Genomic DNA, 142,791 nt, shown 5'->3' with positions numbered 1-142,791 from the left:
AAAGTCAGCAGACTAACCAAAGATGATTTTTCTTCTCCTTACAGATAATCTTGAATGTATTTTTCTTGAGAATCTTACACAAGACAAACAATTTGTAAACTGGAAGGAGAAGAATCACTTTATAGGATTTTTTTGTATATAGCCTTATTCCACATTGGCAAATACTGTTTTTTCAGTTGTTCTTTCAATTATAATTTTGAGTGTATTATTTCTTAACAGGATACATCACTGTTTGTTTTCTCTAATTACAGTTGGGATGTGAAACTTGACTAGATTTGCCAAAATTACAATCCAGTGAACCAAGACTAGTTTACAAGGAAAAAGGTGTGAGTTAGTATTTTGCAGTGCAGGTTCCATTTTGATCAAGTTCTGCTTTGTCTTTTGGAAAACTCTTGGATAACAAAACCTTAGGGTACAAACCCAGATGAACCCAGGCAGGAGAGTGGAAAGCAGACCACTGTGTCAAACAGCATCCCTCAGCTTTGCATCACTAGCTGTCATTACTCTGCATAACAGCTGCCAGTTTTCTATATGGGGGATTTATCTATTCAACAGGTGTGCTGTTTTTTTTCCTTTAGTTCTAACTAATTTCTTTCAAATAGGAGTGCCATTCTGGGAGAAAAAAAAAATGATTTAAGTATGTATTAATTTTGTCTTGGAAGCTGCTCTGATGGGTATCCAAGAGCAGTACTTCTGACCACAGCATGATGCGTTATGAGAGAAACAGGATGTGGGCATGCCAGAGTTTTACAAAGCACCCGTCTTTTAAAAATGGGAGTGTATTAATGTTTTGAAGTATATCCAGTGTCAATTAGACTACAAAGGAATAACCATCTCCTTGCAGACTAATTAGACTTCCTGCTCTTGCCTATTTGGAGTCAACAGATACTGTGTATTGCTTCCTCTGCAAAACTAGGAACCATGCAGAGAAGAGGATCAGACAGAGCTTTGACTTTCCTACCTTCCTAATGGATCTGAACTTCTAAAGGGAGAGCTAGAAAGAGAAAATAAATCATACCTGGAATTTAAATGAGTACAGTGGTTCTAGAAAGTCTAAACCAACCTTTCCTTTTCATTAATGCTCATACTTCCAATTTCATACTCCAGTTATGCTGGTTTTGAGTTTTAGCTGTGTTTTTGGCCTGGCGATCACAACTCCTAGACTGAGAACAACCAAACAAGGTGTTACAAATCAAAGCTCTGTACTACCATAAACTGTGGAAATTGCCACAATGAAAAACAGACAAATGGTATGTAAACAAGTAAATGACTGTAATAGGGGCAATCATATTGTCCAAGTGAAATAAGGAATTTCTGAACATACCTTTTTAACTCTCTAGAATGTCAGTATTAAATTTACATCTTTTTAATACACCGATTCTGGACAGATACACAGAAACATAATCTAAGAATGGCCACAGGTAGTGTAACAGTTATTTTTAAACATACTAAATAAGTGAGAACTTTAATTGCCCTTCAGTTTCTCTCTTTCATGACTAAAGACTTCACTGGGGAGAAGTAGCTATAGTGAAATACATAGTGACGTGTCATAAGGTCAGACTGTATTAAACTTACTGCATGTACAAGAAAAGGATAAACTGTAGAGACATAGTGTGAATCCTTCTGCTGAAGGAACATAGTATGGGGCTGCGTGGAATTTATGGTACAATTTCACCAATCAAGAATTAAAGTTTTATTTTGTCACTGTTCCTATTTCCACCTCTCCTTATATCCGAGTGGGCAGGGTTAATAATTCCATGTATGACAATATGATACCGTATAGAATAAAACTTTAGAATCATCATATCCCATTCTAAAATGCCCATAGAGATGCAAAACATTTGCATTTCATTGATACGTACTATTTAAAACTTCTCTGTTTTCAAAATGCCAGAGAGATGACAGTTTGGTTTGAATTACTTATCTGCCTGGGTGGAGAGTTGTTCCGGGCAGCAACTTCCATATACCCCTACAGTTCTCAGAATAAGGTGAGGAAGATTCAGGTATGTGTGGTCTATGACAACTATAGCTGTAAGTGTAGGAAATTTGGGGAAAGCAATGTATTTATAAACTCTGGTGTCTTCATAGTTACTAATCCAACATTGTCCATTCCAAAGGCAGCCTCCTGGTTTGATATTAATATTCCTTGTCTCAGTGACAATTTTGATGACACTGATTGCTTTCTGCAGTTAAATTTTTTGCATAGTTGAAAACCAAGTGGTATTCTCTGACATCTCTCTTCAGTTATTATTTCACCGAACTGTTGATGTTGTCGTTTTACATCATAATCTTGTGTAAGAGTGTGTGGACAAAAAAAATCAACAAAGTAAATGAGAACCTGATCCTTAAAGTACATGAATGGCTCTGTATACACAACACATTTTCCCTGTTTAATATCTAATATATAGCGCTATCATTTATGAAGAACAATTAGTTGAGTACCTGTCATGTGAATTTAAATCCTGTTTCCTTGCTGCTTATCAGAAAGCTAGAGGCAATATGCTGTTTCTGGTGTTTTGTTCCCAGAGGAGACAGACGTGCTATAGCTGCAGCAAATGTAAACCTGGCAGACACTGGAGACAAGGAGGGGGAAGGAAGTATGTTAAGTGCTTAAAGTTGGGTAGTGTAAATATCCTTTTCCCACTCCCCCTGTCGTTGAAATCCCGAGTATTTAGGCCGACTGATAAAGCCAAAAGGGAGCTCTTTGTTTCCATGCGCAAAGCAAGGATGTATTTTTGAAGGCTGTTTAACTTCAAGTGAGGAGTTACTGCAGCAAAAGTAACCATGTCTAAGTTATCTCAAATACTGCTAACAGCAAAGTTGTGGCAGCTTGGATTTCAGCGTTGCTGGTTATCCCTGCTTGCCTGAGGTTAGGAGTGCTAATACAGCAGTTGAAGCCTGTGTTGGGGTGCTTCCGCTGCCATCGGTACTGTGGATGGTTGCAACAAGTAGTTTATGGTGTTTTCTGGACCTGGGTTTATTAAAATATTGGTCTCTGTACATTACTGTTTAAATAGTCAGATTATGCTTCAATCATTAAACTAGACTGTTAAACAGGTTCCTCTGCACGATGAAGTAACAGTCTCCTCAATTACACCTCTGTCAAATTTAGCATTTTGGTGATGCCCTTTATTGGGGAAGAGCTTACTTTAGGAATATTGTTTCTAATCCATTAAATCTGCATTTTCTACTAGTGCAGAAATTTGGTCACTGATCATGCTCTACTTTTTTCCCTCAGATCAAAATGCCTTTGAAGACCTTTTTTACAGCTATACAATAATTGTTCACTTTTGAAACTCATGTGCACTTGAAACACCTTTGGAGCCATACCAAATCCAACTTAATTTGCCCAAAAGTTTTCAAAGGGTATATGCAAAAACCCTACTAACGAACCAGATACAGACAAGTATTTGGCATCAGCTATACTTCAGTAGTGTATCCCTTTAACAGAAATGGAAAAAGTGTTTCCTTTTTATATTTAGGTACTTTTAAAGTAAAGTTTTCACGTGAATTGCCTACACTGCAGATAAGGTAATTCTAAAAGAACTGTGTCTTGGGGGAAGAAGAGAGTTTATGAGCTTTCATACTTCAATACCAATGCAAAACTTGTGCTAAAGCAGTAATTATAATAAATGTGTTTTCCTTACCATATAGATACACTACAGCTAAATGCAATTTTCAAACACAACATAGCTGAAATTCCCCACAAATTCACTGAAGCCAAGTGAACCATTGTAGCAAAATCCATGCAATGTATGACCATGACAAGCTGCCCTGTTTTCCTCACTGATTTCTAGTTTGCATCTCTGTATACAGGTAGAAAAGGTTATCCACCAAAGCTAACTTTATCCTAGGGAGGTGAACTTTCCTAAAATACATTTCTAATGTTCAGTTCCAGGTAATAATATATTCTCCGTTAGCAGTTAAGCTTGGTTCTGGAAACTGAGGAAGCTGTATCCAGTCTGTGGGAGGTACCCGAACACCTGTTAGATATAGAACGCTGTTGATTCTAGTGCAAAAGATTATTTTTTTCTTTAGTGGGAAAAGATAAATTGTAATTATAATTTGACTGTTACCTGAAGAAGTGAGGAAGACAGAGGATTTTACCACAAAAAAACAAAGGAACTTCCTACATCTCTGCTAGGTGTTTTAGTTCTCAGCTGTATTTAGCTCACCTTCTGTTTAGGCTGTTTAAAGATGTGCTTTATTTTCCAGTGGAGCCTGACTTTCTTAGTTGCGCAGCGTTGCACTGTTAGCCTTTATTTGCCATCCTTTGAACTAAAATTGAGTTTAACTGTCTTTGTCTGGACTGCAGCCTGCTCTTTGTATCTAGTATATGAGTATCATAATTATTAGCTCTAGAGAAGATAAATAACATGTCACTTTTTGAGGGAACTTTAAAAAGCAGTAAACACAAATGCTTTCATTAATGGCAGTGCTCTGACATGAGAGAATTGTAAACAATAACTGAAAATAGTAGATTAGGCACGAAAAATAAGTAAGTCCTTCATTAAAATGGACTGTATGCTGCTCCTTAAGTCTCTTCCTATCGTGGGACTGCCTGTTTATATCTGTTTAATTAAATCTTGGTGCTGAGGGCTGTAACAATTATAGCTTTGTTAATGACAGACAATAGCAAAGCTTTCTCTTTCAGTATCCTCATTTTATATACAGTTTCCCAGACTTTAATTTTGGGAGGAACAGTGTATCTCTGTCCTGGCTCTGTTTTTTGTTGAATAGTTACTACATCAAACCCAGTAATTCTGTAGCTGATCTGGGTAATTTAGATAGTATTTGGTAATAGCTTTTGGTGATATCTTAGGGCTGGATCTGTATGATTTCTGTTTTGGCAGAACTATGTAAGGAGTTACATCAATACAACACCTTTAGGGAGCATCAATATGCTGTTTTACTAGCATAGTTTGGTCTTCCCTCCGGATGGATGTAAATTATTTCAGTATTAACAAGTCAGTGCTAGCGTATGATTGCACCAGTTGTCTCAGTTGATGAAGTGCAACAATCTCTCTGTGCAAAAAAGGCCTGTATCATCCTTTTTTTTTTTTTTTTTTTTTTTTTTTTTTTTTAGGGAGTATTCTTTACCTCTGGAATGATCCTTCTATTTAATCTCTATTTTTTTAATAAAATCTTAATGAATGATACTGTGTAGCATTTTTAATTTGAAACCTCCAAATTAATGAACAGGTATAGATTGATAGTTGCATCCAGCCAAAATAAATGGCTTTTACAACAAAGCAAAGAAGTAAATGAAAAACAAGATGTGCACAGGGATCCTATGTGTCCAGTGGAGTGCAATGAAATCAACAAAATAATTAAAGCATTATGCTGTCCTCTATAAAACATTTTCCTAACGGAAGCCAGGCAGTACATGCCCATATGAAATAGACTGCACCAGGCATTCTCAATAGCGGAAAAAACTGCAAATCACTTGCAAATTGGCAAGCAGTTTCAGTAAACAAAAAAGGTCTAAAATAGTATAGCCAAGTAGTGTGCACAACAGCCACCTGCAAGCTCTTCCAAAGGAAATTCCAATTCTTCGAAGAGTTCCAGCAAAAGGAGGGACAGCATGAGTCAAGATGAATTAATGAAAAGGAGTGCTGTGTGTGCTCTCCCTGCCCCTTTCCACCTACTGTCAAAAACATGGTTATGTCTACAGATGTTAATTGTTAAGTTCCTTTGCCGTATCTTAAAATGTGCTCCACAAGCTACTAAACCATATATAAAAATATATTGGATTGGAAAGCCTTAGCTTTGAAATTCTCATGTGCAATAGGGAAAGGAACGGAGATGTCGGAAGCATTGACTTGGACCAATTAGGACCAAAAAAGTTAAGGAAGCCTTCAAATGTGGACAGGAGAATGATAGCTACTTACAGGACAAAAGTTATATTTCGCATAGCATCTATTGAAAAGTGAAATACTGTCACCTTTAAGAACTTGTTGCTTGAGTGATGAAATGCACTTTATGAAATTGTTTCATATGGCTCTGTAATGTCCGTAAATGAAAAATGGCCCATAGGGGAGAATTAAAAACTTAAAATCTCTTTCTGAACGTTAATGTATTGGCTAAGGATTTTTTTTAATTTTTTGAACAGAGGGGTAAATAGATTTTTGGAAAGGTGGACACAATGTGTCTGGTAAAAGACAAGATAGACATGCTCATCGATAGAGCACTCAGACGTATTCTGTAGCTCCTACGAAGGCAAGGGTTGTGTTGTAAACTTTGGGCCCTGCTGACAAATACATGCAGAGAGCATCCAGGTAGAAGGCAGAATCTTGTCTCACAACAGAGAAAATAGGAGCATAATTTCCTACAGTGACAGGACAAAGTCAAGTAAATTTTCTGTTACTGTGTGCTAGTTTATTTGTCATTCTGACAAAAAAAAAAAAAAAAAGGACTTTGGAAGGAAGTCCAAAAGTTTTAGAAGCTCTCCTGCGAGTAAACTAGCCTGAAGTGACAGCCAAGAAAATTAATCTCAAGAGAAAGACAATACCAAAGGTTTAGCCTAGAAGGAAGGGTAAGACAGACTTTCCTTCAAGCGCCATCGCTCTAATCTCTTAAACCAAGCGGTGGAAGATTATATGCACATGGCTGTCATCCCATTACCTCTGGAAAGACCTGCAGAGAGTAAGGGCAGTGTCCTATTAATGCTTTCAGATCCTGGGAAAAAAAAAATTCTGAACTGTTGGATCACACAGATGCATGTGTATAAGAAAGGTGTTCTGATTTCCCAAGAGTGCTTAGTGCTGTGTGTTTTCTTGAGGGGACTGTGGCTGGAAGGCAGAAAAGGAGGCAACTTACCGTTTTGTCTTGTCAAGGCTGTCTCAGCCCAGAAAACCCTGCTGAAGAAAGTGAAGATTGCACCATTGCTAAAAGCAACCAAGCTTAGCAAGGGACAAGTTCACAACACAAGAGTGACAGAGAGTGCAAATGGGTTACTGGGAACACTGCGAGGAAAGCAGGGACTAGGCAAATAATAAAAAGAAAGTAGTTTTCATAGTCACCCAAGGGGAACAGTGCACTACTCAGTGCTGTGCCGAAAGCTGCTGGAAAATGTTGGACTAGAAATCGGGCCTTAAGTAAAGGTCTCGCCATTCAAAGGCAAGAGCAGGCAACAGAGAAAATCTCTTTTCAAATGCTTTGATTTTTGTCTGATTTATCTAGCAGATCTAAAGAACTCTCTTTTGAGTCATCTGGTTCTAGTTTGCGTTCTGAGTATGCCAGTATAGGTAGAAGGTCTTGTTGGGGTGTTCGGTACACTCACTTCAAGGAAAAAGTGCAGGCAGATCCACCACAAAACTTTGGGCTGTCTTGAGATCCCACCGTGAAGTCCAACAGCCAAAATCTTAAAGGCCTTATGCTGCTTTCAGTTAATGTGGCAGGACTACCACATGTAGTTAAAAACCTACAACCAACATGTTATAAAGGCAGTTGGTAGAGAGAAAGATCAAGCGATATGCATTCTAACTGAAGGAGGAACTCAGATTCAGTATCAGAAGGAGAATTAAGGTGAAGATTTAAGACCTGTCACAGCCCCAGCCTGATGACATTGCAGCAGCAGACGTTAGCCAGGGAGGTGGATGAAATCCAGTGGAGGATGGGATGGGATCTCACTTGTCATCTAGTGAGCTGGTGCTGTGCTAAGGCTAAAACAAGTGGGTATGATCATGAGAGGACAACTCAGGAAACCATTCAGATTCCTAGGAGCAGTGTGGGTAAAGGACTCGGAATAGCCCAGTCTGGACTATGCATTACTTCTTTTAGGGAATAACCTTCCTGAAGTCTGAGACTTCATTCACCGTAAGCAATAAGCTTTGGGAGGGCAGAGGGGAAAGGAGATTGGACCACATAGAGAGAGCATTTGTACCTTGAGCTCTGACACTGCGTAATGGGAAATTGAGACCAAAGGATGACTGCCAAAGCCATTGCAGAGATGGATATGTTACTGATTGTCTCCATAAACGTATTGCTGGCTTATTGTTATACTTTCCAAAAATGAAAGCCACATTCCTTCTCATCTTCAAATTTTCTTTGTTTAGATGCCAGTATCATTCTTAAGAAAGAAAGGAAATACAGCAATTGTGTGGGGTCTGTTTCCATCCTTTGCTTGCTGTGATTGAATTAAGTTGTGGTCTGTTCTCTTTTTTAGTAATACTGTAAAGGAAGGAGTAGAAGTAGATGACAAACTAACAAATATTATGAACGGTCATGGCAACCATTACAAAAAGGTTTTCCTTCACTAATTTGGTGGCCATTTGAGGAAAGTCTGGTCACTTTAGTTCTGTGCGCACAGCATAAACCACCCTCGGCTACTGAAAGGATCTTCTGAAGAAATACTGGCAATCTTATGACTGTCAACCAAGCTGACATGCAAAATGGGAAATAATTTTAGAGTAGCTTCTTCTGGAGTAAAAGGAACTCTGTGACTCTAGGAACAAACTCTGATGGAGTTTACCTCAGTCTCCCCCTGTTGATGTGTAACATTGTACTCTTAAGTTTTTCTGAAGTATGGTTGTCTGTATATCATAATAAGCGTGTACACATAAAACTTGTGAATCATTGGTTTACAGTCATTCCGATTAGATTAAGCCTAAAATAAATGTTTGCACTGGGAAATTTCAGTTTCCTGTCTTAAACCTTATAACAGGATATGTCAAGAGTTATATATCAAGTTCTTTGGTACTGAATTTAATTATTCGCTTCACATCTCACCATCTTATATTTAAAGTGTTGTACCAGCTAAAAATGCTTCTCATTATTTTGAGAAACAGCCAATAAACACGATATTGCCTGTTGCATAATAGGAATTTGGGTTTGTGTATATATATGTATGTATATATAAATGTAACTGGCTTTTCATGAAAATAAGCCTCAGTTTGCAGGGAGGAAGATTTTGACTGTATTGTCTCAGTATGTGAAACTCAACATGTTTATCAATGACCTTCACACAGTCCACAAAATTAGCAGTGAGTTAGACCCTCCTGGAATTTCTATTTAATACTGTTAGTTAAGGTCACAATTGTACCTGAAACTTTTTGAAAAACGCTTAGACTTATTTTGAAATAAGGAGGAGCATTCTTGCATGCGAGAAGTAGCTACAGCCTGCCATGACACAGTAATAACAGAGGCAGAGCTAGGGTAAGAGGGAAGAAATTATTTGCAATGCCTTATAAATACCAGAAGGGGTCTCCAAGACTGTTGCAGGCAAAACAGTGTCAAATCTGTTTTATTTATTGCTAGTTAACATAAACTTCTAATCATTGATTCAGAAAAAGAAAATATAAATAATTAAACACCAAGGGAAACTCCTTTCCTCACCCTTTCTTAGGCTCAAGTTCAGCCAGATCTTTCTCCTCCGCTCTTCCTGGTCTCAGCTCCACTCATTTTTGTCACCTGTTACACTGAGATTGTCCCAGTACCTTTACAACAGGGCACTGCATGCAACTGGAGTTGGTGGGTAATGGTTACTTTCTGACACTCCTTGCTTACTCTTTTTTCTCTACTGCTCTTCACTTCTCACTCATTGTCCTCTGCCCCAGCGTGGGTCACTCATGGGTCACAGTCCCTCTGGGGTGTCCGTGCCCTGGCATGGGTCACCCATAGGCAAAGTCCCTCAAAGCCATGACTCCTTCATCATGGAGCACCTCCTTCCAAGAGTGTGTCTCCAGCCACGTCTCCCAGGCAATGTCCCCTTCTACCTTCCTCCTCTGTTCCTCCCGCCCCTAGCAGCTACTGCTCTTTCTTAAATGTGCGAGCACAGGTGCTGGGGGCCCCCCTGCAGTGGTGTGCAGTAGGTTACCCACACAGGCTTCAGAGCCAGTGTGATGGGTTGCCCACGTGGGTTTCAGAGCCAGCTGGACCCAGCTGTAGTCACCACAGAGCAGCTCATGGCCTCCTCCTACACAGGTCTTCCCTGCTGCCACCTGTCCCCAAACCCTGCCAGCTATACCCAATACGTTAGCCATGATGATTTTGAACATACCGTACCTCTTCTATAGAGAAATAATATGAAATATCATATTTAATATGTCTGCAAGTTACAGGAGAATATACGATAGTTGACTGGATGATTCTAAAGAGTTGGTGAGATAAAAGGGAAAGGAGAACATGGTGAATTTGCAGCGGAAGTATGGGATTCATCTCATTTGACATCGGTCAAGTTCGTTAGGCATCCACAGTAAGCTGATGATTGTTTTCATTCCTGTGGTCATTGCATCCTTCAGCAAGCAAGTTCTCACATCTGATTATAGGTGTCCAAAAGACATGGAATGGCTCTTCTACATTTCTCTCCCCTAATGAATGAGGTAGCATGGATACCTATATTAGACTATACACTTATCTTCAGATAGCTTCATTTTTATCGGCTCAATGAATCCCACTCTGTGTTTTCAGTTATCCGTGATAAAATGAATTACAAAATCCATGCTGCTTCCACAGACCAAATATCCATTAGCATTATGCGAAAATTTATAATTTAATGGCACAAAACTTTTCTCTCAGTGTTAGCTTGTTTGGTTTTTTTCTGTGTTTCTGTTGAGAATAGCCACAGAGCTATTCTCAAAGTTTTACATACATGGATGTTTCCACAATGGCTCAGATATCTTTCCCACTTCCACAGAGGTTAATTCAGTCTTCTCTAAGAACAGCCTGCAAATTAGTTGAATTCTCCCAGTTACCTTTCTTTTGTCTGGCTTGTGCCAGCTTGCTGCTCTCATTTAACAGGTCTACTTCCAGAGTCTGAGGATGCAGTGAGGCAGGCTGGGGTGGAGGGAATGTGAAGGAAAAGGGACGCAGCTAAAAGGCTGTGGTCTGAAAAAAAAGCAGTACAGAAAATTATTGGCTTTATGAACACAACACGGAGGAAAGCAAACTGGGAAGAGGATTCAAGGCTAGTATCCTCTCGTATTGCCCTGAGCACCAGAGGGAACAGTGCTGAGATTAGTTGGGATGTGATGGAGGCTGCAGGGCTGGGGTCTCCACGGCACAGTGAGGGTCAGGAAAGGAAGGGGCTTTTGTGAAGAGGTGGGCAGTATGTGGGTTGGAGGGAACAACATACTGCATGTACCAAAATTTTCCCGGGTGGCTCCTCTCTCTTATCAGGGTGTCAACACTGTGAGGAGCCAGTTCAGCATCCATCAAGCAGAAGGCAATTTTGAAATTTTAGTGTATTGTGGCTGTGAGAGGAATGACTAAAAAGCTGCATTTGACATGGTTTAAGTAGCTTGAAATACAAGCAGAAATACGGGGATGAAGCATTAGATGAGGGAACTTCGATTTTTGGTTAGACAGTGTTATCCTCATTTGGATTCTGGATCTTAACTGTTGTCTTGGTGATTTTACTCACTGGGCTGTGCAAGACTTGTTGTCATTATATCAGTAATTTAAATGAGTAATTCTAGCATAAGCTAGAGCTAAAATAATAAACTAGAATATATTTACATCTATATAGACACAAGTGGGTTCTTAGCTCCTTTATTAAGGTAATATTTTACTTGAGCAATACGCATATTAGCAAGCTGATTGTTTTTCCATGTTATTTTCTGAATACGGCACTTCTTTTTCAGCATGCATCTACAAGTTCTCAGTTTCTTTCAGACAATAAATTGATTAGTTATTAGCCAACACATATATATGTGTGTGTGTTTGTGTATATAAGATATATATGAATATATCTTGATCATGACACACGACATTTTCTCTGAAGGGGAAGTCTTTCGTACTAACTACTCACACTGTCCTGCTGTTTCCTATGCAAAGCAAGTAGAAAAGGCATGGTGAGTTGCCAAGAAACTACTACCTCAAGGGAAAATAAAAGCAAAACCTCAGGCATTTGGATCTATTGTGCATTTAAAGTAAAAACCTATCCCATTCTAAAAAAGACCCAAGCCAGAGGACCTGCCATCTCATCAAGGCTCATTCATATACCTGTTTCACCAACTGACAAAAGTAGAATATAAAATACTGCATCCAACTTGCCTGCAACAACTTTTGCATCATTAACTAAAACCGCACTGAATTAGGCCCCATGCTTTAACAATCTAATTGTCAAGATTACTTTTTCAGTCATGCCACGGTAAGGCAACCCAAGTGTATCACTATTATTTTCCTGCTAAGTTTGGGCTTGGGGGTATGGTGAATGGGTTACAGTCAAGGGATTTTTTAGCTGTGCTTCCCAAATGCTTTTACGTGATTCCCACCAAAAAATATTATATTTTCTAAAGAAGAAAGCCTCAAGGGCCACATTTTTTCAGAAGATTAGACAATAAAGTGTAAATTGCACATATTTGCACTGCTGACACTGGGAAAGATGAATGTGCTTTCTGGCTCAGAAAAGGACAAATGCTTTCCTCTGTACTGGAAGCTCACAGTCTTTATGAACTTGCTTCCCTGCACCAGGCTTTGTTCAAACCTGGTTTTCTGGAAAAACTATCTATTTGTTATACCTTAAAAACACCAGCATGCCACAATAAATTTAATACAGTGCTCACATTTGCTGCTTTTGTCTGCATGTCTGCTTGAGCAGAAAGTGCTTGAAGTCAATAATAGTGATTAATCCATTCATAATCTAAAGAATACAATGTTTAAGCAATTGCAGTGCCTAATATCACGATTTTAATACATGTCCAGCCTATGTCATGAAAATAAATCAATGTATTTAATTCAGGTCTAGTATAGAAATTATTTCTTTTCAAGGTGTTGTCCCCCCCTTTGTAATAATTTTTAAGTCTAGTGTAATTCAGGAGACATTAACACTTAACTAATTTACAAATAAGAAAACCAGTAGAAAATTAAGAGAAACATTACTCAATATAAGTGGGAATTTTTGCTATGTCCCCACACAAAATCAGCTTTTAGAGGGATGTCTTACTATAATCTCAATAAAAAGAGCATTCAGTAAAAGGGATATTCCTGGGCTCTTAATATTCCCAAATTTGATAAAAGGGGGAGGGGGGATAATGTTATATATTCTATCTACGATGATATCCCAGTATTAATCATCAGACTATTTCCAAACATGCACGAAATAGATGCTGACTGGGAATGGAATTCTCCAGCGTACATTCTGACATTTAACCCGAAACCTTGTTTGGAATTCTTGTCCATGGGTTCTAACACCCTTGACTGTTTTCCTACATCATACCTTCCTATATGTTGGTTGTTGTCACTGTTAGTAAAGAATATTTAAAACAGACTCGTTTCTCATGAATGTACTCACATTCTGTTGAAGATTTGAGAGCAAAAGAAAAATTCAGTCTTTTCTTCTGTTTCTTTCCTCCTGATCTTTTTTGGATGGGGAATAATTAGAGCTAAAAAACAAAGGATAGAAAGTCTCATCTCTTCCAGGAACGAAGCATTCTGAAATTCCCTGCTTCTCTTTCTGTGTTTATCTGGCAGAGCCCCAGATTCTGTCACCAGTATTTACCCTGTGCAGCTCCTTACTCACAACTTAATCCAAAGCCTGTTGAAGTCAGTGGGAACCTTTCCTTTGACCTCAGGGGGAATCAGCTCTGCTTGTGTAGGCAGAGCAGTTTCAAATTATTTCCACTGCTGATTACAGTATAAATACTGGTTGAAATCAGTAACCTGTCCTGAGATCCAACACTACAGTGAAGTTGATGATGTCTTAAGTTACTATTATAGTCTTTTAGTTGTACTTTAAGAAGCTTAAGTAATAACAGCTGCCAGAAAAACAAAAGATAAATTACTTTTTTCTTCTCTACTGAGAGTAAAGAAATTCAGAACAACTGTACAGCTTCTAAAGACTGTGCCATTAATAATCATCACTGGAGACATCATAATAATTCTTGTCTTTTGAAATGTTTATGTCAATAATACAGGGTAATTTAGTCACTACAACTCAGGAAAAAAACTTAGGTTTTGTCTGGAGATTGTTTTTAATGGTAGAGGAAGTTCTGATAAAAGATAGAGGGACAAAATTTGGAGAGCAGCTTAGTAGACACTGTTCTTATTGACTTCAGCTGAAATTTGGAGTGTTTGGACCTTTTTGAATCTGAGCTGGTTATTTACGGAAACGTTACAAAAAGTCCGATTTAAATCTTACTGACTGTTGAACCAAGCAGCATTGGGAGCCATTCCAGGCAGGCTAGAGCAAATTCAACTCCATTTTCCTCTTTAGCTTAATGGATGTCTGTATTTGTAAAAAAAAAAAAAGGATGGGAAATGGAGGAAGAATGTAACGATTGTAAATTCATGGCTTGTAATGATTTAGATTGTTCATCCTTATAATATTTAGTATAGTGGGCATTATCTCTACACACACATTCTCACATAGTATGTGTGATAACTAAAAACAGTGCTCTGAAAAATGCATTTCCAGTTAAATTCTTAAAATGTTTACAAAAATACTTGTTTGCAGTGTATGAACTCCAGATCCAAGTTTTTGCATCACCTTTTCCACACACATTTCCTTTTGATCTAATTTCCATTTTAATAAACTTAATGCTTAACTAATATTTTTCAAGTTTTCCAATTTCATTTGTTGTTTTCCTTCTGTACCTCCTTCTACCTTCTTCCAGTCTCCTTTTCTCGCTACCATGACTTCTCTTGCCATTTTTTCACTCTGTAGCAGTATTTCCATTTCTCTTCTCTCCATTATGTGGTCCTGTCTCTACCTTTTCAGCACCTCTTTGGTTTGTCCATCCAGCCTTCTTCCACCAATCCATCTTCAACACTTCTACCATTTTCCCAGCATCTTCCTTCCGAACACCCCACCGCCTGAGATTTCCTGTATCTTCTTAAGATAAAAGATAAAAGACCCCACAGATGTCTTTCTTCTGCCACCTCATACATTCACCCTTCTTCCTCAATAGTGGTTAGGGTTTTGCTCTCCTTTGTTTACATATGCCTCATTTGCTAAGATGATGTGTGAAATTCCAGTGCAGGGTGGATCCAGTTGCCTGTTATTGAGCAAGGAGAAGGTGGAGGGCGAGTGCTGTGTGCCTGGGGGGCAGGAAGATGACTAGGGAGCCATTGTTGTGGTCTGTGGACAGTGCTGTTCCCTTTTTCATCGTCTTCCAAAAACGCATGAGTCAATAAGGGCATAGAGGAGACAGGGAGGAAGCATGTTTTGCAAGAAGAGAGAAAGGACAGTGCCCATAGGAACACCCACTCTGAATATCTAAATGCAGCCTTTTATAGTAGGACCATTTAATGCTACACAAAATAACTCTACTAATATGTTAGTATTTCTAGCATGCTACTTTAAGTGCCCTAAGGCAGTTATTTCAAAGTGGGACTCTTGTGCTGCAGACTACTTTTTCATAGGAGGAGTTTGGGGTAGACATTGCTGCCTACCCAGGTCATTCAGCTAACATGTCTTGTCCATAAGTTGAATGGTATATACCCACCGTAAGAGAGAGGTCGGCCCTCACCGAAGTTCCATTCACCTCTCCGCTGAGACTTTAAACAAAGATCCCAAGGCAGATGTTTAAAGTTATGATGTGATGATGGTAAAACCAAGTCATTGAGAACTAGACTCCAATAACCCAGGACATAAAAAAACCTGTATATTAGATCATTGCTTTAGGGACATATTTGAGCTGCTGAGTCATTAACTCTAACTGGTCCGCCAAATACCTCTAGTTTGATAAATTACTGACAATATTAATGTTGTGAAATTAATAAGCAGCACTAACATTCAACTGTCTGAATTTCCTTTTCTATTTGAAAAAATAAATAAGTATGTTCGGGATAGATTAGACAAAGGTTAGCTGCAGGAAGACGTTTCAACATCATAATGAAAATGGTGAACTTCAAAAGAATTACCGCATTTTTTAAATTAATCTTTGTGGATTATCAAAAAAGATCATTGAAGTAAGTTCTGATGTTTTCTTACACGGAATTTATTTGGAATTTGTTCTTTAGCGCTCTGCATTCTCATGATTGCCCATTTCTAATGAAAATAATTTAAAATAGCAAAATAAGAAAGTTAAATGGGAATGATATTCAAACATCTTTAAACTTTGGGAATCTTGAATATTTATACTTGTATCTGTATTTACATTGTTTGCAATGGTTTCTCTCTGTCACTGTTTATTGTAGTAGATGTCAGAGATCAAGAGTGTATATAAGGAGTCAGTAATTAATATTATTAATAATAAGAGCAGATTTTGCTTATTTCTTTTACCTTAGAAGCACGGTAAGCCCAATATGTACTATAATGTAATGCTTAGAGCATGTAAGCAATAGCAGCTCTCACGATTAGCTAGACCTTAAGGCTGAAATACAAAGCGAGCCACAGGGAACACAGGAGCAGCTACAATTCCTGTCCTGTGGGATCTGTCCTCTCCTCCTGTGTCCTGGTCCGCGGGCAAAGCTTGCTCCTCGCTTCAGTAAGTAATGGGTGACTTCTTCTCACAAGCTGGAATTTGCTGTGGGTAAGCTACAGGCTCTTGCTGCAGCCGTTTCACTGGGAAACACTGCCCTGTGCCTTTTTAACCACAGCCCTGGGGAGAGGGCTGTGGTATGGGGGGATTACGCTACCAGCTGTATCTGCCCTTAAATTCCTGGCAGTCAGGGGTACAGTCCGCAGGATTATTTTGTATATCCACATATAACGTAATGCTTGGGGAAGTAAAATAAACAGTCTCCAGGTCCTAGCAAAAGAGTACAGGAGTCGCCTCTACTGAGGGCAGGACTGGTCCATATTTCCCAAACAAAAATGGAAAATAGTGCTTAAAAATTATGAAAAAGTTAGAGGTAGGTTTTTTTCTTGTCTTTTTTTTTTAAGGAGGAGGTTTTGACTGACTTTGTTCTGTAATACAGTTTGTTCTTTTCATGATGTTTTGAAAATTTTAATACAATTCAGGGAAATGACTGAATATATCTAGGTAATACAAGCTTGGAGTTCGTGGTTTGGGGTTTTTCCCCCCAAACATATATTAATCTCACTATTTTTCAAAATATATGCAAAATATAGATTTTTAATACTTTAAAACATATGTCATAATTTTTCATTTAAGTAGGTCTTAATTTAGAGCTAAGTTGAATAACATTGAATTTAGAATCTCTAATTAAAACAATTTTACCATCACATTTGTAAGGGAGGGAGGTGAAGGGAGAAGGGACAGGGAAGGGAGGGGAAGCAGGGCAGGAAGGAAAGAAGCAGCGAAAGAGGGCAGGAAAAATTTTATAACAGTAAGAATGAAACACCAAAGTTTCACACAGGGTTAAATGGAAAATATTTTCTTTTCTCCTTGCATAGTTTTCTGTGACTTGTCAACCCCTGATTTTGAGTTAGGGAAGCAGACATTTCTTTCCCCTTCCCCACAAAGTTTTCCAGGTCTTATTTATTCATCATGAAGAAATACAACCTCACCTGTTTTTCTTATGCACTCTCTCTTAAATTAAGTAAAAAACCCATAGATATAAACATCCAACACATACCCCATAGAAGTAACACTAAAAGATTAAGTTAATTCAATTCCTGAGGCTATGTTTTAGGATGTTTTACTGTGTCTTATTCTAAAAAACTGAAGAAAATGCATAAACTTTCACAAAGTATCTAAAAGTTTTGAAAAAATTAAGTGTGACTTGGACTATGACAACTTATAAGTACAACCTACAAACATAGTCTCAATTACCCCTCACTAAATGGGAAATTCATGGGACTGCACATTCACATTGCAGTACAAGTAGGTGCAGTCTTGCTTCTATGACGAGAGTCACAGCAGTGTTTAAAAAGAAATAAAATAAAATAAATTTAAAACATATGCATCTAGCTGAGCTTTCACAATGAATTAAGCATGTTCAGATGGTGGACTAGGTCTTCTATTACAATTCTGAATTAAAGCTGTCTATAAAGCTTTGGTGTCTGTTTGTCCACTGCTGACTTCCTTCCCCGGTTCTGCTGCAGCTGGTCTGGAAAGCCACCACTGATACCTCTCCTCATCCCCCACAATCACAAAAAGATATTCCTGTTCCAGTATCATTCTCTTAATGGGGCTGTGCCTTTGCTTTTCAGGTTTTTTCACTGCATTTTTTTTAAATCTATTCTGCCTGTGAAAGTAAAAGAGAAGATACAAAGAAGAAGTAGCCAGGAGGTCTGCAGAGGTGTGGATTCCTAAATCATCTTCTGGAAAAACTCCAGGTTTGGGTGAGGCAAATACACATTAATCTAGTGATTCTGAACTCATTTTAGCTCATCTAGTGGTATTCCTTTGAGTAAATAAATTATAACCTGTTTCAGATAAGTTGTTTTCCCTCACAGCTTTTTCTTCTTTAGTAGCAGGTCCTAACAAGGGTGTTGTATCAGTGTCAGGTCAAGTTGGAGTAAAATATGGTGGCTTAATTGGAGGTTCTGGAGTTAGATGATCCAGTTTCAAGAGGAGCTCAGTGAGCTGGACATGGTTAGAAAGTAGCCACATAACAATATATATTGTGATATAACCTTTCATTTCTCACCACACCCCCCTCAAGGTCCCAGCTTTATTCACTGCTGTGAGTCTATACATATTCCTGCAAGAATCAGGATTATTTGTAGAATTCAAGATGCTTTTTCACTATGCACAATACCTGCAAGCAGTGAGAAAGGGGGAACAACATATGGGAAAGGAGCTGAAGGCAGACAAAGACTAGTTTAAGGAAGCTATGAAGAACTGGTTCCTGTCATTGCCATAGATAGTTTTAAATTGAAAAAATCATTACTAGCTGCTCTATTTCCACTTCCCTATTAGTTTTTGCTATGAGGAAGCCTGAGCTCAACAAGAACACATCTTAAAAATATAGAAGTGTTATAAATATAGCACAAAAATGACAAGGGAAAATAATATCCTAAGAATTCCAGGCTGGACACTTAGTATGTGGGCACTTTTCTGTAATTTTGCCCTTAATCTCTCTGTCTGTCAGCTCCCTATTTGGAAAATAAGCGTAAGTCCATGTATTCACTCAAGGCTGCTGTGTTATCAAGTATTCAGATATTCTGGTTAGGGTAATTTAAAATGTACTTTGAAGAGTTCAGGTTTTGGATTTTTTTCTTAGCTCACACTCTTAATGGAAAGCACATTTTTATTCTAATTAACTGTTCTTGTACTGTCTGGGGCCTGGTAGTCTGAAGCATGAGTTTAATCATTATTCTGAATTCACACCAGAGTCTGTCCTATTTAGTTCAGCTTTTAAACCATTCTTAATCATTTGGTTTGGGGAGCTGAAAGCTGCTGGACTACATGTTACCTGTATCACTCCATTATGTGCTTCAGGCTCAAGAAACTGTCACGTTTCTTGCTTGTCTTGTGGAACAGAGAGTTTATGCTTGTGTAATTTATAATAATGCATATGCAGAGGAAATGGAATTTAAGTTATAAAGGCAGGTCAAATTTTCATGTAGTTTTGAACCAATATTGTTCTTTTTTGTATAATTTATTGAAAGATGGAATTGCAAGAACTTCTTCTCATACCTTCAAAACAATGCTTTACAGTACTGGCTTAAAAAACTGCTGTGTAATTCCTGTGGTTTCAGCCTGAATACAGTGAAAAGTTTTAGAAGAGCAGTTGATAGCTGGTTAATCTCAAACACGGCACTATCTCATTTTTTTCTTTCATTCTTTTAAAAGTCAGAAAGGGTTTCTACATCTGTACATTTACTGCTTTCACCCTCAACTGCAACTCTGCTCTTCAAAAACTTTTTTTGATTTAATGCTATGCTTGTGTTTAGCATCTGATTTCCATTTCGCATGAGAAGTATAGTATTTTTTATGACATGGGAAAAAGCTAATTGATTATGATTAATGTGCAATTATTTCTGTTCCTATGCAATCTGTAATTTTGTTACCACTTGTGTGGTTTTTACAAAGAATGATGAATGATCTTCAGAATGTTCACTTTGGTTTCAGTTCTGATAAGCATCCAAATATTTTGATGCTTACTCAAAACTTATCCAAAGTTTCCTAAGCTCTTGAGTGTGCAAAACTAGTCTGAACACTTAGCCAGAGAAGGGCTTTCCTCATGAGGTTTCCAGTCGTTCCACTAGTGGAACCTGATGGAAATACCATGAGGTCAGCTTTTCTGCCAGTTGTTCCAAATCTTTAACATCTGGACAGAAGCCGGAAGTGAGAAATCCTGCCCAGAAGTTGTATTATAGGAAAAGTTGTGTTCTAAAAATAGGTGAAGAATGACTCATTTTTTTAACTCCCCCAAACTGGTTAATCCACGACTGAAAAAAATCAAGAATCCAGAATTAGAGATTAATCAGATTAACTGGTACCAGAAACTATGGCCTACTCAGCTGAAACCTTTTGCTCCTTAGAATTTGGTTATTTGTGAAGTGACATATGTAGAGCAGAATTCAAATTTGGTGACATTTCAGGGATGAGTATTTATTCTCATTCCAGCCAAATTTTTATTCATTCATGAGAGGGTAGTACACAGATCTTGGTGGGAAAAATTTATCTCAGTTTTGTACAAAAAGATTTTCTGTGTTTCACCTCAGTATTAATACTCTGGGGGAGGCCCTAGCTATCGGTGTTACCTTCTTTAAATAGTTCTAATTTCAGAGTTAGTCTGTTGCGAAGATGGGGGAGTTTATCTGGTTTTGAACTTAGCATTGAAATGACTTGCATCCACAGAGACACGTTTTTAGGTAAAAGAATTGGACAGTTTAATGCGTTTGGTTGGTATCTAAGAAGTTCAAAGTATACTTTGCAGAAATGAATGATCTCTTTGATGAAGCCCCTGTTTTCACTACCTGTGGTCTTCTGTTTACTGTGCTTCTTCCCCCGTGCTTTATATCACACCAAGAATGACTAGCTCTCCCTGCATATCCTCTGATTCTACAAGCTCTTGCTTACCAGGTTTATCTTCCTGTTCAAATACCAGATACCAGCTCAGATCAGGCCACTGATAATTGTTCATTGCTGATATCAACATCATCCTACAGGTTGTTTATAGCAATAGGGTGCATCACCATGTTAATGCAAGCATTGCTCCCAAGTTTATTCCTCTGAAGCTGGGAAAAAGTTCTGAGGATCCTCTTTCCCTTGAGAGAAATGAAAGTTCAGGAAGCCTTTACAAATGGGCAAGCAAGGACCTCCAGCACTCTCCCAAGCCCATGGGTCAGAAATGTGTGCAAGAACACGAGTGGCAGCATGGTCCAGCAGGCTAAGGTTTAGGACCCCCGGAGTGCTTGATCAAGAGTAAGGAGTTGAAATGGGCTCAAAAAAAAGAGACAGTGATTAAAAAAATGAAATGTTTTGTGAAAACCACCCAAATTAGTTTGCTGCCCAATCTGTCTCTGGCTTTGCTTGAGGTCACAGACTTTACAGAATTTTATGGAGTGCAATGTGTGCAGGCACTGTAGATGCCATGCTCTCAGCACTTCATCAAAGACATTTCATCTGGCACAAAGCACAGCATTTTAGCCGTTGGTAACCGCCCTGACAGGAAATATTTGATAACCTAAGTTGCATACACATGAAAGCATGCGGAGAAAGTACCAATGAGGCAAACACATGAGTATATGCCAGCCCCTGAACTTCTGCACATATATTAGAGCTACAATTCTCTTTATGCTTGTTTTCAGGAGACAAAAAATTAAATTCAAGAACATACATGTCAGTGCAATCATTTATGGGCAGTATCACCAATTACTAACTTTAGTCAATATGGTCCTTCCAATTCCCTTGCATCCCAAGTCGCTGGAAGCCCATGCTTGCTTGGTACTTGGTCAGGCACAGAACTGCGTGCCGTTTCCCCCTATCTACTGGATCAGCAACCTCTAAGAAACATTCACTCACCCAGCATTCAGCCATCCCTGCCCAGCACGCATGTGAAACCATTGCATTAAGGACCACAGTGAAAACTAACTTGCCAGCTCTTCAGTCTCTTACTAGTGGGAACCAGCCCTGTCTGGATGGCATCTCAAATCTGAAGGGAAAACACCTCTCTGAAAAAAAGAACTGAACAAAGAAAAAGACCTGCCTGATCCTGTTCTCACCTCATCTACACCTGAAACAGAAAGGTAAGGCTCTTAATCTCTCAAATAAGGGAAAATAAGGAAAGAGGAACTGTTTAGAGACCTTCTGGCAGACTCAGTAGAAAAGCCGGGAAGTTCAGGCACATTGTCCTCTGGACTGTGAAAGATGGCTTCTGCCGTGACCCAGCTAGGGGCAAACAAGGCTGACTGGGGCTGGGAAGTCTGGGAGCTGATTAAGTAGTCTTCAGAGAGACAGAAGACCCTCAAAAAGGAAGAGCTGCAGAACTGTAAAGATTACTTTATGTAAAAGCATAGTGAAACAGAGTCCTTGTCTGCTAGATCTCAACAGTCTGAAGTAATTCTTGAATTACAAGTATTGGGAGCAGCAGTTCACATCAACTCTGCTACTTCACCTTTTAGATCAACGCACAGACTTTGATCCTCAAAACCAGCTTCTGGGAGCTCACCTTTGAACTCTGACTCAGCTGGGGGTTATCTATCATGTTTTCTCCAAGATAGGAGAATGACCAGGCAGAAAGCCAGGAATGATTGTAGAGTGCAAAGCCAGGTTTTTTTTGCCCTTGGACTTTTTGAGAATGGATATGATCTTGAATTTTCCTCGTAAGTTTATAGCATTGCACTATTTATTTTAAGCTTCCTTTTTATTGTTGTGCGTTGTTTCCTCTTTTGCACTGTTACAGGCAATAAAATTTCATTATTTGCACTTCTTTGGAAAATAAACACAGGTTGTCCTAAATGTAATTGATATAATAAGGAAGAAAGTTTCAAAACAAAGATTCAGAGAAAAATAATGTTTCTCAAATGTTAAAATGAAGTATCCAGACATAAAATACAGTATTTCATATTATTATTTCATGAAGCATTCTTTAATATTCTTATAAAATATTTTCTGAAGTCCATGCAATGTTGCACAAAATGTAAAGAAATTATCCTAAGTTTAAAAAAAAATAATTAACAAAGCCATAAAAATCGTGGCCTATAAAATTCATACAAAATATTTCACTAATCATCTCAGAATATTCATGAGACACTCTGGAATACTCACAGAATATGCTACCCCTGTACCTAACAATATTCAGACACCATTGCTTGTAGTATAGTAAAAATAAGTGTAAAGCAACATTGCCACTACAGACACAGTAAGAAAAGAATAAAAATATCCGCTCGCCTTTCCGTTGGTATCGCTCACTAAAGAACCTTTCACTGGATGATTATGGCACTGTTTCCCAGACTTTTCTATTTTTTCCTCTTACTCATATTGTGCAAAACACAGCCTGCTATGTTAACCTGAGACAGGTGTTGTAAGGTAGCCTGCAATCTCTCACTCTGAGACGGAGATGTTAAAATCACTGTAATACACACAGGCAAACTCTCGCTCTTGCTAAGCAGCAGCATGACATGTATCAGAAAGCAGGCTTCCGCAGCTGGGACAGTAGTAGTAGATTAATTCTCTCAAGATTACAAAAGGGACGTTAACATCATTCATATTCTTATTGGTTTTGAAAGCACATATTCCTTTTTTTCACTACATGTAAGTGGTGAATTCCCAGTGCCTTGCACCTTTCAGTATCGTCCATGTTAACATGGGTTAACATGTCATGATGATTAACCACATTATGGAAGTTAGTGAGAAATATCTATGTCTGTTAAAGAGATCATTGCCCTTACAAAGAATTTGTTTCAACAATGACGTTAGGCCAAATAATTGGTTCTAAAAATGTCGTCTTCAGGAAAGTAGTCCCTTTCCGACTACGCACCTCATACCAAGTTGTTTCACTATTGATTAAAGGCAGATGAGGCACAGTGAGCTGCTGCCAGATAATGATGGGCATTGTCTCATGAGCAGATAGGCTGTTCCTTGCTGCTCTGCAGCTCTGAGACAGTCTCCAGCAACATGCTACTTCATCATCCAGAAAATCTGCACTGCGCATTATCCCCACTGGACAGCACAGGCATTTCTCACCCGACAGTGTTTGGTTTGGGGATCCAGAAGCGGCACTGCTCAGTTTGGGGATCCAGAAGCAGCAGTGCTCCTGCTGTGAAGGGGAAAGCAGATTGGTGATTGAGAAAGTATATGACAGCAAATTCAGAACGGGAGAATTAACAAAGAAACAGCTCAACAGAAGCATGACAGGAGAAAATCCCCATGATTTCTTTTTTTCCTTTTCTTTTGCTTGACTCCCAGGTTCCGGAATTGCAGTCATCTCTAATGCCTTCCAAGTAGGGAAGGAAGATGTAAGTTTCCAACACAGCCAGCAGATATGCACTACACACGTATCACTAACGTCTGCATGAAAAGCAGATTGACTTCTTCCAGATGCTCTTGACTTACTGTGTACATCACATACAGAGTGGGTCAAATATGCTCAGGAGATACTGAGCTAAATCTTCAGTTGGTCTGCACATGTACAGCGAGTCCAATGCATTCTAGACGCACAAACTTTGCTGTGCATGTGAGGTAAATGCAATCTGCATGTGTACAACAGACCTAGGCGGCAAGAACTTGTAGCTTTATTGCCCAAGCACAAACTGACTGTATGTAACAGAGTAAGTCTTATGTGCGTTGATACATTGGGCTCATTGCAAATGCAATATGAAGTTGATCTACACAGACTTTATCCAGAAATAGAGCAGATTGCTACAGAAAGCAATAGGACAGCTGACAACAAGGCTTGGGGGAAAGCTGGCACATACCCCCCCTGTGCCTCCCACAGTCCCCTGGGGGGATTCCCCATGTGACACCAGACCCAGAAGCAGGGTGGGAAGCAGCACAATACCTGCTCGGAATACAGAGCTCTCAACGCGGAGAAAAGGCCAACCATGTACAAGGTCGTTGGTACTGCCTTCGAGTTACAGTTGGCCACGTAGATTTGGCTGACCCAGCCCCAGCGGTTCCTGTGCCCGTGTTCAGTGCCAGGAAGTTACAATGAAAGCAAGCCTGCGGCTTGTTGGTTTTAAAGACAGATGATAAAAATTGACCGAATGAATGAATATAAATGTTCAGTATAAAGTTCATGAAAAATTTAGTGAAGTTTTCTTTATTTTTTTTAAATAGGAACTCTGTTTGCTTTTAACTGCCATTGCATGCTGGTAACTTCATTAAATGATTCACTATGCCAAGTCTTCTCTTCCCCCATCCTTCCTAATCCTGCCAGCTCAGATCCAAGAAGTACGGTGAAAATTTTGGACTTCTTTGTGACCTTGTGTTTTGCTGTGTTTCCCTTTCCATCATTTCAATGTTTTCCTACCTAGCTGTAGTGCACTACCACGTTCTACAGATTTTAATTGAACAAGGCAACTCAGGATCATTAGCAAATGGTGCAAACTGCCGTCCTCCAAAAATGCTACCCAGGAGCGTGGTGTGGGCCAGCACTGTATGTGCGCGCAGCATACAGCCTTGTGTGCTTCAGAAAACAGGTCAGAGATGCGTCACCTCCACCTGCCCATCTGCTGTCCCAAGTGTAGTGCGTTGTGTGCAACAGAGAAAAATGGCACAATTTAAGTGAGTTGGGGTCTGTGTCAGCAACCCTGGGACACAGCGCGGTGGTTTGTTTCCCGGAGGAGTGTAGGCAGGCATGTGGGTGCTTACCTCTGCTGTGTACAGTGGGGTGGATGTGCGGGGTGTGTTTGCCCCCGGGGACCTGCTGCCCCTGGGGTGCTGCAAGGTGCTGCGTGCCCAGGAGGTTCAACTACCGAGGGTGGTGTACCTGGACGGGACCTCCTCAGAGGTGACCTGTGTCCTTTGGGGGTGGCTTTGGGCCTGTAGCTCCCCTCTCCTGGGGGTGTGCAGATGTGCTTGGGGACCGTGCCCCCCTGGGCTAGCCCCTAATCACTGGGCGGGGGCGCTCTGTGGCAGCAACCGAGTAAGAGGTGGCGCGAGGTGCCGCCCGGGGAGCGCCCCTCCCGGGGGTCGCAGGCGGCGGGGTCCCGCTAGCCGCCCCTTTTCCCAGAGCGGTGCGCCGGTGCCGCGGAGCGGGTCCCGGAGGAGGACGCGGGCCCCGCCCGTGGTGGTGGCGGCGGCGGCGGCGGCTCGGCGGGTCCCGTCCTGCCCCCGCGCGGCCCGTGGGGCCGGGCCGGAGCCGCCACCTGAGCCCCCGGGGCGGCGCGGCGCGGCGCGCCGAGCGCGGGCGGGTCGGCCCCTGCCCTCCGCCGGGGGCGGCTTCCCTCGGCACCGAAGTTTCCCCGACTCGTGCCGAGAGAGGCAGGTCCCGGCGCGGGGGGGCATCGCGGCAGCAGGGGAGGAGCGGATCGGCGCGGTCCCTGCCGCCGCGGGCGGCGTGTGCGGGGGCGGGCGTGGAAGGGAGGTGGGCGAGCGGCGACGACCCTTGCCAGGAGCCCGCGAGGGAGCGGGGCCAGAGGCAGAGCCCGCGGCAGCGGGGGAGGATGGTTGCTGAGAGCCGGAGGAGAGCCGCCCCGTAATGTCACCATGTAAGTCCCTTCTCCGGACTGCGAGGCGAGGGCTGCGGCTCGCCGCCCGTGGCGCTCGGGGAGCGCGGATAACCCCCACGGGCTCCTCCGTGGGGCAAGAAACCCGGGCCAGACAGGCAGGGCTTTTCCTCCCACCACCCCCCGCCGTAGCAGGTGATGAGTAATGCCAGGTTCGAGCCGCGCAGATAGGTAGGGCTGAAGGAATGGGGAAACGAGGGAGTTTCGCGTCGGGAGCTCAGAGGGCAGGGCAGGCAGGGCTCTGCCCCGTCCGGGCTCCGGGTCCGCCGGCGGCTGCCCTGCAGGGTCCCGGGCGGCCACTGCCTTTCTCAGAGCACTGTAATCCCGTCCTTAGGGCTGCTCTGGTGAGGTTCCCCGTGCGTGGAGGCAAGTAGCGAAACCCTCGGCGCCGCCCGCTGGGGACGCCGGTGCCCCGGCGCTCGCCCGGCCCGGCCTCTCGGCTCGGGGCCGTGGTCGCTCACGTCGAGGAGCCCCGTCCACCGCAGGCACCGTTCCCAGCCCTCCAGGTGCGGCGCCAGCACAAGTAGGGAAAAAGGGAGAGGGAGGGCCGGGCGGACTCCATAAAGCCTTCCCAGCGCCACCGCTCCTCCCTGCAGCGCACGGCGGAGAGGAGGCGGCGCGGGGCTCCGCCGCCGTCGGGGGGCGAGGGGCGGCCGGGGGCGCCGCCGGCGGGTCGGTGGCTCGCTTCCCTCCCTCCCTCCCTCCCTCCCGTCCGTACGCCGCCCGGCCCCGGGCGGGCCACTGCCGTGGCCTCTGGGCGTCTTCCCCGATATGTTTCGCTTCTGCTGACAGGCTCTCGCCGAAGGTAAGGCAAGGTTCTAAGGCTGGGGATTAGGCGTTTCGCCGGTGCGTTCACAGCCAGGTGAGAGAGGGGACCTGGGGCTGGACCTGAAGGGAGTCAGTGCAAGGGGAAAAGGGTAGGGTGTTCTAAGGGCGCACGATGAAGTCAAGGCAGAAAGGAGAAGCAGCTCCTGAAGACCTAGTGTTGCAGTGCTACAGAGTTCCAGCCAGCCAGCAGATGAGTTGCCTGCAACTGGGAAAAAGTTCATGTTGAAAAGAAAGCCGAGGGACTAAGACGGAGCTGATACAGCTGGCACTGTTTAAATTAAAAGGCAGTGGTTTATTTTTTTCATCTCTTTCGATGAGTGTGAGGGTGTTTTCAAGGCTGACTGTAAGAATAATTAGGAACAAGTAATGCTTAACAAAATGAAAGCTTTAAGTAGCATTGTGTAATTAATCTTTCAAGACATTCGTGTATTCGGTTTAAAGCAAGGGTTTCAAAGTTAAAACTGACTCCTGTTAACCTGCAGGAACTAAGCTGTGAGTTGCAATCACCTTTCACTTGTTGTAGTTCCACTTAAGAGTGATTAAGCTTAAAATATCTTTGTTTATAACCTAGATGAGAAAAAAAATTGTGAAATTGATGTAATCTTTCTTTTAATTTTGAAGTGTCAGCAACATTTTTCCTTAATAGCTTTAGACATGTCAAAGACCAAAGGGAGCCATGTCAGTCTGCCTGGGGCAGAATTCACATCCTACTCCAGGGAACTTTACCGAAGCTTTGAACGAGGAAGATGGTGTATTCAAATAAATATTGCATGTTTTGAGACCATACAGTATACAAATGAAATGCTCCAGGATTATTCACATTTTGCGTATATTTTCTTGCAGAGCTGTGTAAGAGGTGATGATGTTGCGTTAGCTGGCTGCTGGCATGTCGGGTAAAAGGTTTAGTAGTTAGATGTAGCAAGACGCCCACTAATTTAATCTTGAACTATGTCAAGTTACCATCCATTTATGGTTTAGATAAATTACATGTCTATTTTGCTCTTCTGGAATGAATTGTGAATAAGCTCATTGTCTCCCTATGTTATAGGAAATGAAAGTAGCTGTGGACTGGACTGTATTGAATCGGTAGCTAGAGTGCATAGCTGGTCATGTCACACAGTGTCTACGATGGAATAATGCCAGTCCATAGAAAAATTAGTTGTTCTGTAATACTCCATAGATGGGCACTTTCTAATTTTTCTACTTTTTTTTTGTGGGGAAAAAAAACCCCAACACATTAAGAGGCATTGATGTTGTGAGACTACATCCAATTGTAGTGGATGTACTCCTACCATAGGTGTCCTAATAGTCCCCAAATATACTGGGTAAAATGTCGTTTTGGTTCTGTGTTTGACAGTCTACAATGACTTGTTCAGAGCTGCTAGCATGTTACCAGCTGGGGAGAGAATAGGGCTTTTTCATTTAAATTGAAACAAAATAGAGAAGAAAACCCACTATGAACAGTGTTCAACAATTTTAATGTATCCAGGGTTAAAGACTGAAATAATCTGCATATGTTCTGAGATCTTTGTTATGGACTGCTTTGCTTACTTAAACTCTTGGTGTGTTTTAGTACATTGCTGTGCTGATATCCATTCTCTGTGCTATTGATGAATATTAAATGACAGAACACATCCTTTGAATACTATTTAAAATAGGAACACAAGACCAAGATGGTCTCTTGGGCCGCCAAGTCAGTGCTGTTGTAGCAGGGGACCATATCATCCCTTGATAAGCGATAAACTAGCCCAGAACTGTTTGCTAATTTTTGTGTTGAATTACTCATATGCTGTTTGGATTCAGTTCTAGATGTTAATTAACACTAATAATCAAGAGAATGAACCTTAATATAAACATAGTGGGTATTAACAGGTAAATAATATCTGCAACTAAGGTTTTTTTGTTTTGTTTTGTTTTGTTTTGTTTTCCCCAATGCCTGGGAAGTATTTCCCAGTTGCTCTGGCTCCTTTTGGTAATTGTCTGCCAATTGGGATGTCACATCATAAAAATATCAGGGATGGATTTCGGTATGGAAGAAGCCTTTTTGTTGGCAACGTGTTAGCCGATTCCCATCCCTGACAACTTCTTGTGTGAACAGGGGTGTTAGGTACGTCACAGTGTAAGGCTGTGAGCAGTCAGGTTTCTGAATTTAGGCTTTTTGTCTATGCAAGATCTCAAGAACACGTAGATAACTCATTTCCTCACTCGTTTATAACACTCAGCTAGAGGTTATGCTTTGTAACATAGATCTTCAAAAGTACTCTCCAAAGAAACAGATCTGACTCATGATGCCTGCATTAGTGAAGTGTTTTGGTAGTGTGCTGCTTCTGTGATCATTCTTGATTGAGTTTGATAAACCTTTCTTTCTTGTCAACTAAGATGATGTGGTGTAAAGAAAATTATTTTGTCCTTCAGCAGTAGAGAATGTAAATGGAGGAGACAGGTTTGCTATTTTTAATGTGTTTGGTTTTTTTATTTTGGTGGAGAATTACAATTTTTTTAATAGCAGTTGTATAATTATGTAGCCTTTTTCTCAGGGGAAAAATCATTATAGTTACTCCTTACTGCCTTGTCGTTTGCACTTACTCATGCTCTGCTCTGTTGTTGATTGCCTGTGTTCTTGAAATCTTTCTTGACTTGTGCTTTTTACAAGAGTGAGGATGAGGAAACACTGTAAACTAACACCGTGGAGTACTGGCTTGTAAGCGTTCCCGCAATGCAAGTAAACATTAACAAATAGAAATTGGCCAAATTAAATAGCTCTCTCAGACTAATGCGGAATCTCAGATTCTTTAAGAAAGGCACTAAAGGCAATGTGACTGGGTAGGTTCACTCCAGACCTAGGCAGCAGAAACTAGCCATGTTATTTTTCCTTGAGTATCTCAAAAATTGTGTCTTGGATTCTCCAGCTATTAAATGAGCAAAAACTTCAGCTGACTTCACAGAGACATCAAAGGTGATACATTTTCTGTGTGTTACAGCAATCAACAGTACTGTTTCCTAGTCTGATAACTTTAACTGTGTTTGCTCAAAACAAACCAACAAACAAAAAGCAGTAATGCAACCACTTCCACAGGTTTGTGTGGGTAGATTATGCAGCAGGCTTGCGTGTACCACATCAGTAGATGCAAACTCTTCTGTAGAAACAGCAATATTCTTCTGTATCTCTGGTATGTCATGCTGTTATCCTCAACATCTCCATTTCACCAGTCTGTGAGTATATATATGCATGGTATGTGCGTTTGTATGTGCATATAACTGTTCTCATGTCTTAAAAGGACTTCTGTTGAAAGTCAGTTTTTTAAAGGAATATTAAGGGCATTGTGGATTTATGAATTATATACATTGAGCAGTAACTGTTCCCAAACCTCAGCATTCTGTTGTCTGAGATTTTCATAGGGATTTTTGGGTCATTAAGTTGAAGGACAATAATTCTATTGTTTGATAATCTGGTTATTTTGCGTGTCTGGCTTCGTCAAAGAGATTCTTGTATTTCAGAGCCCAGTGTTTGCTGTGCTTGTCTTCAACACTTGTTAAGCTTGATTTTACAATATCTCAGAAAAGTAAATCAGGTTCAGATTCCTGATTTGATACAACTACCCATAAAGAACTGTACTTCTTTTGTAATCAGATACTTCTGCTACGTAACACTGCACTGAAGGGAAACTTAACTGATCGCAGCAGCTTGTTGAAGTGCCGTTTACCTGGGCCCATTGGTGTCTAGGCCACAGGAGTGGTTTGATGAACTACTACTTTTAAAACTGAAACATTAGTTGTTCTTTTGCAATGGTTTATCTTGCTCCATTAAGTTTAGCTTGTCTACATTACAGAACTCCATTTTGGGAAGAAACAGAAGCTGATACTGGGAAAGGATTTACATTTGCCCCCAGGTTTCACTGGTGGGTTCACAGCAATGTCTGTAGAGCAGAAGGAAGACTATTTTCCCAAGTTTAAGAAAATGAATTTTTCTTGTCACTGAGTATGGACTCTGTAGTTTCTTTCACCTACCTCTTTCACATTTCCATCTCAATAAATCATACTGGTGGCCATTCCAAATACCTTTCTTTTTTCTGTATTTAATATGGACTAACCTGGAAGGCATTTGTGTTCATCAGTGTTTCTTCATGACTATTCATTTGTGGTTCTTCTTCACATACTGTTGCTGGGAATAGACTTGTGAAATATTTTGGCAATTCTGTTAGAGATTTTCCCCCAGTATAAGTAGATAATATCTTACTGAACAAAAGCCAGTTACCATCGCCAAAGAGGAGGGGGAGGAGTTGGTCAAAATAATGTGTGTTGTGTTTCATTACTTGTTGCTTGCTTTTGCTTGTTGCTAACTTGCTGAATAAAATGAGACAGGAATGTAATGGAGCAGCATTCATTTTGGATACATGGTTAAAAGTCTGACCAAATTTATTAAGAGTCTTTCTTAATTCTTCTTCTGCCCACCATGGAGGAAACATTTTGGTTTAGCCATTAAATGTCCTGTATGCTTCCAGGCAAAGGAAACTTCAACTTTAACGGATAAAGATTTTTATATAATTGCGTTTGTTTTATTAAATAATAAAAATGTCCCTGACTTCACTGGCAGCACAGATGAGCCCCAGATTTTGGCAATGAAAGTTTCAGGATTTTCATTGAAGTTGTCAGCAGAAAATATTGTAGCTATCAAAATATTAGCACTGAAAAATATGGAAAGGCTAGTTAAGGGCAGAGGCAGATTCTCACATAACCATCTTTATGTAGTTAATAACAAATGCGTATGCATATATATATGCATAATATGTATGCATATATATATATTTCAACAGCATAAATGTATTTGTGTATGTAAATAGGTAAAATAAAACTTGGCAGTCTCCAAAAAAAAAGCTACACCTTAACTCTTTCAGGCTGTCATCATACGGGCTATTTGTTTCTGTTACTGAAATACCACCCACACCTATATGCTTAGAAGCCCAGGACTGACCCGTCTTCTGCTTTGTTGTCTGCTAAGGACCAGGCAACATAATTTCTGACCCTTTTTAGCAAGTGTAGAGACTTCTGTCTCTGTTTAAGCAACACTAGGGCCATCCATAATTTTCAAGTGCTACTTTATTTACTGCTAGTTAGTAGTTTGACTAAAACCAGTATTTTCTCATTTGCTTGACTTGTTGTAAAGCTCCCTGAATTTTTGCTTGCTTTTTTTTCCACAGGATGTCTCATGTAAGTGAAATGTGGTGCTATCACTGGAAATGGAAGCTGCAACACTATCTCTGCTTGTTTACCACATATATTATATGCATGCAGCAAGCAGGTAAGTCAGCAAATTATCTTCTCATTTAAATAATGGTCTAGGAGCCAAAGTTTTGATGACTAAGGATTATGTTTACATATGACTGAATTATGTACAATATAACATTTTGATGAAAGTGATGCGTTGTGATTTGATAGGTTGGGTCATATTTTCTGCTAATGCCAGATTTTATTTTTGTTGTTTTTTATAATTTTGCTGTTATTAATTGTTATTTCTTTTCCTTGACTTTGTTCTTTGAATTCTTTCATTTTGCTCTTCATTTTTACCTTGTTAATATCTACCTCTCTTGAATTTCTTCTGGTTGTTGGAATACTGTGAGTAATCACGTAGTTCTTCCATTTTTCATGGTACTGTTTGTGCCTGTAGATTATGTATTCAGTAACCCTTCACTCTAGTTCAAAGCTGTAAAATAACTGTAGTGTACTTATTATTTTTAAACACTTTTATGATTCAAAGAAGAGAAACATTCCTCAGCAAGCTATATGTACATAAGATAATCATTCACTGTAAAGAACAACCAGTTTAAACTTAACATCATCTCGGTCTGTAGTGACACTTGAGTACAGAGTAATGTAACACATTCTGATTGTTTTCTTTAAACATATGAATGAGAGATTTCATTTACTAAATGTCTCTTCCTAACCACTAGAGTGCAAAATATTTTAGGAGCTCCAGCTGCTTTACTGGAAAAAGCCTCTGGAGTTTAATCTGGAGCATAGGAAAATTTTGGAGTAGCTTGTAGTGCTCAGCTAATTCCACATCAGACGGGTAGTTTTGCTGTTACAGTCTTGCCATTGGAAATAGGATGGTTTATATATAGAAAGAGTTTCTAGCTTCTTTGATATTGTTTTTTCTCTAAATAAAAAGTGCAGTTGTTATTTGTTTTTTTTTTTTTTTAAACCTGCACTTTTTATTTAGAGAAAAAACAATGCAGCAGCTGTCTCCAGCTTCATGTCACTTTAATAGGTGTTTTCCATTTCCATTAAATTGTGTAGCCAGATATGTACTTAGGACCCAACTCTCACCTGTGGCTCCATCAGCTGATGGCCTTTGTGTCACTGTGTTCCTGGGCCATGCAGCTGCCATCCCCAGCGTAAACTGCTCTGATTTACAGCTGCTGTGGGCTGTTATCTGGTGACCAGAACATTAAGACCCAAAGAGCATTATTCTTTGCTAATTAATCTTGATAAAAGTTTAGTTATTGAAAGTGCAGGTGACACAGCAAGAGTAAGTCTCATGAGCCAAAGGTGCTAGCCAGTATGCTGTGAGGACAGAGAAAGCCAACTACAAGCTCATCTGTGCATTCAGCTAATCACAGCATACTATTGCTGCCTGTGCTGGTACTGAACAAGAAGATGGGTCAAAAGCCCTATGCCAGACTCCAAGACACACTTCCACAAAATCATATATGCCCCTGGTTCCCTACTTCAGCAATAAAGTGTTTGGTGCCACTGATCGGTAAAAGCAGACAAAGTGCACCAGCTAATTCGGTCTCCTCTATTATAGTTACTGTCCATGCCTCTTCCTCAGGCACTGGTTTGGCCTGTAGGAGACTCAGAACCAGGTCTCTGATAGAAATCAGAGCATGGACCTGAACCTGAGTCTTTTACATCTCAAGTGCGTGGCCCTGGGGGCTTTTCCTTTCATGCTTTGACTGGAAAAGATTTGAAATCTTCAAAACTTTCAATAAATGGAAGAGACATTTCCCTATCTGCCTGAATAATGAGTAGATAAATAAGGTACACTGGAAACACCCAGGTTCAATAGACAAATGTTTGCTGTTCAACAGTGAAAGACATCGTAGATAGTCTGCTGTTAATACTCGACTGAAATGAAAATGAGACATTTCCCTTTACAGCAACCTGTCATTTGGCAGTATTTGCCTGTAGACCCTCAGGGTTTGTGTTTCTTTTCATGTTGATGTAAAAGCATAGGCTATGCTGCAAAATGGAGTCTTTTAATCTGTTCTTTTTAATAGAGCAAGGCAGACAAGGTGGGAAACACTGCTGCTCCTGCATTTTTTATTTTGTGTTCTTAAAAGGTATTGCTCACTTTGGCTGTGGATTCATATGGGATCCATAATCTTTCTGGCAGTTTAAGCTTTACTGAAGTTACAGTAGAAATATCATAATACCTGACATTCATCCAGCTTCACTAGGGATCTGTAAGCTTAGAAAGCTATTGGGACTTATTAAGCTCTGCCTAGAGGATGTTACGTACAAGTGAGGGATTAAGATCATCAGGTACATGGATTATTTAAGGGGCTATTTATATGGATAAAAATATCAGTCATGCTGTGACATGGAAAAAATAATTTTAGTAATAATTTCATAGTTTAACTTGAGCAGAAATGCAGGACTCGGCCTGCTTTCAGAAACAAAGCTTAGGAGAAGGATTACACAGCAGAAAACAGGAGCTGGATGTTCTGTCAAAAGAATGTGTAGCCACAAATTGATCAGTAAGATACTGACAAGCAGGTGCAACAGTGAAGTGTAATCCTAAAATATATGTCTGATACCTCAGAGGAATCAATGCATGGACTGTGACACTTAAAACGGAAAGACAGAAAGAAATTATAAAAATAAAACACATACTTTAGTTAAAGTCTCAGCAGCCGTAACTGCTTTGGCATACTGGCTTCAGGTCACGTGTTGTGACACGGGGTGAAGTTACAGAGCAGCTCAGTAAGCAACTTGGCAGGTTTCCATTCCAGTGTGGGGTAGACATCCCTGATGGCCTGAGCTGTGCCTCAGTTTCCCTGCCTATAACAGTGAGTGTATGTCTTGCCTCCCTTGTAAACAGCTTGCCTATCTTCCAGTGGAAGGACTATAAAAGCTGAGATGTTAGAATGGTGGTGTTTTAAACAGAATTAGTTAAATCCGCTTTTATCTGAGATGCAGACGTCCCTAACTTTTTGTTTGTATGTACATTTCACTGGTTTCAGAGAGCCCAAAAGAGAATAAAAAGAGTGAACAGAGTTCTGGAAAACATAACCAATGATGGCAGACAGAAGGAACTGAGAATTTTTTTTCGTCCAGAGTAGGCAGAAGGGGGAATGCATAGAACTGAGAATATTTAAAGAGATAGCTGCTGTGGGAAGGGGTGGGTAGACTGGTCTCTCTGGGCAGTTGCAAGGGCAAAAAGAATGGGCTTAAATTACAGCAAGGTAAATAAGGGGAGGACATCTCATCGAAAGGTATAGATGGCAGTGGAATAGATTGCCAAGGAAGACTGAGGAATCTCAGTCCTTGGGAATGTACAGTAATATCTGCCAGAAACAGTTTAAATCTATAGTCCTCTTTCCTTTGGGCTGAGAAATACACTAGATGATTTCCAAACTTCCCTAATTTCTATAGTGCTTCCTTAATCTTTGCCCTATCGAATCTCTTTTGGTTAAAAGTCTGGAAAATGAGGTGATCCATTGGAAATTGCACTTCTCGGAACATGACAGTGCTTTTGTTGTGCCTACAAAATTGTGTTGGTGTTTGTCCTGTGGCAATGGCGTCATTTTTATCTGACATAAGGAAGCAGCAGTTCAGTATGGAAAGTAAGAACTGGTTGCTCCAGGTGTGCGTGACCTCTAAAAAAGTGTTCTGTTTAGTCTCCCCTTGCTTTTTTGCTTTTCTGCTTTCATAGCAAAATGTCTAATGTTTCAATATTGTATTATCTATTGGTTTGACCATGGCTCTATGGTAACCCAGGAGCAGAACTGGAGGTTTTTTGTGACCTTAAAAGCAGATTCCAGTTTGCATACTTACTTTTCAATCTAGTTTTCAAGTGTCTTGCCAGTTCTAGGCTTCCAGGGTTTTGAACACTTGCACATTTTGAGGAGATTGCAATGTCCTCATAAGAGTTTTTAACTTCTTCTGTCATCAACAGATACATGATTACATAAGAGTCAATAACTGTTTTAAATTTTAAGTACCATACAACCGTATTTAGTTTTATTCAGGATGTGGAAAATATTTATTTTAATAAAGCCATGACTACATCTACAATTCTTATTGCACTATTTCTGCATTATGCGCCATACTGCCATTATCACAGAATTATTATGACTGTAGCTAATGCCAGAGTGAGCATTTGTCCTTTTGTTCATCCATCGGTAAAGTGCATTGGTGTCTGTAGTCACACTTTCGTGTCCTCAAAGGACTTTAATCAATCCCCAGAAGCTCACTGAAGAGTAAGTTTCAATTCTATTGCAGTCCCTGAAATTTTAAGTTTTTTTTTAGTGGTGATTCAAAACAAAAATGTGTGCTGTTTTTAATTCATCAAGAAAAAGAGAGGTGAGGAAAAAAAGAATAAAACTGAAAGTAGGTCCTTCACCCACATGGCTGATAACGGGCTCCGATACAGTATCATCTCTGTCCGTCATGTTCTTTAATTGGGTCTGTCTAGATAAAGGAGGGATTAACCCTCCCATGTTTATGGGAGAGATTCAGAGTGACCCAGCGGGCTCAGGAGCCTAACGAGAGATGGAAAGGGAGTATGGTGGGAAGTAGTGCTAATGCCACCTGCCCTAGCAGCAAGAGTTAGTCACATTGCCATCTGTGAAAATGGGTTGGGTTTTATCTTCAATGGCCCAAGTCAGGAAGCATGTTTTTTCACCACAGGTCTGAAACTGCCTACCCCAGACAAGGGCCGATGGTCCTATCGCTGAGCGAATGAAATGGTTGTCAGCACATTCCCTTATCTTCCTCTCTCTTACCACGTGCACAGCAAGAACCAAAGTGCCAAGATGTTAACCCAGTCAGTCAGCACAATCCTCGCGTACGTCAGGGATGTGGGGGATGATTTTATAATATTATTACTGGTGCTTTGTGAAACTTCTCCTGTGGCGTCCCCGGGGTGTGAACGGGCATGCATATATTGCTGAGCAGGGTAAATGTGACTGAGAGCGCTGTCCCTGACTCAGGCATGGAAATTCACGTTTCTGAAAGTTATGGAAAAACTCAAAACACCTAAAAGTTTGAAAAAAGTATTGTCTGGCAGTCTCTTTCCTTTCACAGGCATACATACATCATGTGTAATTGAGAGATTAGTCAGAAGGAATGTGGATATTTAATGAATAGCTCCAAAGTATTTTTATTCTTTTCCCTTCTTCTGTCAGTCGTCTTTTATATTTTAATGTAGCTTAAGCAAAACAAATCAAAAGCAATCCTTTATGTTCTGTTTAATATCTAAATTTCTGCTGGCTTGAGGCATGTGTTTAGAATTTCTGTTCATAAAAATCTTGCAGAGAAAAAGTTACTAGTTGGCTTTCTTATATTTCCCTTAGTTGACAGTAAATCACTTTGGGAATGAATTTCACAGGAAGCTGCCTCTCATTACCTCTGTTTACTTTTTTGGCTATAATTTTTTTGATGGTGCTGATAATTCTTTTCCCTAAAGTGTTTGGATCTCATTGCATTAACCATAACAATATTGCCTTAAAAGCACAGTGAAATTTTTTTTTCCCTTCCTCTGATATGCATCTGTAGCCAAACCCAAATGGAATATCGTAAAACATCACAGAAATTCAAACCTGACTAGGACCTCATCTTACAAGGTCTCTGCACTCCTGTATTAGAAGATAGGCTAAATAATGTACCTTTCTCTAAAGAATATACCTTTAAAGAAAGAATGTACCTTTCACTGAAGGTCCTATCTTTATGTACTGTAGATTTTAGAATCCTTTTATTTTTGCCTCATTTTTTCTGTTCACTATTAAAAATTAAAAACATAGCCAAATGGCAATTTGTCAGTTTGTCAATATTGTCTGTGACAACGGACAATACAAGTATCTAGCTCAGTGGTATATCCAACTATAGCCCTAAAATGACTTGTGGCCAACTGGACTGTGCTTTACAAAAAGCTGCCTCTGATAGAGTCATTATGTAAAGAAACTCATTCTTTATGGTATTTGTCAGTTGCTTTCAATAAAGTGAATGAACATTTTGAAACAAAATGAGTTTCTGTCTCATTAAAAGACTGAAGTCTTTGCGAATGTCACTTTTTTCTCTTGTGGATTAGCAATGTGAGAGATGTTGCATCATGAAGTGAAGGTCTTGGCCAAGAATAGAACAGTTTTCCTGATAAAAGTTCCTTACATTTAAGTCTAGCAATCATGTGACATGCATTTTAGTATGTATTACAATTAATACAGAGTAAGTAAAATGGTTGATTTCATATACCAGTGAACCTTTTAGAAATGAGTGATTACCACTGTAAAGTCAGCACTTGTCAACTAATAAAAAGGGCTGATCTTGTAGATTTTGGATGCATATTGTTATGTCTATAATTGTTTTGTTAAAATATTGGATTTGCTTACTTAATGGGATTGCTTAAGTGATTTGCATAAGGTGTAACATGTAATGTTCACTAGATCAAGGCCTCAGTTATCACTGTCTGATAATTGAAATGTTAAAATCTGCATTTTTATTACAACCACAGCACAGAGATGTCTGGGATAGATATACTTACCCCATGTATTACGTATGGACAACACTAAAATGAACAAAAACATATGACTTTTATTTTACAAGAATTTGAAAAAAATTAAGTGAAGGAATTTTAGCTACAATTTAGTAAGGTACTAAGAAATAAGAAGACCTACCCAGAAAATTACATTCTTTTTAAGACTATGTATAGAAATACATCTGATTAAATAATTCACCTGTACTGTTTCAGAATTTCCTCCTGTCATCATGGAAGACAAAAATCTCTCTCTCATGAGAGGAAAATAAAGTATTTCAGCTATAGACTGTAAACATTTTCTACAGAGTTAACTAAAATATTAGTGTAATAATGGTAAGATACATCAGAGAAGTTCATCCCTTACTGTGATACATTGAACCAAAACTACTCTTCCAACCCTAAATATGATAGTAAAGGCACTCATATCAAGGGAAGGCAGGGCTTCCAGAAACACCTCTTGTTTTGTCTGGATTCAGTGCTTGCTGGTCTGCTCAGTTCCTGTAAATGACAGACTAAGCTCTAACTCTTGCTGCAGTACAGGAAAATTAAGTGCATAATTCATAGTAAGAGTTCTGCTTATGTGGTCTGGCCTCCAGATATCATCCATACTAATTCATTTTATTGGCCTTCTCTTGAAGAATCAAGCCACTTTCCACTCTAAACCCAACTCCAGTCATAATTTCTTGGTACCACTATGAACTTGTACTCCTTTTTTCTCATCTTTCATATTGTCATTTTTACCCTATTGTCTGGGACAACAGCAGCTTGAGCAGTATGTTGACTGTTTTCAATTTGCTAGTTGGAAACAATTTTGCTAATTGTCCTCGAGACTTCAGCCCCCAAACATGCTCACCAATTCCTATTCTGTGAATTTTCCCTTTGCTAATTTCTGAACAACTTTTTCGTTATTAACTGGTTTGTCCAAATTCCAGTGCAGCAAATAGTCACTTTTGACAAGAGCGTCCACAACGGTGGTAACTCAGATTGTTTAATACTCCAAAAATACAGCTATATCAATTAAGATATAAGATAGTTAATATTCTATAGAAGTGTCAACATGGTGTATTTTCAGAGAACGTAGTTTTTTTGAAAATTCTTGTAGACTGAAAAAGCGTGTGTTAGAAAATATTTTTCTCTTTCAAAAAGTGACAGAAAGTTAGTTTCATTCTTGAAACCACTTTTTTCTGAATATCCCCAAAGTAGTTCAGCTGTCTTCCAGTACATTATAAAACAACTGCTTTTTTTCAGGGATAAATATCTGCAAGAGCTAGCTCTTGCAGAACATAGGGTAGATCCATGAAAAGATCATCACACAGCTAACCTAATTTTTGAAAGGATACGATGTGATCAGAGTTTTTCCAATTCCAGCTTTTTCCCTCATGAATATGCTTCTTAATGGGTGTCAGACAGAAAACTGCAGCTCCCTATCTTGAACAGAGTTTGTTTTGTTCAGATGCATGCTCTGGTTTCTCACATCTCTTCTCATTAAGATCTGTGCAGTGACAAATCCATACTATGAAGCTGAAGTCATTTTTTTACCAGATTTTGCTTTTTAGGTGGAGAAAAAGACCTCATGGTTGAAGTTATCACAGAGGCATTTGTACAAGTCCCAGTCCTCAGTGATTTTTGTTTTGTGGTGTAAGGAGTGAGAGGAAGTGTGTTTTGTTTTGTTTTTTTCTCATTGTCTTTAATTTACAGGAGAGGCTTATAAGTGGGTTTAAATTTAAAATCTTTTACTGTTTTTTCTTCTAATTCTGTGTCTAAATATTTTCCAATTCCAAAGTATATTAGTCATATATCATACTGCACTTCACAGAAACTGGAAGTATACAGGGAATGCTGAAATCCCCTTGCCTGCTAGGTCATTAAACATACACAAAGGAACACTAATAGTGTGTCTTTTGTACTGAAATCTAAAATTACTAAAAGATTTTGTGCTGGGTATGGATGTCTACCTATCCGATACTTTGAATAACAAATCACCCAAATTGTGTTCAACTTGTCTTGGATCTTAACTTTGGTTTAGAGAATTGTTATATTTCAAGAAATCATATCTGTAATATACATACAAAAATAAAAGGGCGAAATGCTGCTGTTGAACAAAGGCATAGTTTCATACAGTGAGTTAGAAGTGGTGGGGTTTTTAAAAAAACAAAATGTTGTTTGACAGATAAAAATATTTAAAGAAGTGTTAACTATAAAAACAATGAGCCCCCTCCCTTCCATGTGTAAGCCTGGTACCTCAAATGTGCTGTGTGCACCAGCTGCTCTGGTTACAGTTTATTATGTAACTAGTTTATAAAATGTGGGCTTTTTTCTTTAACCTGTCAGATTTTGGCAGTGTATTGTTTCCATGATGTCTGGTATTTTGATCTTATTTTGAATTGGGTATGCTTCTGTTAAAATCTTGCCACTGAAACGGGCAAAGACATTGTATAGCAATGATACTACCAGTTGGGTCATCCCTCCCTCTGTCGCTGCATGTGGGGAATTACTCTTCTGTTAAGTGATTATTTCACTGCATTACGAATGAATTGCATTCATTCATGGACCCTTCCATGTTCTCAGAAGGGTCTCAGTGAAAGTCAAAATGGTAGAAGTAACATTGGTATAATAATAAATTTCTCTCTCTGGTGGCACATGGCAATCAGAAGATAGTACTGAGGATTAAAAAGGCAAACATCTCTCTCTATATACCCTCCCTCCCTCTGATAAAATCTGCACGTATTTTTCACATGTGGGTAATACCAAATGAGTGGTTTCTAAATCCCTTGCCAAACACTAGCAACTTGGAAGTTACCTGCAAATAATACACATCTGACTTAGTCAGTTGTCTTTAGTTTTAGGTGGTTTTCTTCCCCCCATTGTCAGCAGCGTTGATGTACATGATACAGGTATTCTCTCTCAGGCAACTCCTGTAGTTACTGACTCCTTTGACTACTACCCTCAACAAAAGTATCTGAAGTTGTTCTGTATTGTTTATAGCACATCAGAATTGAGTGACTGGCAATTTAGTTACATAATCAATAGCTGAACTCAAGATCTTAGGAAAAAAATTGCCTATTTTCTTGTGCTTGGCTGCATAAATCTTTTCTGAATAGCACATCATATCAATGGAAATATTAGATGCCAGAAGTGTAGCTAAGAAGAGTCCAGTTTTTAAAGCTATTGTTTTCAAAACATTTATCTTGCTTTGTCATCTTAATCAGTTTTCTGATGTAATAAATATTCTGAATTTGAAGGAAGAAATTACAATGTTAATTTTAACATTTCACCATGTTTTCCTATTTCTAAAAATAATTAGTTTTCTTAAATAAAAAGAGATTTTTTTCAAGAAAGTAAAGAAAAATAACTCTTACTAATAATATGGCTGAAAAAATAATAAAATAAATTCATAGCAAGTATGCCATTTGCTTTTTTATGCTTAGGAATGGTGAAATTGAGACAGATCTGCTTTAACCTTGAAACAGTTTTGCACAGCTTTTGGAATATGATATAAGGAAACTCTTCAGTAAATGTTCAGCTGTATATAGTCTAGTGGTTCCCCCATTTTAACATTGATTTTATTTGGTCCCACCAAAGTCAGTGCAAGTTTTACTGCCCCCTTGAATAACAGCCAAGATACACCACTGTTAAGCACTTTGGAAAATCCATCCCCAAATGTCTAAATAGAAACTATCTGGAAGTTGATGTCTTGGCCAAACAATGTTGCTATGTCAGAGGAAGTCAAATTTCTGCCCCGTGCCTTTAAAACATTTAACTTGCATGGTGCTGCAGCATTGCTGTTCAGTGCTCAGAAAGGAAAAAGGATTAAAGAACGAAAGAAGAGTTGCTGTGTACACTTGGCAGTGATTATATGTTGTAACTTGTGGTTTCTGTCTGCAGATTACTGTGATGTCACCCAGTAATGCTTGAAATGGAAGAGGGTTTTGTATTCTGCTTGTTGTCTGTGAATCCCCATGTCATGTGAATCCTGACTTGGTACTTAAGACTTGACTTGAGCTCCAGAAAAAAAACTTACGCACAAACTCTCCTGAAAGGACTGATACTGCAAGACTTTTTCTTCCAGCACTGTTCATGCTTTATGCAGGACACAGGACTATTTGCAGGAGTTCGGAGCCCCTCAGATTCCACAAGATTCAGTGGGAAATGAGCATTCTCAGCACTGCCAAAAACTGAGCTGAGGAGAAGACAGCATTTTTGCTGTATATCATCCTCTTTTGAGCTAGGTTTACTGCATCTTGTTGGGCATTGTTCAGTAACTGGCAGAGCCAGTTAAAATATCACAAGAATCCAGACATCCACTCTTGTTTCTACCTACCCATCCATCCATAATCTGCTGTGGTGGGTTGACCTTGGCTGGATGCCAGGTGCCACCAAGCTGCTCTATCACTCCCCTCCTCAGCAGGGCACAGAGGGAGGAAATAAGATGAAAAAAACCTCATGGGTCAAGATAAAGACAGTTTAACAAAGCAAAAGCAAAGGCCGTGCGTGGAAGCAAAGGAAAACAAAAGATTTATTCTCTACTTCCCATCAGCAGGTGATGTCCAGCCACTTCCCAGGAAGCAGGGCTTCAGTACGCGTGGCGGTTGCTCCGGAAGACAAATGTTGTAAATAATGAATGCCCCCCCTTCCTCCTCCTTCTCTTAGCTCTTATTGCTGAGCAGATGTCATATGGTATGGCATATCCCTTTGGTCAGTTTGGGTCAGCTGTCCTGGCTATGTCCCCTCCCAAGATCTTGCCCACCCACAGCCTACTGGTGAGGGGGAATGTTGGAGAGACAGCCTTGATGCTGTGGAGCACTGCTCAGCAGTAGCCAAAACACTTGAGTGTTACCAACACCTTTCTAGCTACCAATACAAAGCACAGCACTATGAGAACTGCTATGGGGAAAATTAACTCCATCTCAGCTAGACCCAATACATCTGCCTGGTTTTTAATCCTAACACACAAAAGAAAGCTTTCTTTTTCTTCTTTAAATGGATTGCTTTTGATTATAGTGGCATGAAAGATTTTTTCCTGAGCTTTCCTCATATTTTACTGTAGTGTGTGTGTGTTTCTAGTGAGAAGACAGCTCAGCCTGGCCAGAGTTTTGATGTTTAGGGTGAGGTCTGCAATGCTTCTTATCTTAATCGGCTACTGTGTTTATTCACTTGAAATATGTGAAAATCTGAAGAAACATCTTCTATTAACAGGGAACAAGCCAAACTACAAAAAAAAAAAAAAAAAAAATCTGGTCTTTTAGCCATTCATGGTATTTCACATTAGATTTCTATTAGCTTTCCTTTGCAGAATTCATTGCAAGGAATGATACAATGACAGCAGAATGGAAAATAATCTTGCATATTTTAAAAAGAAAATAATGTCTTAAACTAGAATGTGGTCATCAAAATATGAACGTTGTGATTCACAAATGTAAACTGCTTAATAGCAGTTGGTGAAAATTAAAGGAAACGTGTTTTTTTTATTGCCAAGAAGCTCTTCTGTGGTACTTGCAATTTGTTCTTTGTAGTTTGTCATAATTTAATTGTCTTCATGTTTGTAGTTCAGTTTTTTATATTGGCCCTCACAATAGTTCTCGTAAACAGTCCCCGTTAGTCCTTCTATATCATTCATCATAAAACTTATGGTGTTGGAGTGTAAACTTAGAAGTATGTATACAAATACCAACAGTAACAAGTATGGTAATCAAATGCTGTGTAAGTAGACTTTGTATGGCCAAAGTAGTCTATACATTCCAGAACCAGTTACCTGAAATGCAAGGAGATAATCTGCACCATTAGATACCATTGTTGGGCTATACGTACCAATTTGTCAACAGTTATGAAAAACATTGAAGACCAATATGCCCAATCTAAACACTGATGTAGTGAATATGTTCCCATATGGACCTTTCTTGGGGTTATGGTGTATATTACACATACAGAGTTTTCCGTAAGATTAATAATTCACCTGCTATGTTTTTAAAGTTATAATGCAAGTCCATGAGGGTTGTCCCCTTAAAGTTACGATATAAATGTTAAATAGTAATAATGGCGGTATTTTATTATTTTTCTCTATGTAGCGTGATCTTTCTTAAGTAAACTAATACTAGTTAGCGTCATCATATCTCACTGGAGATATATTGTCTGGATGTAGGATCGGTCATTACCCTGTGCTTGTGTACTGCCATAAATAAAGTTACTTGACTTGTTCTTTGGCACTACTTTAAAAATACTATTAATATAAATTATATGTCATAAAAATGACTGATAAAAAAGTCTGTAAAACATTATATGTTTATGATGTAACTTTAATACAGGAAAATGTTGAGCTAAACTTTTGGAACAGTTTAAAGACAAATGTCCATATGGAAACACATTAATGTGTATATTTGGATTGTGCAGGTGGATCTCCTGTACTGTCTGTGAGCGCTGACAGATTTATAAATCTAGCCCAATAGCACAGAGCCTTTGTCCACACTGTAAGTAAATTATGATCTTGAGTATGGGCTGCTTTGGTCATGGAAAAATATAGCTGTATGAGACTTGAATGAATAATGGCTTTCATTGTGAGCACCTTTTTATCAGCAGCAATATGAGAGGTTTGAGTGAATATCCAGACTTCCACTTACATACGGATATTGCCATTTCCCTGTAATTTATCTTTTCTAATTATGACACAGTACGTTTATTTCTGAAATTTCACATGCTATTAAATGTCTCTTACTTGTCTGTTACTGCTTTAAAGTAACACAACCCTTCACTCCTACCAATTCTGACAGAGAGTAAGACATTTATATTTTTTTACTTTCTAATCATTTCCTGTCTTATGTGGAGGTGAGGAAAAGATTGGGATTCAGCTAGTGAACGAAAATAGAGGATGATAATCTAGAATCAGCACTTGCTACTTCGGTTGAAATGTCCGAGACCTGTGTGGTGGAAATAAAGGCAAAAACCAGTGGGATAGGTTTCCTTTGATTGTCACACAGTGGCGGTTTTCAAAGTTTGACTTATTTTAAATAACAGAAGAAAGCTTTAGGAAGAAAATATTATAAAGAAAATACTAAGGCTGGAAAGCTGACAATTCCATAATTTGGAAATAACAGAATTGAAGAATTCAGGTTGCCTATGAAATTTTCCATTTTCACATCCACCGTGATGATGCAGGTTTTAATTACAAAGTCACCTGCTTTTTGTCATTGGCCTCCAGCCCTGTACAGAGCAGACATGCTAAGAGGCTGAAAACAAACATGGTTTTTAAGGCCTTTGCTTAATGTGTGGCCAGAGGTAGACTATGTACACTAAATGAGGCATTGGATTGCAATTAGGTCTCATGGCTAGGGTGGTTGAAGGCTGTGCTGGAAAGCTGAATGCTGTCTCTGACTCTTGTCCGCTAGGGGTGGCTGAGCAAATGAATTTCATGGCTGTCTTTAATGTGTCTCATTTTCTGTGCCTAATTTAAAGCTACAGAAAGACTTGCATCTATTATTGCAGTTGAAGTGAATAGAAACTGTGTTTGACTATATTAACCTCTATACAATGCTGCAAATCATGAATAAGTTAGGCCTTGTGTGTCTGAAATTAGACACCTAACATCAGAGGATTCTTCCAATCTTGATATTCCCTAACTACCCTTCTATAAAAGGAATTTAAGAATACTTCTTCCCTCACAGTCATACTGTAAGTTTTTAATTAATAACTGTTGGAGAATCGTACAAATGTTATACTAATGAACACCACAGAAGAGCTCATGAGGAAATCAGTGATTCTGTCTCAGGAGAGGACTGGAATTGCCGCAAGGCTGAGGGTCACGCATCGAAGAATGGAGATAAAGCAGGATACTGAAAAGTTGCTTACTTCATGGGATTTGTCCTTCCTGTGCACTGAATGAGGTCCTGCAAAAACGGTAGTGTGTGATTATGTAATTGAAGATTTTTTTTCAATTATCTATGCACAAAAGCCAAAGGAAGGTTAACTCTGGCATTTCCTAACTTCAGTAGTCCTTGACTGTGCAATCCTAACGGTGTCTGCATGTTTCTGGAGGGCTTTATAATGTTCGTAAGTGTGTGTATAGCAGATAAAGATACAATTACTTAAAATTTTAATTTAACTCATATGCAGAGCAGAAAGTCTTGTTAACAAAATGTTATTTACTTACTTTTCTTGTTTCATTCATTCTCACTTAATCAGTATGTTCTCCACCATATTTTTGAGGCAGTTTAAGGAAGCTGAGATGGACAGCGATTGGAGTAATCAAGCCACTTCACTGTGAAGCAATTCACTTAGGAGTAGAAAAAATTTCCTTTTAATTTAATTATTTATTGTGGCCTTTGAATGACTCAACAGTTAGAACAATAGCAACCTGGTTCTGTACGACCTATGTAACAGCAGAACATAGTATTTCATAATGAAAAAGAAAAAAGAAACAGAGAGGTATTCTGTTGTAGTACTTCCTACATGCTACTATCACTTGTAAGATTCCCCCCCACCCCTTCAATTTTTTATTCCATCCATAACTTCAAGTGGATTTCTGGTTGCACATTTGAAATATGTCCTTCCTCCATCTTCTGCAGTATTCTTTCCAGGGTGATACTGTGCATGGGGATTTTGATTTTGGGGTTTTTTTTGGTTGTATTTTTTTTAAGACACTATAATTTTCTAGTATACTGATGATTGATTTGTGTTGTCCTGCTGGAAAAAGAAAAAGAAAACAAAACACTTTGCACTTGGAACAGAGGATCCAATGTTACACTTAGCAAAAGAAAGACAAGAAAATATCTATCTAAAGAAGAGATGTTAAGGCTTCTACTTCTGCAGTGTTAGTTTCTGGAGGAACACTTGGGGAATGTTGGGGTCTGGATGAGTAGGTCCTGTGTGGACTGAGGTTTGAATGAAGACAGCATTTTGCTAGGAAATGGGGTTCTCTGAAACACATAAAATCTTCCTGTGTATCTGAAGTAATGGCAGGGTGCCCAGAGCTTTGTGGAAAGATGCCTACTTCTTCAGCAACAAATAAGTAAATAAATAAATCTATTTAGTCAAGGGTGGGATATCTTTGATGTGAAGATCTTCTGCTAGATGAAAGACTGCAACTGGCATGCAGTGCCAAGCTTCCCCCTGCTTCCTTAGCGCCTTTGGTGCCAACATCCTCAAAAAGAACAAGGATTGTAATCCTTAAGACATTAGGTTTGAAAAAGGATTTCCTTTAGAGCTAAGGTTGTTTTTCTTACCCTCCAGACATGTAGCTAGTGGTAGGACAAATGAGTCTTCCAGAAATTAAGGAATGTTTAATAACTGTGGCAGGTTTTAGATTACAAGTCATGAAATAGTTCAGTTTTCCTGTAACCATGGACAAGGTGCTGATGCCCATCTGTTACTGGATTAAGTCAGGGGTCCAAGCAGCCCAATGTTCATAGATGGGCACCTGGAATAGAAGAGTTAAAACAAGGCCTACGTACATGATGCTTCCCCTCAAAACTCTCCCAGCCTTCAACTGTTTCCGTTTTGGGAATGAAAATCTCACTGAGTCTGGTGTGGCTTGCCTGTTTAGTAGTGTGCGATGGATTTCTGCCAACTAGTTGCCCGCTCTCCCTTTGAACTCACACAGCCACAGCTGTCCTCAGGCAGGGAGTGCCACATGTCCACTTCCCGCTGCATGAACCACCACCTTGTTCTCCTTACTTTGAACCTGGTCTCTATAACAAGGGGCCACCAAGTGAAGACAGTGAGCAGATACTCCCTCTCTCCCTTTTCCCTGTTGCCCACAGACCTTTTGTAGACCTTTGTCAGTTCTCCATTGCATCATCTCTTTCCCAGCTGGAAGAGTATTTGACTACTCCCTCGCTTGCCCTGACCATCCCCACCCAGGACCCCCACCCAGGCATTCTCTGCCTGTGGCTCGAGGGCTTCATTTAAGCCAAGGCTGGGACACCCACATGTGCCCTGGGCTGTCAGCTAGCTGGGTGCAGCAGGAGCTGGGTGGCCCATAATGGGAGAGGATCTGGGAGCTGGGGCAACCCCAGTGCAGACAGGGCCCTCGCTGACCGGGTGCAGTCCCACCATGTCTGAGCCAGACAGGGTAAAGCACTGAACCAGGTCCAGAGTCCATCCAGGGAGTCGAGTCTGGAGCGGCCAGAGACAGATACACCTACAGCATATGTCCAGCAAGAACTGAAAGCCAGTTGAGGGCTTTTAGTGCACTCAGGACACCTTCACACCTATCTACGTTGAATTTTGTCATTTTATCGCCTAGTCACTCTGTCTTATAAGGGACTCATTTTTCAGTTCTTTACAGTTTGCCTTCAAGGTATCTACTACCTGGAGTAGCTTTCTACCATCAGCAAACTTTGTGTCTGTACTCTTCTACTGCTTTTCCAGATACTTTCTGGATATGTTAAGTAACGTGGATCCCAGCAAAGACCCCTGTGGAATTCTGCTAGTGACTTTCTTGTCTTTATACAGTTTCCCATTTGCTTCTACACCCTACCTCTTAACCAGTTATTTATCCGTGCCAGAACATTCCTTATTATGTAATGGCTGCTTAGTTTCCTTTAAAGCCTCTGGTGAAAGTCTTCGCCAGAAACTTTGTGGATGTCCGAGTGAACTATGTCAAGTGGGTCACATTTACCCACATAGTATGACTGAACCCTGCAGAGAACTCCAAGAAGTTTGTAAGACAAAACGTCACTTTACAGAAGTCATGTTGACTCTCCCAAATAGATTTTATTTATCCAGGTGTCCACTAATTCTAGCATTTCTTATACCACAGATCCCTTGTGGTAGCAGAGGCACTGGTCTCCTCAGTGAGAAAAATAAAATTGGAGTAAACCAGTTTTACCGGACTGCCACTTACTGGCAACCTTTACAGGTGTTAACGTTATTAGCAAATCGTCAGGATGTATGACTTGTAATTACACGGCTGTTCCAGTGCTCTAGAAGACTGCATCTTGCAGAAATGGGCTTGAAAATAATAGGATGTGTTTGATCATGTTGACAAGCAGTGGAAAGGACTGAGCGGTACTTCTAGTACTTTATTAAAATGTAATGAAAGGTTTGAGCAGCTCACTTCAGTGGTAGTTCCTCATTATAATTTTGTCCTAGGGCCACTCTTGCATCTCACAACTGTGAAAATTAGAAGAACCTTTTGAGTTGCAGTGAATGGCTAAACCACAGTTTGACCATCTTGAGGAATGAATCAAATGTCTTTTTTTCTTATAAAGCTCCCTCAGACTGTGAAGGGGAGAAAAGAACCATCACTGGAAAAAGAAAGCATGAATTTCTGCTTTCTTCTGAAATGCAGAAGAGACAGGAGTAAACTACAATGCAGAAGGAACCAAGATAATCTGCAATTTACCATATATGCTATACGTTCTATCTCACAAATGTAGAGACAAACCTGTTACTCTGCACAGTGCAGATCTGGTAGTCATCGGACTAACAGTCCTACCTCTCCCTAAAAGGATGGAGTACTTCTACATATCCTCCTGTTGACTCAGATATGGTCACATAAATAGAATAGATCATTTCTTATTGATGGGCAGTTCAGAGATCAGAGGTTTTTATACCTTTCTGTTTGAAAGACCACACAGAAGTCAATTCTAAGTGGAAGATAACACTGTTGTGCTAGTTTTGTTTTTTTAGTAAACCCAAATGCCAAGAAACTTCTGATACTATTACTTCCTGGAAAGTAATTGTTTTCTCAGAACAGGAAGGCTGGTAACTTGTAAATGAAATAGCAAGGTTTGCATTTGCAGGGAATAACAAAATTGGTTTAAAGCAGATTTAAGTACAAGACAAAATAGTGTGAGTGAGGATACCCAAATTATTTAATGTATTTAAACTATTAGGCTTTTAAATTCTTTTGGGCTATCAGCATTATAACTGGAACAGTAACTTTTCATACATTCCACTTTCCAAAATCATATATATATATATAAAGATAGTGGGCATGATTCATAGCTAGAACTTCTTAGAATTCTTTTAAAATTAATGATGTTACTGGTGTGCAAGGGTAGTCTCATGAGCAAGAAGTCAGAAGAAGTATGTCTCTTTATACCTGCCTAGTATCTTGACTAGAATGTTTTTTCCATATTTCTATTCTAAAGTTGTATTTTGCCACTTTAAGTGCCAAAAAGGAGGAAAATCATGTACTTCTGATTATTGTAATACATTTCTAATATACCTGTTTTCCATAGTATCTTGGTCCTCTACAATGTTTACCATCACTTTGACTTCTTGAGGTTAAGAATTTTCTACACTGGAACTACTATTTTCTTATTGTCACAGTCATTTGCCATGAAATAATACATGTTTCACATTGCATCTGTGCTAAGAGTCATGGATTACAACCAGAACGAGGTGATTTCCCATTACAGCTCCTTGGCTTTTGAAATGGAACTGGGCCTTTGGTTAGTCTTGGAGATACAGTCCTGGGAGGAGGACGAGCTTCAGGCAGAGCATAGAGTTGCTTTGAGCGAAAGTCTGCTATAGGCAACAGGGCAGCTGTAGTCCTGCTACCTACAGCCCAAGGTGGCCTCGCTGCCATTAAAGAAGAGATGTGAACGTGTGGCTCATGCTGGAGGACGTGGGATCACCCCTGCAAGCAGCAGCAGTGACATCTCATAATGATAAAAGCAAGGTTGGTTTTCCAGACCTCTCATGACAACTCTTCATCACCCCTGTATCACCTAAACCACTCTGTCCATTATACTTTGCTGGAGCTGCTTCATCACAGCCCTTTCTCCACAGACAGGCAAAATAAAATCATTCTTACTCTACTGAGAAGATTTGAACGTAAGCATGGTGGTGTTTATTTTTGTTGATTTGTCCCAACTGGAAAGTTGGTATGATCAGCTGTTTTAGGCTATGGTATTCATGTTCTCGTCTCTGTTATCATTTTGCATTTGTTTTGTCGGTAGAGTCAGCCTCAGGGGGAGCACTTGTGAACAGCCAAGAAGTTTGAAAAGAAAAGGTGCAATTGTCTGTCTAGTAATAAATGAAAGAAGACACTTCTGGCAAATGTTTGCAAGTCGTACCTGGTGATGAATCCAGGAGTTTCCTGATTATTTACAAACAACCCTCTGCCGTTTCCATAAATAAAAACTGCTTAAAGTTGCTGCTGGCACTTCATTTTAGTTAAGTTTAGAGTTCAGGCTGGAGCAGATTTACCAGATGAGCCAAAAAAGTGTTTAGCCAGCCACTATTACTACCACGTAGTGCAGCATGTGATTCAATACTGGAAGATGTGGTCACAGTTTCATGGCCATTTAGATCAGGACTACATCAACCTTTTGTTTCTATGACATTGCATAGATACGAGTGGGTACCTGAATGGGTCTGTTCAGCATTGTAGGCCTTCCTCATCTGGAAGGAAGACATTTCACCCAGCTGTGTCCTAGGCAGACCATCAAGCAATGCTCTGCCATTTTCATAACTGATCCAGACCCGACTAAAGAAAATATGCAAGCAGTTGCCATCTAGCTATTACAAGAATTTTCCTTCTTGTAGTTGTTGCAGCCTGATCATAATGACTCAATTATCACATGCTATAAAATGCTATAATTGCTGTTAGTACTGTATACTGTAAGAGCCTGTTTTGGCTGTTCTGGCTGAGTAGTCTTGAGACTGAATAGAGGAGGAGATGGGAACTGCCTGGATGGAGAGACCGCTGCAGTCATGAGAGTCACAAGGGAGCTGTCTAGCACACCTGAAGGCTTTTCAGACTACAGATGGATCTGCAGCGCTCTGTCTCACCACAGACTTTACTGTACAATAACACTTAAGAAAACTACAAAGAGGAAAGAAAATATCAGAATTCCGAGAAAGTTGTTTGGATGAGGAATGGAGTTGTTATTAAATCAGACTGATTTTTTTTTTCTCCAAATATATTGCTCTTTTTGAAACTGAACAGTATAACAATTCTGAAGAAAAGTGACAGGATAAAAATTCTGCCTGAAACGTTTTGTTAATGGAAAAAAAATACTGCTTTGAAAATTCAAAGCAAAGTTTTGAGTCATTGTTTTTAATTGACTTCAATATTTAAAAAAGTTTTCCTGAAAGTTTTAAAGACAATAACAATGAAATGTTTTGATTCACTTGAAGTGACTTATTTAATATTATTCTGTAGAATATTTTTTTGAAGGAGATTTCTTAATTTTTCCTTTTTTTTTTAAATAAGATTTCCTGTCTAGTTATTTCTATGCTACTTATTTTCAGGAGGTCTGATTAGCAGCTATCATGTTTTTAGTCTTCCAGTTACTGCTTTGATACACCAAATTAGCGTGTCTAGATCAACTGACCAGGTATTGGGTATATATTAGATTTAATACCTGCAGGTATTGAAAGATTTCTTGACTTTTCCATGCACACTGAGGGAGAGCTACACTGAAGCTATCCTGAACTATACTGAAGACTTCCCTGTTGGTTTGCACACACAACTCAGTAACTTTCACTGAAAAACTTGCAATGATTGGTGCTAATGCCAGCCATACAGCTACTAAAATAGATTTAATAGATTCAATTTCATAAGAACTAGGACATCTGGAATAGCCTATCTCTTAAGAAAGTAGGTACAATAATTCTTTAACTCTTGGGCAGCAGCTGTTTCGCAGACCTTGACACTAGGGTAAAATGGAGCCATTAGAATAAGAAGGAATACTTTCCCTAAGGAGCTCTTTACATTGACTTTATCTTAGTTGAGCTATTAGCTGAGAGTCCTTGATAGAAAAATCTAGAAGAAAGCAAGCATAGAGTCACTAAGTTTTATTGACTGACCTTTTGACCAAAGACCTAGTCTTAACAAAATGGATCTGTCATAAATGAAAATAAAACTCAGATGATCTGCCTAAAAATTCTGCTATTGCTGCCATGGGAGTCTACCATAGTTCTAGGCTTAGTCACTGACTTGTGTTGAAGAAATAATGCTGTCACAGGACTGTAGCAAGGTAGATTTAGGTCAACGTGACAGCATGTAGAATACAATGACTACTTGGTTATGCATGTAGGTAGTGTGAAAGGAATTGTTTAATTTTTCTTATCCATGGCAATTAGACACTGTGGTCAGGGTGAAATGCAAGACTTCCTTTATTTCCTGTTTACACAGACTCTATCCTCTTTAGTCTGTGCTTCTTAATGATGGTTTTGGACTCTTTCTCCATGTTCCTCAGTGCTCTGACAGCCTGTCCAGCTTAGTTCTCCCACAGACGTGATGTTGGACTAATTTCTGCAGCGCTGTTATGAAATCATTCATGACTCATTCTTCTCTTGCTTGTATGAGTGAAATATGCCCGCTAAAAAAATCTCACTGTGGCATGGCAAGGAACACTTACCGACTTGTTAAGTATGCTGAGCTGTGTTTTAGCAGGTCTGTACAGTGGGTTCCAACCTATATATTGAAGCATTAATAGGCCTCTTCCTAATTCCTACCCAGGAGGTGGCCTGATGGATGTTTTGGAGTATCCTTGCTCTGAGGATACAGTATATCATATTCAGAAGGAGATACTATTAGGAGAAAGGGAGGGTCAGATATAGCCCTCACTGTTTTTTCACCAGGCTTTGTCTGCCTTTTTCTGTTCCACCCTTGTGTAAGTACGATGATACGATCATTTAGCAAGCAAAGTGGTGTTATGGCGTGCCTCACATTATTTTCCATGTCTGTAGCTCTCCTATTGTGACTCTGTGTTACAGCTAGGACTCATCAAGCAACAGTTAGTTCTACGGTTTTAGGCCACTTCTTGCCTTTTCTGACACTACCTCTGTGAAGGTAATATATTGCCCAGATTAGGCCTTGCATTTATGTTTTTCTTTCCCTCCGGAAATGTTCTGTGGTCTGCTTCATTATCTTCCAGTTTTTATTACCTTCTGCATTCAGACAGAGGGACCTAGGGCGACATTGTTGGAATGATTTGTCAGATTACCTTTACTTCTTGTTTGTGCAGATTTTCTCTTCGTTCTGTATGCCTGGTAGGGACCACCTTGAAAAATGATTCGGAACTAACACCAGAAGTTTATGAAGTAATAAGAACTTTTTCTACTCTGTTGCTTACTATTTTCTGATCAGATATTATAACCATTTATAGGTAGTATGCTTTCCATATAAAAAATTGCCACGCTTAAGGCGTTCACCTTAAGCAACTTTTATATTTCTGTTGAGCTTTGTGTGTGAAGACAGTAAAGTAGGTTGTTCGTTTCTATTTCAGAAACTGCACATGACCAGCAGTCAGACCACCCTCTGAGGTTCCCTTATTGTCAACTACAGTTTTTCATGTTTGAGTCTCCAGGGTTTGATCCAAATCCCGCTATAAACAGTGAGAACATTTCTTTGAGTTAAAAGAGTTTTAGATGAAGCGTAAAACTAGATGGTCTGGCCAAAGAGAAAAGCTTCTAGTAAGTATAAGATCTCAAACTAAGATAAAGAGAATTAGTTATATTTTATGTATGTTATTTGTTTAATATGTTTAAACATATCTTCTTCTTCAAAACTTGAAATTTATTACCCTGAATTCCTGTTTTTATGTGTTTATCTGGACTTCCAATACACTATCTAGAACATCTGGGTGGACAACCGTGAATAGAGTTCACCCTAACTTTGTACTTGACAGGATGATAGGATGCGGGTGTGGGAGACAGACATTATTCACACCAGTCGTCTTAGACTGCTTTTGAACACTTTACTGATACGTTTCATTAGCCCCTGAAGTGAATTTTCAATGCAGGGAAATGATCATTGAGATAAGTCATAAAAGAGCCAAGATAAAAGTCATTGATGGGTTCATTTATGAACCAAGTTTACAGTTTGCAGTTTAATAGTTTACACAGCATATGTGAAGAAGTTAGGCGTAAAAAAAGAGAACCCCAAGAACACTGTTTTATTCTACTTATTGTATGAGGTAAGTTTAAATAACCTTGCTGCTCTACTTAGTGCATTCTGAAGGGTCATACTGGTAACATAATGGTGTGTGCCATAGCGATTGGCATATGCTTTATATTTTGTTGCTTTTTTATTAGTTGTCATACATGGCAAATTGCTTTTCTGTTAATCATTCTGTGTCATGACACTGAGATATTTCTCTTGCCTTCTCCCTCGAAACTTTGCAGTTAACTCTGCACAATCACAAACCTGTACTCAGGGGTAAAAATAGACTGTCTTCTAACTGTGTGCTCCTCGCTCTCGTTATTGACTGTTACTGCAAAGTAAATCTACATTCAGGAGGCAAAATACCCGTCCCTCTTTTTGAGAAGCGTGTTTATACTCTCCACGCTGGTATGTTTACGTCTCTGGGCTTGCACCATTATTTGTTCAAATGCTAGCTCAAAAGTTGCAGTATTGTGAACTTCAAGACTTTGAGTATTTACAGAATCTGAGTAATTGCAATTAAGAACTATAATTGAAGGTAAGTAATGTAAAAGCAGTGGGAATTGTAAGCACCCTTGTCCCTTCAAAGAGTCAGGTGTTCAATACTAGAGTTTGATTAGTATCTTTTCTGTATTTTCTCTTTTTATTAAGCCCATTTTATTTTAGATGTCTGTGAGGCTCCATCATTGGAAAGCTCAGGACTTACTATCTTGAAGGATTCAGTCTTTGAAGCTTTGAAAATTTCAACAATAGTAAACCTGCGGTCAAACTGGGGTTTGATTCTCAGAGGCATCCAGATATTCTGTCTAGATATTCAATACTGATGGCAGATCTTAAACAGATACTTTCATATTAGTTCATATTTCAGGTGTAAAGACAGAGAAAATTGATAAGTGGACTCCAACTCTAAACAAGAATATATCTTTTTAACTGTGCTTTGAAATAAGCTTTCCTTGAGAACAGTTGAAATTTTCAAACGGTGTTGGAAGCGGTGTTAGGAAGGGAGAACACTGCTGTTGGTAGTGTTCTCTGAGGGTGGGTTTTGCTAGAAACATTAGCTGAAAAATTAAAAGGTGAGGATGTTAAGTTTTGAGATGATGACATATGTTGGCTTGCTTGAACTTCAAAGCTTTGTTGGATGCAAAACAACTGCAGAGTTTAGTATTTCAGGAAAATATTTTAAAAAATAATCTCAGACAGAAGGAATATGGGAGCAAACCGGGGCTTAGCTGTCATTAATCAAATAGTTAAGGCAATTAATGCAGTACAATGTGTTAAAGGTCAAGTAAAGGTACAATACTTGGTTGTAAATGTTAGTATATAATCATTATTAAGAGAGAACAGTTTGTCCACTTAGTTTTACAGAAGGATGATGCCATAAAGTTCTGTCTCGTACTCACTTCCCGTCTCATTTCAAGGAACACTGTGCACCTGTCATTATGCTTCCTAATCTTTTAAAACCTCCTTAAACTGTGTCTCCAGAGCTAACAAAATACCTTTTTCCTGTCTGCTTTATATGTAAATAACAGATTCATGAAAGAGGTTTCCTTTGGTTGATTGGCTTGGTCTGGTTTCAGAAATTACAGAGCAAGTCAATTGTAAAACTCTGCAGTTTCCATTAAGTGGCAAGTGTGTTAGATGTTGTTTCCAAATAATGCTGATGACTGCAGAATGATCGTGGAAAATAGAATAAGTTTCTTCACATCAAACTAGTTCTGTTAAAACTAAGAAAGTGTTTTTGTTCTTATAATAAGCTGAATAACTTGCTGATTTTGATTTGGGGAAACAAGAAGTTGTAAGTCTATTTTCATAATTCCTCTTTCAGTGAGGAAGTGAATTCTCCTGGTTATCTGAGAGCTGAAGCGGTCCAGTATTGCATAATTAAATTTGATACATGTTCTGAACACAGAGACCAGTTTAGCTTTGTAGCAGACCTGTTAAAAACATCACATCGATATCTGGAAACTTGTTCATTAAGATATAGAGTAGGCAAATAATAAAAACAAGACACAAAGCATTTTGAAACCTAACAGAGAGGTTTTCAAGACAAACTTAGTCAAACCTATTACAGTTTTGTTGCTAAAGAGAAAATATTTTCTGTGTTTTATGTGTTAAGCAGTCACAGTTGACAAGAAACAGATTAGTTATTTATTTCTGAATTGATCATTGTGAATTTGTTTTCTTGCTTTCAGTGATTCTTTTTTGCAAGATGCAAAAAGAGAGGTGGGGCACGCACTGTGCATCCTCAAGGAGTTAAACACATCTAGTCTGATCAGAATCAAATTCCTAACTTGGAAGTCCATTCATCCATGGAATATTTTTCTCTAGGGAACTGGTAGAAAAAGCTGATAGAGTTGGAAAAAGCACTGGAATGTGTAGGGAGACTTCTTGATTGATTGCAGTGGGAGTTCAGTGGCTAGAGTTGTTGGAGAAATGGATGGAAGTTAGAAAAATAAATCACATAGCCCAGACTGGCAAAAATAAAAGGTTCAGGTGTAGTCACACAAAGGTCAGTCATTGTAAGCTTAATGGAAGCAGTAGGCAGACACTCGACTGTTTAATACAAAACTTTGCTGTCTGCATTCATAATGTTTTCTTTTCTGCTGTTATGTAAAGGAGAAATACACCAACAAACCAGGGGTGGAAATTAGTAATACAGCAGTGAAGGAACTACTGTTTTGAGCTAGGTATGCCATTCCCTTCCATCTTTACATCTGATAGGAACACCATGGTAAGAAAGCAGTTCTAGATGCTGTATCACTGAAATTATCCAAACTATAATGAATGGCTTGTTTGAGAATGTAGAGCAAAAAACAGCACTAGACATGTCAAAGTAACACTAAATGTCAAAAATGTACACACTTCCCACCAATAGATATTAGTTTGCCATATCGTATATAGTATTATTCTGTTCTTGGCAATGCAAGCTATTGAGAAGTAATTTCTGATATCACTTTTGCTTGTGTAGCTTCATTGTTTCCAGCAAGTCCCTAAATGAAGTATGAGAGGTGAAAGCTTTAATTAGCAAAGGGGATCTAACCCCTTTGCAGTCTCCTGACCCGTCCATTAACAGTGTACAAAAAAATACCCGATATCATTATTTAGAACATCTTTTCAGTTTGCTCTGGGCAGAACTGATTGGATAAAAAGTGTTAACACTGAATATGTTATTGTCTTTGGAAGGTGAAAGCATGACTAATTTTCTGTGATGAGGTTAAAGAGAATATTTCTGTGTGTAATAGAAAAACTCTTTATTATTTTGTGATGTTAAAAAAATCACAAATATTTTGACTTAGATTGCTCCTTCTTGCAGATCAGATGAGACAGATATATTACTGACAGCATCTATTTTTTAATAGCTTACTGAAAGGACCCAGAAAATACTAAAGTACTGAAATATAAGTAGCCCAAATCATATTGAAATAGATACTTTGAAAACTAGTAGAAAGGACAGACAATAAACCCCTAAAAATGATTCAAAGGCTCTGTATGAAATCGCTTTTGAGTCGGTGTTTCCCAGTATGTCTAGAATGCCTTGGTATTGTATTGTAATAGTGAATTCCAGTGTAAAGTAATTGTGCATAATTTCTGTATCTTGTTAAACATCAGCAAACCATAGTTTCAACCTCTACTGCAAGAGATCGATATCATTAATAGCAGATTCTCTGGGACAGCTAAAAATTTCTAAAAAAACTTCTAGACCCAAAATTTGGCCTATAAACACACAAAGCTTGAAGAATATCACTGACTAGCAGTGCTATAACCCCCCTACCTTGTGTTTTCTAGAGGCCTTCGTAAGAGTTAAGAATGATGCTTATTCTGAATACTGATAGTAGCAGCCAAAAAAGGCATTCCAGCATTGCAGCCTGGGAAAGAAAACTCTGCAATTGAACTGTCCTCTTATAAGCAATAAAAGATGTTGAATGCATCATGAGTCAAATGGAAACTGCTTTGGATATTGGGTGTGTGTTGGATTTGTTGGATAAAGTACCCAGTGAAGAGGCAGTATTTTCTAATTTCACTGCACAAAATATTCTGTTACCCAGAAATTTCATCCTAACAATTTCTTCAGTCTGTGTCCAATGTATATGTAGAGGAAATGTGTTTCTTCTATGCATCTGTATGACTGAGTTTTACTAAGAACATGACCTGTGCCCAGATATAACATTTTAACCAGTGCCTGTGCAGTTGGTGGGATCTCAAAATCCTACAAACCACACCTCACCAAAAGATTGTCTGCTGTTTTCCCATTCATTTTTTGAACAGCCTCCCAGGCAAGCATGACACTTGCTTTCATGAATGATGCCCAAGAAATTTATTTAGCCATACAGCTCCTCAGCTTGTACAGCCTGTTACAGTTTTGTTGAAGCTAACTATGCTCATGGATTTACTCCAGCTGAGTATGTGATCCTCTCTGTAACAATGCAGCAACTGAACAGCTAGGAGCCAGAAGCCAGAAATTCTTGCTAGAGTGGACAAAAATATGATATCCTTGATGACCATTCCTCTTGTAAACCTCAGCATGATTTGTGGACTGTGATATGTAGATCTCAGCTTGAAACCATTATGTTACATGCAGCAACCTCACAAAAAACTCACCTGTTTCCACCCTATCCCTTTCCTAACATAATCTTCTCTTTACTGACATGTGTGTTAGCTTATATGCTTATTGTACCAGCCTGTATACTTAGTAGTTAATACTTTTTAAACCAACATATCTAAACTGAACTGTCAATACCACTCTTTGTCCCAAACTTCTGCTACTTTGCGGAAAAAAATCCAACTCAGGCCAAAACTAGCGAGTCAATTCTGTTATTTTTATAAGATTATCACAGGAATGCCAATGAAAATATTCTTAAGTTACAATGGGTGTAACACAGGATTTTCACATTACCCCCTCCCTCTGGGGGAAATCCATAACTTTGTCTACAGTGTGAACTCCACTCATATGGGTCAGGGCAGATTTACCCAGTCTGTGTGTTTGTTTCCACTTCCATTTTCATTGGCACAAAACCAAACAACTAAGGGGAAACAGGCAGTGCAGGGCCCCCACCCTGGCTCTGAACATATTTTCTTCTATTGTAGTGGGTTCCCTCAATTTCCCAGATCAATCAAAACTTGTTGGAGTCACTGCTGTGATAAAGTCAGTTGCTGTCAGGAGGTAGGATATTTGTGCTAGAGCGATCAAGAGGGGTCAGAGCTTTTAGTGGCAATGGTAACCCAACAGAAATAAATACCTACTGAATTTCAGCATAGAATGGGGCTTGGGGGCAGTATGGGACATCTGGAAACACACTGAATTTCTAATGGTCTCTGTACCATGCTAGCATCCCACTCTGAGAGTGAAGAACATCAGCTCTGATCTTTCCAGGGTTATAACATTTGGAGATCTGGCATATAACAAATGCCGATAATGTCAATACTTGGATGACTCCGTTTGAGGGCTGGTTAGGATGCTAGTCTTGAGATCTCAAGAGGTCAATTCCGTGAAATGTCCTGTCCAAAGTCTCAACAGCCTGCATATGAATGGTACACCCTAAATTCATGTAAAGTTCTAGTCCATCTATGTCCCTTATGAAAAGGATTAAGAATCATGCTGTGGTTTATATATTTATCTATGAGAAAACGAATAACAAAATCTCTTAGTGTAGGATCGTGTTATACAGTTGTGTCATAAGGAAGTGCAGATCAGCTTCTGCTGTCTCGGTTTTAGTGAAAAGCCTGCTGCTGCTATTAGTAGTAGCTGGTTACTGCCTGCGTTCATGGTAAATGCTTCCTGAGTCAGTAATTTACTATTCTCACTTCTGCTTTTCTAATCTTAACCTCAGATTTGAAAATTAAGCTTTGCTCTTCCTGATTCTTTTGGTACATTATTACTGTTACTGACCTCAAGTGTATCCTGAAAGATAATTTTGATTATCCTGTTAGAAACAGGATGTACTACCACCTGTTTCTCCCGGATTTACGTGTAGTGTTTGGACCACCAAAACTAGCGAGAACTGCTCTATTGGGTCCTACATAAGATACACAAGATAGGGCCTCATGCTCTGCCTTGCATGGCTGCTTTCCCTTTCCCACACATGCACTGGCCACCTCTATTCCAGTAAATGAGGCATGCCCAGGGCTGTTCTCTGCCTCAGAGGCCAGCTCATGCCATGTCCCAAATGCACACAGTTATATAAACTCGGGTAGCTGTTTTCAGGTTGTATGTTAGGAATGGTCCCTGACCTGTGCTGGCTGCTGAGCTGTGCCCAGGAAGGGTTTAGAGAAGAGCTGGCTGGGCTGGCCCAAGCGGTGCTGGGGTCACCCTCGCACTGCAGCTGTACGGGCAGTCGAGTCCCGGAGCCTGGGATTGCGCCCGCCGTCAAGGTGGACCTATTAATACTGTTCCTGATCAGTTGGTTGAGATTAGTTTCAAGGATAAGCCATGACATTTACAATTCCTTACAGCTATATCTCTTCTTAGCAGTTATGATATATCTGGAGGGATTCAGAGGACTTACTAGATACTTGGAAAAACTGTCTGTTGGCTTTCTGAATTTTATGTTCCCTGCTTTGATACTTTTCAGGTCAGAGTTCCACAGGCTGAAGTTGTAACATAAGAGAAAATATTGTCTTTTGTCAGTTTTCAATTTGCCACATGTAATTTCATTAATTATGTGCCTTGTTCTTGTCTTACAAAAGAGAGAAAATAACCAGTTCTAATTCCATGTGGCAAAAAATTTAATTTGCTAATAATCTGATAAGCAATATGGGTTAGAGCAACGGGAAGCAGGAATAATAAGTGACTTCACAGACAACAGTTACACTTTTGTATATGTCTATACATTAGCCTGTGAGGAGATTTTTTTCTACCATTTCATTATTCTTAGGTGCAACAACCGGTTCAGCCATTTAAAGTGTATGCTGCAGGACATAATGCATCAGCAAAAGAAGATGCGAGGCAAGCTGATATGGCTGGCCAGGGCATAGTACTCTCTTTGTCTCCTGGCTTCAGTGGCCAAAACCCAATTGTTTAATTATTTTGTGAGAGCACAATCTTGTCTTTCATTGAATTCTAAAAGGCTCTGCCAGGGTTATGTGCTATTTCCAGTCAGGAATATGGAGGCTTTAAATTCTTGCTGGGCACAAGGAGTACTATGCAGATGATGCAATGAGTCTGGACTGAGTTTTTAATAGTGCTTAAAATAGTCTTTTCTTACAAATCAACAAAAAAAGTCACACTTGCAAACTAAGAATAACACAGAGATGAACGATTCTTCCTAATTACATCTTTACTATACTCATGCTGTGCAAAACGCATTTGATTATGTATTGCAGCTTTAAGTAGGATACTGTAGTTTCACTCAGATAAAGCTTATAAGATTTTTATTTTTTTTTTAATTATGCTGGTTATATTACTAATGAGTCTATGCAGGTGGTTTCGCATAAAAACTGGTAACGTTTATCCTGTTGGGGATTCTGTATATTCTGCACCAATTAATAAGTATTTTAGGAATGTTTTAGAGAATTGTTTAAATTGTACTGGGTTTCATTTTTTGATGACCTACACTACACTGCCAGGTATTTTAGTGACCAGCAGTTTAACTGTTCAGTGTTTGGAGAAACTTAAAAGCCCCCAAAGGAGAGCTGAAGTATATTTCTCTACACACAAGTCGTCCAGCATCAAAGCCTGCTACTGATGCCTTTGCAGAGCTGGAAGTTAATGCAACATCCTACTAAGAAAGGGTGATGGGCCGGGTTTGAACCCTACCCAGAGGAATAATGCTTCTATTTTTTAAGTGGGAAGGGCAGGGAATAAGAGACTTTGACATAGTGACGTTTTTAGAAAGTTCATGACTGAATTAGAATTAAACCTTGCCTTTCCTGGTCTTTAGGCAGAAAGTAATTTGGGAAGGAAATTCAGAGACTGGAAGGAACTATTTCTCTGACAGTTTGATATAAAAGATCAACCTCTTGCTCCCCCCAAATTCAGTCAGCAGCTTGGGAATCTAGAATATGCCCAGTGGGTTGGCAAGAAAAGGAAGAGTATGGATTGCTGTGTGGACATTAGGCCAGGTGTAAAATGGTTCATGTTAATTTTTTAATCACACGGTTACCAGCTTTTCATATGCAGCCTGTGTGTCTGAGAGTGGATCTTTCTCCCTGAATGGGGGTCTGCGGATGCTGGTCCAGTTATTACTCCTTTCCTTAAAAGGAAAAGAAAATGGTGAGAACTACAGAGGACAGCACAGCCTTCCTCACTGCTGGGGTCTGCGCAGTGCCTCCCCTGTCGTTTTCACAGGGCAGCAGTTATGCAGTCATGCCCTCCCGTTCTGCCTTGAGGGGGCTGCAAGGCTGAAGACAGGACTGTAAAGCTTCAAATACAGGGCTCAAAGGCGTCATTGTGCAGGAAGGGACTTTCAACAGTTGCTGAATTTTAAGTCCATGCTGACATCCAAATCATATCTGTGAGATTTTAGGATTTGCTGAAGATTTTTGTGAATTTAGGGCTGTGCACACTGGAAATGGTTCCATATTATCATTACAAATCAAGGGACATTGACATTTATACACAATCACAATCATATTTCCAATCAGTAGATCTCAGCCCTGTAACATCGTATGTGCAGGGACAAACTTTTATACACATCAGGATGAGAGTCTTACTTGCCTGCTATTTATTGCAGAAATAATCCTTTTTTATTGTTTTGTCCTTTATTTTTGTCTTTTTTTTTTAAATTCGGATGTTCAAATAGAATTAGGATTGTCTGTTTAATTTGAGGATTACAATGCATGCTAACATTAAATTATGTGTTGTGTATAGTAATTTTTATCAGGGCCAGCATACTATACCAAAATGATCTTAAAGGTCTTTTCCAACCTAAATGATTCTATGATAAATTAAGGACCTTTTTGGGAGATCAAACAGCTTCCACAATTTGAAAAGTAAATAAAGAAGCAAAAATAAACCTGCTACACCTCCTCATTTGCACTTTCTCAGACATAACTCGATTGAATTGCGGGCTGTGCATAGAGCAGGCAACGTGGTTTGCTGTGCAGAGGCTCCAGAAGAGTGCTATATGTTTTGCATAAAAATTTGTATAGGTCTTATCTTACAACTAACTTATAAGTGAGTAAACAGAGCGTTACTTTATGCCCAGAGTGAATGACGTGACACTTCTTTGCAATTAATATATTCACACTTTGTGTATAGGTATTTCTGTAGGTCTACAGATCCCCTCTATAGCTGAAATTATTTTTTTAAAGTGAAGATAAGCTACTATTGAAGCCTTTGCCATGTGATAGCTGTTCTGGGTTTAGTGTTTGTGTCTTGTTGAAATAACACAGGTTTGTTTGTTCTGTAGCCATTCCAGCCCACCCACATCTTGGTGGTTTGGCCCTTCCTCTTGCTTGTCTGCAGGTGTGTCCATTGCTGACCTCATTCACCCATCTATTTGGAGTCATAAATACGTTTAACCTAATGTTTGGCCATATCTCTGTTATGGCATCCTTGAAATAGAAAAAAACCCCTAACAATTAATTGCTTATTATAAAGCAAGACTTCTTCCTGCCTAATGTTCATCAAAATAGGTATTTTTTCATGCTGTCGTAGTAAATGGTTGTAAGGTTTCACTTCTATTTTGGGCTTTGCCACACGCTTGCAAGTGTCTACATCATGTCACCTCCCAATGCTTCTCTCTTACTTAGTTCAAAATGACCATCCTTGTAAGTGCTACCTTTTCAAATGTATGTAAAGTGCTTAAAGGTTCCCAGATATCTACATGAAAGCAAATTATAATTAATTCTGCACTGTTTTTTTCATGTCTAAAGTGCTAGCTACTGTAGCTAAGATTTAGGATTGGCCTAATTCTGTCAGGAAGGGGAGATTTTATTGTTCACTTGAATAAGCCTAGCGTTAACATAAACTGTTTGGGTTTGTTTTCTGAAAATTTGATCCCAGACCTACATAGATTTATTTGAAGATATTTTCATATGAAAGTTGTGTCATCTACAGGGAGAAGTAGAGTTAATTTTCATGCCAAAGTTGAATCCAGCAGCATTCTATCGTACTTTTATGAGGGAGCCTTTTAATGGGTTTTAAAAAAATACCAGTAGTGTTAATTCAACCCACATCGGCTATCATTGGTATCCTGTGCTACTGCCTACACATATATAGTCATTTACACTTCTGTCAGGTGGAAAATGCTGTACAGAAGGCCAACTGCATGCTACAGCTGGAAAAAGAAAAACCCAATGCAAGGTGTAACCGAGTGTGAAAACAAACCGGGTAATGCAGGAGCAGACATTTTCCCCCAGAGACCCTGTTTTCTTTTGATCCTAACCTTCACAAACTTTAAGTCTTTGGGGCTGAAATAGGCAGTGTCCCAAGCTGGATTGCTTTTGCTCTTTTAAAAAAAATTCTTGGCCAAACAAAATTTGTTGTCCAGCACCTCTCCAAGATTGGGTAAGCACAGAAATGAAAGCAGGTGGAGAGGTAGAAGTCAAAACTTATGCCTGAGAAAGAAGTCTGTAGTATAATAGGGCAAAAGGTGAGGTTTTGGGGGAAAATGATGACAATGGAGAAAAGTAGAGAAGTGTGAGGAGCTAGAGGAAAATATGAATATTAGCACAGATTTTGGAGGCAAGTGCTGGAATGTGTTAGTCATGTAAGAAGAAATCAAAAAAAGAGAAGTATAAATGTATGGGACGAGGTTATATACAGAATGTTTTCTTCTCAAATCTGCAGTTCAGCATTGTAGCTCTGGGTCTGACTGTGGCTTCAGCTGCCCACAAATGGCTTGTGAAAGTCACTTTCAGATTGTGTATCTCAGTGCCTGCAGGTGTCTTCATGAGTTCAAACAGTGGAATTCTGTGCTGGGGCCCTAAAGTGGCAAAATTGGTAGACGCAACAAGCTGGGCAAATAATTTTGTTGCATAGATATGAGGTTTGCATGTGTGCATGTCTGTGTGTATGGTGCAATTTTCAATGAGTTTCACTTAGCCCCTTAGTTTTAGGACAGTCTTAAGATGATTCAGCATGGTGTAGGAAAGACTAGTCTAGAGTACTTTTCTCTTGGTAGAAAATAAAAGGTATATATGTGAAATAGGCAGGAGACTCATAGAAGAGAGGGAGTGGTCTCATGGTTAGGAAAATTGGCAACCATTCTATCCCTGCCTTTGCCGATAAGTACCTATGAAAGATGGCCAAATTGCTTTGACAAAAATTTTCCATTGGCCACTAAGTACTCATTCTTGGATTTTCTACAGTGGGCCAGATTGGCAGACTGCTTTCCCAGCTGCAGTTTAAAGTCATTGATACTGTGCTTTGGACATATAAAACCCTGTACAAATACTAAGTATTTAAGGAAAATCAGTACTCTTATTTCTTAGATTAGGAACCCAAAATCCATGGAAACTTTTGCCATTTTTGCCCATTATCTCCATGCCTAACTTTATCCTTATAAAATGGGCATGATAGGAAGGAAAAAGCCATTTCCCCTACAGTTAATTCCCCTTCTGAATTCAGTTAAAATTTGTGAATTGCTTAGGTAACTTTGGTTATCTTCTTAGATAGCTTTGGTTATCTGGTTACTCCAGAGGAATTTATTAGTTTTCCTTTTTAGTATAGTGTTGAAGTGTCATACTAAATACTTAATTATTCTTTTATTATGGGAAGTATGAATCCTGCAGAAAAAAAAAAAAAAGTGATTACGAAATGAAAACTATACTCCAGGGTATTCTGCTGATGGAGACAAATGAATTGCCCAGTGAAACTTTCAGTTTAGGAAATGCTGAAACTAAGTGCTTGATTTCACTATATGGGGAGGCTGTTCATTTTGGTTTGGGGAAGAAAAAAGGGGGAGAAAAGATGAAGGCTTTCATTGGATAAAATATATTTACAGAGTGAATTTCTTGTGGTCTAGGGTGATAAAAAAGTACTTAACAGGCAGATTCTGCATATGTGGGGTTCGTGACCAAGAATATCATACCTAATTTTTTTCCCATTAAAATCAATAAAATATCTCAGATTGCTTGTAGAAATGTTTGTGGTGTGTATTGCAACAAGTATTCAGTATCCACAGTTCAGAACTGCTCTGGGCCGATGGGATTGCAAAATATCTGTCAGCTTTGGCTGACAGCCTGAGGTTGCCACAGCAATTTTTCTCTTTAACGAGTAAAATAGGTGGTGTTTATAGAAAAATAACTGCCTCATGAGAAGCTGTGCAAAAAGTTCCATTCAAAACCATTCTGTTTATATATAGTTTTGTTGTTTGTTTTCTTTTCTTTTTACTTACTACTGTGGACATTTGCATGAAAACAGGATATTTCTCCTTCAAATTGCAGTCATGGGCAGAATAGCTACTATGCCAAAATGGAGCCAACCCACTTCAAAAAAAGTAAACTATTTCGCTCACCAAATCTGTTTCTTCTGTGTATGTAAAGTTTTGAGCACTTATTTTCCTACCTAAATTTAGGGGCTGTTTTTTTTGCGTTAGTTCTGTAAAACCAACAAAACAATATGGATATAATAAAATGAAAATATGTTAGTGAAAAGATTAAATGAGTAAAAAACTCACTAACATAAATAACATCATGTTTTAGTATTTACAGTGACAGACGGCAAGGGTAAAAGTATTTTTCTATGTGTACTGATGGGTTTTTTTACACATCCTAGAAATAATGATAAATACTCAAGAGAGAGATAAGTAGAGGAGCTGAGTCCTGTTTTGGCTGATGGTGATCAATAGAATTAATAAAGGCAGGCTTCTCTTAAGAATGCCTGTGTTCTTTCTGATGGACAAATTTGACTTTTCCAATCTCAGGTTGAATGTAATACTCTACCAATTTGAGAGAGACACTTTTATTGACGAGTGGCAATGGTTCAGCAATGTTTTATAATGCCCTTAAGATTTACTTTAGGGGTCCAAAGCTGAATGAGTGTACATTAACACCCATATTTCTATATGTATTTACACCACTTAACAGCTTAGTCCCTGGCTTCAGGTCCATCTGGGTGCACGGGGAAAGCTCTCAACTGCCCAGATAGCTCTGTGTCATTTATTTCTCCGGCAGGAATGAGTAGGAGAGCGGGTGCAGCATGCTGCCAAATCCTCAGCCCTTATAGCCCTCACCCTAGCAATAACAAAGGCAGGAGCGTGAATCACTGAGCCTTCCAGCTGGAGACAGCTCCAGCCGACCTTCTTACAGCTGCTCTGCCTTGTAGAGGCTCACTTGCCCTGGACTAGGAGACCACAGTGGCTTGTGGCTTAGACCGTGCTTTTCCTGTTCCTCCTCCTCTCAATCTAGGGTGGTTCTCTGAAAACTGATACCTATCTGTGCAAAATCCACTGGATGAAGTCGTCATCTGTTTGTACAACTGCAGGATTTATAGTCACCATACTGATAAGTAAATATTCCCTCTCTGGTTGATAAATGGAACAGCAGGGTTTCAGGGCAGAGGAGCATAGTGCTCTGACTAAAGATTTGCAGAGAAATTAAGAGTGGACAGGTTCCTGTTTGTACTACACAGATCAAGTTTTCCAATGTCATGAGCACCACTTCTTCCCACAGCTACCTGCAAATCTTTCAATCTTTTTTTCTCATTTGAACAAATAAGCATCCCACTGTCTTTTCTAATGTAACCAGCCTGTATTTGACTCTAAGACCCCAATTAATTAATAGTCTCTTTACCTCTTTGGGGCCATATGAATTCGTAATTTGCAAAATTATAACTCTAAAATACACCTAGCAATTCTCCCTGCAGTTGCAAACTGCTTCTTTTTTTGGCCATGCCACTTCACAGAGTCAGGGTCCATTTGCTTAGGCCAAACACCATTTGAATGTGACTGAACAATATCAGGACCCAAGCAGTGGAAAGAAACATCCAGGGCTCTTTGGAGAAGTTTGTTGAGTTTATTCCTGTTTTATAGCTGCTCCCTATGTACTTTACACTTGACAACTTTTTTAGTTACTTGGCTTGGGCAACTAATAATGCATGTTCACATTTCCCATTTTTTTCATACTTGTGGTGCTTGATGCAGGATTGTGACCTAATGAAATGTTTGCAAAGTAATTCAGCATAAATGTGCCTCTTAGTTTCTTTGGTTATCTATTGGCAATACTCAGTTCCCACCCAGTTTGTTCAGTGCTGCTTTGGCCAACTGTTACAGATTTTAGCAGCAGGCAATTCATGGTAATTATACCATATAATACGCTAAGTAAATATATGATAAATGAGCGAATGTAAACCAAACAAGAAACACAACCCTGGGGACTAACTGGGCCTGAAATTCTCGTGGGTAAGCACAGCAGGTGAGCAAAGGAGTATGAGGAATAGGATAAGAATTTCTTAGAGCCTGACTGCCACAAAATATGTCAATGGAGCTGAGTCAGTACGGGAAGAGTGCAGTAATTTGCTGTTGATTCAAAAGCCAGTAGCTCACTGCTACCCTTCTGGGTGATGTAGAGAGAATTTGCCAGAAAAGCTGATGACTAACCTTTGAGAGCTCTGCAGAGCTGCTGCTTCTGCCACTCTTCAACCCATCTCTTGTGCTGCTGCATTCCAGGGACATTCCACTGGAAACAATAGCATGGCAGAGAGCTGCTGGAATAGCCACCAGTCAGCATCAGACCAGCAGATGTAAACGATAGTAGTCATCTTTTTAGAAGTTGCAGTTTAAGACTTTGTTTGCCTTTCTGAATTCGAAAATGCTGCTTTCGCTTCACCTTTGTCAGGTCAATAGTCATAGCAGATATATATTGTGTGCACAAATGAATATTTAGCAGTATGATTTATATTTTGTGTAGGATTTCTTATATAAAATATTCTTTTGCTGTACTATTCCTCCAGCATTTTGCCCACTAGACACCAGGCCTTTTTCTGCCTTTCTTCCTCCCATCTCTGTTTATGTTTTTCTGTGTAGAAATACATTCAGTTATTGTGTTGATGATTACTTTCCTGTTAATTTATCTCTCTTCCTGACCTCCAGCCTTTCTCTTTTTATTGCCAGCTCATGGATGCTATGACTGTAGGATTGTGCTAACTGACCCCTCTGGAGTTTTCACTTCTCCGTGCTTCCCAAGTGATTATCCCAACAGCCAAGCATGCAAGTGGATCATCCGAGCACCTCATGGATTTATCATACAGCTAACATTTATCGATTTTGACATTGAAGAAGCTCCGGGCTGCATTTATGATTCACTGACATTAGACAACGGAGAAAGCCCAATGAACCTTTGTGGCATCACTGCCAAAGGATTATCTTATAACTCTACCGGAAATGAAATGATCGTGTCATTTAAAAGTGACTTCAGTATCCAAAAGAAAGGTTTTAATGCAAGCTATGTACGAAGTAAGTAAACCCAAAGCATTTCATCCCTCTTATAGATGTTAGAAGGAAATGTCCTATAAGAATTAGGATGACACTTCCTGAAGGAATCAAGTTCACCATGAGAAGGGAAAGGATGGGGAGGCTGCAGGGTAAAAGTACAGAGTTCTCTTGTATGTTTTTTTTAACTGTTTTGGTTTTCTTTGGGCGAAAATAAATTATTTTATTCTGGGACATGACACCAAGTGTTGTTAGAAAGAGTTTTCACACGCAAAGATTTTAGGCCTAACAGTGCCTCTCCCTGCAGATTGACGCTGGAGGGTTTGGAAGCAGGATGCCTGTCCTTCAGGTCAGCATACCTGCAGGGGGACATAGAAACCTAAAGGGGAGCTTGGGAGCGAACTTAGTTGAGCCAGAAACAAGGCCAGCCCAGACCTCTGGCCCAGTGAAATGCCCGACAGTGGGGAGGAGTTTGTGCAGAAGGCAGAACTTCTCAGCAGTTCTTCCAGCCTCTAGAACAAACTCCCAGGGATGAACTGGCATTGCAAAACGGCTCCCTTTCGTTCCACTTCCTTGACCTTTCTTTCCCTTCCTTAAATACATAGCAATGCTTAGGTTTTAAAAAGCCTAACAACTGCAAAAAAAAGACACTCATGCTTTTCCCCTGGAAGATAAGGGTGCAAATAACATGTGATCGATGTTTGTTTTGTTGTTTAAAGCATTAATTAGAAGTTGCTTTCACATGACAGTAAAGGGCAGCAAGGTAATGGAGGGCATTAAGATGATCACTTACAGGCCCCATATGCTATTCACCATTCATTCCACTTCAGGGTTATAGTTTACAGTTGCATGCTCGCAGTAGGCTTTCTTTTTGTCGAAGTCACACACCTTAGACTGAATACTAGTTTTGCACTGAGCATTTATATTATTGTAGCACGCTTACATTCTGTTGGTTGGCTGGCTGCTATAGAATCACAGAGCAGAGAGGTTTGCAGTTATCTCTGCGGTCACAAGCACATCTTCCTCATGTTTTGTGGGGGTTTTTTTTCTTAATATTTATTACACATATAATGTATTTTAAAATAATTAGGATAGTAGCCCCCAGGAATCATAAGACAAAAGTAGTCCTGATTATGCCTGAAAAATCTGTGTGCAGTTCTGAAAAGAAAAAAGGTAACGTCATATCAGAGGAGCTAAAAATACTTCTCTCTACTGAGGTCCTTTCATGCTGATGAGATGAATGTAGTAATAGTTCTAGGAGCATGTGTTATCTTCTCAAAGTGGAAGCAAATGTTCTGAAAAGTTTCTCTGTTTGAAAATAGCAGCTCTTGCTGTATTGTAAGAAGTTGTAAAATCAAGTGGATCATAAAAAATTTTATGTAATCAGATTATGCAAAATGATTTATTTCTTTATTCCTCTTTAATATTTTGATGTTTAAGTATGTCTATAAGGGATAAGATGACTTACAATTGGAATTGAAAGATGCAATGTTGCCCTCAGATGTGTTCAATCAGGAGGAGAGGAAAGGTCCACAAACGTAGTCAGAGAACCATTTGTGTATATATACCTATAGGTAATGTATTTTTATGAAAGCAAAAATATTACCACCATGCCAAATTGAATAGTACCTTATGTTCATGGACAACACCATTATAGTTAAATAGTCTTGGAAGATATCCTTTCATTTTGAGTAAGAAGACTACTCCCCAGTATGAGTAAAGGTATCGGTGACCTTCACCAGTAACTTATATTTTAATGTTTCACATATATATTAGTTCAGAAACTCTGTGGTAAGGCTTGCTGTTAAGCACCTAGACTAATGCTGCTGAATTTTGTTTCAAACCTCCAAATCTGTAACTCTCATCTGACGTCTTGATTTTGACCGTGGATGCCAGGAGAGCTGGCTGCATGCATCTAGGGCAAATTATAACTATATTCTTTTTATTGCCCACAGTTGTGCAATTACATTGGGTTCAGTAAATAGTTACAGACAAAGATCATGGCAACGTTTAACCTGGCAATGGATACAGATAAGGGGCTTGGTAGAGGGATGATAATATATTGCTTTCCTTTCAAGTTATAAAAGCGTGTAGACAATAGGACATCAATGCACACACACATTGAAATTACGATGCATCTGCATGGCAGATGTCAGCGCTGCGCTCTCCTGTCCTTGCAAAGACTTTCCAAAGCCATTGGAGAGATTGCACACCCCCTCACTTCAGGTCCCCAATGGAGTTTCAAAGCTCCTTTGTCAAGCTGACACCATTGTTACTACTACAGACATGATACCTAGGCAAAATCATTAATTTCTTCCAGAGCAAAGGGAACAGTGTTATATTTTCTTTCATTTCTCAGAAATGATCATATGTAAATAATAAAATTAAGTATTTTGTTCAACTTTGAGTTTCACAAAGTAATGCCAAATTGGAAAGTAAAGGGCCATTCAAGGACACACAGCAATTTGCTATCTAGAAATGGCATTTAAAAAGACATTAATGGTACATCCTAACATACAATATGTACACAAGACGAAATATATGTGGGGAAAGACAAATATAAGAGAGTAAGCGAGCCTTGGGAGGGAATTAGCTGAGAATAGAACACCTTTTGTGTGACTGCTCAGTTTTATGTAAGAGCGGTTTCAAACTGAGTTTCACAGAGCACATCCTGTTATCCATAGCAAGTTGGCCGCCCGCACAAATGTTGGCTTTCCTGGTTGTCACGTCCTGCAACGCACCAACAGCAGATGGATGGGCCATATCCTCAGCTGCAGTAAATGAATGCAGCTTTGCTAGTCTTAGGGCAATTATGTCAGTCTATACCACCTGAAGAGCTGGCATGTTAAATAGTTTTCTAGTAATAGTTAACTGCATAAGTAATAGCTCCACCACTGAAGTCGCTCCGTCACCAAAAGGAGAGGAAGGAGAGCCAACAGACCTCTGTTAATACAGAAATGCTTGAGACAATGTCATGTAAAATTACCACACAGTTGAGTAGTACTCCAGTAGCCCAGGTTAAAAGCACAATTCAGTGCGGTAGTAACAAAAAACTCTCAAACAGGTATTTGATATGTAGATGCTTGCAGACCTCGTTAAAGTTGATGCATTTCTTCCAGCATTGGTGAAAGGGCAGATGAAAGCAGTGAAGCTAGGAACAGCAGAAGCCACCACTCAAGCACTGAACCATGCTGAAAAGCCCATCAACTGGCAGGAAAGCAGTTTTCCCTGCAAGGGATTGTAAAATACAATCTAGGGCCTCCTGGCTTGCTTATGTGTAAAGGGGTGTATGAGATGCGAGACAGTGAGCTGCAAGTAAGCTAGGGTCTCTGAAAAGCAGCACAGGCAGGCTGTGTGTCATCCCAGCACTCCTGTAAAAGCAGATGTGGCTCTCAGAACAGTGAGCTGCCTGTTGCTGTTTGCTCCTGCTGTGTTCGGGCTGCCAAGAGTTTTGTACATTCTTCATGAGTAAATAGCAGTGTGTCCAAAAAAAACCCTGTTCATTGTAATCCAGTTACTTTCCTAACAGAAACAATTTAACATAATTCTGAAAGTAGTCTAAGCACTTGGATAAATATCCCAAGAATACATGCATATTCTTCCTCAGAGAATAACTGGTTTCTCCAATACTAACATCTGAAATTCATCAGTATGATGACTTGCTATGCAACAGTAATCAGGAAAGAGATCTGTGTTTAATATTGATGGCAGGATTCTGTTTTCTCCACATGGACAAAATACTTATCAGTTTTGTCCTTTCACTGTACGGGGAAAGCGTCAGTGGTTAAATCTGTCAGATGAGTACAACAAAGTTGAGTAGACTATCAAGTCTGGCAAAGGGAAATTGCAATACCACAGACTACACAGAATCCTTATACCCCATATATCTGTCTCTCTTCCTGAGCCTGGTGTGAACAGTCACCCTTCCCTCACATGTCTCACCCTCTCATCTTGAAAGGTTTTTATTTCATTCTGAGAAGGGAACATGTGTAGTAATTAATGTCTACAGTACCAGAGCAATGGCCTCCCTGTTTATTTCTCTTCCTATACTGTTTAAATGTGACCAGGTGGTCCATAACTCTCCTGACCACCCTAACACAGGCTGGACAGTGCTCGTATGAATGAGTTTTCTTCTTTTTCAAGTCTTGAATCCTTATACTTCTTCTGGAACACTTTCCATGTTATGTAAAGAAGCTTACAGTATAATTAACCCATGAAAAAAATGCCCCTGTTTTCAATGGAGAGTTGAACACATTTTCTATCTATAAAATTGTTACAACATACTTTTGCCCTTGGGATGAAAAAAAAATCTATGAAGTAAATCCAGTAACTATAACAGCCCAGTGTTTTTCTCTCTTCCCTCCCATTCTCCAGTTGCTGGGTTGGTGGATAATGTGCAATGCTTTATGTTATTTTACCATACAGTGTTTTGGTCAAATTATGTCCTTGTGTATATCCAAATATGGTAGTTTGGAGCTCAGAGTCTTTGCAAGCAGCTGGCAAAGGGAAATTGCAATACCACAGACTACACAGAACCCTTATACCCCATATATCTGTCTCTCTTCCTGAGCCTGGTGTGACAGTCACCCTACCCTCACATGTCTCACCCTCTCATATTGAAAGGTTTTTATTTCATTCTGAGAAGGGAACATGTGTAGTAATTAATGTATGTGTTGTGGCATCACTTAAAAATCCAAGGGGAGACTAGGGATTAACTAATGTAGCAGTTATTCTTCAGGTCTAGCAAAAACCAGCATATACACTGTGAAAATGTGTAAAAGAGGTAGCAGACATTTGATGGAGATATGGTCTGCCACAGAACTGCGGAGCCAGAAGTAGAATCGAGGGCTGCTGCAATCTGGTCTTGTTGACCTCGATGTCTTTGCATGACGGATAACCTGAAATTTCTTTCTGTGGAGATATTTGCTAGAAGAATTTTGCCTCCATTAATGTGCCAATAAAACTGAGCATATTGACACTTTATTTTGAAAAACAATGTTCTCCAAAGTAGAATGAACAGAATTGTCATTAATATACTCATGGACAAAAAGCATATGTCGTGTGATACTGTTGTTCACGTTTGGTGACTGCCATTTTGCCAGTGCAAATGAGAATACTTAATAACGATTAGAGACAGAGTAATTCTGCCCATGCCTAAAGAGCCTTACTAGAGTGCATATTTGCAAGAGGACTATTTCTAGATACTTGTGCGAAATCCAAAGCTGCTGACACAAATATTAGCAAATAGTGAGCAGCTTGAATATAAATATTCATGAACACATGATTATAGTATTCAGCCAGAAGGCTCCTGGGGACAGAACGAGAAGATGCCTAATGCTTTGCAGAAACCCATTAGCTGAATTCAGGAACAAAAGGCTTCAGTTTGCCAAGGAATGTAATGGGGGCTTTATTCTGTTGCGATATTTAAAAGAAGCAAGGCCTGAACTTCATTGGTGTAATGCAGTCATGCAGACAAGTAGTTACAATAATATATCTTAAAAGCAAGTCATACTGTGTTTTTCAAATAACTGGTTTATTCCATTGCCTAATGCATCCTTACTAGATGAATGAGTAGTAATTTTTATAGAGTGAACTGAGGCAGAGTTGGAAGCTAGTGGGTAATATGTCCTAATATTGTTCTTAGTGCAACTTGAAGGGTTGTTAACTGTGTGTAGCGCAGCATTCTCCATGCCGTTTGAAGGGAACTCTGCATATTTTCAGCTGAGTGCGCTCCCAAGCCAAATTTCCCTTCATGTATTGGTATATTACAGTCATAAAAACCACCTGATGAATGTTTGATTTCATGAATGTTACTTTGACCATTGCTGCCAGTCTGCCAGTATTTCTATATGATGAATCTTTTTTTTTGTTAATTTATTTATCTGCTCTGGGTTCTAGTCGCCGTGTCTCTGAGGAATCAGAAAGTCATCATTCCCCAGGTTCCCGACATCGATGCTGTGTCCGTGGCAGAGACTGTCTCAGTGCCAGAGCTCAGCCAGTTTACACTGTGCTTTGAAGCAACCAAGGGTGGCAGCGATGACAACGATGACTGGAAGGTTTTCTCCTACACCGATACATTGTTGACAGAATTCTTCAGCTTTGGGAAGACCACAAAGGGTCATTTTCTGTCCATCTCAGGCACACAGTGCATCCTTGAGAATGCATTGCCCCGAAACGCAGAATTTTTCACGGGAACCTTTCAACAGCTCTGTATCATAGGGGATAGCTTCTCGGGCAGTATAGGTGTATATGCCAAAAGCACCTATCATATAGTGTACTGTCCGGGTATCTTTGGCAAAGTTATCCCTGGAAACGGGAGGCTGGTGCTGGGCTCTAACAGCAATGAAGTGAGCTCTCTAAATGGGGACATTTACAACTTCCGCCTCTGGAATTTCACCATGAATGCTCAAACACTGGCCAACCTCAGCTGTGATGTGAAGGGAAACATTATAGACTGGGAAAATGAATTCTGGAGTATTCCAACTTCAGCACTGAAAGCAGAAAACAATTTGAGTTGTGGTGAGTATGCCTTGCCAAATCTTTTTTGCTTATTTCCCCCCACACAATTCTGCATTGTGCTGAACATATCATATACCAGCATGGAAAAAAAGGAGAGCTCCTGTGAAAGAAAAACAGCTAGGTCTTAACTTTCTTAGACCTTAGCTCAACCCTTACCATACGCAGAGGCTTTGAAAGGGTATAGAGTTGATTCTGTAAAGGAAAAGAACAAGTTCCCTAAGTGTATCGAGTTGCTGCTTGAAATGATCTGCAGATCGACGTTTTTCCTAAACAGTTTGTTTGTTGGCCTCATACTCACACGAAATGGGGATAACAGGCAAGTGCCTGCTAGCCTCAAGTAAGATTACAGTGGTCTCTGGAGAAAAAAATGTGTGTTAACTAACCATTTAGTAAATGTTTTTATACCTGCCCTTTGGCCCTTTGATTAGCCAGAAGGAGCGCTTGCTAGCCTTGTGCTGTGTGTGCAGAGCCAGCAAAAGCAGTGACAAAACAACAATGCATATGAGACAGAAAAGTACAAGGAAAGATTAGATTAGAGGACAGAGACAGGAAGGAAGAGTTTTAGATCAAAATCACTGGGTTTTGTCCTCCTGACTATATATTATCAGTCCTTCTTTTAACTGGTAATTACTGAAGGTCTGTCTTTCTGTAGATTACTCCAGAAGATAAATTTCAATACATTGTCCAACCTAGTCTCATTTCATGGCTCAGACACTTGATTCTCATAAGTGTCCAAGTGTAATGTTTATATATGTATATGTTATTACAGCTGGTTGACAATTTTCTGCCAGAACATTTTTTTCCAGATGAAAAAAAATCAAAGCTGAAAAATCTTTGTCACTTTGGACCAGTATTATTGTGTTTGTGTTTATTTTTTTAAAATAATGTTTTGGTTAGTAACAACTTGAGAGGTATTTGGATAAGTATAAACTGCATGGAGGAAAATATGAATAATGGCCAGCAGTAGCCTATACATGCACATGTGATGCTTGTGAAAATCAACTGCTATCAAACTCCATGTCCACAGAGTTTGACCCCTCCTATTGTAGCCAATATACATTTGTTAAAAAAACCCATAAAGTCAAAGTAAACAGTTACAAATATTGGTTCTTTCTGAACCACGTGGGGTCTCTTCACATCTAATGTTGCTCCTCTGACACCTTATTACTTATTAGCTTAAATAGAGTTTAAATAGTGTCAATATTACCATCTCCTGACAGAGCATCTGTCAACGCTATGAGAATCCTTAGCTTAGAAGCTGGCATCACTAAGGCATGCTAGTTTCTGTATCTAATAGCTCATGAGGGATTAAGGTGGCTAAAAAAAATCTTGCTTGCTTTAATTTACTCAAACCAAAATGTGAGCTAGACTCACTGGGACAGCTCTCAGGATGCCTCTGCTGAAATAATGTAAGCAACACCTCTATAAAAACATGAACAACTCAGTGCCTTCACCCCTCTACCAGGGCAAAGAAAAGGCTGATCTAAGCATTGACCATGACTGATGAAGGCATTCTGGACAAAAAAGTCGTTACTTTTCCATCAGTATGAACTGATCTGACAGAAAATAACTTCCCAGAAAATCTTACTCTTCTTACACCATTATACTGTGAAGACTACCACAGCACTTTTAGTAAATAACCTACCAAGAGCTCTGTTAATGTTGCAGTCTCATTTAATTTTGACTGGAGTACGGGTCTTGTCCTTCCTTCTGTTCAAGACTGTACAGTCCTGTGACACAAATGTAATATCACAGCTGTGGTCATAGAAACAATACACTTATTTTAATTCCACAGCTTTATTCCTTGGGATGTCATTGTTCAGTGGTTTCCTTACAGCAGAGCATTATCAATTGGATCAATGGGCCCAGGCCAACTGTATGCGGTTCAACAAGGCCAAGTGCCGGGTCCTACACTTGGGTCACAACAACCCCTATGCAACGCTACAGGCTTGGGGACGAGTGGCTGGAAAGCTGCCCTGCAGAAAAGGACCTGGGAGTGTTGGTTGACAGCCGTCTGACTATGAGCCAGCAGTGTGCCCAGGTGGCCAAGAAGGCCAACGGCATCCTGGCCTGTATCAGAAATAGTGTGGCCAGCAGGAGCAGGGAGGTGATCGTGCCCCTGTACTCGGCGCTGGTGAGGCCGCACCTCGAATCCTGTGTTCAGTTTTGGGCCCCTCACTACAAGAAGGACACTGAGGTGCTGGAGCGTGTCCAGAGAAGGGCGACGAAGCTGGTGAGGGGTCTGGAGCACAAGTCTTATGAGGAGCGGCTGAGGGAACTGGGGTTGTTCAGTCTGGAGAAGAGGAGGCTGAGGGGAGACCTCATCGCTCTCTACAATTACCTGAAAGGAGGTTGCAGAGAGGTGGGTGCTGGTCTCTCCTCCCAAGTGATGAGTGACAGGACAAGAGGACATGGCCTCAAGCTGCGCCAGGGGAGGTTTAGGCTGGATATTAGGAAAAACTTTTTCACTGAAAGGGTTGTCAGACACAGGAACCGGCTGCCCAGGGAGGTGGTTGAGTCACCATCCCTGGAGGTATTTAAAAGACGTGTGGATGAGGCGCTTAGGGACATGGTTTAGTGGCGGACTTAGCAGTGTTAGGTTAATAGTTGGACTTGATGATCTTAAAGGTCTTTTCCAACCTAAATGATTCTGTGATTCTGTTATTTTAGAAAATGTGTATTAGCGCTTGTATAGGCTCAGGTGTCTATACAAGCCACTTCAAATGTATCTGTGTATAAGCATTGTTATTTCCTCTAACAAAGCCTGTGAGAAAACTAACTCACTAGTCAGTCTTTTTCTTTCAAAGATGTTAAATCACCCCCTACAATACAGACTTTCCTGAACCGGAGTATTTCCTAAAAGAAAATACTGGGTGCAGTGCCATTTCAAAAATGGTTACTAATCCCAGAGGCGGAATTGTTAGAATTTTCTTCCCTTCATCTTCTTCAATAAAAGCCTTCATTGTAAAACCAGCCTTCAACAGGAGAGTTGATGAGTCAGGCTATCAACGATGAATAAACCACTGACAGTGGGGAGATGACTCTTAACTGATTAGGCTTCATTTAGCAGCATTGGAAGGATTTATGCAGAAAAGAGGTCTTTGCACAGCACCAATAATGCTTCCCCAGGAAGCGGCATGTCGCTTAAAAAAAACCAAACCAAGCATTTAGCAGTGATCGCAATGTATCTGTGCCTGAACAGTGCCTACATTTTTCAAGGGGTATTATTTTCCTGGTTTTTCAGACAAAGCTTTTACAAATTGATTTACAGAGCATAAAAACACTGGCAAATTGTTCCAGATAATCTTTTCATAGTTTTACCTTCTCCTAGTTTATTCCTTAGACTAATGTTTTCACAGCTGTGCAATCATGGTTGGGTGTTTCTGGAAGACTTGACAGAATTCTGTTTTTATTGCCGTACCTTCGCACGGCTTGCATTTAAAGGTATATGTACACAGCCTGGGTATCTGGGCTAATTTTAAAACAAGTAGCCTAGGTTACGATAGCAGTGTAGCACCACCAGTTCAGAGCTCAGTGCAGGCAAACTAAGGAGCATATAATCAACTTCTGGTACTGATTTTGGAGCCTGCACTGCTACACCTATAGGAGGATATAATCTGCTCAGCTTAAGCGTAACGTGGCTGCACCTCTGTCCATGCCTGCAATTGCATTTACTTCATGTACACTTCGTATGAATCCTTCATTCCCAAAGGCCAGAAGAATTCTTAATTTTGCTGTCAGATTTAACTCAGGGTGGGATCTGTCCGCCTTAGGCAGCTGAAGGATGTTTCAGGCTGAGCTAATTGCCCTCAGTGCTGTTTATAAATAGTGAAATGAAAAAGGCTGTTCCAAAGGTCAGTGCATCTCATACTGGAGGAGATGTCTCAGTGAAGTCAGAAGTTTTTTGCTGTAGGAGTGCCTGTTCCTCTCAACTGACTATAAAGAAATTCTAGCGTGATGAGCAGATACAGATGTCTGCATTTTAGGCATTTGAAGTGAGTGAGATATATCACACAAAGTGTCTGTAATTCAGGTCCATATCTGCTGTTCATGTTACTCACCATGCCACTTGGCTTCATAAAGTAGCTTATGCCAAGTATCTATTTGCATCCAAATCATGGTATTTTCTTTAGTGGACACAGGGATAGTCTAGTCTGGCCAGAATTCACAGAATCACAGAATCACTACGGTTGGAAAAGACCTATAAGATCATCAAGTCCAACCATCAACTAACACCACCATGCCCATTAAACCATGTCCCATGATGCCATGTCCACATGTTCCTTGAACACCTCCAGTGAGGATGACTCCACCACTTCCGTGGGCAGCTTATTCCAGTGTTTCACCACTCTCTCAGTAAAGAAATTTTTCCTAATATCCAGCCTAAACCTCCCCTGGCGCAACTTGAGGCCATTTCCTCTTGTCCTGACGCTAGTCACTTGGGAGAAGAGACCAACATCCACCTCTCTGCAACCTCCTTTTAGGTAGTTGTAGAGAGCGATAAGGTCTCCCCTCAGCCTCCTCTTCTCCAGGCTGAACAACCCCAGCTCCCTCAGCCGCTCCTCATAAGACTTGTGCTCCAGACCCCTCACCAGCTTCATCGCCCTTCTCTGGACACGCTCCAGCACCTCAATGTCCTTCTTGCAGTGAGGGGCCCAAAACTGAACACAGTATTCGAGGTGCGGCCTCACCAAATTCGAACCAATTAAAACTTAAAAAAGCTTATTGAATATAGTCACTGAAAATATTCCTCTTTAAAGTATACAGTCTTCTGACTTAAGTGTTTTGTAAAGTTGGATTGGATTTTTTTTTAGTCTCACCAAATAAAGTCACGATCTTTTTTTAAATACTCACTGAAGAAAATATGAAGGCCCACAGATTTTCCAAGCCAACTTTCAGGTGATCTTTCCATGATACAGAACCAAGAGGAGATAACTTACAGCAGGTTTTCATATTGACTGTTTAATATTAGCAAATATATTTTGGGGAAAAAAAAATCTCACACAGGAGGTAGTATGTTCACTTAGAACATCCTTCCTGGAGTTCATAGGAAGTGTACCAAATTTGCCCGTATCTCTTAATCCATTACAAAAAAAAAAAAATAAAAAAATGCTGAGCTTTAATATTTGTTGAGGATCACATGTTTTAAATTTTGCTCTATTTTTGTCGGCAATACATGTAATGGTATCTGTGGTATGACATGATTTCTGTGTTGAGGCCCCATGCTTCATCTGTTCTTGCATCACAGGAAATATTTTCCTAGCTATCTTTATGAGCTGATGGGTGGTGGCTCTTTAATTTTATGGAAGCATATAATGTTTCATGAGAGAACCTCATTGAGTCAATATGACTCTGAAGTGGTAAAGCAAAAGCCAAAAGGGCAATGCTCCCCCTAGGTTCAGATTATGCCATGCTCTATGGCCCCATTATTTTCAACACAGTGTGCAAAAGCAGCTGTATCTGCAGCTGAACCGCTGGGATACACAAGTGTAATTAAAGCAGTTTCACCAGTTCTTTTTCTGTAGCCATTCTTGCATGCCCTGTTTTTGTCTCCAGATCATCGGTGTGTGTGCATGTTGTTATGAATAATTCAGTAGAGATACAGACTTATAACATTATCTGCTTATAAATCATGCATACCAGAATATTAATCACACCCACGCCCTGGGCAGAGGAGCAAGTTTAATCACCTTTTATCTGGTTGGTGTCTGTCACAGGCAGATTACTCAGAAGTGTGTGGTGGGTAACCTGTGCTACAGCAGCAGACCATGGTTGCTTCTCCAAGGCACCCGTTATTACTCAAGAAGATTGCGTAAATCCTATGGCCATACTGACCCCTCTGCTTAAAGCCATTTCACAGAGTACATGCAAGCTGCATTCATTTAATGCGATGTTATTTAGCAAAAGCTAAGAAAACCGGGGGAGGTTACACAAGTGACTGTAACTTGCAAGTCAGCGGGGTTTTCATGGATCCCTCAGCTGCAACGGAAAATGAAAACACGTAAGTCTTGTAGGCAAATAGCAGTATCAGTTCTGCCACTGAGAGAAATCAGAAAGAGGACTGTGTCTCTGCAAGATATAATGTCTTTTGAGACATGGTAGTTTTATGCCTAGTAGCCAAACTTTTCTAATTATTTTACTCTCTTTTTCTAAAGGCTCATACCTGATTCCCTCTTCTGCAATTGAACCAACCAGTTGTGCAAACCTGGGAAGCCTTTGCCAAGGTAAGAAGCCCAGGTCATTTTCACAGTTTCATCTTTGTTAAATCTTTATTGTCCTTGATTTTTTTATTCCATTTCTTTTTTATTATTGTTTCTAAAAGGGTGAACTGTAATAAAAAATAGCGAGGAAAGGAATTCCTTAGTCTCATCAAGTGTGTGGGTGTCCTGTACGTACAATATGTGGAAAAAATGTGATGACTCCCTTGATAATACATTTTCCAAATAGTCTCCATTATATCAAAACTGAATTAATAGACTGCTTCCATTTCTTTCTCCACCTTTTTTCCTCCTGCACATTTTGACAGTAGAATATTAACCAGGATAAGAAGTGAGTATATCTGTAAATAAAAAATGATCAGATGTAAATAAAGGAACTATTACTCCTTTTTTTTCCAATATGCTATTTTGAGGCTAGATATTTTGAGATTAGCAGGCAAAAATTTAACACCAAACTGCAAAATCCAGCAGCTATTAGTTAATGAAACACTTGTCACAGCACTTAGTGATGGTTTAATATTGTAAAAATCACCGCATACAAGAATTCATAAGATCTCTTGAAAGGTCAGCTCAGTTGAATGCAAGGAATAGGTGAACCCTAAAGATTTCCATGCCATGTGAGTCATTGGACATGCAAGGACAGTTAATTCCTTCTTCTCTGCTTAGAGGCTGAAGTTCTACAAAAATGCTCGACATGAACAACATCAGCCCATTTCCAGAATACCTTCATGAACACAGACCTGCTAATGTGGTGGCATCCTATGTTAAACTTTAATCACGGCAGCAGCTGCACCAAAAATAATGTCTAGCTCCGTAACCCTTTTCAGGCTGAATGGTGGAGGATGGAGACAGGACAGAATAAAATTTAAAGGGAGAGGAGAAAGTCTCAGAACTCTTTCAAAACTGACATTTACAAGTAAACCAGATTCAGCTTAAAAATAAAAAGGAAAATGCACTCTGCTTGGGAAGCCAGTAAGAGATTTATGTCAGTCTTCAGTGTACTTCTTCCAGATTATCCTGAGGTAAATTTGGTTCAGGGTCTTGGAGCATTTTGTACTGGTCTCCACAGGGAAAGTGAAATGCCAGTTATGTCCATAATCAGATTTCAAACAGTAATTTTCAGGCATCGCATTCACAAAGCACAGTATGATCTAAATACTACTACTCAAATACCTTAGGTAAATGTGACAGCAACAGTTATTATTATCAATGGTAATACAGCCACCATATAAAGATCTTTGTGTACTCTCTTGGAAGAACTCTGAGATTTTTCCTCTATCAAAATGGCACATTGTGAAGGGAGAGAGAATATCTTTCATTAGGTCAGCTAATATGGCTGCAGAAATGGACAGACTTTCAGCGAAACAAGCCTGACTTTCTAAAAGCCTCATCCTTTTTTCCAGCTTTATTAACTTGTCTAGTAGAAGATATTGCCTCTAATAAAAGATGCTATCATTCAAACTTGCGTCTCTTAACTACTTAGACCATCACATCTTCAATAAACACTATGAGTACTTTCAAGAAGGTAATATTCTTTCCTTCTCTGAAAAGTGTTTTATAAAGTGTCACTGGTGTTCTGTGTTTGTCGCTTTGGAAGTGGCAGATCAGATTTACCCTGTTCCTCATCATCATAATTATTGTCACAATAATGAAAATCATAAAAAGATGTCTGTGTCTATTTCTGTCAGCACTACAGACTTATTTTAAACTGAGAGGCCAGTTTGGATTCTTTTTTTGTTTGTTTGTTATGTGCTGTGCAATAGCACCAGTAACAAAGTTTGTAGATGCCAGATTATGTCAGCTACAGTCTGATGAAAGAGCTGTTTTCTCTGTTATGCTTAGCAAAAATTTTAATTCATTGGAAGATGCCTGCTTTAACAGTGTTGGCAGGAAGATGGAATCAGTAACAACCCTTAAAACTTGTCTCTCAGACAGTATAGCCCTGAAGTTACATGGAAGAAGAGCTTTTTTGTCTTATAGGATGTCACTTTACAGATTCACTTTCCCAGTTAGAACCTATTTGCTGCAGTGTCCAGCAGCAAATAAGAAGTGTCCTCTTCCTTCTCTTTCCCTAAGTTTCTTGTTTCACTGAAACCTGAACATGAACCTGCTGCCTAAGCTGAGACCTGAGTTTATGACTTTCAAACTCATAAGGTTACCTAAAACAACCTCACAAAAAAATCAAAAGTGCAATTTCTTGACTAAAATACACTTGCTTAACATTTCCAGGTTGGTTCTTGGTCAAAATCTGCAAAAGATGTGTAATACTGTGAGATTATACTGCAACAACCTTCGCATTTTAAAAAGAGTTTTCAGGAGGAAAGAAATTTGTCAGTGAGTGGAATTGCATTGCCTGGGAGTTACTAGATAAAATTAAATTATTTTCCAAACTATTCTTTGAAAATTTTTAGTGGCACGATCTTTGAATTCCTCTAGCATGTATACCTTCCCAGTCCACTGCGGGGGAAATCTGCAGTTTTGGCTCCTCACTCTGAATTTGAAAAGTGTTCTAGCTTGTTCTCCTGGGAAACATTTGCCAGGATTTTGTGGGGTGAATCCTTTTAGCATCAGTGAGAACAGTACAGCTGAGATCCTACATGAAGCTTTCAAAATACATATTTCATTCCAATTATTCCAAATCTGATTTCAATTCTTTTCATTGTATGGAGTTCAATGGAGTTAATTGGATCCTTACATGGGCATTTTAGTTTCACATTTGTTCATCATCTTCAGTCCCTGATTAGGGACAATTACTCTTTTCACAAGCAATATTCTAAGTGCATGCATCTTAAAACTCGTAAGACTTTCTGGTCGTTGCACAGCTGTTTGGATCTGAAGCTCTCATAAGAGGATTTTGAGGTTATGAAAGCAGTACAGGACTGATCTTGCAACCCTTACACTGGCAAAACTCCCACTGAAGTCAGTGGAAGTGAAGATTGCAGGATTGGGACATCAGTTAATATCCATTCATCACTTTGTGCAGAAAAAATAATGTGTTTATTTAACATTTATGGCATTGTGTGTAGATGGTTTCATTTTACATTGTCATGCGTTGTTCCCATTTTGTCTTACCTCATTAACATTCATATTTCATTCAAGTTCACCTCTTTCTCATCTTTATTACCAGCTACTGTAAATGCTACTACTCCTACACCACCCACTGTCACCACTAACATGCCCGATACTAATAGAAACGATAAGCCAAACAATGGTAAGAAATCCTGTGTTACATTTTTCCTTGTGCTGTGTCTAGAGCAAATTTATTGTATTTTAAGGTGTATTTTTCATACTATCATTGTGTCAAGGGTCATGTCTCGGTTCTGATCTCGTTTACACTGAAATAAATCAGGAGTAACTTCACTGGACCATGTAAGAATGGTGTAAATGAGAACAGAACTAAACTCGGCATTTTTTTGTATCATGTTTACCTGGCTCTTGCACAAAAGGGGCTCACTTTGTGTCAGCCATTGTATTTACCCATGCAAAAAACGAGGGAAAGGAGAGGGATTTTTAAAAAGGGTCCGCAAAGAACCATGCTATTGAAATGTTTTAAGGCTGCAGTTTATGAGGCATTGTGTAGCTCCTGCCTGCGCAGCCAGGGTGGTAGTATGCTGGGATTGTCTGTTCCTCACTGGTCGGGCACAGGAGCCAAGTGGAATCGTTCCTATGGAGCAAGGCCACTTCCACTGAGTCAACAGGAATCTTTCCACTGACTTCAAGAAGAGCTGGATCAGACTTTACTAGGGAAAATGTTGACAGTATCATGTATCATTTACTTTTCATTTAGAAAGAATAAGGGAAAAAATAAGGTAGTAAATGAGCCTATTATTAGCACAGGAAAAAAGCAGGGATTTCTTTTGAGGTTTTCTCAAATTCTATGATATCACTGTCTCCTAGAGACTGAGCATCATTTTGTGAGGCACTGCTAAAATATTTATTAGTTTGTTAAAGATAGTTGTTAAACATTATTAACAACACAGAGATAGATTTCTGCAATTTTCATCTGAGGCTTAAAGACATCTTTTGTAAAGATTTATTTTTTCAGTGTTCTCCACAGAAGTACATGAGAATCTGGGGGTTTTTTGTGGTTTTTTTTTTTCCCCCCAAATGCATCAGTTGTTACTGTAGGATTTAAAATTCTTGGAGTATTTTTTCCTCTTGCAGATCATTTCTTGTACATTGGCAGTCAGGCAGTACAGTAGACAATGTGAAAGAATTTATCTGAATTCAGCCTGTTTGAATTTACTAAGCTGTAGAAGTAAGAAGAAAATATAGAAAATTTCTTCCAAATTTTGCTTTTTTCTTTTTGTGGAGCCACTCACTCTATGCTCACCATGAGCAGTTAGGTCTGATTTTTGTAACTGCAGAAGGAACTGAATGCCTTATTAACGTTAGTATGAATAAAAACTGGATAATTAAGTCCTTCCTTTGGCTTTGAAACTCCCAGGAGAAGATCGAAAGACTAAGAAAAATAAGACAAATTCATTTACAGTAGAAGCAAATTAAACTTTCATTCAGCTAACTGGCATCATTTTCCACTCTTGGTAAGTTGATTTTTAGACCAAGAGCAGACAGCCAAGAACAGACAGTTTAGTTGCATATATTTTCTTTAATCCATTAACTATGTGGCTTACTACACACAGACCTGCAGGAATTCAGACTTCCTGCTACAGTTATCTTCAGAATGAAGAGAAATTCACCTGAATCCTCCCATTCACGACCACAGAGGCAGCAAGAATCTAAGATAGAAGGGGTCAAAAACATAGGAATTATCTCAACCCCAATTATTTGGCCAGTGAAACAAAGGCCTCTCCGTTTCAGTAAAAACTCAGCAGAGGAGAACCCAGAGAGAAAAAATACGTACAGCTTGTTTCTTCCACCTATGTCCACATCAGCTGCTTCTGAGGAGACCAGCAACGATACCTTGGCTGCTTTTACAGAAAAAGTCAACCTAGATAATACTGTGATGAATCAGTTACCAAATGAAAATATTTTGAATGATTCTAGGAGTTCATTTCATGGCACTTCTGATGCAGCAGATGCTGTTACAGAGCCTTCTGTGGATGCAGCAGTTCCTCTTCTTCAAAGCAGAAGTCCTAATGCAGAGGTAGCATGGACTTTGGCAGATGGGCTAGATCAGTCTGACTCTGAGTCAGCATTCCGCTCTCCCGTTAGCAGCAGCAGCAGCACTGCTTACGAACACAAAAAAGAGACTCTGTGGATTTCGTCCTCCAACAGCGGCACAATCAATTTCATGCATGTAAGCAACGTCTTGGAGCCTGTGAGTTCGTGGAGTGAGACTGTATTTCATCATCATATCACCTCTGACATTCAAGACGACAGACATCATTCTCTTTCTAGCTTATCTATATCATCTACAGAGGACAAATCATCATTCCAAAAAAGTAGGCTAGACTTCGCACCCAAAAATTTTTACCTGGAAAAAATAGAAGGCAATGCTGATAGGAAAACTTTTTCTGTGTTAGCAGCAAACAGTGAATTTCAGTTTAGAAAATCTATGCACATTAAGGAACATCAGTCAGGAGGCATTACAAATTTAACCTCTGTGGATACTCCACGTGCAAACCCAACAACTTTTTTTCAAAACATGAAAAAAACTTACACAAAATTTATGCCTGACATCCAACTGACAAATTCAGTCCTAGGACACAGTAGGGAACTGACATTTTCAGCACTTCTGGTAGGAACAGGCTGGACAAGCTCAGCATTTAAGCATGTTGTAACAACTCTGCCTGTTTATCAACAATCGTTGACTGACATATATTTGGAAAGTGACAGCGTATTTATATCTAATAACAATTACTGGTCTCATTATTTAAAACATTCAGTATATTTTCAAAAGCCAAGTGAGTTCCTCAGAAATGGAGTACTGGAGAACAATTTAGATGCATTTCATGACAGTAATGAAAATGAAGAGTCAGCTTTTTCCATATTAGAGCCAGAGAACATGAACAGGGTTGGCAACTCCTGGGACTCAGGTTACTTGGATTTTCCAACAAAATATGTAGATATTTCCCCTTCTTTAACAGCAAATTTCTGGACTGTTTCCTATTATTGGAAAGAAGCATCTCAAGTGTTTTCTGGGGAGCCATCAGAAAATTGGTGGCTCTCATTTAATAAACTGCTTTCTTCCCCAACAGAGAGATTGCCATCCATTAGTTCACCTGCTAAATCTGACAGTATCTCTGAACAAACATCTGCCATTAGATTATTAGGTCACAGGGCTGAAGAAATGAACTTCTATGGTCATGCATCAGCTTTGGAAACACAACTCTCGAGTTCATTTATTCCAGGCCTTCCAAAGAGAATTTCAGAAAGTAATGGCAGGACAGTATCACAGTTGCAGTCAACAATAAACTTTGCAAACCTAACTGTGTCTTTCAACAGTGAATTTTATTTTGATTTCCCTTTCCCTTCCCTGGAAGCACCTTTGAGTCAACCCTCTGTGTGGGTACAGGTAAGTCCCCTTGATAAGGTACTTGAAAACGCCACAGAAACATTAATGATATTTGAAAGTTTGCACATGCGAACTGGAACTGACATAGTAGGTGATCAAACCAACATGACCTTCCTGAACAATAGCCAGCAGCTTGTTTCTGTTCTTCCAACACATTCAGGAATCCAGCCTTCATGTTCAAGGGATAGCCAAGGTGCTTTCTTGATCAATACACCAGTTAAGAGTTTGGTAAACAGTACAAGAACACATGGATCACTGCAGTCTCAAAGTCTTTCAGCAAATGATGCTGTAACAAATACTATTGATAAAGCAAGAAGTAAAGTTCAAATAGATGCAAGTGGTTTTTCAAAAAACATTGGTTCTATGAGTTCTGACTTCCTTCCAATGACATGGTCTTTGGAATTAAGGCACCTTCTTCATTCAGACTCAAAATTCAGAGTCAGCGTACCTCCTAACAGCTACTCTACACCTCCACTCCTACAAAGTTTTCAGAACCATCTTGATACAATTTCTCCAAGCCTGATCCCTCAGTGGGATGTAGCAGAGTTAAGCTTGCCAACAGCAGTAACACTGAGAAGTCATCTAACTGTTTTAGGACAAAATTCCGTTGAAAATCAAGGGGACAGTCTGAGATACTCTCTATGGGCAGTGGAACAAGAAATCACTGGTGATAATGAAAACATAAGGAATTCTGCTGTTCTGACATCAACAAACATATTGAGGCTTTCTGAATGGGATTCAGAAGAGGAGGTGTATGGATCCTTTAGCAAGCACAGAGAAGGAATGTCTTCTCTAAATATTGTTAGTACTCATGCCTTGGATTTTGAAAATGCCGATTATGGACATTTTGCAAATCTGTCTTCTCTTTTGGAGTCATCAAGAACTGCAGTAATGAATGATGCAATACCTTTGCCATCTTCATACAGTGGAGTTATTATTCAGCACAAAGAAACCATCTTGAAGGGCGCTCTGACGACACCTGCAGCAGAAATCTATCACTCTTTCATGCAGTCCCAAATGCCAGTTTCTTCTGTAATGTACCATCAATCATCAGTTTCAGCACATGTTCATTCCTTGGCCAATTTACCATCTGGAACAAGCCAAAATACCACCCCTTACCCACCAGTGAATCAACATACTAGCTCTCCGGCAGTCTTTTTATCTTGTTTATGTTACTCCTTCACTGAGCTGGGCTGCCTGTGTCGACCTGAGGTCAACTACAGTATGTCAAGCTGTTAACTTAGATGTAGAAAAAAACCGTATCATTTTATCTATTAGATATTCAGTTGGTAGACTGAACATAGAAGTAGCTGCCTTTCATCCTTTAGATATAGATCCATTTAGCGTATGATCAGATTTTGGAATAGTAATTTAATTACAGTAGAAGGGAATTTGTAACATCTTAATGATAGTAAATGTCATTAACGTGTGATTTCTAATTTTTGTGTACTTCTCTAAGACAGCTCTCATGAGACTGTGAGGATAATATATTGGGTTGCCATGTATTTTACACATTTTTATGCCATTTTATTGTTTGAGATTGTATGAATGTTTTTCACTAACAGTATTCATGTATTTTTGAGGATTTAACTTTCAAAAAGTGAAGATTTTCCAAAAGAAACTTTTGGATAATTTGCCTAACAGAATTAAAAAAACCAATCCTGGTATTTCATTGATCATTATATTTTTGTAGTTGGTGGTGGGTGTGGGCAGAATTGTTTTTCCAGGTTCTTTTTTCTTCTTTTTTGAAATTATCTTTGGCTACTTTTCATCAATTTTCTGCCCATAAAAATATTATTTTTAATTCAGCATTTAGAGGTGGGATTTCCACTGTTTAATTTGGAGAGTGAGTAATAATTTTTAGTTTTCACTATCTGCCACTGCAGTCTCCTGAGAGTCTTTAAAAATGTAGATTAGTTCTTTGTTCTTGTTCTTTTTTCGCCTCATTAAAACATGCTTTGGGTCACCATCTGTTGCAGATCTTGATGCTGTTGACTAGTTTGTAGTTACTATGTTTGATTTTAAAAATACTTTGCATATTCCTATATTAAGGTGATTTTGTCCATATACATAATTATATTAATAAGGTTATAATTATATATATGATTATATATGAATGTGTGAGAATATATATAATGCACACTTTCTGTATGTGTGTATCTCTATAGCACATATAAAAGGTACATTATACATATAAAATTGAGTATATGTATATACAGAGATATATACATATGAGATCCAATTCTTGCAAGTGTTTTCAACTTGCCTAAAGTCCAATTTTTTACTTTCAAAGACTTGTTTCTTTTCTCTTTTTTATTTGAAACTATCACAGTAATAATAAAAAACTAAAATATATTTTCAGATTAAACTGCACACCAAATTTATGTATCTGTTGAGTTAAGGGAGGGAAAAAAGACAACAAATCAAAAAGCAAGCAAGTTCATGCTATTCATATCTAAAATTTAATCGTAGCTTAACAAAGAAGGTAACTGGTAAACCATCTTCCTGCAAGAAATTGATTCTTTAGTATTCTATTGCAGAGGAATTTTCATACTAATGTCAGTGATCATATGATCAATTCCATAACAAAAAGAAAGAACAATCCTCAAGCCAGCTCATGAATAGGATAGTAACCAATGTGCACAATTAAATTAGAAAATAGTGACTTCAAATTTTTTTCCAGATACTTTTATTTAAAGCCCTTGTAAAATGATTATCTATGACGTTGTAAAATGATGACATTTTCTCCACCTAGAATAAAAGGTCTTCTATTTAGCATCAAAAAGATAGAGCAGTTCCTTCACAATCAAGAGACAGAAAGGGATTTCTGTATGATTATTGTCATGTCCTATTCTGTCCTATGTAGTGTCTCTGTAAGATTTACATAAGATTTATATAATTTTTAATACTTGCATGTGTGATCAAGATGCACAACTTCATTTGGTAATAGCCCTGAAGCAAGCAATGCCACATGTGCGCATACATGCAAGTGGATTGATCGAGAAGCTCTTAAACCTCCCCCACATCCTGGGAAATTTTTTCCAACTGGAGCATACAGAATTTTTAGTAGTGTAATGAAAAAAACTTGACTTGTGAAAAGTACAGACTTTTAACAAAGAGCATAACTATGAGATGATTTGATGTTATTTATTAGATGTGAAATCTTGTCATTCACGTAACTCATGAGAGTTACATGTGAAATCACGTAACTCATGAGCTCAAAGAGAATTTATATTTACCCGATGCCATTTCAAAACAATTTTACTGTATATAAAATTGCTCCAAGCCATGTGTTACACATTTTGTGACTGAAAGATGGTTTGTTCAGCTGCCGGTTTTCTAAAGCTAATGTGCGTTCTTGTACTATCTGGCCATCGCCAGGCCTGAGAGCAAAGACGGTGCTGTGAAAAGAGATGGATATCCATTCTCCCACCTAATTCTGTCCTCAGTTATCTTGTTACTTTCAATTGATGAGCCTTATCTATTCTCACAAAGTTTTAAGTCTAATCTGCAGTGATTGAATTCTGGATTATAACAATATGTCTGAGACCAGAATTTATCCATGTTACAGGCTTCAGTAATTATGATTATTTTTTAAATTCATGACACTTTCATGATCTTGCTTTTACACACCACATTAAAGGCATATGCAAAATACTATTTATACATACATTGTTTGTGAGTTTCTGGGTCACATTTCATGTGTCTTTAAAAATACGGAGGGGGAGGGAATTCTTGTCTAATTCAATAGGGCTAGTTGGAATGGGCCCAAGCCTGCAGGGCTTGTTCACTCCAAACTTGTATAATGCCAACAAGAGCTTGAGGTGTCCTTGTACCTGGGGTTCAGTCCAATCTTTATATTCATCAGGAAACTAAAGTCTCATTATTAAAAAGGTACATTTGCTCAGTTTCTAACATTGTCATGCTGTTTTTAATGGACAGGTGGGCTATTCTACAGGATATCTATAACTGTCTTTAGTTCCAGCTCCAACTCAGTGTCAAAAGTACATGATGTGGTTGCAGAATGGGTAAGTTAAGTTTTCTTTCCTGTGTGATTGCATATATGAATCTGCCCCACTGATGTTACTAATCTGAAAAAGAAAAGAAAGAGAGGATACCAAATAAATTCTTAATTTAAGATCTTTCTGTTATTGATTTCCACAGTAATGAATTCGGGTCTAGCTGAGGCTATTAGGCACTATAGATAAAACTGTGAAACGTCTCCACTATACTAGCCAGCTTCTTAAGAAACGTAGATACTAGTTGAGATTTTGGAAAGTATGGAGAAATCAGAATTGTCCACTGAAAGAGGTAGATGTCTAAGTTCCAACATCACTATACAGAGCAAAATTTTTCTCCCCAAATACTAATGTCATTTTGAAGTTATATTGTGATAGAAATAATTAAAAAACAGGCAGTATTCATTTGTGTGAGGCAATGCACTTTTCAGATTTACCCTAATGTTCTCTGCTTCAGAAGTCTTAGGTCAGTTGTTGGGGCTTCTAGTAGTCTGTGGTTTTTCAGCCCATTTTTGCAGACGTAAGCTCCTTTCTGGGCCCTCTGGGTGGAGGATTCTTGAAGTTCCTGCCTCTGAAAGTTCCTCCTGTCTGAATACAGATATTGTCTGACAGTTCATATAGTGGCACTCACACAATCTGTAAGTAGTCTTTATACTAACTACTTACATGAAAATACGATGTCATAAATATATGGCAATTGTTCTTTATTTTTCTTTTAATAAACCTGGAGGCTTTCAGCTTTCAGAAGCTAAGGAAACCACCTATAGTCATCTACAAACCAAAAGTGCAGCCATGCACACCTGCCAAGGTTGTTCTCTTAGCAGCAGTAGCCAGGCGAAGTACGTAGGTGCCTGAGCCAAAGAATCTAGAAAGGTGTCTCTTGGCCTTAGCAGAATATAATGAGAAGTGTCTCCCAGGGGGAAAACTGAGCAGCCATTGCCCACTCAGAATAAATAGTACAAAGGTCTGAAAAGGTTGTAGACTTTTAGGTGAAAATTGACCCTGTAGTTTTGTCAGTAAATCTTTCCTAATCAAAGTTTTTCTGAGAATTTAAGATGAGGAAGAGAGGGAGAAAAGGAAAAGTTCAGCATCCTGTGCACTCACCTATTCACTGTATCATGACCTTATAGAGATTTCCTTCTGTCAGTAAAAAAGCCCACATTTCTCACTACCAGTTGTACATCTAATATAACAACTACCTCGCTGAAATAGGACAGTGTTCTCTTTGCTTTGAAAAACTGAAGGGGATTTCTCAAGGGAAAGAAGGGTGAAATTCAAACTCCATCTAAAGCAACAAAGAGCCCCATTAACATCTCACCACTCATGTGATCAATGTCTTCCTGTTTTTCAGCTAAACCGTACTTTCCAGAACTGGAATTACACTGTGTATGTGGTCAATATCAGGTAAATGAAGGGGGAAGATGTTTATGCCACGTTACTTTTGAGAATTAGCCCACCTTAATTAATGTTTATTTCTTTTATAGCATCCACCCTGGCTCCATAAAAGAGGGAGTAAGAGAAAAAAGAAGTATTAAAAGGTAACATTTTTAAAGACATTTTCTTGACAGAGGCAACGGCTGCTATTACGAGTGGCTTTACAACAGTCTTTATTGCCTACTATTGGATTCATTGTCTATTACTCGGCATATGCTGCTGGTCTGTAAATATGTGACTGCTGGCGAGCTGAGCACTCTGGATGTGCTCAGAAACCTGAGGTTGTTGTGTTTGTTTTGGTTTAAACCTACTGAGTTTTAAACCTTAACAGAACATTTTTTCAGAGCTCAGGTTTCATCTGTCACAAGATGGAACAGACATATCTTATATACATAGTATGGCACACCCTGTTCTTTAGCAACAAGCATTGGTACACTGGTGTCTATTCACTGTCACTGCATTTATTCTCTTGAACCAGAGCCTTTTGAGTTAACAGACATTTTACTGGATGCAAAACACTGAAAAATCATGCTAGAATTGAAAGCCAAACTAGTGTGAGTTAAACTATTTACCATATGCTCTCATTTCCTGACTTCTGCTGGGCTTGGAGGCACTGGAGTTGGGATGGCCTCAAAGGCAGCCAAAGAAAGTTAGATAGGTCACACCCCCTGAAAATTGGGCCTCAGGGGATTTCTTTGAAAGCAGCAGACTGATTTCTGAGGCATATATAGGGAGGGAGTGAATCTTAGGACCAAATTAAGGAGAGGAAACCAAAACGTAATCAGTCTTGTGAGGAAGGGGCAACAAATGGGTATGGGATATATCTGTTTGCAGTGTAGGTGAAAGTCCCATAGGACAGGACTTTAACTGCAGACGCTTAAGAACTGCCATGATAACAGCTGGGCTTTTTAATTTCAGAGATAGCCCAGTATTCCTGATTTACCATCAGGAAGTAGTTACTGATGCTTCCAGTTTTCTACAGAGTTTGCCTAGCTGTGAAATGATTTGTAAAAGGTACTATCGCCTTCCCACACACCCACAGCAAAAAGACAGCTTTTATTGGCAAAACCATTTAACTGGTATAGTGTAAGCCCAGTCTCTGAACAGGCTATTTTGCTGCTTGACCTACATTTACAGTAGGGTGTAGTGATGTGGGTGGGATTTTTTTTCACACTTCTAAATGATACGGTTATGCCAGCAAAACCTTTTAAGTGGAGACCATGCCTCAGGTCTTACCAACAATCCAAGACTGCTGAGGAATGTAAAGCTTTCCCCATCCTTATTCCTGCACCCTACAAGACACCAGAGTAACATTTTGGGGTATAAAAAATCAGCAGGTTACAGGTTGGAAGTTTTTAATCCCTGATGGAAGTAACGTTAATTTCTCGCTACTCAAGTGATCCACTAAAATGTTATGGCTGAGTTCTTGTATGTAACTTGCTCACAGTGTGATTTCATACAGTTTCTATTAATTAAATATTCCTGTAAATTATTTCTGTGAATAGTTATCCAAAGATTTTCTTATTTCTCTATTTTGGATAGTCAAGAATAAATCTCTTGCAGTTTTAGACATTCCACTATTTCCCTTAGTTTTTAAGTACTTTGTATTTCATTTACCTTCATGTTATCTGAACAGAATTTCACTTCGCAGTTAAAATTTTAGCCCTAACCCATAAGTATAACGGCCTTAACTTTATCTTTTACAGAAATGAACATATTAGTCTTTCTCTAGCTCACTAAACCTTATGTCTCTTTTCTGAAATTTCCACAAGATCATAGCCTTCTTATTTCTAAGGCACTATCATAATTCTTTAAATTGCTCTTTGAGAAATTTTCCCTCTCTTTACATGAATGCATATTCTTATCATTCAGCTCACATCTTTTTTCCTTACCTTTTGGATTAGAATTTTATACAACAGTTAAAAAAAAAAAAAAAACAAAGAGCAAAACAAAACTTAAACAACCTTTCCCAACCTTTTCTATGCATTTTGCTTTGCTTCAACCCTTATTTACCACACTGCTACCTTATCAAGGAACTTCTGTTATCGGTGTCCCCACCTAGTCTTCTTGCAAGTGAAAGAGGAAGAATCATTAGAGAGAGAATGATTCAGAGAAGAAATAGAAGCTGGAAGTGGGAGGTAGGAAGCTTGCTTTTTTTGGCACGTTAAAAATAGGTGTTTTCCAAATAAATATTTTAAACTGTACTGCATTCTGGAGAAGAGCAAAACAAAACAAAAATATGGAAGTGGATTGTTATTCTTTCATTGCTGCCTTCTATGAGCTGCAGAAATCCAAAGTACACTGTGCTTATTATGCATTTATATACGCAGTGATGAGAGACAAACAGAGCACCAAGACCAAAAGTGCACTTTTAATACTGTGAGATTTCTGGATAACAGCAGTATATCAAGCTAATACTGTGGTAGATTATTAACTGTTTTAATAGACAGAATTTTATCACAGCTATGCTTGACTTTGTGTCTGTGTTTAATTTTTTCCTTTGGTCATAGTGTTTCCATCTCTTAGTGAGAGGGCAGCTGTTCAAAATAAAGTAGACAGGAGTTCAGAATGGGTTATGGACATAGCTGTTTCTTTTGTCCCCCATTATTTTGCACAAACCTTTGAAAGTGAAGCCAATTTGTGTTCTTTATGTAGCTAAATTATAAATGCGTTTGCTTCTTTCATTTATTCTTTGCCTTTTATGACACTGCAGTGTTGTCATAACTTTCTGTGGCTGCTGCTGCTGCTTTTCTCAGAAGGGTCCTACTAATCCTCGTCTTGTTGGATGACTAATATAGGGCCGCCTCAGTAGGGGAATTGGTCTTTATTAAGCAGTTCAGCTCCCCTGCTTCTCCTTTCTTCTTTTATTTTGCAAGCAATTTTGAGAATTCAGGCCCCAATTAATTTATAACCTTTTCTCCACTTAACATACAAATACGATTATGCTTGCTCCGACTTCCACTACTTGATTTTCATAATTTTTGCCTATTTCCTGTGTTCAATTGCTTCTACTATGTGAAACAACATTAATGTTTGTACTGTTAAACAGCTCATGCAAATTAAAAACCACAGAGTTAGCAATCTGTGTAAAGACCACTAAACTTAGATAGAAATCCCTTCTCTTAGGAATGAAAATAGAGAGGAAAGCAGGAAATCAGAGCTGCCCATGCCTAGTCCTGCTTTTCTGAAGTCCGTGGGAGTTTTGCCACCAGTGTCAGTGAGGCAGATTCAGGCTCCTGCATGCTGTATTCTAGGGTGCTGTGTTGCTTAATGGAAAGTTTACTGCACTTGGATAAAACTTAAGCTAATTAGATTGTGTAATTGGTTTAGACAGGAGTTATCAACATCAGAGCAGCATAATTTTATAGTCCTAAGTATCTTTACTGAGAATTTTGCATTCTTTGTAGATTACTTCAAACTATTCATTATAAAATAATAATGGCTATTCTTGTTATAAATGAGCACATCTGTGATGCCTATTCTTATTTTTAAAAAATTCCTGGTTTCTACTGGTGAGGTTTTAGGAACAACTTGGACCTGGCCCATCTCTACTCCCCCCAACTTCAACTTCAGTGTTACCAAAGGCAGTAAGGGACAGCCTTGACCAGTGCTGAGCAACATTTTAAAGTGCCATGTAATGTGTACATTATGTGTAATATTTCTGCTTGAAAAACTGACCAACAAAGAGCCAAGCAGAAATACACAGGTTTTTCGACAGTGCCCTGCTGGCATCTTGTGTCCATGACCTGTAAAGAAAGCCTTGATCACAGATGGAGAAATTTAGGAATTCCTCCCAAGTGACTGAAGGATGATCCCTTCTTAGTCTCCTGCTGAGGCTGCCTGCTCTTGATCCAGCTTCCAATGACTTCTTTTATATTTCCATAGGCTTTAACTGGATTTATTGTAGGCCTGCCATTTTTAGGAAGGTAATGTATTGGGGAATGGGGGTTTTCTTTGTTGTTTTGGAATATACTTCAAGCGTAACCAAAAACTCATTTCAGCGAGGACCAGCTGTTGAAATGTTAGGGATTCCAGCCCTTTCTGGTTTGCCCTTCTGGTACATTCTCTAACAATGAATAGTCTTCATATCAATCATCACATATTATAAGTGCTTTCTGTTGAAACACCATAGTTGGTTGTATTACCACACCAGATCTGCAAGGAGAAGCAAGGCCCAGAGACACAAGGACAGGCACAGAGGCATGACCATGCTGCTCGCAGCACTGTTCTGGTACAATGGCCATTAACTTAAAAGGAAGGTTTAGCATGCTTTTATTTTTAGTAGTCCAAAAAGTAGCTGCAATTTTTAGTTTTGTGTCCTGAAGTCTCAGATTTTATATTTTTTCTATAACATCACTTTCTGCTGAGAAAGGAACCTCTTAATCCTTGGCATTAGTTTGAATATATCTATTATGCCCAGTCCTATGTTTTTGTTCTGAACATTTTAATTCTATCACAGTCAAAATCACCTCAAGTAAAAGTTTATCCACAACTCAGATGCTTTTGTGGAATGCTTTTAATTTCCTTCTACTTTCATATTTCTTTCTGTCTCATTCTGTGTGTTTTCTAACATGCTGTCTGCTGTTTGTATTACATCTTCACTGAGTGACTTATGCAATAGTCAGCTCTTTTTTTGTCTGTCCAGTTAATGTGAAGAAGTTAGTAGTGTTTACAGGTGACTATGTGGGCCTACCTGTGCTGCCAGTCTTGAGTTATAGCTACCCATCACTGCTTGTCTTCAAAACCAACATAACAGCAAGATTGGTAGAGAACTTAATGCTGACATCTTAAAATTTTTTTAGATATGTCAGGGTAGTTAGGAATGAAATTCCCAGTGACTTTTAATGGACATTTAGATTCCCTGAGTACTTAGGTGCTTTAAAATGATTCTTTATGTACTTTAAATCAAGTAACATTGACTACGAAAGAAATTAATAGTAATTTGTTAAACAGTTTGACAACCACAATAATTCGGTATTAGTTCAGCCTGTCTCATACAACTGAAACGAGGAGAAATATGCATTGCTAATTATCAACCACATATCTTCAGGTATGAAACAGTCTGTGCTGCACAGTTCGCATGGTTTGTTAATCCTTCCTTCAGGCTCCTCGCATCGCGTAGCAGTGAGACCACAGGCTGTGTGTAGGCACACTGTCCTGGAATAGCTCTGAGTCACGCTGCCGGAGAAGAAAGACGGCTTTGTGGTACGCGCCGTGGCAGCGCAGGCACCCCCACCGCCTCCTGTGCCTCTGATGAGGGTGCAGCTTCATAAACTCCTCTCTCTGAGCCAGCTTAGCTCAATGGACCAGGACAAAGTGGGATAGATGCCGGTCTTCCCCTGCTTTCCTGCTTGCCCCAGCTGTCACTGTTTCAGTCAAAGAGAAGAGAGGCATAAATACTTATCCCCATGGTGTTTACCTGCACTGCAGTCCATTTTTTATATTGACAGCAGTAATACTACCAGTACAGGTTACTGTAGGTGATGTGTAATTTGTAATTGATTACTGCTGTGAGAATCTATCCGCTTTTATATGGCACACAATAAAAGATGTAAGGTTGTGTGCAGCAAATCCAGTGACACCAGCAGAGCATGGCAGCGTTGCCATTTATTTGAGTGTAGGCCTACTGTTTCCCAAATCGAGGATTTTGTTCTTCACCATTAAAATGTTTTCTTTCTGGGTTCTGAGTGTGACAGAAGTGGAAGGAAGCACTGAGCTTCGTATTGCGTCAGCTGTCAAGTTAAAAGCTATTTATTTACTGTGGGAAGCTAACATGACTCATTCTGAAAAGTTTATAGAAATTGTTTTCATCATAATATGGAACAGGCTCTTATTACATAGTATACATGACTTGTGCTCTAAAAGTTTCTCAGAAAACAAATAACAGAGTGATTTAACAGATTATTTTTATCAGTGCTTCATAATCAATGCTTTTCTCTATAATTGTTCAAGATAACTGTAACCAGTTTTACCTCATCTATCATTATCCCGTCTGTTTTGTTGCTATTATCACTCCGCACAGTTATGGGTACTAAATACCATTTTGGTTAGTTGGGACTCCTGCAATAGGCAGCATAGTAGTAGCAGTGACTGTTCACTTTTGCCTTGTGTTTTGCGGCCAAAGTGCTGAGGTAGGGAGTGGCATCAGTATATTAAGTTTTCCTCTTCTGAAGAAAAGGGAATAGATGAGTGAGACCAGAGTCTTTTAGGAAAGATGGTTAAGTGCCAGGAGACTCTGGGGCTGAAGTACTGGAGGGCTGAAGGAATTGGCAATCCCATAGGCAATTTCCGTGCTTCAGCTAAAAATAAATGCTGTAATAAACTTGTGCCTTGTAATATATTAGAGGTATACAGCAAAAGCCTGCTAATGCGCATCCACCCTACTGAGGCTATTGCCATATGTTAAACACTCTGCAGAGACCAAAGGAATGTTAGGAGGAACTCAGTATCTCTGGGAGCAGGGCAGGAGCAACCTGGCCAGGGATAGGTGGAATTTCTCTGCTAAAATACACCCACTGTGGAAAAAACAAGCCAAACCAGCAGGTAGTCAAATTTTTATCTTCTTCTCCAGCAACATGTTACCAGTAAAACAGCAGATATGGCAAGAAAAAAGAAAAGTGTACTGATGTTCAACAAAAAAATCCAAAAAACAAAAAAACCCACCAACCAGGGACTGTGTGTATATATTTATTTACTCATTTAGTTACATCTGCAACAGTGAAATGTGTGGAGTATTTAATTCACGTTTCTCATTTCTTTATGAGGTTTGGGCTTTTTAAATATTTTTCCTAGACTGAGAGGTTGATTTCTAATGCCAGCTCTTTTAATGCCATTTCACTAATGAGAGAACTTCAGAATTATTGGTTGAAGTTACTCAGTTTTCAGAATGATGTCTGACAGAAAGAGGGTTAAATATGCCATCTAAGAGCAACATCTGTACACTAAGCTGTAGTTTTATACTGTAGCAGACTAGGCACCTCTGGAAAGTGCAACTCTGAACTTTCATCATGGGGTTGTCTTCATGGAAGATTTTTGGAAATGAAGCCCTGGTGTGTCTAGGAAGCAGTACATGAAAACCCAACTAGCCCTCTCCCATACAGTGCCCCTACAGATTTTTTCTCCTACTCTCCTTCAAGCAGACCGCAAGACCCTTTATCTCGCTGTTGCTTTCTTGCACTGGGGGCCAGTGGTGAAAGCAGCTCAGTTTGGTGTGTGCCCTGCTCACTGTATGTGTGCTGGCAGAGCTGCCACTTCCCAGGCTGCCAGGAACTGCTCTTACACTGCAAAGGTCTGTCTTTATTCAGGCTGCTGGGCATCCAAGGGCAAGGCTAAGATGAAGATATCCCAGAGCAGGCTTGCTTTTTCCTTTTTTCCACATTTTGGCTCCCATGGATATCCAACATTCCATGCTTCAGTGGTGTCAACTCCTACTAGCCAGAGCCAAGCAATGCTCTTGGGTACCAACATATTCTCTTCAACATGTGTGTTCTGTGTCCCAGGAGGAAGTTTCTGAGTCTTCCACTCTGGGCTTCTTCCCTGTGTTCTGCTAGAACTGCTTTTCTGTTCATTATTTCCCTTCCAGAAAAGCTATGTTTTTGGACAAGGGTGGGGACTGTTTTATTTCTCTCACAGGAAAGAGACTTGGGCACTTTGAACTACGTCTTATGCCCAAGAAAGTAGCAGTGGGCTACAGTACAAAACAGCTATTACTCCTCAAACTTGAATTACTCATCTGAGCAACTAGACTTTCCTAATTAGGACTAAAAGTTTCAGAAGTGTCAGGGTGTTTTTCACTCCATCAAAATTTAGAGATTTAAATGTTAGGCATCTTTTCTTCATTAATCTTCTAGTCTTCCTCTGGAGTCAGTGGAGAGATAGACCCTCTGGAGGATGACTTTCCCCATCCTGACAAGGTTTGTAAGGTGGGATGAATCAGCTCTTAAGTTCCTAAGGCATCAACAACCAGATTTTTAAGTTTAATTAGGGCCTCTTAAGTTTAATTAAGTTTAAATAGGGCCTGTGCTGTTCTGACTCTAACACTCAGATAATTTTCCTTGCAGTTTTGGGGTTTTGGCTCTTCTGGTTTATAATGCTACCAACAACATCAATTTAGAAGAGGAAGACATCCGACAGAGGCTCATAAATAATAATGGAACCATGGAAGGAGGATATAAGCTTCATACTGTGGATGTTGATCCAGTGGGTAAGTAGTTTTCAGCTTTGTTACACAATCAGTTTTGCTTGCTTGTCCATAAATAAGCATCTTCTGTGTTAAAATAATCACACATTTTCAAGTGGTGTGTCTGCTTCAGATCTTAAGTTGTCCCTTTAAGCCCCATTGTTCCCCTAATCTCAGAGAGTTGTGCTCAAGGTATGTCTTTTAACAGAAACACACTTGTCCAGATTGCTTTAGTCAGTGTTTGGCTGTCTGGTTCAAAGAGGCTGGGACAATTCCTGACAGCTCCTCTGGTAGTTTGAGGATAAAGAAGTATGATTTACAGCCAGAGCTATAATGAGACATTTTGGACCTCCAAGGCCCCTCGTGCCCACTCCTCAATCCTGTTTTTTGTGTTCCTGACAGTTGCTGCCCTTAATCAATATCCTTTTAGCTCTCATCTTTTCCCATTCAACTTCTTCCAGTCAGTGATTGCCTTTCCCTTGGGAGGGAGGAGGTGGGAGCTGGTGGAGTGCAAGTGGATGCAGCATGCATGTTCAATCCTTTCCCTTGAGCAGAAGCAGTATATGTTGTCCCCTGTTGTGCACCCCTCCGTTGTCACTACTCTATAGATAGCAACCAAGCATTTCATTTGAAGACAGCTTTGTGCTGTAGACTGGTTGATGAGCTGAGGACAAGAAATGGAAGATGATTAGATGAAGAAATTTACCATTAACGCTGATATATTTTTATGTTTATAGAAAAATGTTTAGCTGAAGAAAACCCTCCAAACTATTTTTGGCCAGATACCAGACCAACTGTGACCAACTTCACATTATGCCATGGGAGCTCAGTTCAGACTGCATCAAGAACGTGGTAGGTGTTCAAATATCTAAGAAGCTGAGAGCTTCAAATGCAACTTTCTGTTTATATAATTAAACTGCATCCTCCATAATGGTTGCCGTTGGCTGGTATTGTATTTAAGGAAGATGATTTCTATACTGTGAGAGATGATGTGTGTGCAGTAAGAGATGTACTTCATTGGTAAGGAAAAAAGGCTCTTCTACCACTTCTGTAGGGCATATTGAGGCCCACAATTAATACATGTTCAAAGTGACTACAAAAATAGCACCTTCTTACAGAATGAAACTGCTTTCTTCAAGTCATCATGTTTATGTTACTGAAACCAAAGTTTCACATTTGCTACTACTTTGCTACTACTATCTGACTTGCATAAGAAATTCTCAACAAAATTCTATGAAGATGAGATGTGTATTTGGTTTAATCCAGAATCTCGTTAAGGGAAAGTAAAAGAAATCCTGCGAAACAAGCATTTTGCCAGTAGTTAGTCATAATTGAAGGTAAGGATAATCTTATGCTTAAAGATTTGAACTTGTGTTTTTAAGGTTTAGGATAAATTTTCCCTAATGTAGGCTTTCTTTGTGAACATCTACAAAAGATTTAGACACTGTATCTCTATTTCCCATTTGTAAAATGGGAATATTATTACTTTCTTTGATACATTAACAAAATAATATGGCTTTGATCTCATTTGAGTGCCTTGAACATGGCTATGACGAGGCAATATTAATTAATTTCATCAGTATTTAGGATGATCACCATTAAATGCCATATAGTAGTCTTATCTGCTGACATTGCATCTGGAACATGTTCTGAGAAGACCAGACCTTTTACTTTTTGAGAACAATATGGCAACATGGATATGAATCAGCTTTGAGGTTCTGTGCCAAACAGGAAAGAAACCAGCATTATATTTAACTAACTCACTTCCTCAGCTTCTTAATCTTGTACAAGAACTGCTGAATTCTGATTGACCAACTTCTGTTGTAGAGTGAGTAGTGCAGAAGTCAAATTGTTTTTATGTCAGAGCCTCAGAATCATTACAAATTAAGGCTTCTGGCCTTTGCTGCCCCAGTACTGCTTATCTTTATTGTTCATTTGCGGTCTACACAATAGCATTGATTGTCCGTGTACAGCACTTCTCATAAAAAAATTTACTGTGTTCTATACTGTGCTATGCTTTCCTTGCCTCTGCCTCCACTAGCTTTTGCCAATATGGAGCACGTGTTTTGAGAGAAGAGGAAGCTCTTCTAATGGTCTCTTCTAGTCCTGTGCATCCCACAGTAGAAGGTTACCTGCTAGTGTGCTGTTGTAATAAAGGTGATCAGCTGAGGAATCACTTTATTATATCATGTGCTGAGTGAAAGGATAACTTTTTCCCATTCCCCATCCTGCCTTTGCCATGATTGTCTTTAAAGAAAACTGAGGAAAAAGTGTGTTTAATTTTGGAGCCTTATGTGGGTATTTTGCTATGGTAAGGCTTTTTTAAAAAGCATTTTGGAAAAAATATCTTTATATCTGCCCCTCACCTTGGACCTGGATCTGATGGTGACCTGCCCTAGTTTTCATGGGTGGCATATGTTTGTATCTCCATATAGCTCCTTGCATATTCTTCTGAGAGGTATTATGGCTTGCTATTGACTCGATCAAAGCCATTTATATCAAAGGGAAATTACAGAAACAGCATCTGATTAGGCCATTATAAGGGCATAATAGTTTGTGTCAACATTTGGGTGTTTCCTGAAATACAAGGCCAGAATTTCCACCGATGCAGTTTATCAGATCAGTATCGGAATCAGCTGGGAATTTGTCCAAAAGAACTAGGGTTTCTCTCAGCAGTGTCGCTTAATTGATCACATATTTCCACTATCAAGCATACATATTTCATTTTACTAGGGGCCATGTTGCTAGAAAAATTGTGAGTTGAGAAGAGTTGACCACTGTCAAACCTACAAAAGAATTATGAAACATTTACAGAATTTTGCTATTGTATTTCATGTAAATTTTGTCATTTTTCCTATTTAGCTATTTGGGTCTGCAGAATTATACATCATACTGGGGCCAGCCTGATCTTAGAAATTGCACAGGTGGGTATATTGATATTGGGCTTTGGCTGAAGGAATAGTTTTATAGACTTTGGTTACTGCTTGCTATAAACAAGTTACATTAAGGAAGAATATCTTTCCCCTTTATGCTAAGTTGTTTAAAATCTTTCTAAAATATCAGTGCAAAGTAAATATTTAAACTCTGGGGAAGTGCACCAAGTTGAATTCAGCCCACCCATGAAAAGTTCTGGATACCAATTAATGAAATAAATTAAATTCTTCAGGTAATTTTAGCAAGAATAGAGGTTGGTGGTAGCTTGCCTCAATTTGATATTCAGGTTCAGACAAATTTTTAAATGTTTCCGATGCTTGTATGCGCCAGTGGAAAGACTCCCACTCTTTTCACTGGGCTTACGATCAGACATTTTCAGATTTATTCTCAGTTTGAAAAATACCCCTTGATGTCATTCTGGCCTTAAAGGAGTAATAAAATAAATAGACAACAATTTTATGGCCCCTTTTTTTAGCGCCAGAGCTAGTGAAGAGAATGATACTATCGTAAGTAATTCAGAGCACCTACAGTAAGCTCCTGTTCTGAGTTGCTTTCTTGAAGAAGCCTCGTTTTCTTTCTCCACTGATAGATGGGTCCTAGGGAGCCTGGCTACCTAACTTAGTTGATTGAGTACTTGCAGTCAGGCTATATGAAAACATCGTTTCATGTGAAATGAACATTCTACAGTAAATATAGCAAAAGCTGTATTATAAAACACAACATTAAAAAACCACAGTCAGTTGCAGACTAAAGAAGGCTGATCTTATTTCAGAATCTTATTTGCAAATTCCAATAAATCTCAAATATTATTGTAAAATGTTAGAGTTTACATTAGTATTCTATCTAGGTGGCATCAAACTTACAACTTGTGATTTATACTAATGTTTTGCCATTGCACACACTATCAAACTTTCCTTACCAGGAAGATTCTTTTCATGAAATTTGCTTGTGTGTTGTGCTTGCCAACCCTCTGAGTAAGAGTACAATCCTCTGAAGGAACTGAAACATTTGCAACGGGGTCAGACTTTCTCCCTAAAGCTTAAAAGAGTGAATATTTTTTCCGCAATAGTGACTTCGGATGCATTTATTTCACTTCAAGAGTGAAACTGGTTTTCCCAGTGAAAAAAAAAGGATAGCATAAGGAGAAAAAAAGAGAAAATACACTTTTTATTTCTTACTTCCCCTTTTTTCTTTCAATCAGCCCTTTCAATAATAGTTCTGATTCACAAACTCAAATCAAATTAAGGAAAAGAAAGACACAGCCAATGAGGACAGTATATAATAATCAGCAGGTTCTATACACTTTTTCATAAAATTATAAATTTGATAAAATCATAAAATCCTTTGTTCATTACAAGTACCACAGAGCATGCTCTAGCTTTCAACAATGAGGATAAAAACTTGTTTTTCTGAATTACTTCAGGACTGATATGCATTATTTTCTCTTTTTACTTTATTTTACATGTACACTTACAGAAAATGCAGCTGATATAGCCAATCAGCTTCTGAATCTCACTGGTGAAGGGCAGCAGCTAACCTCAGACAAAGTAAATGATGTTGTGCAGAAGCTCAAAAAAATTGTAAACGATGAAGAAATTGATGAATCTCTGGGTTCTACCGTGGTGACAATTTTTTCCAATATTCTAACCAGTTCAGACAGTGTATTGGCAGCATCATCTTCAGAGTAAGTATTTCTGCATTTAAGACAAGCTTTTGAAAGCAACCTGCAAGGCTGGAAGGATTCATCCTTCCATATATAGACAAACAATTGCAGTACAAAAATGAAACTTCTCTGATTTAAAAAAAAAAAAATTTCCAAATTAGAGCTACAAATAATTCTTCTTGTACTAAAATTAAAGTGCATGACAAAGATAAAGTATCTGGATGGAAAAGAAGTCTCGTGATACATGACACAGCATAGATCTAAGTATTGTTGGAAAATTATTTCAGGACTAGTAATATGTAGTCAGATAGTTTCTGTCAATCAAAAGCTTTTGTTTTCCACAGAGATGCATAAATTTACAGCCTGACAGTCTCCTTGTGAATACAGAGATGGGTGATAGAAACATAGTCAATAATAGGAGGATCATCTTAAACGTGGAGAGCATACAGAGCATAGGTTTTTTCCTTTTTTATTCAGTTTTTAGAGTAATTTTACTTCTGTTTTTAGAGTTATTTTACTTCTGTTTTTAGAGCTCTAAAAACTATTGATGCCTTGGCTTTAAAGATCCAGTTCACTGGACCATCCATGAGTATTTCAACACGAAACCTCGCACTTGGAGTGTCTTCTATAAACTCAACTTCATTCAAAGGTGGTTCTTTCAGTGTCAGTCCACAGAATAATGCCTCTGATTTCCAGGTACGGAACAAGCAGTCATATTTTAACGTGAAATGTGCATGTTGTTCCAAGTGTGTTTACTGTGGTTCCTATAAAACCACTTACAACTCCCAATTCTCCCCCTACTTTCTATTTCCTTTTTCCTGCAATCATCCAAACAGATTAATGTAGTATTTCCTTGAATGACAGGAAACCAAGATAAATTGGCATGTTCCATACGGATGAAAAGTAATTTGCTTACAAATCCAGAACAGACTTTATCTTTTTTAGGTTTTTCTTTACTAATGAAAAGGGAAAATAATTTTTAACAGTCGCTGTATTACCCATTGTACACTAGCTAACAACTCCACTGATGCATTTCAGCTTTAGAATACGACACCTAAATGTAGGTATCTACATCTAGATTTCTGAAGATACAATAGGTCTTCAACCTTCCAGTATAGTTTAAACACCTACTGCTAACAGAGACCTAAGGCTGCTCCAGTTGTCCACATGTAGATTGATAGGTTTGTGCCATTTGGGATGTCCAAGGCGGTTCAAGACATTCATGTGGAGCTTGACCTAGACATGAAAATTAAAAGAAACACATATTCAAAATGCAGAATGGTCTCCAGTGCTACAGTATCTAGACAGGCTGCTATAGTTGAGGTATTTATCATCACCTCAAAAACTTTTTTCTTCTTTTTTCGCAAATGGAAAAGCTCAGACATCTAAAAGCTATGAAAGAGCATTTGAGAAGCACATGAGCACCTATTGGGATATTCCAAAGGTTCTATTGAAGTCAGTAGCAATGAGGTGCCTAGACTTTTTAAATTTCACTGTGTGCCTGTCTGCATCTTATGGCACCTAAATGCTTTTAAAAATGTAGTGCAATGTATTTTTTTCACAGTTATATAAGAAGTCTATGACAGAGGTAATGTAATCTCAGTTTCCTGGGAGTCTAACCATTAAAATACAGTGAGGCTTGCTTGGAGAAACACACAGAAAAGATTAAACAGAAAAATAAAGAAACCTACTATGGTTTGAGCCAGAGGAACCAAATCTGAAACCAGAGAAAACATGGCATTATGAAAACGGTTAAAGACTAATCACTAGAGTATAAGCATCTTACGGAACCAAATTAATTCCTGCTGCAAATTGGCAAGACAACAATCATAATAAATGTCTGATCATTTTATAAAGTACTATGTATTGTAAAAATCAAAAACAGTAATGAAGACAGTGCTATAAAAGGTAGTAGTCATATAATAGGCTGCAGGCCTTTTACATGCTGTGTATATAGACTTTGGATCAAAACTCAAATGTTGGTTTAAATAGATACAAATGGTTTTAATGTAACGGAGTTTTCACATATTTATATTAATAGACGTTTTGGCTAAAATTTCTTTGAATCAATTTTATTAGAAATTTTTGATGATTGTGAATCTACTTTTGTTTAGCTCTCTTATTAATGAAGCTCAATAGCTGATTGTTCTTTGATTGTTATCAAAGGAACGTTTCTCCTCCAGATTTCATCCTGTATTTATGGAAAGAGGAAAGGAAAAATTCTGAAGTCAGGCTTGGGATGTTTGCATGTATAATAAGAATTACCATCTGTGACTTGAGGACATCCAGGAATTTTCTTGCCCTGGAATCATTTATTACAGCACTGTCTAAATAATCATAAAATCCAAACTCCGTCAAATTATTTATAATGTTCCTATTGGAACATGAGTTTGTTCTCAGACTTCTACATTTCCAACATCTGATTGAGAATTCTCAGCATCCTTCCTACCAGAAAAGCCTGCAGCAGCTGTGGTCACCATTTATATTTTCCATGCCTATCAGGAAAGATACTTGCTATCCCTGCTGGAGGGAGATTCCCTTGTGAAAGCCCAGGTTTTTCAGCAGTGGTGTGATGATCTATCCCAGGCTCATCAGGGAGCATTAAACTCTTCAAACTGTATGTCAGAATGTTTCCAGATTTTATTTCATATTTTTTTCTTAAAGTAGGTATCAAGCAAATGTATCCATGGCAATTTGGAAAGATTCTATTTCAGTCCCCTGTGTCTTTATGTTTCTTGCCAAACCTTTGACTAAGTTAGCTTTTGGTGATTCATATTATTAAATTGTTCCTGTAATATATCCATTCTTTATAGAAGCCTCTTTCACTCTATTTGCAGACAATACGTAATGGGACATCTTTACCACACACACACTTTCTGTTTAACGTGGCAGAATTATCCTTTGAAAACCTTTTATTCAACTGCATTTAGCCCTGTCAGAAGATATCTATGAACCACTTCTTACTAATTCCCAAGGGTGCCTGTTATTCACAGTAAATCAGTGAAAATTTGGAAGTTAAAGAAATCTATCAGTTGCCTATGGCTTTTAACTTTCTTTTAGCTAATGGTGCTTTTAGGATCATATGACTGATGATGAGAGGCATAAATACATGACCGAGTTGCCTCTGGAGAAGTCAGGAGTGTGAGTTTCCTTATCTCACAGTAAAATTCTTGAACGTCTTTACTATAGAGCCAGTGTGAGATGGCTTGCTCCCCTTCCTTTGATGGGTTGGGTGGCACACCTTGAGTATGCCATGGTGGGCAGTCATAGAATTGCTGCCTGGTAGGTAATGAAATGCAAGTTTGCATCCTCATTTATTTCCCACTTGCTTGTCACATCCCTGTGCCATAGAGGGCTTTTAGCTGTCTGACACATTGCAGGTATAGATTAAGCTTATATTAATGACAGAAAGTGTCTTTTTTGTGCTACATAGCACGATAAATATAGAGAGGTGACACTAATAATTTTTTTTTAAATCTCCCTTTCATAACAGAGAAGCTAGAAAACCTCATAAAAGTATGAATTCAGATGTGCAGATCAAGCCAAATAATACAACTCCAGAAAGAGGGATTCAGAGTATATTTTTCAGTTCTCAACAGTGTTTGGTATGAGGAAAAGTGTCTTAAAGGTCACTGAAAATCATTATGACTGCCATTATTGCCATCTCATTATTTCAAAATCATCATTATAGCAGTGGAGGAGTTTGCTTCTTTGCTTGCTTGTTTGTTTTGTCTAATACCTTCTTGTAGCAGAAGGCTGATATCACGCTGGAAGGGTGGGAAAACCTCCTAAGCCTTTTTTTATTTGATTATTGCACGAACTCTTACATACATACAGGTCATATTAGTATTGATTGGTTCTAGTCCCATGTTTAGATCCCTTTGTGTAAGGGTGTGAACCCAGTTGTGGACAAAGGATGGTCTGTTTTTTGTTTGAACGTGTTCTTCTGTTTATTTAACAGATAGATTTTGACAAGGATCAGACAAATGCCTTCGCTTCTGTTGTTCTGCCACCAAGTTTACTGAACAATTTAAGTCAAGATGAGTTTGAAGTTATATCCAGGGCTCAATTTACTTTCTTCAATAAAAATGGTCTTTTTCAGGTAAAATTTAATGTTGTTTAAGTAATTTCAGTTAGGGTGAGTCAAAGGCAGCTGCTAAAATTTTCCTGTAATATAATCATTTCACAACATCTCAAGAGTTATAGGAATGAGAAAGTGATAGCAGATGTAGACACTAGAGGCAGTGTTATGTTCAGAGTGACAAAATAGCCAAAGTGCCCAAGTTGAATTAAAGTCAGTGATTTGACTGCAAATTCCTGTCACATGTGAGATAAACTTTTTCTCAGGGTAATCTATGGAAAACTGGATCCCAGCTGCTTATAATCAGAGCAAAGTAGCAAGGCCTCCTAAAGGCCATAACTTCTGTTAAAGTGCATTAATATAGGTCCTTTATGTTCAGTGGAGCCAGGTTCTTTTCTATCAGAAGGGAATTTGTCCTATAACATTACCAAGTACCCTCTCTTTCTCTGTTCCTTGAAGGAGTTGGTTGCCACTCATATCCAGCTGACTACTTACATTCAGTTGGAAACTCTGGGCTGATGGTCATCAGCCAGAGAACATTTGTTTCTATACAAACTATTCTTCTTTTCATATTTGTGTTCTCATAAGCACACTGTATTTCAATATGGAATAAAGATAACAATACTTGTACCTGAAAACTAAAGAGATTCAGGTAGATTTGATTTTTTCTCCTTTGGGTCCCATCACATGGTAATTATAAATAGTTCCTGCATGGTAGATGCCAAAAAAATTAGGAAGAGTTTGCAGCTTGGAAAAAACAACCAAAACCATACCTATTTTGAAAAAAAAGTTAATGAAGAAGGAAACATTGTTTCATAGTGAACTGTAGACTGATCCTCAGAATGCTTGAGTTTGTTTTCCCATTAGTATTTCAAGTAACCTTTGGCTCTTGTGCATCCGCAAAAATCTGTAGTATTGTATTGTCGCTGTATTATCGTTTTTATTGGCAGTGTATCCAGATTCTTCAGATAATCTAGGCAAGAAAATACCCATGACCCTCAGTTGCCTTCTGAAATACACCCCAAAGTATCTTTGACTATTTAAATTAGTATTCATTTTAAGTCCGCTTTTGAGAAAAACAGTGTGGATATATTTAATAAAGAAATCAGAAGAATACAGACGTAGGCTTGTCATGATAGCATAACATCATATAAAGTCAGAATGTGTCCTTTAATGGTGCTAGAATGTGTTTTTAAGGGATACTTAACAAGTCATTGAAAAACAAAAAACAGGAAAATTTGCATATAAATTTGCAACTAAAATTCCTTCCTTTTTTGTGTGTGTGTTTTTCAAAATATTTATGGGTGACATGTTCAACACAGTTGATTAAAAATGTGTAAAACTCACATTTTAGTAAGTCTAAAAAAAAAGTAAGTCTAAAAAAAATAAATAAAGGCTAGAAATAAAGCCTAAAAATAATTGATCCACATGCCATCTCATGAGGATGATTTAGCAACTGTACACAGAAAACAGGTTATTCTCCAAAAACTTTGCATTTACTAAAAGGGATAGCATTGACAATAAGATAAGAAAGCTAGTTCATTCTTGTTTAGGGAAATGAGCTAATCATATAATGCGTTGTTATCTGCTACATTGTTTGAGTTATAATTTTGTTGGCATAAGACATAATGATTAAAAGGGGAATTTATGCCTTCTAACTTCTCTCTATAATTGTGCCTATACTTGTTTATGACTATAAGGAAAATAGGGAAACTTCCATAAGGTAAACCTATAATTTGATTTTATAAACATAAAGTTCTTATATTGCGTGATCAAAAGTGTAGAAATGCTGACAATTTATTTATTCTGGCACGCTGCAAAAATGAAACTGCGTACTCTGGCTTTTGTGCTGTGTAAGCATTTATTATATTTTTCTGAATCTTTTAAAGGATGCAGAAAATCCTGCGAATTTGACCAGTTTTGTGGTGGCATGCAGTATTGGAAACATAACCATTCAGGATCTTCAGGATTATGTGAAGGTTACAATTAAGCATACCAAAATTCAGGTAAGACGAGACTGGTTATTCAGAGGAACAGGAATGCAGATTATATATAGTAAAGGCTGAGCATATAGCCTGGTTGATTTGGATGGATTTTGAGTAAGAACATAAACTCAAATGGAAATAAAAACTCTAGAACAAAAGCAAGTAACAAAAAGTAAAAACAAATAACCTCTCCCATCCTCACACATTCCTAAACCATTCATGATCTACCATTTTTCTGAAAAACTATTGACTCTGCCACTCAGAAGCAATTTCTGCCAATAACTGTACGCAGAACCTCTGCTCGTGACCATGCTCGTGACCAGGGACACAATTTATTACACCGGAACTTTAGAATTACTTAAATTCTTTGATCAAACATGAATAGCTTTGTTAATAGTTCCCCAAGTTATTTTGTTGTTATGTGGTTTTCAGCCAAGGAAGAATGGACAGAACCACATTGTTAAAAGATGACTACAATTCATTTAGGGAAATACAGACCAAATACAACCTTTTGGCACATACTGTTTCAGTTAAAAAACGAGTGAGCTTGACTCTGTTCTCAAACATGTTGTCAGTAGCTACTCCAAAAGAGACAATAGCATTAGAGAAGTTAAGAAAGAAGATGTTAAAATGCAATACCTAAGTAAATTGTTTATGTGGTGAGAACCTGGTTCGTAATGTTCACAAGTCAGTTTACTTTACTTTACATTTCATTGTAATGATTATTTTTAAGTCACACAAAACAACCTCCACTTTAGACTCTGTAAAGACATCATACTCATGGATAACTTTAGTGAGACAATAAAACTTCATTATTCTGAGGATGTGGAAAAGGAGCAGTGCAGAGGAACAGTGCTCTAGATTTTATAGTCTGGACAGATCTGTCTTTCTAGCAAAGTAAGTACTAATTTGACACTAGACAAAATTTCAACAATCCAAATAATATTTATTCTTCTGCTTATTAACTGAAAATATATGTAGTAAAACATCTGTTGTGAGTGTATATGTTGATGAGATTTATGTCTGAAGAGGTATAAAAGGTCTACTTTTAATGTGTTCTTAGGAAGATCCTAAGCCTACCTGTGTCTTCTGGGATATGAATAAAAATGGTAAGTTTAAAAACACTGTCATTTCTTTTATGTGGGGAATAAAGGTGTCTAAGTTTTAAAATCAATCACAGTCTTGGCTTCTTTTTGCTTCTTAATCAGTTCTTACAGAATTAGGTGAAATCTTTAGACTGTATCATTTCTAGTTAGTAAGGTCACTTATAACAGCAGATGTTAAATATTCTTACTAAAAGTTTTATACATAAATTTGGTTAACATTTTAGATTTGTAAATAAAGTTTCTCTACTTTTCTGTATCTGCTAGCAGTTTTTTACTGATCTGTCTGCATGTGCAAATTAAATAGTAATTCTAATCAGACACATAAATGGTTCTCTGCCATGCTTTTCACTGGCCGTTTTAAAAATGTCAGGTTATTTAAGTGTGAGATTGTGCCTGTTACAAATCTTAAGCTGTTTTTTCTTCCATGGAAGGTTAGGAACTACATTACACAAACTTCACGTAGACAGAGACTCAACAAGCACCTTGTAAATAGATGACAGTTTGCATGATGAGGTCCCATATGGAGACACACATTAACAAGGCATCGTTATAGCTTATTCTTCATTGCTACTGCCTAACCTGTGTGTAATGTTAAACTCAAGCTCTTCATCCTTTGCGCAGACAAAGCCATTCTCTGGGATGACTTTCCAGATCCTTCTATTTTAGAGATCACTACTAAGATGTTACTTCCCCTTACCATGAAACAGAGACAGAGCAAAAAATCAGCTGTCCTTAGCAGTAGGATTTGAGGTGGAGGAATTTAGTACAGAGAGTCTTGCAAGAAATAAAATTTACCATCCAAAGTTGTAGCTGAAAGCAGGAAATTCAGACAGAAGAACTGAGAAGAATGCAGAAGAATAAAAAAGAGCAAAAAAAAAGAACCTAGTTAGGAAGCTAAACTTAAGAAGCACATCAAAGGAAAAGCACCCAGGGAGGAAACTATTCTCAGTGTCTGCTCAAATAGGGGAGAGTTTTAAGTGGTTTTGGAACATCTTCACAGTCTTTTGAGAGATTCTGTCTTGAATTTGAGGTAAAATTATAAGGCCAGTCAGATAATTTGCTGGATTTTGCCTGGAGTTGTGCAAAAATGTCTTTAAGAGTTCAGAGAATATGAACTATTTCAGAAAATTATTTCATATTTTAGCAGGAAAAAATGAAAGGAGAAGTAATCAGAAATAGAAATTTTACTTTTTAACATTTATTTTTTTAAAATAAAATCTTTCTACTTATTTTTCAGAATGGCCTTTTCAGGTGGTGTGCATAGGGGATAGTTTACTTCATGTTTTTTCTTAAGGCCACAAAGGATAATTGCAATTATCCACACTGACCTTCTGCATTACGTGCTGCAGAGAGGAAGGGTGGGACCCTCTGCTCCTGGGCCATAAATGCTTTCATCTGCCTGGTGATATATGAGTAGGAGGAAGACAGGTGCAGATAACACATCAGTGTGGTAAAAGGGAGTTCTAAACCCCATCTTATTGTTGGGTAAAATTAAGGTGTGTCTTAATGTGTGATCCACATTGCAGATCTTATTCATCCCTTATTAACCAAAAAGCTCCCTACCTTTACTATAGATCTCCATCTATTGCTTCTGCTCAGTAGTCCATTACTGGGACACTCATCTGGTGTGATTCTTTGCAGAAACTAGGAAATCTGACACTTCCTTCTTTCCTGATTGTTTTTAATGTTCACTCATTCAGTCTGAGAAAGCACTTCTGCATTTGCACACGATGAAGTGAGAAATCTGTTAAAAGAGAGGGTGACATGAGTTTGTTGGAAAGTACAGTTTCTCCTGTTTCATTTCCACAGGTGGCAGTGGTGGCTGGAACCCTGCGGGCTGCCAAGTGGATGCAGAGTCCAATGAAAATGAGACAGTTTGCTTATGCAACCACCTCACGCACTTTGGGGTCCTGATGGTAGGCAAACTCACTCTTCACCAAGTTATGTTTCCTAGGAACTGCAATGCAGTTTTTGTCTTGGGTCAAGACAACTCTCATTTTTGTTACTTGGGTTATTCCTTTTGCATGTGATTTTTAATAATAATACATCATTTTTCCACTTATTGTCATAAAGTTATCTTTTCATAACAAAATAGCTAGTGATAAGCATTCAGGAGTGAGGTAAAGAATAAAGTTCGTAATGAAAGTATATTATTATTATTGTTACTGTTATTGTTATGTTCTTTACAAGTGGCTAAATATTATACAATAAAAAGTAAAGGGTGCCCGTAAGAGTATAAGCAATACCAAAATACAAATAGCATATTGTAAAATCCAGCTTCAAAGCTGGGACATGGCTGAGTGAAAAAGAAAGTCAGGGATTGTGAAACCAAGGCCCAGTACTAACACTACCACTAGCAAACCAGAAAAAATCTTAATGAGTGCATTAAGATGAGGTGCAGGGGGTCCCTGTCATTTCCCTTAACAATATAATCTAACAAAAATGACCTGCCGCTGAGACAGGTGGGTGTAACAAGAGGGAAGTGAATGAGAAACAAGTCTAGGTAGATTTGAAGAAAGAAAAAGGTCCTACAGTCAGTAAAACTGCTAATGAGGATGAAAAGTCAAGGGAGCACTATAATTCCCTTTCATCCTGAGATTCAAGGGGCTAAATTGCCCCTTGCAAATTTAGGTTACAAATCTGAAAAGATTTCTATTTATCTAATGTCAAAAGTTATAAAGCAATACCTTCTTTCATGAAATGTGTAAACCCATATTTGCTTTTTTCCTATAAACAGTTTTAATCAGCTTTGGGGATGCCTTTCAGTGCAGGCCTTCACTTGAGAAAAGTCTGCCCGCTGAGGGCTGGTACAAAACATGTAACTCGTACTCTTATCAGAGCCTTAATAAAGCCTCCAGTCTGGGTGGCTGAGATAGGTAGAGCATAGCCTATCAGGGAGATGAAAGAGGGAACCATACAGAGCACTTCAGCCTCAGTAGCACAATTCCTCTAGCATTCAGGTGTCTCCAGCAATTTGCACATGTGAAGTGTTTTCGAGAGAAAAAAATCCCGACATGAAAAAGATGGAATACTGCTATCTTTTCTTAACATTTGATGATTTTTTGCACTCACTAATGGGCTGAAATGTTTCTTTCCATCTGAAATTAACATTCTTTGGTCTCTAAAACATGCCTGAAGAAAAGGGGTTTGCTCCTGATCGTAGCAATGCTGGGAAAGTATTTGGGTTTTGATTTAACTTGTTGCAGTGACACACAGGACTTAACCACACAAGGGAGTTGCATGCACTGACTTTTTCAGCTTTGGCCTTCCAGAGTCTTCTTAATAGAGCTGCTCTCTTCACGTCATGTTCAGATGTAGATATGAAAAAGCCACAAGCTTTTTGTTATTTTGCAAGCTAAATTGTGGTCTTGTTTCACTTTTCATCCTTGAAGGGAGAAAAAAAGGGCTTTCTTTAGGATATATTCAATGAGTCCCTTCTCTTCCCTGAACGCTTTTGTGGCTGTAGGAAATAAGGCAGAAGTTCTTTGAATTTGGGCTGCATTCCAATAGATTTTTACACAGTTTTGACCCTTTTCATTGCTTTTCCATTTGAATAATCTTTTCTGATTTTAATTTAGCTATTAAATTATTTTCAAATAACACTCTCCTTGTATAGATAAACTGCCATATAAGGTCGGGACAGGGTATAAAAAACTGCATACAACTCCTTCCTTTTCCTATGAAGAATAGCAAGTTTTGTAGCATTTTGTTGGTTTCTTTTTGCTAGATAGTTTTGCTAGGGACACTGACTGTAGAATGGACACCATTATATGTTAGTATTTGTGCACATTTACTCCACAGTGATATAGATCCAAATATTCTAACTTTTTCTTGTCCTTAAAAAAGGAAGTAACACTGGCATTTATTCTCAGACGGTACTATGTGGCAATTACAGTTGGACAGAAAACTGGAAAAAAAATCCTCAGAATGTTCCTGCTTCATTTCCAGGGTTTTTTTAAATCTTGTCCGTGTCACTATTTTTCTGACCAATTCTATTTATAACTGTAGTTTGCATGTCAAAACAGACCATAAAAACAAAAAGCAATATCTTGCCCTTGGTTTCACCTGTAGATGATTAGCTACATTGACTCTTATGAACTTTTAATAACAAGAAGTGATGTCAGAAACTCCCCAGAATGGTGCACATTTCAGTATCAATACTTTTAAATTACATTTTCTTATATCTTACATCTTCTTAAAGAGAGTTGTCTATAAGCAATGGTACTAAAAAGTTTGAAAAGGGGAGATTTTTCCAGAGAAGGACATTTGAATTCCTGATACTGAATTATAAGGATCAGTATCAGGCTCTATCTATCTGCTGATCCCAGCAGTTATAGCACAATGTTTTCAAGAGCTATGGGAGGGAAGTGAGAGGTGTTAACGACTATAGACTAATTATACTCAGTAAACACGAACCCTAATGGCAGGGTTATAATGATATTGCCAAAGTGCTTTCGAGTTTTACTTGACTGATTACCAAGAGAGTGTTGTGGTTGTGGAAAAGGTGTTTGCTGTAACTGATGTCTCTTCCTCCTCTCTCACATAGGACCTTCAGAGAATTGTTACACAAATAGACCCACAGAATACCAAGGTCCTCACCTTTATCACCTACATAGGCTGTGGGATATCTGCTATATTTTCAGCTGCAACTCTTCTGACATATATTGCATTTGAGTAAGTATTAGTTCTGTGAAAAACATCACAGAGGAAGTACCTGCATGTGATGAATAAAATAAATTAGTTATAAGGTTGGTGTGGTTTATTTGTCTAGGAAGGAAAATCTATGTTAAAAAAAAACAACTGCAAAATCATGGTCACAATGTTGTAAGTGGAAATTTTTTTCAAGGGCACATAAGTTCAGACTCTTTCCTCCTGTTTCCATGTGTTGTGCTGCTCAGGGTGGGCAACAAGGCTAATGTGTCTCAAAATTTTCTCTTTTGGGAGTACAGTATCCTCTAGATTCTGAACAGATACGTATTATTTTAAAATCTGCAACCAGGCTTATTGTAAAAACAAAAAAAACTTGCCTGTGTGAGCATAACAAGTCCTTAAGCATAAAAAGAGAAATTTCCAACTAGAACAATTACATTCTAGAGCCCTTCAGAAAGAAATGGGAAGAGAAATAAAACGAAGATAAATCGTGAAGTTTTACAAAAATTTCAACAGCAGTCCTACTGAAATGTGAAACTGACTTAAGGAAATGCAAAAGTTTTGAAGTTATATAGTTCTGTGAACAGTGAAAAGAGAAAATGAAGTCATAGCAACACAAAGGAACCATTCTGCCTGTAACAGGACAGGACAGAGTAGCTGCTAAAGAAGGATAGTTTGCTGGGGGGGGGCAGGGGGGGGTGGGCAGGGGAAAGGGGGTTTTCGAGTTCTAAATATCTCTAATGATTGCATTGCTATTGCATTACCTATGGTATAATGTTCTGGTCCAAGATGGCAGAAGTTGTTGGCTTGCCCCTCGGTTCATACATTTCAATGTGTATCAGTTAAAAAAAGAAAATTTACTTGATCTTCAGTCTTCCTAAGATCCTATTAAAAAAACCAACAAACACACACCCCTAACCCGCCCCCCCCCCCAAAAAAAAACAAACAAAAAAAAACAACAAACCAGAAAACAACAGCAAGCACTGGAAAATATATTCCAAAAAATAAGCAAAGATTAACGTATAAAATGATCAGAGGTCAGCTTCTGGCTAGCTGTGTTTTGAAAGTTTTCTTTTAGTTTTCTTCAATTTTCATTTAAAGTACAAACCACGTTGTGTTATATTTAATCTGAAAGGTTTTTAATAACATATCAGTTGCTAAAATATTGTGAGAGTTAACTAGGTCATTAAGGGCCCAAAGAAGTGCTGGCTTTCCCCCACCAGATACAACAGAAGCCTTCAGTGATATCGCACAGAAGAACACATCACTATGCCTTATTGCCACAAAAACTTATGGCTAAGAGGAGATCCCTGTGCTTTTATTTACTTTATAAACTGGTAAACCCAGCTGCTGTAAGTGGCTTGAGTGATTGAAGCCAATTAATCATACGCATCTGTTTTTCTCTCATTAGGAAGTTGCGAAGAGATTATCCATCCAAAATCCTGATGAACTTGAGCACAGCCCTGCTCTTTCTTAACCTGATCTTCTTGCTTGATGGTTGGATTGCATCATTTGACATAGATGGCCTCTGCATAGCTGTAGCTGCACTTTTGCACTTTTTTCTTCTGGCCACATTTACATGGATGGGACTAGAAGCTGTTCATATGTACATTGCTCTAGTGAAAGTGTTCAATACCTATATACGACGATACATACTGAAGTTTTGCATCATTGGCTGGGGTGAGTTCAGTAGATGCAGTATTTACATAGCATGTATTTTGAAATGATGCTATATAAAAGCTCTCTATCACAAAGGCAGAGCAGAATCAAAATCAGAGTGGTGTTTCCTTCCCCCTGCCCCGTGGCAGTGCTGGCATGCAGCCAGCCCTCTCTGTCGCCGAGTTCCCCTGTATAATTCTGTGCAAATATGTCATAAATGGCACTCTCCGCCTAGTGCAGCTCACAGCCCGAAGAGGAGCGGAGAGACCAGATAAACTGGTCTTACTTTCCAGAGAGGCCAGAATGGGAGAGAGGAAATGTTAGTGTCCTATCAGAGGTGGAAAACCGTGGCACACAATGAATTCAGAAACTCTTGCAGTTACTACAAAGCCTATGGGGATCTTTGCATTGACTTTCAAAAAGCTTTCAATCCAGCTTAAAGTTTCTTGCTAACAAGCCTATGGCAGAATCAGAAACAACCAAAATTTCCTGAGCTACAGCACAGTGTTTAAACCACAGAGAGATCCTGCCTGCCCTAAGCAGTGTACACTGCAGGACTGAAATGGAAAATGTAATACTAAAAAATAACTGCAAGGCTCAGGCGGCAAGGCTTTTATTCTTCATTTTTTTCTATATCAGGAATCTGTGCCTTCTGCCTGAATGCACAGATTGTGTTTGAAATAATACAACACAATACAAAAACATTAACTTCATGCCTAGAGCACTGACCTCAGTCCAGCTGATAATTGATGCCTTTCCATTGGCAACTAGCATCCTCTTTGGCAACCTCAGCAGAAGACAAGGACTGAGTGGTCGGAAAAGCAAATTAACAACTTCTCCTTTGAATCTGTTTTGTCATAGCAAGGATAAGACATGTAAATAAGGCATATCAGGAAACGTACGTTTCTTTTGTGTGATCTGTACCTCTCTGCACAGAGTTCTCTTTCACTTAGTTGTCTGTTAATTTCCAAAAATTTTCCCTTTACCTTATTATTAAAAATATATAGTTTACTTCATTTTTTGGACACATTTAAGTAAAGGATATATAATGCTGTAGAAAAAAAAAGACATTAACAATTGAGAGAAGCAGTGGAGAAATTGCAGATTCAAGTTTCCCAGTTCCACAGCCTAATCAAGTGACATTAGCATCTCTGAAAAAAAATCCCTCAAAAAAAATCCCAATACCATCCCGCCATTAAATCTCATTTTTGTAGTAGTTTCTTAATCTTCTTCTCACTTTATTATGAGAGCCTGTGTGCAATTGCAAATTTAACTTTGAGTAATTAAGGGAGATTATTCTACTTTAGTTTCCATATCTGACACTAAAATAACTTTTTCTACCTTACAGAACACTGTAAGGGTTATTCACTAATGCCCATTAAGTACTTCGAAAGTTTTATACGTTTGTACTGTTTGAAAAATTGTTTCCTCTACTTCTCGGTGCAGTTTTCTGACATAGAACTACCTCAGGATACTCTGTACTAAATCAATAGGGATGAAGACATCAATAATTCAGCTTTGCCTAGTGATTTTGAAGGTTTAGGAGATTTGAAAGCAAACTACAAGTTTTCTTCTGTTACAGGTTTGCCAGCTCTGGTGATAGCAATTGTTTTAGCAAGTGCTAATACAAATGCAAGTCATGTTTATGGCAAAGAGTTATATGGCAAAGATGCTAACGGGCAAGGAGGAGATGACTTGTGAGTATTTCTTTTAATCTCTTACAATTTAGCATTTACAGTCTGAAAAAAAAAATTAGCATTGGTCAGATTGCTTTGGAAAAGTCAGAGGCGCATTAAACAAGCAAAGCGGGCAAAATCATCTTCTAAATTATTTGAATCTGAAGCGTGAAGAAGGCTATAAGAAAAATTGGAGGGAAATCTGCATTACCCAATGCCAGGTACAAACACTCCTCTGGTAAAAAAGTAATTCATAAGTTTTGTCATGAAAATAAAATAAAAATACCTATTTTGGTTTATCTTAAATGAAAGCTATATCTTCTAGGTAAGAGCAAAGAAACAAGTGATATAAAAATAGTCTCCTTTGTAAATAAACCAGCCTTCTGACAATGTAGTTCATTAGCTTTCTGTGTTCTTCTCTTGATGTCCAGACAATAATCTCCAAATGCCAAAATTTTTATGTGACTTTGTTACTTCATTTTCTGTTCCTTGCCTGGCAGAGTTTCATCATGATAAATAAAAATGTCATTCTGTATTTTTATTAAAGTATCATATTAAGCATTCCAGCCATTTGCTGCTAGAGGAATAAGCTAGATCTCTCACATGGCTGACTGCTTCTTCTCCAGAGCTGTATGTTCTCCTTTACCCAAGTGGCATAAACTTGAGATTTTGGCACTGAAGATCCAAGTTTGCCCATTCTGTTACTAAAGCATCCTATGCTTCACACAGATGAAAGTGGTGAAGCCACTCATACCAAGTCTAAACTTTCCAGGATGGGACTGCAGTTCCCACAGCTTGTATCTGAGGTCAGATTTCCTTTTTAAATAGTTTTAACTAAAATGTGGTACAACCCTCAGATTTCTGACTTGATACTACTATGCGCTGTAGTCACACTTAAGATGCCACTGGGCTTCGTCCTATTTACAAGCAGAAAATGGACAAAGGTTTCATTTGAAAGTATAGCTCTGCGTCAGTGGCATCAGACATAGACTAATTTTCCTTCTAGTCATATAAATAATTGGAGGATAGTTTGCTTTATCTAAAAATGATAATATTTTTGTATTTTTTGCAGCTGCTGGATCAAGAATGAAGTTGTCTTTTATGTGACTTGTGCTGGCTACTTTGGAATCATGTTTCTGATGAATGTTGCCATGTTTATTGTGGTGATGGTGCAGATCTGTGGGAGGAATGGGAAAAGAACTAATCGGAGCCTGAAGGAAGAGATCCTGAGGAACCTCCGTAGCGTAGTCAGCCTGACCTTCCTCCTGGGCATGACGTGGGGCTTTGCCTTTTTTGCCTGGGGTCCCTTAACTCTTCCTTTCCTGTACCTCTTCTCCATTTTCAATTCATTGCAAGGTAAGCTGAATTTTTGTTCTGTGAACAAATAATATTTGAGCTGTTGCTGTTCTGGGACATATTATATCCAGTGATTTGACTAGGTAACCCATATCCAAACTCTCTGGATCTTTCGTTGATACTAAAACATCGTTAGTTTCCCCTTACCTGGAATAATGATACCAACTACACATGGGTTGAATATCTTAGTTAAATTAGTTAGTTTCAAGGTCTTTTCAATAAATGGACTTTATTATAAATAGTACTATTCCTAGCTAACAGTCTGCAGTGATCTCTGTCGAGATAGGTGCTGTATGACCTTCAACATTTCCTTTCACTGATTATAACAAATATAGGAAGACTCTCTCCTTAATATATTCCTGTAGGGAATCTGTAGAGCTCATAACTATTTTATTAAGGCATGAGAACATCATAAACCAACATTCAGTCCTGTTTCAGTGTGGAGAGATAGCACAGAGATATGGGATATTCTCTGGTTCTTTAAGGAAAATGCAGTGACTGTTGTAGTCAGCTTATTTTTGTTTCCGTTACTGAAGTTTTGAATACTTTACTTTTCCAACATAGTTTATCCTTCTGAAAAATGCTATAAATTGTAACTGAACAGTTATAAACTACAGAAGTATATAGCTGACATTTAAAAGAATTTCAGCTCAAAGTTGAAATTTGCGTACGTACCAAATGACGTAAGAATCTCCACCTCCACTTGCCCTCCTGCTAATAAAGAAGAAGTAAAAACATAACAAAAAGAAAAACCCAAGAAGGTCAGTGGAGAGGCATGTGTTATACCACGCATAAATTGAGATAAAAAATAAATCTTCCTTAAAAAAAAATAACAAAAGCCAAAACCAAGAATGTCATTGGAGGAGCGTGCGTCCACACAAATATTGAGATAAAATATAAAATTTCCCAGGGTCAGCAAAATATCTTCCCTTTATGGAAAAGGTACTTAATGTTACACTGTGTGGATTTTATCTGTTACAGTTGAGATGTATTTACTGCGCTAAAAGATTTATTGAGCTTTCATGGAAAGAGAATAATGTTGTGGGTTTTGGTTTGGTTCAGTTTCAACCTAAAATTCTAGGCAAAATGGCAAAAATTGTTCGGATGTAGTGTTCGTACTAAAGACTTTTTTCCAAAGGACAGATTCTGATACTCCCCTAGCAGCATAATGAAGTATTTGCTGCAATGTGTCTTTGTTAGAAATTCAGAAGGGCCTAGAGAGATGAGAAGTATGAGAAGAACATGAAAAAAAGACTAAAACTCTGAAAAGCATGCCAAGGAGCAAATTCAACAAGTTCTCTGTAACCAGAATTTCCAATGCAATCAATTAAGCTTGTATGTGCAGAGTGCACACAAGGTTGACCACTACTGCTTAAGTCTCTGTGGGGTAATAGCACTGTTCAATGGAAAATGAATGTTTGGAAGGCAGTTAAGTCAGAAGATGAAACTGAAAAACCTGAGGAGTAAATGCAAAAAGAAGAAGAGTGATGAGCTTTTCACGGATTGTGGTAGCAAAGATGGCACAGTGTATGTTCAGGTCTGTCATATCAAGCACAGGAAGATAACAATCCCATATCTGAAAATGCTTATTGCTGTGTAGAAAGAGCTAGGTAAAGCTAAAGAAACAAGAAGGAGGATGTTTAAAATAATATGCATCTGGTGTAGTGCATATGTAGCAGTAAGGGGATGGAATGGAGCAAAGAAAAATTTAGGATTTGTATCAGGAAGCATTTCTGTCGTGGTTTAAGCCCAGCTGGCAACTAAGCACCACACAGCCGCTCGCTCACTCCCCCCCTGCCCCAGTGGGATGGGGGAGAGAATAGGAAAAGTAAAAGCGAGAAAACTCGTGGGTTGAGATAAAAACAGTTTAATAAATGAAATGAAGTAAAATAATAATAATAATAATAATGATAATAAAAATTGTAATGAAAACAACAACAAACAAGAAAGGCAAGTGATGCAAATGAAAACAATTGCTCACCACCCTCCGACCGATGCCCAGCCCAAGCAGCGGTCCCCCGGCCAGCCTTCCCCCTAGTTTATATACTGAGCATGACATCATATGGTATGGAATATCCCTTTGGTCAGTTGTGGTCAGCTGTCCCGGCTGTATCCCCTCCCAACTTCTTGTGCACCCCCAGCCTACTTGCTGGCAGGGCGGTGTGAGAAGCAGAAAAGGCCTTGACTCTGTGTAAGCACTGCTCAGCAGTAACTAAAACATCCCTGTGTATCAATACTGTTTTTAGTACAAATCCAAAACACAGCCCTATACTAGCTACTATGAAGAAAATTAACTCTATCCCAGCCAAAACCAGCACATTCTCCACCCTTTATTCCATACCATTTATGTCATACTCAGATAGCACACTAGCCAATACATTCTCTCCTACCATCATCCTTCCCATCCTTTGATATAGTGTACAGATATCATTCCCTTAGTCTATGGATCACTCCTGTGAAATGTCTGTGAAGTGTCCATAAATATCCACAAATGTCCACAAAATGTCCATTGAGTTCATTTAGTCCATGACTTTGGGCTCCATATGTTATGGTGGTCACTCAGGACAGAAGAGGTGTTGTATTGCATGGAGTTATTGGGCACCACAGCCAGCTCAGGTCAGGTCACTGCTGCACTTGCACTGCTTCTTGTAAGGCTTGTCCTTCATTGGTTCAGGTGGTTCCTGCTATAGTAATTCCTGTAACATATAACTCAAATCATGGATTAGTTTCACCCAGAATTAAATCACCTTGAGGTATGCACTGGACTTCCCCATTCTTCTGCATTACCCACCAAGTGCAACCAGGTCCTTGAGCAGAAACCACCCCACGAATAGGTTTACCCTTTCCTGAGGAAGGAATAACCCAAACTGTTTTTCCCAGCAAATTCTTTATATGTACCACAGGAATCTTATCTCCTTCCACAGTGCGCAGGGGTTTTGATTGGGCAGGGCCAGGTCGACTGGCAGAGCCTCTAGTGTTAACCAGCCAAGTGGCTTCTGCTAAATGTGTATCCCAATGCTTGAATGTCCCAGCACCCATTGCTTTCAGTGTAGTTTTTAACAGTGCGTTGTATCGTTCAATTTTCCCAGAGGCTGGTGCATGGTAGGGGATGTGATACACCCAGTCAATGCCATGCTCCTTGGCCCAGGTGTTAATGAGATTGTTTCGGAAATGAGTCCCATTGTCAGATTCAATTCTTTCAGGGGTGCCGTGTCGCCATAAAACTTGCTTTTCAAGGCCCAAGATAGTGTTCCGGGCAGTGGCATGGTTCACGGGGTATGTTTCCAACCATCCAGTAGTTGCTTCCACCATTGTAAGCACATACTGCTTCCCGTGGCGGGTTCGTGGTAGTGTGATATAATCAACCTGCCAGGCTTCCCCGTATTGATATTTCAGCCATCGTCCTCTATACCAAAAAGGCTTTAGCCGCTTAGCTTGTTTGATTGTGGCACATGTTTGACATTCATGGATAACCTGTGCAATGGCATCAATGGTCAAATCCACCCCTCGATCACGAGCCCATTTGTATGTTGCATCCCTTCCTAAATGTCCTGATGTGTCATGGGCCCATCGAGCTATAAATAGCTCACTCTTGTGTTCCCAGTCCAGATCCACCTCAGCCACTTCAATTCTAGCAGCTTGGTCCACCCGCTCATTGTTTCGATGTTCTTCGGTGGCACGACTCTTGGGTATGTGAGCATCTACGTGACGTACTTTTACAACCAGGTTCTCTACCCGAGTAGCAATATCTTGCCATAATTCAGCAGCCCAGATGGCCTTACCTCTGCGCTGCCAGTTGCTCTGCTTCCATTGCTGTAGCCACCCCCACAGAGCATTTGCCACCATCCATGAGTCTGTATAGAGATAAAGTACTGGCCATTTTTCTCGTTCAGCAATATCTAAAGCGAGCTGAACGGCTTTCACCTCTGCAAACTGACTTGATTCACCTTGTCCTTCAGCAGTTTCTGCAACTTGTCGCGTAGCACTCCACACAGCAGCTTTCCACCTTCGATGTTTTCCCACAATACGACAGGATCCATCTGTAAACAGAGCATATTGCTTCTCAGTCTCTGATAGTTTATTATACAGAGGGGCCTCTTCAGCACGAGTCACCTCCTCTGGTGACACTCCAAAGTTTTGGCCCTCCGGCCAGTCCATGAACACTTCCAGGATTCCTGGGCGGTCGGGGTTTTCCATCCGAGCTCGTTGTGTTATCAGTGCGACCCACTTACTCCATGTAGCATCAGTTGCGTGATGTGTAGAGGGGATCTTCCCTTTGAACATCCAGCCCAGCACAGGCAATCGAGGGGCCAAAAGGAGCTGTGCTTCAGTACCAACTACTACTGAAGCAGCTCGAATTCCTTCATATGCTGCTAATATTTCTTAGAAAGGCCAATAGAAGTATTTTAACTACCCAAGGATGTTCAAGATACTGAGAAGTCGTTGTAACGAGGGAGACAACATCACAGAAGAAGGTAGCAAGGGTGCCGTTCTGTATTTCCTCCTCAAAAAACCTCTCAGAGGAAGAAGTATAATTGTTAAAAATCTCCATGAGATGGTACCCGAAGTACAGTAATGGCTTCAGTGCAGAGACCAAATACCAGAGTACCCAGCTCAAGGTCAGTGTTTTAAAAACAAATCTCCCAGGCAAAATATCACTAATCACTAAAGAGCACAGCAAACCGAAAAAACCAATGCCAATCTTTAACAGGTACAGCAGAAAAAAGAGCATGGTGCAGATCAAATAAACTAATGTCAAGAACAGATGAATCAATATTGTGACCTGTAACTTTTAACAGATAGAAACCCCTTCTAATAAGTTCTGTTGAACCTGTTATTATCTCAAACCCTTCGAGCCCCACGTTGGGCGCCAAAAAGGACTGTCGTGGTTTAAGCCCAGCTGGCAACTAAGCACCACACAGCCGCTCGCTCACTCCCCCCCTGCCCCAGTGGGATGGGGGAGAGAATAGGAAAAGTAAAAGCGAGAAAACTCGTGGGTTGAGATAAAAACAGTTTAATAAATGAAATGAAGTAAAATAATAATAATAATAATAATGATAATAAAAATTGTAATGAAAACAACAACAAACAAGAAAGGCAAGTGATGCAAATGAAAACAATTGCTCACCACCCTCCGACCGATGCCCAGCCCAAGCAGCGGTCCCCCGGCCAGCCTTCCCCCTAGTTTATATACTGAGCATGACATCATATGGTATGGAATATCCCTTTGGTCAGTTGTGGTCAGCTGTCCCGGCTGTATCCCCTCCCAACTTCTTGTGCACCCCCAGCCTACTTGCTGGCAGGGCGGTGTGAGAAGCAGAAAAGGCCTTGACTCTGTGTAAGCACTGCTCAGCAGTAACTAAAACATCCCTGTGTATCAATACTGTTTTTAGTACAAATCCAAAACACAGCCCTATACTAGCTACTATGAAGAAAATTAACTCTATCCCAGCCAAAACCAGCACAATTTCCTAGCAGCAAAAAGCGGTTCAGTATGGCAAGTCTTTCATCAGTATTAGCATGAGCTCAATTATTGAGCCCTCAGTAAATGTCTTTATTCTCTCTCACAAGTTTTTGAAAACTGCACGAGTATTCTAAGCTATACCAGCAGCCTCCATCAACCTAGTTTTCTGTACACCGGCAGTGAAAAAGTAAATTGCAGCAACTACCGGTGTTACTGTACCTTGCTATTTCATCTACATAGGAAATTATTTTTCTCTCTTTGACACTCAGAGTAAAAAAATCTGGGAACATCTCTTTTTTGGCTGCTCATTTTACATATATGCCTGGGCAAGCCAAATACTTTAAAGTCAGAGCCAAGCTAGAGCCAAGCCTAGGGTCTGATTTGGCTCTGGGAAATAAAACCAGAGCTGTATTACTAAAGCACATTGTAAACTTAATGAAAATGAAATACAGAGAAAAAAATTTCAGAGACTGAGCCCAGACAGGGCAAAGGCAAAGTACTTAATGCAGTACATTCATTTTGTATTACTATAGACGTAAGCATTTTCTTTTTTAACCATTCAGAATGTTCCAAACATTCACCACAATTTAATTAAGCATCAATTTAGTAAGTTTGTAGCTGTACAGAAGTCCTAAGAGGTACTTTGGGCCACAAACAACTGTATAACTCTAAACCTGTAAGAGCTGCTAGTGACTGCATTGGAATTACTCTGTGTTTAAAGCAAATCACACACAGAAATATTTTACTACATGCAAACATAGTAACCATAATTCAAGAGAGCTTGCATAAGGGATGCATTAAGGTATGTTCGTTTTCCTTAAATTGTGCTGCTTTTTTTTCCCCATCAGCTCTTGAAAAATTTTGCAAAAAAGGTATTTCATGACACAACCTTTACCTAAAGCTAACTGATCTCAGTGGTTGCAGCCTGGCCTGATGGCTGTAAGCGAATATGAGTCCAGTTCAATGACAAGCATTCACGCAAAATTAGACCTCAGCACTTTGGAGGCGAAAGGATAATTTTAGGCACCAGAGCAGTTTTTTCCAAGCTATGCCTTGCCATTGTGTTTTACCAGCTGAAACACAGTAGGCATTAGTATACAGAGTTATTCGTGATGATCATAAAGGAACAGTCTTAGAGGATGGCACTTAACCCTGTTTGCCCACATTATGTAGCATTTATTTGTATTTAAGATATAATCATGAGGGATTTGGTGGTAACATATTGCCATCAGGTGTTCAGCCCAAGGTTGGCTGTCTCCCAGGGATTAAAAGTAAAACAAGAACAGGCCAAGCCAGAGGACGATAGAAGATTCCACAGCCAGTGCCTGCCTGGGAAGTGCCAGGAGCATATGAGATTTCCAACTTCTATATTTAGCTCCAAAGTATCTCTGTAGAATGATGAAATCATTCTACATCAGTTAAGACCTTCTTTACCACATAGTAGATGCTTATCTTCTGTCTTGAAAAAAAGTATCATACAATTGCATGAGAAATATGAGCTCTACAAGAACATTCTTAAACACATTTATTGCGATTGCGTGCACAAACCAGGTAATTTTCTTCAGAAGTAAGTAGCTGGACACCTAATTAGTACTTCTGAACATATTCTTACCATTTTCATAATCATTTCAAGTACATGCATGTGATGCACATACATGCAAGTGTGCTTTTTCCGGGAACTCTTTAGTGCCAATCACAAGACTTCTGGTTTTAAAAGAATACAGCCCACAATTCTGTAGATGTGGAATAGAAGGAGATAAAATATCTTCTTGCTAATATAATAGTGTCTGTATTTACTTTGCACTCTGGCTCTTGCTGTTATGAAATATTCATTTGGTTCAAAGACAAAACCTTTTAATTATTTTCCTCTAACCCACAAAAAATAATTAAAAGATCCACACTGAGCTGGTTCTAAATCAACAGTGTTGATAAAAGGGGTCCTATTCTCTCTCTTCTGATATCCCAAGCACTTATATAGCAGCTAGAGGATGGGAAAGCTTTAATTTCCATACCTCTTAAATGAGACGTAGATGACAATAAGAAAACTTTAAGATGATTTTCCTTTGCTTGTACTTCACAGTCTTTTGTTAGCAGATTTTAGTTTATCTATTTGTCTTTTTATAAATACATGCTTCATTTGCTGTTTATTTGCTTTTGTTGCAGGTTTATTTATATTTGTATTCCATTGTGCTATGAAAGAAAATGTACAGAAACAATGGAGGAGGCATCTCTGTTGTGGCAGATTCCGACTGGCAGACAATTCAGGTAAAAGCAATTCACAGCTCCCCTCCTTAGATGTTGCTGTAGCCCACAGAAGTCCAGGTGAACAGCTTGCTATGTTATTTTTAATATAATACAATGTAAGCCAGAGATGTGGAAAAAGAGATTAATCATAGGCTGTCATTTCAGCACTAACAAGTGCCAAGGGACTGTTCAGATATCACTTCATAGAAGTTCTCAAGTCTTCTATTTCAGTTTTCCATTGCAGCAGCTGGTAAATTTTGTTGTGCTATAAGCACGGTTTTGGAAGGCCCTTTGGACCCTGGAAAAAAAAAAATTAAATAAAGATCCAGAGAGTCAAACTCTGTCATTCAAAAGCCAGTTTTATTCCTTTTCTCCTACATTACAGTGTGTTGACTGAACTGTGTGCAATGTTAAGCAATTCTTAAAAGCAGATAGAAATATTCTGACATCTTTTGCTTTTACCTTTGCCTTTTCAAACTGTTCTGTCCTTCACCATATAATTCAGAGAGACCATTAGAGACTTGAAAACATAGAAAATTCCTTTAGCAGAAGCCTGATTAAGTTCCAGAATTGAAGTTCATCTTTATCTGCGACTCCCAGAAAGAAAGGAGAGCAGTTGGTTTAGACACTTCGAAATGCAGTGCTTCGGACACTGTGTTTATAGTCTCCTGTACCTTTGGCCGTCTCGGATGGCGTTATACTCCTGTGTTTAGACAACTGGGTCTTGCTTTGCTGTCTGATGTAATGATTTTGGACCATACAATTCTTGCTCAGATGGTTCTTGCTCAATGACCAGGGTTGAAATCTACAGTTGATGTAAGATGGCGTAAGTTCATTGCCTAGTAAGTAAGGTAAGGCAGCCTATCCCAGATAATAATCATGCTCCAAATACCCTTGTGTCCTTTCTCTCTTGGCATCCAAGGTTTGTTTCAAGGTTTTAAGTAACTGCTTTGCCATCAAGACTTTTGCTTTGTCTTGTTCTGTTCTGTTTAGGGAATGCATTCTCATTGTACACTGTAAAACATCTATGCTTTCCCTTTGTAGTAAGAAAACCTGATTTGTGATTTCAAAGAGTTAATACAAATTAGAAAAAGCATATTCATTCAGATCAGGCATCCAGATTGTTTCATACGTTCAGTTTCCATGTGGTTCATGCTGTAACTCCTGAACTGGAAAACACGGATCAAATTATTTCCAGATTTTTATGCTGCTGTTGGGCAGCTTGTGGGTATGATGGAAATGAAAACCTGAAGCATCTGCGTACTTCAGTGGTATAGTTTATGTGTTGTCATTACACCTAGCATTAACCAGTCCATCATCTGGATCAGCTGGTTTTATTCTCTATGAACCTGACACAGTTTGCAGTCAGAACAGTGAAATATAAGCCAAATGTGAACTTGCATACGTACCCGACTGAAGCGTACTTTAGGGCATGTTATGATAAAGCAAAGAAACAAACAAGCCAAGGCCTTGCAACACTGCCATAGCTAGATCAGAGAAATAGTAACCTATACTCTATAGCAATGATTTAGGATAAAACATTTGTGCTAAAGTGGTCCCTATGTCTTTGGTTTGGACTTCTCTTCCATTTTGTGAATTTCATTGCAATACAAGGAATAAAGGCAACAAGACTAAAGTGTGAAACTACATGTACGTACCTGCAAGTATATGATACAAAAGTACTTAGATACATTTATTCTACTGGTATTGGGACATTTGTAATGAGTTTTTCAGTGTCAGTTTTCCTCAATAAGTTTATTGGTATTAGTTATTTAATTTTATTTTGGAAGTTGTTTCAGTATAAGAGCCTATTGCATTAATGGTTAGGACAAAACTCTTCAAATGTGAACTACTGAATAACCATTATTATTCATTGTTATTAATAGTGCACCAACATGCTAAACCCTATAACAACAAGTGCAAATCCACTAGTATGTAGTATCTACCTCAGCAGATCAAGCCCTCAAATGATAAGACCTCTGTAAATACTCTTACCCATTGCTTTCCTGTCTATCCCTTTGGATTTCTCTGTTCAGGTGATGAAACTTTGGCATCCTTATACTGCTACAGATCTACACTGCTCTCCTGCATCCTGGAAAGCCAGATCTTATGGTTCTGCCATCCAGCCAAATGATTGTTAGAGTGTTAGAGCCACCAATTTTAACTACTGTGGTAAACAGCAAAGTAAATCAAGTTGGAATAATTTTCGTGTTTCTTAAGAACCAGAGAGACTACCTGACAGGAAAAGGATAGGCTGTTTGTTATAAACAGCATTAAGAAATGCATCTGATACTTGAAATGTTCATAATTGAGTAAATTAGGCATTTAGTACCTATGGTAATTTTTTATGTAAAACTTTTCAATCATTTTTAGATTGGAGTAAAACAGCAACCAATATTATAAAGAAGAGTTCTGATAATCTTGGAAAATCCTTATCCTCTAGTTCCATCGGCTCCAATTCAACCTACTTAACATCCAAATCAAAATCTACAACAAATACATATTGCAAACGAAACAGCCATACAGGTGAGTTCTTGCACTGTAACACAGTGCATCTGTAAATGAGTAGTTTCATGTTAAAAGTAGAGTAGAAATTTCTACCCAAAGGTTAATGTGAGAAAATGTCACTAATTTATATAGGTTTAGTATTTTTAAAATATATGTTACTCTTTAATAAGAATCGCAACCTAATATACAATACATCCAATGTATAATTCTGATCTGGGTATGTTCCTATACTAAATGAAGTTTTTATAGCATTTTCACCTCTTTGGCTAAAAGAAGGTAAGTATTATTATCCCATTGTAAACACAGAGTAACCAAAGCACAGGGACATGACCTTCATTGCCCAAGGTAACATGAAAGCTAGCAGCACAGCTGGAAATAGGAATCAAGTCTTCTGAACCCAAGTCCACAGTTGATTCACTTGGCCAAACTGCTTCCATTTAACTGTAACACATTTATGGGTAAAGAGGCAAATGGAGGCAGAGACAAATGGAGGCTAATTGGAAATTGATACTGTGTTCCCAGAGTATGCATTGTCTTTCCCTTCTACAAATAGCATGCCATATCTACTGCTTATTTATTTAGATGTCAATGGTATATGTAATAAAAGGCATTATCTGTATGCCACTCATGACATAAAAATGTGCTCATTTTAAGAACACTTCAAAGGACCAAAAAAGAGAGGAGCTGGAATGATTTGCAAGTCTGTTTGCTTATGTCTGAGATAATATTTCAGAAAATCACTTAAATAGTTCAGATTTTTTTGTTACTGGGCTTTTGTGAACTCATGTTTTTGTCCTGTATAAAGTCACATAACATTATCACAGGAGCCTCTTCTAAAACATAGTAGAAATAAAATCTGTGCACGTATTTAACCCAAAGATGTGTTTACTTTCTTTAAAATATTTGTTAGAAACAATGTTTAGATATGAAATACATTATTTTACTGGTAGGAAAGTTATGTTGTTTCTTAAGTATGAATTATTTTCAGAAGTCCCCAATGTCTTATTTATGATGGTACAGTCTGCTTTCTTGATACGTGGCATAGTTTCCAGGAAATACCTTCTGGTTTTTTATTGATGATCACTCTGGTTCAGTTAGGCACACAATTTTTGTCTAGAAATCCCCTTTTTTAAGAATTACATTGTCATTTTCTCACTAACCAATATTCAATGCATCCATTAGCATGAGGGGTTGTGCATCAGGTATTTTAAGAGCGTCAATCTTTTTTGGTTATCGAGAATATACATAAAGCACATTCGCTTTGAATACAGTAAAAATGAGCGGTGTCTTAGAAATTCCCCAGTGGACCTGAGCTTGCTCTCAGGAGTGCCATTCACAGCCGCACTGGGAGCACACAGCTGGCACCTGCCTCACCAGGGTGCCTGTCCCTGCTGCCCCCTCAGGTTTGATGTGCCACGCACCCATCTTCCCTGAGCAAGCTGTCTTCAGCTCTCTCTCCTATGAAGTGACACTTCTGTCAGCAGTCTTCCAGGAACAGCATCTATAATATCCACTAATCGCAGTGCTACTGTTAGTTTAATAGTAGAGGAGGAGAGCATTGTGCCCTTTCCGCTGCAGAGCATTGTCCATTCTGCAGACAGAGAATTCCCATTTGTACTCATGGCAGATCAACCTTTAGACCCTTGGTATTGGGATTAATGATAAAAATATGCTTAAATGTTTTGTTGGACTCAGGGCTTTTTATCAGTCTGACAGTGGAAGAGACCTAGTGCTGGAGTTTTTGCAATGCATTCTTGAAGCAAAACAAAAAAACTGTTCCAGATAAGAAGTAGTAAGCTAAAAGAAACTTAAAGTTAGGAACATGCTCATGTGCTGTCTCCAAAAGTAGTAAGCTTAATCCCATGCATAAATTATTTCCTAAAAGGGATTGCAGTTGGTAATGTAATCATAGTTTGTAATGTTTGGCATAAAGGGAATACCACAGTTTTCTCTATATTTTAAAAATTTTAATGTATTTTGCTTTGACCTCTGAAAATACACATTTTATTGTGATACTCCAAAGGAATTTTTGCTAACGTTAGCTTTTAAATACTGACATATCTTCTCACGTGTTGAAATAATAGAAAATAACATTACGATTCTGATTTTTAATACAGCTAAACTTCTTAGTTTGATGTCTTAGCTAAATTGCAGGCTAATGTAATAGCTACATGTCTTGGCAACTGTTGTTAATATGGTTATAATGTGCTCCCTGGAATTGACACAAGCATTCATGTGTTTGTGGTATAGATAATGTCTTCTAAGGCCCTTTCCTCATCAGTGGTGGAGCATTGCAGGTAAAGTGAGAATTGCTTTTGTTGAATGCATGGTTTGAACAGGGTGGAGGGATGCCACTTGCATGATGTCCTCATTGACACAAAGGACTTTGCTAATCAGAAACGCTGCTTGTTTCTCACTATTACATCTTGCGCCATTGATGCTGAATCAAAGGATAAGTGTGCTTCAGACTCTGGGTATCTGCACTCTGCATGGGGCATGAAGCATTTGGAAGATACCGTTTTAGAAAACAGACCATGTCCTGACATTAAAGCCTGTGTACAGTAGTCTGGGGAAAGGAGATTAAGTTGAAACACCCATACACAGAGCATACATTAAAGGGCAAAAGCAATCTGATTGAGTCCTAGAAAATTTTTAAAATATTTTTGAAGTTATTACAGGAATTTTAAGATAATGTATTTCTATTTGGTCTATGGCCATTATGGAATCAGTCTTCTAGCTGTTGTTTTTTCATATCCAGTCACACCCAAAGTCTGAATGACAAACTATATATGCCTGAAAGCCGTGCTGTGAACTGCTGTTTGAATGCAGAAGGCACTGATTGGGACACAAATATTGAGTGGACCCTACTGGCTGGACGAAAAAAGTCACTTTGGCATCTTGTGGCCCTGCTGTCTACAAGTCTGACACAAACTTGTTGTAGATAGTACTTAAATACCATATATAACACTTCTATGAATTAGAAGTTAAGATCATTTCTGCAGTGAATTTGGTGGTACAACTCCCATGTACTTCAGTGATACAGGATTTTAACTCTGTACTGGGTGTGAAGCCCATTGACCTAAAAAAAAGAGAGCCCCACTGGTTTCAAAGGACTTACATAATTCCTGTGCATACAAATTTCATGAGGAAATAGCTGGTATTTAACAATGTAATGATGCCTTGTGAAAAAAAGTGTACATATTTGCAAGGAATTTCAAACCCTTCCCTAAGACTAAGAATTAACTTTTCATCTTTGCAATAAGATATTCAATATGTAGAAAAACTTGAAAATGTAGTGCCATTGGCTAATAAATGCATACATTTGAAAGGTACACAGTACCCAGCAGTTTGCTATTGGACATGGAGTTATTTGCTGCTATTCATGGACATTCTTGTGTGCTTTGAAAAAATCATTCTGATATGCCTGAACATGCCTGTTTCTTTTTTCATGAGTACAACTGTTTTGATTTCTCACTCTGCAATCCATTTCTCCTTCATGCAACACTTCATACTCTTTTATGGTTTGATATCATGACCTCTGCAGGGGCGGGTTACTTTCCTGTTTATTTTTAATTAATTATTTATTTCTATAAGAAACAAGTTTTGTATGAAATTATAGTTTAAATAATATGAAAAGTTGTTAAATGATCCTTTACCAAGGAATTTTTGAAGGTGATTTCACTAAGGTCTTGTAAACAGCCATCAAAAATGTCGTTTGTAGAAAACATTCCTTCACAGGATACTCCATCTTACTGTCAGCTTGCCATGGTCCAAACCTTGCCTGGTTTGAGAGAATTAATTCCAGCTTTATTCACTACAGTGGAAGAGATAAGAAAGCTCATTAGGACAATGTACTTGAGAAAATGAGATACAGGCTCTCTCCTTCTCATTGCTCACTACATGAGCTCTACCTACTGACCGTTCTCCGAACAGCAATACTGCTAGCTGCTGAAGAAGACTTTCTCAGCCCGGCTGGGAACTGCCCTGCTCCTTTTTCTCTTTAGCTCCACCTTTGGCTTATATCTCTGAAGGGATTACAGTTTTCTGCGTCTTTTCCTCCCCACAGTTGTTCAGTCTGTAGCCTCCGCACTATAGAGAAGACAAAGCGCAAAGTTTACACTGGTTTTGGCTTTGGTTATCTGATTTAAGATGCAAGTCATCTTCTGCTATATTCTTCACATAATATATAATTTCTGTGCATAGCTTAAAAGGGCCACTGTTGAAATAATTAAATCCACTTACTGTCATTTTCCACTATTTTATTGTATGAAGATATTTACCAGATGTTATGGAGGTCACCCCTTTTCCAGTGCTATCGAAATGTTTTTAGTTTGTAAAATTCAAAGCACCAATAGTAAATTAATCTATTAAAGGGTCGGAGTCAGTTACACTTTAGGTAAAATAATAGGGGGATAATTTCAAGAGAGACCTGAGAGGTATGCCCACAAAACCAGGCATCTGAAAAAAATTTAGAAGAAGCAATGCCAAGTCAAAAAGTTGTTTGCTGACTTTTAGGGCAGTAATTTCATTGAACAGTAGTAGCAACTGAAGGCATATCTATCTGGGAGTGATATGCCTCTTAAATGATGAGTTTGCTTAAGAAGGCCTAACTTCTTGTTGCTTTTTCCTCTTCCTAGAGAATGTTTTTCTTGACAAGTCATCTTCAAAATTTGCCCAAGAGGATGGAGAACAGACATCAATCATCCCTGTCCACCAGGTTATTGACAAGGTCAAGGGATACTGCAATCCTCACTCCGACAACTTCTATAAAAATATCATCATGTCCGACACATTTAGTCACAGCACAAAGTTCTAACTGGGCTTCTGAATTTTTTGAACCAAAGGAAGACAAAAGTCTGCCTGGAATTAAGAATACTGGTTGTCATAGAATGTGACCTGTTTAGTTATTTTTTCCCAGTTTATAATGTTCTCCTGTTAACAGCTTCCACTCGAGGACAAATTTCTCTACCTTTTTACTGTTGTGGAAAAAGAATATTTTCCACCATGGTATTGAGCTGTTTTTAAATGTATGCCAGCCAACATGATGCCTGGACAGCTAATTGTAATCCTGTGTAAATATTTTTTAAGACTGAAGAGCCACAAGCCTAACTCTGTCCAAACAGAAGCAGGTCTTGACTCCTGGAGAAAATAGCAGACGTGTCACGCAGTACAGGCAAGCTCTTATTGAACAGTTTACTGATGGTCTTTTTTTTTTGAAGAATATGGATTTCCCCTACGACACTCGTTAGATTCTTGCTTCTTGACTGTCTAGTTCTGTCTGTTCTTTACTCGTAAGTGAATAAAACCCTAACACCAGTGTTAAAGGGTTATTTTAAACCATTTTTGACTAAATAGACCTAATCATGTAAATCTTGCTTAGCAAAACAGTATGTGCTGTAAATTCAGGCTGTTTTGTATCCATGTACATAGAAACTCACTTATTACATAGATGTGCTGGCTGAGAAGGTCGTGCAGGTTGCTAGTAACTCTTGCAAATTTTAAGCCCGTTGATATGTATGGAAACAGACAGTTGTATGTTTCATTTGCATCTGTGCAGAACAAGTACACAGGTAAATCCAAAGTTTACACAAAGTCAAGTTTCAACATTTATTGATCGGTTGGTATGAAATGCAGCATCTCCCATCGCAATTCTATGTTTAATGTTCTTTTTCACTAAACACAATAGAAGACATTCAATTATATATAGATACATAAATATATACCTAGATCCCTCTCCACACCTATTTTTATAATAATGCACACAGTAAATATGACAGAGGAAACCACAATGTGTACTACAGACAATCTAAGACCAATGAATAGTGCTAAAACTTAAGTATTGAAATACAAGATGAATACCTTGTAAGCCCATGAATTCATTTGTCAGTGTCTGTACTTCAGATATACTGTATGTATAGATACTTCCATCAGATGGCATTGCACCAGTAGAATAACCTGGAATACATTTAACAGTAATAAATAAATAACATCTTGCCGGGCACATAACGTTATCAGTATCAGTGTTAATATCTGCCTCCTGCCCCCCGGTTGGTTGACTTGATTGAGGTGGTTGGAGGCAAAGAGTTTAAACAGTGTTTAGGCAACATTAGGGAATTTCTTACTGCTATTCTGTTTGCATAATGACACTGAGCTCTCTGTGTGTGCAGAGATGAGACGAGAGCATAAAATGCTTACTTGTTTTAATCTCTATAAATGTGGGACGCATTAGCATGCAGCCATGACCGCCACCAAAAGTGCCTCTCTCCTCACGAAGCACATCTCGCCCCATGACAGGTTTTGTAAAAATTGTAACTGCACGTGTCACTGAAAGCATGGCCCAAAGTGTCAAAGGTATTTTCAAATAATGTTTTCAGAGGAGAATGTCTCCTAATGGAAATTTTCATTTTTAAAAAGGCTTTTTTTTAAAACCAAAATATTTTTAGCCAAATATTTAATTAATTGTATTCAGAAGGTGACCAGGAAGTCGTGCTGTGAGATTTTTCAGTTGCCAAGCAGGTGAATGCTCAGTGATTAGGGATGCAGATTTGTGCTTTCTCTGCTCTTTGCACGCACTTTTGCATGCAGAGATCATTTAATGCTGTGACCGCACAAATGGCATATTTTCCCTGGCTGCAAACACCTGGTGGGAGGAGGATGTCCTGGCGTATTCCGACCAGAAACACTGCTGTTGCTACACGGACCTTAATGAAACCTCAGTCTTGTAACTGCAAATACGTACGTGGTGATATGAATGAAAGTCAATCCGATTTGCTTAAAGTGTAGTTATTAACAGGGATGAGTGCTGTCAGATATCTTTAATAAGGGAAATAATTTAGGGAGAGATTATGTACAAGCATTTACTGAACTTCTGTTTTATCATCCCACTTCCTTAACTACTGTAGATAATAGTGTTCACATAGCAGCTCACTGTGAGATGTCTACCTGATTAAGGTGTTCAGAATTGAAGAGAAGGAAAACCAAACATTCCTGAAAAAATGAGGAATCAATGAAACATAATAGATTAGTAAAATACAAATAAAAAGCAAACACAGTATCCTGACTGAAGCTGAGCTGTAACCTAACTATCAGTTTAATGTACAGCTACCTATATTTTTTGCTGATTTAAGATTTTTTCCTCTTTTTTTACTACCATGTAGTAATCTTAAACTGTCTGTGTCAGTTAGGTGCTCTTGAATGCTCTCAATTCTACAATGTAAAGCTTCTACTTTGTAGTTGACATGCTGTAACCTCCCTTGTATATATTTATTTATTTGTGAGGTTAAATATGTCAAATATATTTAGCTCTATAATGACTGTTCTTGTTACTTTAAAACTAAGCTTCTGCTTCATCATAGAAGAAGAGGGAAAGAGTAATTTCTTATATATGTTTTTTCCAAACCCCTTGTGAAACAGTTTACTGTAGTTCTGTCTTTTACAGGTATGAGTAAACATGTCAGTGTAATTTGTAATGCTAGTC

At 38.8% G+C, this 142,791-nt stretch overlaps 1 protein-coding gene across 1 annotated transcript; it reads left to right on the top strand.

Annotated features, from left to right (window-relative positions):
• Positions 1-32,440: 32,440 nt before the first annotated feature.
• On the top strand, positions 32,441-140,130 carry ADGRG6 (adhesion G protein-coupled receptor G6). The gene is made up of 24 exons (XM_059835400.1): positions 32,441-32,540; positions 70,824-71,165; positions 77,040-77,660; positions 83,816-83,884; positions 87,006-87,089; positions 94,299-94,384; positions 95,727-95,779; positions 95,860-95,913; positions 103,870-104,012; positions 104,726-104,840; positions 106,851-106,912; positions 108,399-108,606; positions 109,116-109,281; positions 112,547-112,687; positions 114,556-114,672; positions 115,715-115,760; positions 117,567-117,673; positions 120,304-120,431; positions 121,819-122,087; positions 123,649-123,763; positions 124,815-125,098; positions 132,726-132,827; positions 135,180-135,332; positions 139,952-140,130. The coding sequence occupies exons 1-24, from the start codon at positions 32,441-32,443 to the stop codon at positions 140,128-140,130; spliced, it is 3,744 nt and encodes a 1,247-aa protein (XP_059691383.1).
• Positions 140,131-142,791: the final 2,661 nt, after the last annotated feature.

This window comes from Gavia stellata, chromosome 2 (assembly GCF_030936135.1).
Source record: "Gavia stellata isolate bGavSte3 chromosome 2, bGavSte3.hap2, whole genome shotgun sequence".
NCBI classification, from domain to species: Eukaryota; Metazoa; Chordata; class Aves; order Gaviiformes; family Gaviidae; genus Gavia; species Gavia stellata.
This window is presented reverse-complemented; position numbering and strand designations above follow the sequence as displayed.

Excerpts from the sequence above, each read along its gene's own strand:
- ADGRG6 (XM_059835400.1), top strand. The coding sequence starts at position 32,441 with ATGTCTCATGTAAGTGAAATGTGGTGCTATCACTGGAAATGGAAGCTG. Across the intron at positions 95,780-95,859 it reads GTGTATGTGGTCAATATCAG|CATCCACCCTGGCTCCATAA; the intron begins GTAAATGAAGGG and ends TTTCTTTTATAG. Across the intron at positions 132,828-135,179 it reads CCGACTGGCAGACAATTCAG|ATTGGAGTAAAACAGCAACC; the intron begins GTAAAAGCAATT and ends AATCATTTTTAG.